The sequence below is a fragment of the Pseudopodoces humilis genome, chromosome 3 (genome assembly GCF_049639895.1).
Source record: "Pseudopodoces humilis isolate 2021_Gansu_Grassland_sample_001 chromosome 3, ASM4963989v1, whole genome shotgun sequence".
NCBI classification, from domain to species: Eukaryota; Metazoa; Chordata; class Aves; order Passeriformes; family Paridae; genus Pseudopodoces; species Pseudopodoces humilis.
Window position 1 is genome coordinate 57,127,494 of NC_142202.1, and position 106,828 is coordinate 57,234,321.

Here is a 106,828-nt window from a genome sequence, read left to right on the forward strand (position 1 = left end):
AATGATAATATGTTATTCTGCATAACTTGGCCAGTCTGTACAGGAGGGACATGATGTGGTTTTTTGTGCCATTTTGCTTGGCAGTTAGTGGTAAGTGATGGAATTTAGGTGCTTGAATCTGGGAAGCAACAAAAGAAAAAGCTGTACTGAAAGTAATGACTTAGATATTTTGATGCCAATAGTCCTGCTTTCCTTCAGGTTCTCTCACCCCTGCTTCTTAATGCATTCTGCAGAAGAATGTATGCAGAGTGAGCCCAAGATTGTCTGAAAACTGGCAGCTAAAACTTGGCTGTTCTTGGTTGCTGTACCAGGTAGATATGCTTGATTTCCAAGTCCTTAGTTACCTCCTTTGGGAAAGCAGGAACCCTGCTGGGCTGTTTAGCATAGAAAGAGCCTGTGCCCTCTCAGGCTATAACAAGAGATGCCAAGAGCACGTTAAAAACATGAAGTAATGGATGCCATCCCAGTGCATGCTTTTTCAAGCTAAATGCCATTTTGAAGGAGGAGCCATGAACAATCAAGAAGGCTTGCTGGTGGAAGCTATTAGCTAGGGCTTGAATAGAGAACAAAACAAGGAGCAGAAATAGAACAATACTACTTAGGTGCCTTTCTGAAAGATTTTTAGAAGAATACTGAATACACTTTTCAAGTTGTTGGATATTCTAAGGTGCCCCTCAGGATCTACTAAATAAAAACATGGAGGGCGCAGGATTGAAGACAGGTGATCAGCAATATGTAGAACTGCAGTAAAACCAGTTCATCAGTTTTATATGTATATCACAGGATGAAATTCAATAAAAGAAATGCAAACACTCCATATTCATCTGGACTAGTCAGCTACACAAATACACAACTGGAAAATGTGAATTTGACAGCAGTTCTACCAACAAGGATCAACAAGGGATCTGCAGACTGAACATGAGTCAAAAACATGCTGTGCTGAAAAAAGCTACATTGCAGTGGAGTGTATAAAGAAGTATGTCATGCATATGAGACACGAGGTAACTTTAACTGTGCAAGATTCTGCAGGTAAGGGCTTTTAATTCTCACTTGCTAAGACTGTGATACTCCAGAAGAGATTGGACCAATTTGGTAGAAATTTAAGAGAAGCAACTGGAATGACTGGACATCTAAAAGACACGCAGGGAAAGACTAAAGGAAACAGAAGTATTCTGTTTATAAAATGCAGATGTGTTGATAAAGCTGGGGGAAATAATGTGCTCTGGATCTCATGTGGTGGGTGCAGGGAATAATGAGCCTAAACTGAAGCGATTAAAAGATTTTGATTAAATGTGCTGAAAACATTTCAAACAGTAGGGATAGAGAAACAACAAAATATGCTGCCTAGGGAGACTGTGTAATCCACATCTTCAAAGGTTTTTCAGAAAGAAAAAGGAAAATATTTATTGTTTACTTATTTCTCCACAGAGAGCAGCCTGAAGGTAACAAATTGAACCAGGAGTCTCTCAAGCTATACCTATCACCCTAAGCTCTCAAGGGCCAGGAGAAAGCTCAAGCACTGATAGCCAGCTACTCACTAAGCCACCAGGGCTGTACCCATTAGAGCTCAGCCCTGCCCTGGTCCCTGACCTGAGGACATAATCTCCAAAGACTGTCCCCAACAACCACTATGGACAAGGGTTTCATACATGGGGGAAAAGTATTCATCTGCACCATGGTATTTACCCTCAGGGAGAAAGAAGAGGTCATGACCCCATTTCTTGTACAGACGACCCTAAAAGTGCCCTCCAGTCCTAATTTCTCTGGGTATTTCTGTACCAAGCTATTTTTAACAAGGAGAATCCAAAAGCCCTCTCTAAATATGTGCAATTTAAATGAATAAGCTTTTATGTGTACAACAACAAGCTCTGGGGCATTCATGCAATTTTGCTGCACTTAGTAGCTCTGTATAAATAACATAGGAAAAGAAACATTCTATGAGTATGCATAAGATGTTCATAAATACAAAATAGTTATAATAATTCATTGCAGTATTACCAAGGTGCAATCCCATTATCCTAAATACTTGCTCAAATCTGTAACAAGAGACACTCCCTGTCCCAAAAGGTTATGTAAGAACATTTTCTTAAGTGAAAAAATGAGATTATCTGAAGTAATTTTTAGTATAAGGCACAATCTAGCATTTCCTCCCCCCACTTAGGCTTAAGCCATTTTCCAGGAAGTTCAGCTAGTAAGCTTTATACAATGACATGACTGCTCCAAAACTTCCTCTTCTTGTACAAATATACATATTGGTTAATCTCTTAGATGCTGTCCAGATTGTCTCCATTTAACAAGCTTCAAAGAATTGGGTAGCTCAGAGATGATTTTGGGGCATTTACCTATTTTGTCCCATATTTAACTTTCTAATTGTAACAGGAGGAGAGTGAAATGCTGTCAGGTTCTGTAAAAACTAGTTACTCTCTTTTAACTGTAGTCAACTTTAAAGCTATTTTATCATTCTAGCTTTGCATGTTTCTAGGCACCACTGAGAGTCTGGGTATCAGCACTTCATAAAACTGTTTCCTAAACTGAAATTCAGAGAAGTGTTGCAAAATGAACCCATATATTTCTCACAGTAGTGAAAAAAGTCAGGGTTATTTTCTTTTCTTTTTAAACCCCTGTAAGAAAAACACCACAGGCATCAGCTAGTTAGTAACCTCTTAGTGCACTGACCTGTTTGATGTTCACAGGAGGGTTAATCAATATATTAGACTTGGATAGGGTACCATTAGTAATTTATGCATGAATTTTATTACATAGTTCAATCTTCTTCTGCACCACAGCCTGCAAATGCCCCTCCATCACACACTGGTACAAAAAATGTGAGTTATGAGAAAAATAAGTTATTAATTCTACTTAAATTTTGGTCCTGTGCAATGCAAAAGGCATGGTATTGAGATGTGTTTGTAGTATTTTGCACTAAAAAATGGTAGTATGTTTCTACTTTTAAATATGGCATCTTAGTTAATGTTAAATTAATCATTAATCATGTAGGACATTTCTAATGATTATTATTCCAATGCCTCTCTATTGATTCTGAAAAACTCACTAGATTGACCTCCAAAAAAACCCTTGGCATTTGAAGAAATGACATGTAGATGCATGCTAGCTTCTGTGGTGAGTACGTTAGCGATTCATCTCTACAGAACAGACAATTAAATGTCCCTGGTATGTTGTAAATGGGAAAAGATTGCAATCTGCCATGGATCATGCTGAGAATGGAAGCTTAATGAATCAAAGGAAAAAACAGCCAGAAATTGAATTTGATGAGATACACCTGCTAAGTTATGTGCTTTCTGATGATGAGGCTGTATCTAAAGCAGCTGTTGTAGAAAATGGAAGGTGAGTCTGAAAAAACTAGAGAGGCAGAGCGTATGAAGAAGATTGAACTAATGTTTGTTACTGTGTGAAATGATCCTTCAGTTCAGACACCCTGTTGTTGAATTATCTACCTGTGGCTATTTTTTGACATGTAAGTGCACTTCACACTGATATTTTTTCTAGGAACAGTACATTTATATTCATCCATCTAAATTATCCCTGCTACAATACATAGTCCAGCTCTGTAGCAATGTAGATGAGGCAGTTATAGGTAAAGTTAATAAAATCCCCTTTGACTGCCTTCCCTTTTCAGAGCTGAATCCCAAGTCCATGGTTAGGCAGCTACATCTCAGAAAGGAAGCCAAACAAGCTCTTGCTTCTGCAGAGTTTTGCCCAAATTGAGTCTGAAGCAGTGAGCCTTGTTCAGAATTGCTTCCACTGATTGTGAATGAGAGCTAGAAGCAGCTTATCAATGTGCTTGCAGCATTTTATTTGGGTTTATTTAGCCTACTGCTCACAGTCTGACTTCAGCAGAGGCTGTGGGGGCTGCCCTGGCAGGCAGTGGAGCCTCCTGAGAAGAGACTTTTTTTTGATGCAATTCTTCTCCATCTTTGTATGAGTCTTTTGACTATGGAGTTGCTCTTTAGGCTGTTGAAAACAGTTGAAACAAGTACCTCTCCTTAGCCGTTAGTAAGCCTGTCACGCCCTAAAAAACTTCTGCCAGCAATTATAATGAAAAATACTACTAAACAGCCTTTCTATGAGTTTTTAAGTGAAGCATTGCACTCTTTCATGGATGGAGCCAGTGTCTCCTGATAGGCTTTTTCAGTTCTCTTCCCTGATTTGGGGCCATAGGGTTTTGGCCTACTGTCTCTTAGTGCAAAAGAAAAAAAAAAACAAAACAACAAAAAAAAAAAAACCCACCAAAAAAACATAATTAAAAAAAAGAAGGGATGCTTCAATGAAAAGACACATGCCTGGCTTAATCTCTAGTGTGATATACCTGATAGGAGATGCTGCACATCCCTGCATTCTTCAAAAGAAGGTGGCATAGTGCTTGTGTAAGTTATATTTTTAGAAATCTCTTTCTAAAAAAAGATGAAAATGAAAAAACAGGTGTTCCTTGTTTGCTGAAGGGAAATGGAGAAATTACTTCTGAATTTACTCTGAACTGATAGTCCTCTCTATTGCACCAGGCCTGGATGGATATATTATACTGTACAATATTGTTCTTTTTATAGGAGATAGGGTATTAATGGCAGTAATGATTTTTTCCATTAAGCAATTAAAAAATTATCATGTGTTTGTTTAGTTTTTTTTTTACCTGGCTTATCTCCATTTTTCCTGTATTAGCTATGGGATTTGTTAGTCCTGAATCCTCAGTTCGTAGATTAACATGACATGACATGTTTCTTTTTATGTCAAAACATTTACAGTGTACTTATAAAAATTAATAGAAGGCTTAAAATAAGCCTCTCTTGTAGCATGTTTAGGTTTATTTCTAATTTTGTTATGAGTACTGTCAATAAGTTTAGTTCTTCTTAGCAGAGCCCTCTACATTTTTGATAAAGTCAGATGAAGTTTTTTCTTCCTTACTGTTCCCATTAGCCACAACAAATCTTTCTCCTGCTGCCTGTGCATGTTCTGACTGTCATTTCAACACTGACTCATCGCTGAGAAAAGATTAAGACTTTGACTCGACAGGTTATAATCCTCCGCCTGCGCCAGGAATGCAGTGCTCTGCTATCTTACAACTGCCAGCCCGTGCCTAAAGAGGCATGATGGCCCTGTCTGATGTAATTCAGCTTGTCCTGATTAGATAGAGGGAAAAATACACACATATCTAATTGAAGCATGGGAATTATTTTATTGGATTACTAATGCACTTAGAAAATCTATGGCAACATTTATTAAATAAGTGTTCATTCCCATGTGTAACCTGGCTCACTTCATTACACAAGATGAAGGTTGGAAATTGCATCCTGTGAAGTAGTTGAAGTTTTTCCCCCTTGCTGAACAGGCAGCGTTTTTCATGTTCTTTCCAAATCATCCCTATGGTTCACCGTGATCTTCTCTCTACTGCTTTATTTTATTGCACAAACACTAAGAATGGCACTTGTTCCAGAGAGCATTACCAGAGCTTTAATGTCTATTTCATTATATTGCACACATTGAAGAAAACTTACCTTCAATAAAATGTAGCAATGCAGTTACATGCAACACAGCTCATGAATTTTCTTATGTGCTCAGTTTCCTACCATCTGCTTTGCACACAGTACTCAGGCTTGTGGAGCAGCTTCCAGGATTTTGGCATTTTTATTGCAGATGCCATGCTTCTTCCCTGTTACAATGCCAATCTTTTCCTTAATCTGAAAAGCAACACACAAAGGTTATACACTAGCTGACAAAGATGGAACAGTGTAATTGAAGAAGAATGATTTCCTTAGGAAACAGCCTGAAATGCCTGGTAGGACTACATCATAAGAAGTTGGCAGATACTCTCAATTTATATTTAATTGTCATTAATTGCCATACTGAGGTAATGTAGCCATCCAATTTAGTAAAATGACGGAAAAGTCCTGAGGATCATTATAAAAGCATAGTTTTCATTAATACATTTTGGAGTTTGCAACTGTGTTTTGCTTCCTAAAGGGCATAGCAGGGGGAAAGACAAAAGTAGATTTATGACGCTCACAAAAGAGTAGAACCATGCCTGCTGTCAGGGAAAGGCTGCATCATCACCTCTCTGACCTGGAGGTTGCCTCAAGCTGGTTGTGGGGAGAGCAGGGCAAAAAGTCTGAGCTAAAAACAAATGAAAGCAAACAAAACAATTCAGAAGTATAAATAGGCCCTGAAGTTCATTAATTAATCCAAAAGCAGTACTGTCTATGACTAATTCCTGACTTGTTTCTGACAACATCCGACAGGTCCTGGTCTCCCAGCACAGATAGAGGAAGGTTCACAGCAGAGCTGTGCTGGGGCAGGTTTAGGGCAGGTCATGCCAGTCCCCTCTGTAGAGCCATGTGGCAACTTTGGATGTGCAAACCACTGCTACTTCCCTGTGATGCTTGACCCATGCCCACTGCACTCTGGCATGCCTGGAGGATGCAGGGACTTGGGCAGGTCACAGCATGGCTGGCAGAAGTCTTCCCACTGCCCATTCTTCAGCTATCCATTCTAACCCTGTTCCTCTTTTCCATGCCCAGTGTGAAGCCTCGGGACAAAAGGCAGCCCCACCAAAGTCAAAAGCAAAACTCCACCCGTGCAGAAAATTCAGCTGCTGCCTGGAGCTACAAAGCGGCTCTCCTCATTCAGCCTTAGTATCTGCAGGAAAAAGACTGAGCAAATACGCAATTTTTGAGATGTGTGAACCCAAACACAACGTCAAGGTGTTCTGAGACAATTTCAAAAGCCAAATGCATTCAAATATAGGAGTTTGTGTCTCAGCCAAAGATAGCATTAAAGCCAGCGATACATACTCCAATAGCTGCAGTTTTGTCCCGTGCTTCACTGGGGACATCCTGCATGTTCCAGGCCTGGCCAGGAGCATGCACTGTGTACAACCACAGCACCTACCTAGACCAAGCACCAGTAAAACCCTTGAAATCATCATTCTTTCCTGAACACTAAAGACTTCCTGAAATCAGTAGCTGAAGCCCCAGTTCAAAGAGAGTTTTAGGGGTAGTTCATCAGAACTGCTCTACTGTGCCAGTACTGTCTCTCAGCGAGTTCGTCACTCATGCCTTCCCTTGCCACAATCTCTGATGACCACGTGAAGCAGATGTTTTGATTTCCATAATACTTTTTCATTTCTCAGATGCACTTCATTTGCTCTTATTAATAATGGAACAGGTTTGATTTGGAGCAAATTTGGCTTCTATAGCCAGCTAGGTAGAAGAAGTATCAGATCTTGATTGTTGTGAGATTTTTTTTCACATTATTTTAGCTGGGAACCATTTCACATGTGTAGGGCTTTTCTTACATTTACTGGACACCAGAAATCAATCAGAGTGCAGGAAACAAAAATCTTGAAGGTTCATCAATATTTCAGGCCCCATCCAATTCAATTGTATTTGGAAAGGGATTGGAAATTTTGCTCAGTTTGCAGCTTTGAAACAGAACAAGCCCAGCTCCGTGGAACTGAAACCTTGAGCAGGTGACAGTGCCAGATGCTCCACCTGCCCCTTACTGCCACCCAGTCCAGCAGACCCACATGGAATGCCATCCATGTGACCACTGAGCACTGCAGAGCAACAGAGATTTCACGTGATTTATTTGTTTTTCCCACACTTAATGTTGCAAAGGGCCCTGACATGGAAGGAGGAGACAATTTTTAGCCTCTCTCTGAGACTTTGGATCAAATCTCTTGCCCTTCTGCCATCACTCTGCTTACAGATGGCACTGACCATTGGGGGAGCAAAAATTCAGTCTTAACTGGGCATCCCTCCTTTCCTCAGGGCTGGTTTTAGGCTGATGGTCTATTTTTTGCCTCAAGGACAACAAAATGTTATCCAGAAAAATTAACCTAATTTCCAGAAAACACAAAGGCAGCAGTAAGTCAGGCATAACAGACCTGAAGGCATTTGGAAAGATATGAAAATTTATTTCCTTGCATAAGTGCTACAGCTTTCAGTTCCTTCTTTATTATTTTTGGGTAATTTATTTGCAAGATTGTTGCAGCTTTATCTTTGCTTGATAAATAGTGTGAATTTCTGTGGCTTGGACTACAGCAAAATTTTGAGGGCCTCTAACAGGACCTCACCCCAGCAGGGTCATAGCTTTTCCTCATACTTTCTTTTCTGCAGGAATATAGGATATAAATAAGGATCTTTTCTGCAGAAGTTTAATTTTCTGAAACTTAGCTCCTGGCTTCTCTATTTTCTGTGTGACTGTTTCCTTTAAGGCTCAACAGTTTTCTACCCTTTGAAAGTGTACCAGATTGACTAATGGAACAAGTGTCATGATTCTGGAAAAGTATTTCCAAAGCATGTATATTCTTGTTTGACTCACAGTGTTTCTCTCAGTGGGGGAGTTACTGTGCTCAGAAGAACATGTTACGTACCAGTTAGTCAGGTGTCTTGGTGATTACATGTAACTTTTTAAAGGAACATCATGCCTTTTTGTGCAGTTTTGATTTGCTTTTATGTTTTTGGTTTGTTTTTTGTTTTTTTGCTTTTATGACTTTTTTTTGGTAGTTTGCTCCTTCTACTTTTTTTTTTTAATCCCCCAAACCGCACCATTATTTTCAAGAGTCTTAGAAAATTAGATATGAATGTTTTGATTTTCTTCTTTCTGCTCAATAATTATGCACTTCTCTCTCTGTTTTTGCTTTCCTCATATTTCAATGTGATTAATGTACAGAAGCACAAAAAAATATATTGCAATTACTGAAAATACAGTTCAAGGGTACAGTTTCCAGAGATCAAAAAAAGAACAACCCACAAAGAAATGGAGATTTGATTTTTTACTTCTTGGCAGTCAAGGCAACATGTGGAATCAAACATATAGTTAGGATCTAGCTGAAATAGTCAGCCACAAGATTCTGCTGTGCTGTTAAAGGCAGGACACAACTTTTTTTTTTTAGTTTTTGCCATTTATCATGAGTGGGCAGGGATGCACACTGCTCCCTCACCTTCTCCATGTCCGGTGTGATTTTCTCTGCCTGCGGCTGCCCCGGGGACCCGTCCTGGCAGCTGTGCGAGGTGGGCTCGCCGAGGCACTGCCTGGCCTCTGACACCCAGCAAGCTGTGGATGCTGGAAAAGGCTCCTCTCTCTGCTCTGTTTTGCCTTCCTTGGGGTAAACAAGGATCCTGTACTGTGGGCAGGCTGCCCAGAAAGGCAGGCAGCCTTTGGAAAAGGAGACTGAGGTTTTGTCTTTAACACTTCCTAAGGAAAAAGAAAAGATGTTTTCTGTACTTTGGAGCAAATAATGGGCATGTGATAAATCAACATGAGAGAATGGGTATGGCAGTTTTACTGCAAGAAAAACTCAGTGGGGAAAAGCACTAAACTCTGCCTCTTCTTCTTGTCTCCAAACACCCTTTCAGGTTAAACTCACTTATTCTGTGCTAAATTTGCAAGATATTGTCTACACAGTCATTCTGGGTTTTTTATTCTCTGAAGATGTAATTCATGTGAGATACTCCAAAGTGTAAAATACACCGTTTTTAACCAAAAAAACAAAACACTGCAAACAAACACACAAAAACCCAAACAAACAAACAAACAAGAGCAAAAATAATCCAAAACAAAACAAAACAAAAACAAAAAACAAAAAACAAAAAACAAAAAAAAAACACAAAGAAAAAACCCAAAACCAACAACAACAAAAAAATACAAACTAAACCCTGTATTGGACTAGATGTTGCTCATTTTAATCTCTTCCATCCCAGATTACTCTTGTTTTCTATAACAGCTGCATACCCAAAAGCACTTCCCTCCTTTAACTAATGAAACAATGAGATGTTAGTGGTATGCAGCTTTTATGCAAGTCAGGGTGAGGAAAAAACTAAAGTTAGACACAGGACAAGAGCAGAAAGAAGTTGTAGGAGATGCATCTTGGGTGACAGATAAAAGTGTGTGGGTGTGGAGGAGGCGTAAACTTCTCCATTTGCATTAGCACTGGGGAGAACACCAGTGGACAAAGGCAATTTTAAGAGAGAACAAAGTGCAAGACTCACCAGGGACCTCGGAGTGTATTTTACCTGACACAGATTAAGTGACATGTGCGGGTAGTTACACAGACTTCTGAGGGTTAACTCCATACCCTGAAATTCCCTTTTAATAACAGTAAGTATCACACGCAGATAAAATCGGCTCTGCTCCATCATTCTTTCCATCCCCCCTGGGAAGAGAGTATGAAATCTGTCCAGGCTGGTATCCATGCAGCCAAAGGCTCATTCTCCCTTCCACATCCCCAGGCTCATCATGCACACACCTCCCTAATGCGCTAGAATTGGCTTAATTTGATCTTGACAAAATAAAATTAAGTAAGCGCAAAACCACTAAAGTTATTACAGAGAGTGACTTTCTAAATCACGTTTAACTTCATGCCATGCCAGGAGATAATCCCCAGTTAAATCCAGCCTCAACTGAAAAGAAATATGCAACTAATTCAGCTCACTATACTTAGGTCTCAACAGCAGAGTAACTAAATCTACTAACCACTCTTTTAAAACTTCCTCTTTTCCCAGGTTATTTTGGCATGCAATGATTTGGATTATCACCCTTAAAATCAATTTCAACTTCCAGGTGCAGATGATGTTAAATTATAAAAATATATCTCTTTCAGAAGTCTGTCTTCTACCAAAGGGTTTAGATGACCTGCCTGTTTGACCACATTCCCAGTTTGTTCAAGCTGAGCATACAGAGGTGGAAACCAGTTTTGTCTTTGTTAGAGAACAACATGATGTAAGGGTATTCAACTGAGAGCACCTGTGATTAAATTGTAATTAAATAAATTCACATTTAGATGTAAGATCAAATCATAAGTAAGTGTAAAATCATTATAACCCTGTTGAATTAACTGAATTTCTGCTCATTTTCATCAGCTGAGACTGACTAGAGACGAACTTTTCTGAGTAATTTTCAGCTCTTTGTTACTAGCATAATTAGTAATTTGCTTTTCCAAACATCTTGCAGTGTTTCTATCCATTCATTTATGTGGAGTTCCTCGTCAATGTTTCTTGTAGCTTGAACATGTAATGGGGATCCTGCACCAACTCTTGCTGAATCAGGGCTCAGTGCATATACTACCAATCACTTTTCTCACAAGGGTGCTTAAAATAGCATCTTCAGCCCATCGTAGCTCACTGGGAAATCTGTCAGCAAATTTCACATTTCTATTATTACAAGACCAATTTTAGAACTAGAAAAAAAATCATAGCAATGATAAAGCTCCAGGTGGAGACGGGTCAGTACTGCAAATACTTTCATAATGAAGTGCCAGAATTTCAGAGTGAATTCACTTTTAGCATGTTCATATTATCTTGAATTTGTTTTCCACAAACATTTGGTGGATTAAAATGTTGATTGACAGCAGTATTTACACTTCATTTCTTACAAAGCTGCATATGCAAGTATTCATGGCCAATGAGTTTACATTAGCATGAGAAATTACTCTTGCTAGAAATGCTCACACATTTCTGAGTTTAGGAGAGCAGGTAAATCCCTCCATACTGTGGGCAGTATCGAACTGTGTGCTTCCATCTCAAAGACTTCCTCCAGGCACAGTTTATATTCATCTATTGACATGTGGGACCCCAGAACTGGAGCTAAAATGAGACTGGGGGAGGTGGAGACTGACTGCCATATGACTTATTGACTAGAAAACTTAAATAGCTGACACCATGCTATTGCCCAGAAACTTCATAAAAACGTAAACACAAGTGGTTAAAAAATTTCTAATAATACAATTTGAGAGAAATCACAAGTGCTTGTACATGTGCTATAATTAAGGAGCACCCATTATTTAGTCACTTCTGTCAAATATTATTTTAAAATCAATCCAGTCTAGCATTGTGGTTTTTTTTCTTTTGAGACAGGCAGGCACCCTGGTTAATAGCAGAAGACAAAGGACTTCTGACATGCTCCTAAAAGAGAAAAGTGCAAAAAAATCCTCAACATCTGTGAGACTAGATATCTATTAGTAAAGAATTAATTAACTCTAATGACTTGACTAGTCTCTGTGTTGAAGTGAAGTCTGATTTAAATCATAGTCATAGAATCATTAGGATTGGAAGGGACATCTAGTTCCAACCACCCTGCCATGGATAGGGATGCCACTCACTGGACCAGGTTTCTCAGGGCCCCATCCAACCTGGTCTTGAACCCTTTCAGGATGGGGCATCCACAACTACTCTTGGCAACCTGTGCCAGTGCCTCACTATCCTCTGAGTAAAGAATTTCTTGACATCTTTTCCAAATCTCTCCTCTTGTAGTTTTAAAACTTTCCCCCTTGTCCTGTCACTATCTGCCCACGTAAGAAGTCAGCACTCCCTCCTGTAAGTATGGGAAGTCTGCAATGAGGCTCTCCCAGAGCTTTCCCTTCTCCAGGCTGAAAAATGCACACACACCTCCTGGAACAGTTTTCTGGGCTCTGTAGCCCTGTTCCAACCACATTCTGAAGGGTGTCTTAGAGTCCCTCCCAGCACAGCACAACACTGAGGTGGTCAGAGTGGTGCTGCTGACTCACTCTTGAGAGGGCAGCCAGAGATCAGACACGGTTTGAGGAAGTTTTAAGTAATGTGGAGAACTGGTTGACTGCAGTTGGAAACCAAAGTAAAAAATAAAATGAGACTACAATAACTTGCTGTGCCTGTGAAATTTGAAGGCTTAACCATGCATTGCAGATATGTCATTATGAAATACGACTCCATGGTTCTTCATGGAGGTGTCCCTCGGGGACCAAACACTGCTCTGTGTAGGTTGTTTCACATTTGAGCAAACATATAAAATCTATAACTGTTATGACAGTCCATGTAAGAAACACAGATCATGAAGAATGTATTTAAGTCCTTACTATCCCCCTGGGTTTTTCTGAATTTCAAATAAAATAACAATAAAAAGACATGTTTTTTTATGGACAGATTTTTGGTGTAATTTTGTTCTTCAATCCTAGGGATAGGCATCAGGACACAGGTTTTTACATCATAATTTTGGGGTCCTAATAATAAACATGCATAAATTACTTTTTAAATGCAACAGTAATTAGGAACCTGAACAATGTGTGCTGCTATAAAACAGAGTCTTGTAGGCCATAAAAAACTTCCCTTACCCATATGCTTGTTCAAAGAAAATTAAATTCATAGTCTCTAGGTATTGCTAGAGATGTCAATAAGAATGCAAGATCTGAAGATAGGAAGGATTCAGAAAGACAAATTAATGAAAAACCCTAATCTAACAATTCTGCTTGGACTCTGGACATTCTGCTAATAAGCAAAAGAATTGCTAACTGCTGGCTGGGTGCTGCTGACTTGTGCTGTTCCTGCTTCATCTGCCACCATATTATTATTATTTTGCCTCAAGCATTGCTGTGGAGCTCACTTTAGCTAATGATCATGCAACTAACAGTCTGTCAGCCTTAATATCTACGGGAAACAAAATGGAATTTGTCCCTACACTATTAGCCATGCTTTCTAAACACACTTCCTTTGGCCATATGTATTGAACATTATATTTAATGCCTACTCTACTATATGCCTACTGGATATATGAAACAAAGGAAAATTTTATAGGGCAGTATGTAGAAGTCTACATAAACTTCTTTGGCACACCCTTGAAATACAAAACCAGAACAACTTGGGTCGTTGCTCAGTTTTTGGAGTAAATGCAAGAGATGAGAAGCAGTGGATCAGTAGACTGGCAGCCAATAATAATGCCAATTTATTGAAAGACTCAGTTTTTGCCTGAGGTCATCTAATTACATGTATTGTAACCACAATGAGGTTTAACACAAGGGCGATTAAAGCTTCCATTTTGAGGAGGTAAAAAAATCTAACTCCAGGGTGAATCAGAGGGGAGGAGAGGCAGCTGAGGTAAAATCAGCAAGGGTTCTGATCTGTGAGTCCCTTAAACGTGGTAGGGATTAATACTGCTAGCAATTGCCACCCTAACTACCACTGCCCCCAAAGCGATGGGTACTGAGCTGTGTCAGGAGAAAACTGGCTGCCTTTGGTTCCCAGAGTGAGCTGAGAAGGCTCAGAAGACTAAGTCCTCACTCTGCTCTGCTGCATTTGCTACAGTGGTGCTGAGATGACCCCTTTCTTATGGCAGTGAAGTAATCTGTGAACTGTCAGGAAAGCGCGAGAGAAGGGAACTGGGTAAAGCAAGCAGTGGGTTCCTTTCAGGCAAGCTATTGTTGAGTCAGAGTCTGTCCCTCTAGATTATGTTTCCCTGATCCACAAATAGCTTTGCACAAAAAATAAAAAAAAAAAAAAAAAGGGAAAAACCCACAAGAAAAGTGAAATTATTATATCCTTCATTATATCTTGTTTTCACCATTGTTTTTCTATTTCTCTATCTCCGGTCACTCATTCGATTGGTCAAATTTCACCTCATTAGCTAAGAAAATGAGAAATACTTGAGATTTACTGGTTTTTTTCAAGTGTTTGGTGACAGAGACGGGAATTTTCCTTCCTGATTTGGACTCAGAAAAGCTTGAGTTTAGGACCTCCTAACATATATCCAAATGAAGTGCTAGGAAACTTTTGAACCTTTAGGGATCTCCGCTTACTCTAAAACATGGCTCAAGGAGTAAATACTACAAGGCAGGTGTAAGGCTTATTGTCTACATGACAGCTCTGCTATTTGTCAGTTTTTAGATATTCCCACTTTGAAGCTACTGAAAATACAGTCAGTTCACTGATACCTGTTTAAGTTTTGCTTAGAATAATGGATTTAATTTTTCATACGATGGAATGTAATCACCCAAAGTGCTCAAAAAGGGTTGAGTATTGAATAGGTAGGCATGTTAATTCTCTAAGTCACTTATTTAGCTTCATTTCATCATATTCTACTTCCTTATACCTGCCCCAGGGCCTTACAAAACACCTCACACCTGCTGCCACGTTTTGCTCACTACCAGTTTTCCACCAAAGCCAGCTGGTACCCTACAAAGAAGATTCCAACAGAACCTTACTTTACTCTCCTACATATATTTATATGTATTAATATACGTTATATATTCTACATTATGCTTTGTAGGTATGTGTCTTACTGATGTAGCTTCAGAGCTGAACATTTCAGGAACAAAGACAGTCTCTTAGAGACAGGGGTAGTATATATAAGCACCAAAGTGGAGTTCTGCGTACAGTTGTTTATATCACATGCTTTAGGGAAGATTCAGATCATCTGGAAAAAGCCCAGGGTAGGCAAGAAGGAGTTGTGAGAAAAATGGAGTTGTTTAGTCTAGAAAATGGGGGATGTGAGAAGCCTTTCAATATTTAAAGCATTATTGCAAAATAACCTGAATGAATAAATTCCCATGTGACTGAAGACAGAGGAAAAAAGCAACCGTTTATGCTACAGCATGAGAGATTTCATATGACATTCTGGAAAATGTTTCAAATGGTTAATGGCAGTTCAGGACGTAGTAGAGCACTTAACTGAAGTAGTAAGGGATAAATCCACTGCTTTTATAGGGTCTTGACATAAGATTATTAACAGTTTAAATGTGTATCTCCATGACATCCATCTCTCGCCAGTCAGAAAGGCAACTGCCTTTAGATGGCACCTTCTGAGGCAGACACACAAACGTGTCTTCAGCACAACAAATTGACCACTGGTGAAGCAGGCCAGGCTCTCTTTCCATTTACTGGTGCTGTGAGGCCAATCTAGGGACCTTTTACTCTTTTTTGTAAGTGGAGAAACAATTATTCCAGTGTTCAGGTGGGAAGTGGCTTGCTCAGCTGGTTGGTAAACATTGCTAATTATTCTGTGGTTTTGAAGTCTTGAAACTATATATTCACACTCTACTGGGCATGAAACACCACATCAGAGGCTTGAGGAAATTAAAACAAATGAAAAGCAAGGTTTTGCTTTATGAATCACATGCAAAACCATCAGAGTATTCAGAAGCCCTTCTGGGTTTTCAGAGAAGTTGTCTCAAGTTAAATCTTTATCTTCAAGGTTTTCATAAAAACTGAGACAAGAAAAAAGTTTAATGTAATAGCAATAGGGTAGAGCACCCAAGAGTTATGTTACTTGAATGCTTTCTTCGGCCCCAAACCACCAGTGTTAACTTCATAGAAGACTGATATAGTCTTTTATTCATTGAAAAGGTCCTTTGTTTAAACAACACAGGAGGTTACAGATGTCGCCTGGAGGTAAAAACATTCAGCATCTCAACACTAGAACTGTCAGAATAGCAAAAGACATAGGAGCCAGTCCTCCTACAGTGGAAAGCAGGACAGGGATATTTTGTCAATGAATGAAGGTCCTGGAGAAAGCTTAATTGTGAACAAACTTTTTGAGGCATGAAAGGTATTAATTTTAAACAGTAAATGGCAAACTAAACACAAGATTAAATATATGGCCTTGTAAATAGCTATGTTTGCAACTTTACATTTAAACATTATATAAATAAAATGATTGCTAAATTGTGTCATTCTTTCTTAGTATACAAACTCAAGTGAATAATACAATATTTTCACTGATGGTCAGGTTGTACATACACACACTTCTATTGTAGTAGGAATTACTGTTTTCATTTCCATCAATTGCAAGGATTATAAATGTTTTCACTTTTTACATCCTTTTCTCTGGAAAATTAGCTGAAAGTCATGGACATGCACGTTTTGACACTGAACAAAATTTGCCTAAGTTTAGAAAACATCTCCATTATACAGAAAAGAATATATATTTTTCATATTAGGACAATAATAATATTTTTAAAATCCATTTGCATTTTAAAGGAGTGATGTGGACTGTTTAAGAAAAAAGGGAAATTTGAGTCTGCAATTTTTCTTTATGGTAACTGCCGTTCTTCCAAATATAGACAAAATGGGACTTAGAGAAGAATAGGGCAGGTAGAGCCCATTAGAATCTTACTCTCTATTTCATTGGGTTTTTTTTTAAATAAAGTTTAAAAAAATGAGCTCCTACTTGAAGTTTCAAATTTAAAATAAAAAGCACTTAGAGTTAACCATGAGTGCATATAGGATTCTTGACTAATACTTTAAAAAAAAGAGTTACGTATTTTTCTGCTCAGAAGGAAGTAGGTGCATTCTTTCTGACATTCTTTAGTCATCTCACTATTCCCTGCTATGCTCTGGCTTATAATCAGTACAATTTGTGGAGCAATCAATATTTCCATTTTTATGACAAAATGACATCTTGCGTGCAAATGAAATCTCTCAAAGCATCTGTATCAGCATGGTAGTAATCAAATTGCTTGGTTGCTCTGTATCACAAGTAGAGAACACATCACAGAAATAAAGAGGGGCATTCACACACAGGTGGAATCTTCCAGTCAGGGAATAGCCATAGTAACGAGCTTGTGTGAAACACACTCTGTTCGATTTCCTGCTTCCAGGGACCACTTAGTTTGGTATACTTAGACGCTCTGCATCTCCACTTGTCAGTCAAGCCACCATCTGCTCCTACTCCCTGTAACCCCTTCCAGGTTCCTATGTACCCACACAGATCTTCAAATCCCTTCTACTTCAAAGAGTTTGAACAACCTCTGATCCTTTCCTTTCTGCTTTGAGCACATCCCAGCTCCACAGTATGTGGGCTGAGAAGTGCTGGCCTGTTAAAAGGTTATGTCTACATCCTATTTTGAAGACAGATGCAAGTTTGCTTCAAGCTGGTGGGAAGTGAGCCAGTTTGGATGCAGAGGTCATGTGACTGCATTATCAGCATAATGCTGAGCTTGATGCAATAAGCCTGACAGAGAAAGAGAATATATTAGCTGAGCTTCAGTCAGTGCAGAGCTCAGGCAAAGCAAACTTACATCTGTCTGCAATCTGTCAGGCAGCTCCATATTGTGCCTGAATCGCATAATTCCCCCTACAGTCATAATAGCCCACACACAAACTGAAGCAGGGACAGAAAGCCATTCTGTTTGCTCTCTACAGATGAATTTGCTGATACCAGGCTTCTGTGAGAAATGGCACACCTGCATGGAGCTCTACTCTGCTGTGCTGCCATTTCTATCCTAGGAACCAAGTCTACATTTGCCAGAAAGCTTTTATACTCCACATCTATATTTGTATTTGTTCAGTTACCAGTACAAGATTATTTTCTGCACTGCTACCTGTCTCCACCCACTGAGAATCAGCTTGAGAGCCACGAAACATGTATTACAAAAAAAGATTTGCAATTCTCTTTCCGTTTTTGGTCTGTCCAAAAGCACAAGAGTTCTGATAAAATAAGACTCACAAAAGCACTGCTTGCTTTCAGTGGTCCAGCACTGCTTAGGATGAAACCCACAGTTAGCCATTTTGAAACACATCAATAGAAAATAGAGATTGTTAATCCTTGGGACCATATATCCATGGGAGACTTTACATGCTACCTTTCCCAAAGTCCATGTTCAATGTTACATCTATTGATCATAAAGACTGGACACTGTTATATGTCCAGATGCCACATACTCTGGCTATTGAAGGCCTTTCTGTAATGAAAGTTGAAAAGCCCTGGCTTAGAGTTCTCTGTGCACAAGCATTTTCTCTTTTTTTTCCTCCCCTCAAGGAATCCCTGATATACGAAAATGGCAAGGAAACACAACCCTAATGCCTGCAGCTCCCTGAAGTGAGTGCCTAATACTTAGGTTACTGCACTGATCATACAGAAGTCTTGATCCCTTTTCACATGTTGCTCTCAAGTATGTCTGTAAATTCCTCTCACAAATCACAGAAATCATCTTGGAGAAATAATCATTATCCATGCTGCTTTGTTCTTAGGAAGCGTGGGTGTTCTTCAACAAAGAGTGTCTAGCTTCTCGCTGGAGTTATAGAGATTATTAACCTTTAAGTAGCATCCAAATTCACTGAAATTAAGAAAATGAGAAGATGAGGACAATTTTCCAAGAACAGGTACCCACTACAAAATCGAAGATATGGGTTTGCTCCTCTCCCCATGCCTCCAGAAACACGCAATGGAAGTTGGTCCAGGCTGGAGCAAACCACACAACCATCTTCAGGCTAAAGGAGAGGGTGGCAGGACCTGCATGGCTATGGCTCAGTGGTACCTGCTTGTCTTTAATGAATCCTGACCTCATTTATCCTTGTGACACAGAATTCATGACCTCTCTTGCAGGCATGTGCATCTGGCTTGACTGAATTTCCACTGTGTCAATCTGCTTCTCAAATCCTTTCAGCCAGCAAAGAACACTGGTGATACCTGAGCGGAAACAAAGATGACTAAAAATACTCCAGGCCATTTTGCAGTGGGAAATTATTTCATACTGTGTTTTGTTCAGAAAGGTCTGACAAAAAGTCTAACCTGAGAAACTTCTCTGTCTCACGCATCTCGCTAGTTAAACACAAATGGTTTAAGCATGAAATAATTGCAATTTTTTTTTTTTTTGTATGAAAGGCTTAAACATCTGAACACCTGTGTTTTATTGACAAAAAAGTCTGTTCAGTCTAATGCTTGGAGTGGAGACAGGCAGCTCCTGACAGAATTGCTCCTGAAGTATCTTGTGACTATACTCTGGTCTTGCAGTCAGCTTTTCAGGCTGGAGCACTTCTGCACTGTTATGCCAGCTCCACAAAGCCCTAGGAGAGCTCTGTGGCATTGCCTACACACTAAATGGGTTATCAGGAACGACTGCTTATCCCTGCAGCTCTGCAGAGTGAGATGACACCTGTGTGTGTGTATCCCTCACAACTCCCCACAGGCACCTACCAGATTTCCCAAGTGTGGAGAGAGACACTGGCATTCACCAGACACAAGCCATGGTGGCATGAGGACCAGGAAAGGTTCTCCTCAGGAGCAACAAGGAGATGAAGTACATGGTGAAGCCATGAGCTTTAATGCTCACAGGAATCAACCCGATGTTTTTTGGCCAGGCACAAAACCTCATCTGACTTCTGCTTGAGAATTGTGATAGAGGCAATGAATTAGCACTGTCACAATGTCCAGGTGCTACAAAATTTTTCTCCTTCTCTTTCTGCTTGGGGTGTGCTGAGACAGATGCTTGACCAGAAATGAATCCTGCTTCAGCACACACCTGGCCAGGAGCTCTCCATTGGGTTCCATCCCACCCCCAGCCAGGAGCAGCCCCAACCCTGGGCATCTCCCAGGGGATGATGCATCATCCAGGGGATGGGCACAGGGCCTGGTTTGGTGCGGCCCAGGGCTGGGCAGGGCTGTGGGCAGCTGGAGACTGACAGCCCTGGGGGCTGATGTGGAATGATGGGCTGTGGGGAGCCCCTGGGGTCTGGCAGGGACAGTCAGGGCTGGGGGTGCCCCTGGGGCCCTATCACCAGATTTTTTGGTCAAATTTCTGTTCTCAGAGACTTTTCTCTCATCTGGACATGCTGATGGTGTTTCGCTCCCTCTCCCTCAGTACTCCCTGACCTTGCTTGGCTGCAGGAACTTATTGTGGATCACACTTGCTCACTACTGGCAGCCATCTCTTTGAGACACACATGTTTGGCTGCCATATTGCACAGTCCCCCAGCCTTGCCTTTGGAGAGGTTGGTGCCACACTGGGGAGGTGCATCATGCCTGCCTGCAGCTCCAGCAACAGGAATTCCCCACCTTTTCCCCCACAGGTTTCCAGCTTCCTTCTGACTACCTCCCTTGTGAATCACAGACTCTGAATCAAAAAAATTCCCATTCCCTGGGTTCAGAAGCAGTCGTCACTGCCCTTTTAGTGCTGCACCCACAGGACAACTGTGTCTCCCTTTCAACCTGCCATGGTCTCATCTACAGCTGGCCCTGAGCTGCTATGACCTAGGAGGACATTTCACAGCCATGCCACAGCTCCCTGCCTGAGCACTGTGCTGTCCCTGCCTTACAACCCACTTTTCAGCCATGAAGTTTTAGTCAAAATTTTCTACTACAGGTTACAACAGCTTCTTCCAGGTGCTGGCTCATTTACAAGAAGGGGGTTAGCCTTCACCAACCTTACTCACTGTTAACCCTCCCTGACTCATGCTCCAGTTCAGGGAGTTCAATCCTGTCATACTCTGATGATATTTTATTTTAAGTGCATCAATATTTTGATACTACTTTTAAGTTACTCATAAAGAAAAGAGGAGTTAAGGTTCTTCCCAGCTAAAAGTCCAACTTTGATACACCCAGGGACCAAGGAAATGAAGCCTATTCAGCCAAGGATCTCGAAGAATTGAAAGCATTAAATACTCCACATTTTTTAAAGTAAATAATGAAATCAGATACAGAATCTCTCTTTTTGTCAAGAAAAGGGGAATAAAAAGCCTTTTCCATTGGAAAGGAATATAGAGTTCAGCAAGTGAATAGGCATATGAAAAACGTGTTTAGGACTAGGCAAGGAGACAGAGGGCAGGTGGATGGGAGTAATCACTAGAGAAAGCTGTTTCACAGCATCTGTAGCAGAGTTGAAAAGACAGACTGGCCACTCCACAGTTGATTTAGTCCACGCTGAATCTGAACTCTAATGAAACTGTCATTTTTATAACAAGGAGTCAGTCCTATGTCGCAGTTATGTATTTGCCCTTTAGTTTTACAGTTCCCTATTTTTAAATATATTTTGTTACTATTAGGTTGACCACCCGTAACACTAAATCACTGCTGCTCTGGCATTCAGTGCAGAACTGCCTTGTGACATGTGTCACTCAGTAATTGCCTCCACTGCCCTTTCTTTCCAAGGCCATCATTACTGTTGCCTCCCAGGTCTGCAAATCTGCCAGCAGCTCCCTAAGTTGTCTCCCAACCACACATTTCAGTGACCTCATCTCTGCAGGCCATAGTCTCTCACACTTGACATAAACTCAGATCAACAAATCCACCTCCTAAAGTACAGATAATTATACTTCTCTACTGCCAGGAAGCTCTAGTACATCCTAGTGAATCAAATGTTGAACAAACCTAGATCTTTTCCAACTGGTGCAATCTTTGTTTCTGTAGATGTCTATGTGCATCTTCAGTTGGAGTGTGAACATCCTTGGGGCTTGCTTGTGCAGCAGAAGTTTTTCTCAGGCACCCTTTCATGATCATTGGGAGAGATAAATTTTTTTGAGTTGTGACAAAATAGAGTGAGTTTGGTTCTGTTGCCATACAGTCTCACTCAGTTACTTTTGGATACAACCAAGGTTCAAATTCCTTTCAAAATCATTAAGCTGCATTTTCAGTGGGACAAATCTTACCTGAAAGTAAAGAATTTATGCTGCAATGAGATAAAAAGAATGTACTCTCATGGAGAAATAAATGGTTAAAGGATAGGACACAAAGGATAAAAGTCCTTGGAGGAAGATCACCGGTGGAGTCCCACTGGGCTGTATTACATGTTGTTATTATTATATATTATATACAGTGTATTCCCACAGGAATGCGCTGATTGATCTAGTCCTAAGTGACCTGGAAAGTGGGATGAGATAAAGGAACAAAGTTTGCTGATGAGTTATTCAAAGAAGTAAATTTAGAGCCAACTGCTAAGAGCTGCAGAGGGATGTCATAATGCAGAATGACTTGGAAATAAAAAATGCAGTTGAATTCAATATTGATAAAGTAATGCACATGGGAGAAAAAGCCCAACCATACATATGCAGTGATAGTCACCAAAGTAGCTGCTACTACCATGGAAAGCAATCTTGAGGTTATTATAGAGAGGCCTATGAAAATGTCAGCCCAGTGCTCAGTAGCATTTAAAAAAGAAAACCAAATATTAGGAAAGAAATGAAGACCAAATCAGAAAATAGCATGAAGTTGCTGTACAGATTTACTGTGTGACTGCACTTAAATAATGGGAGTTCTTCCGTCCCCATCCTCCCAGCTCAAAGAAGTGTCTGGGGAAAAAAACAAAGATGCTGCAAAATCTGGAACCATTTTGGCGTGAGAAATGGTCAAAAAGATCAGGAACCTTTTTCTGGGAGAAGAGAAAAACAGGAAGGGCACATGATAAATGTCTAAATAATCTTAAGTGCTGAGAAGGAAGTAGACAGAGAAAAAGTGTTCACTGTCTTCCAATATAGTAATAAATGGAATCAGTAGAGGTAGTTTCAAATCAGGTAAAATCAGGTAACTTTTCAAACTATGGTTCAGCTGTGCAACTCATTGCCACAGGAAGCTATGGGCACAAAAAGTCTCTGTGAGCTTAAAAGACTCACAAAAAGAGAATCTATTCAGAATTCCTGGATACAGAGACTCAGAGTTTTCCAAAGATGCAGACTCTTGGAATGTGAGAAAGGGGTCTGGCAGCATGGCTGTGTCTTTGCTCTGTTTCTCCATCCCTTTTTCTGCTGTGCATCCATTATTGCCCAGTGTTAATGATCTGTGGTGGACCCCCTACAAAAGTTCTGGTGTTTTATGGCTGTCTCCTTAAAGGATCACAATAAGTCCCAAAGCACACTATTTCCTCCTTGAAAGTGAGTGAGGCAAACTTAGCTCTGATGCTTATTTTATGCTGGAATAAAATACAGTTTGGTCGAAGTCAGAAGGGAGGTGTAAGCTGTGTGACTTGGATTAATTTGGCATTCAGTGGGTGTGCGAATGATGACATACCCACCAATGGAACAGATGGTCTGGGCAGCAGAAAAAATAACCAAATAGCTATAAAATAAAGCAAGCTCCTTCCAGGCAAGTTTTTATCTTCATTTCACCTAAATAAACCTGAAACTATGTCATTGAGTTGTTTACCTCTTTCACTTGAGGTATATCTTCTGTCTTTGCTTTATTTGGACTCACGCTGGGATTTACTTGCCGGGAATTCATCTTCTTTCTCCAGATTGAATTTGGGTCCTTATATTACTAAATTGTTTCAAATTGTTCAATCTCTAAAACAGTGTCTATGGAGCATCATCTAGACTGACCTCCATAAAGGTGAAATCAGTCTTATATGAATTTCTCCTCAGCCCTGTCCATCCTGGGAGTGGCAGCTGGGATGAAGAGATCCTGAGGCTGATGAGGCAGGAGTGATGTCTCTGAAGGCATTGCTTGGCACCATGGCCAAGCAGAAACTCTGAAACCTCCTTACCTTAAGCTAAATCAATCTTGAAGTTGTTGAAAGACAACAAAGGTATCAACTGCACTGCAGTAAAAATACAGTCCTAAGAGATGTCTCTCCTTTTCTTCTCTTGCACTTTCCACACACCCCACATAGGTCTTTGTGCTGTGGCTGTACAGCCAGCATTGCATAAAGAATTTATCAGATATGTCCCAAAGGAAAAAAAAAATTTACATGCTGTTAAGTGACAGCAAGATAAATAATGACAATGTGATAAACAAAAGTGTTCAGATTTTAAAGGTAATACTAAAACTGAGAGCTCCCTGCCAGAGCTTTATCCTAGAATAATATTTTCCACATTGCAGAATACAGTTTTCTCTATTTTCATGTAATCTGATAAACATAGTTTCTGTTATCCTAAGCATGAATGTTTGTCAATATCAACTTTAAGAAATAAGAGGCTGATTTGGTTGCAGCAAAAAAGAATGAGTCATCCAGCTGAACAAAAAACACTGCGTTCTTGTAAATGTATCCTGTATATCTGTATACTTAAACAAGCCTAAGATATGATGATGCTATATTGTTTCCAAGTAGAAACGGTATCCAGATCTCTGTGTGGGTGGATAGGTAGTGGGTGGATATAATAAAAACCTCTATGATGTATTGTACATATCCCTCTCTTGTTTTCAAATATGGTTCTGAATTATTAATACCTAAAAATGGAATTGTCCAGTTCTACCCTTATGCATCATTGTTTACTTCAATAAACCTAAATTTAGCAGGAAATGGTGAATATTTAATTGTGCAGCATAAATAATGAAGATTCCCAACCATTCTGGAAAGTCCCTGTTTCGGAGATGGCAAGTGCTTGATTTTATTTGCTGTACTCTGCTGATAAAGTCTTCTGATTCATGACTCAGCCACTTGATATGCTGTGTTGGACTCCTCACTTTCACAAACCAGGGGGAGAAAACAGAAGGGTCTCTGACTTTGTCCTTCATATCCAGGGCATCATTTACCAAGCAGGTGAAAAAAATTACCGAAAGCCCTAACTTCAGCTTACCTTCTGCTTTGGGACTCACTAGTGGAAGATGCTGACTCTTCTGCTTATTGTTTCCTTGATTGGTTTATGAAAACCAGACCTTCCTGCCTGTCCCACCTGTGCTTTTCTTTGGGTGCTGCCTGGAATAAAAGCCATTTGTCTGTCCATGGAAGAGGCCCAGTATGTTTTTGCCTGGCACCCCAGACAGTGAAGGTATGGCTGCCTGTGCTAAGGACACACCCTCAAAGTCAGACACACACATTTCCTCAACTGGTTTGTAGTGCAGGATCTGCCCAGCTTGTGAAGGCAGGCACTGATAGGAGATGCGCTGACAGAGGCAACGTTGATCTCCTTCAGTTTTTGTTTGCAATGCTTTTCCCACTTTTTTTTTTTTTTTTTTTTTTTTGGCACTGGCACATGTCTAATGCCTCTCCTTCACTCTCTTTGATCTACACCCGAGTGTTTTGCAGTTATGAAAATCCGTGATTAAGGTATAATTGAGCTGTTTCCTTACTCCAGATCTCCAGGAAGTCCATGGCCTCTTCCAAAATCCAGATGGGTTTCATAACACTCAAGGAAAACATGTGGCTCTTGTTGTGGGCCAGCATGCAGATGTGCAGCTGCATGCAGTGGGGCTGTGCTGGAGGCAGTTAGATTTGTTGAAATCACAGAAACATCCTGGGAGAGTTGTAAAGCACCTCCAGCAAGCTCTGCTCTCCCCCACAGCCCAGCAGGTTCTGCTCTTCCCTAACATAAAGGTGTTCTGAGCTGGGTGGAAGTTGCACGGCCCCTCTCTGGCCCCAAATGCATCCCTAAAAACATCAGGATACTTTGACACCTGCTGACACAGAAGCTTGTGCCCCTTTGGGGGACACAGCCTAAACCATCTCTGCATGCTCAGGGCCTCTCCCCCTGTGCATACACACAAAGGGGACAGTGCCAGCTGATACCACACAGTCACAGTTTTTTAAATAAAACTGAGAGCTGAAGTTGGTCTCAGACCTCAGCATGTCACTGCTCAGGCTGGAATACTAAATATAGTCCCTATTTTGTGTGTCTAAGGAGATTCATCCCTATGAATGAAAGGGCTTCACCATTCATCTACTCCCTTTTCTGTATGGAGCCACATCTACCTCTGACTTTAGTCCTTCTTTGTTCACTTCCATGCACTCTACTAAGAACCTCTCTACTAAGAGAAAACAGCACACTTACTAATCTTTTTAAGAAATTGCCTGTGTGCTACTGTAGGAGTAAGCTGTCTGGCTCTCCAGAGTCTGGTTGCAACCTCCTGTTCCAAAACCCCATCAACCATGGGGCAATGCACAGTCTGGCAACACATTCACATAAGCTTGTGAGCATGGTTTGGGGTTTAAGGGAGGTAGTGAGAGGAAAAAGGATTCTACAGAGGGATGGACAAGCAGATACAAAGGTACACTGCATGTTTCTTTCACATCAGTTTGTATCTTAATTCTTATCAAGACTGAGTATCCAGGTAATTGAAACTTACCCAAGCTAGCAGTGTGTTCTCCATATGATTTCTCCTCAGAACTTCAGAGATGCAGAGATGCCACCTTTTGATTTTCATTCACTTGTCCTAAAAGTATACAAAATAGCCTCCCTAAAAGTCAAAGTATTTCTAAAACATATTTCTTAAGCATAAAGGAATAAAACCTGATTATTTCACATTGCATCCACTTTGTATGTCCTTCCTGTGTAATGTGAATTATTAATCCTGTAATTTCACGTGTCCTGTTGTGGATAATGATGAGCAATTTTAACATTATAGTTAATGCACCTGGTCTGGGTCAGATCTGTGTCTTCATCTACAGGGCAGATAAAAGTATTAACATCTATATTTTGTGTTACAGAATCCTATGTGCAGAGTATAACTTCCATGGGGACAGAATTGAAAGCAGTGCCCCAGCCAGGAATTATGAAAAGATCTCTGAGTGTGATCGCAATGGTGGAGATTGACAGGATAACTAGAATTGAATAGGGAAAGTTATTAATACCGGAAGAGCAGGTAGTGCTTGCTAACCTGGTAACAAGGTATATTATTGTGCAGAAAAGGTATGAAGCAAAACTAAACAAAACTTGTTTGAATTATCCTTTCAGAGTCTACTGAGGAATGAGTGGCCAAAGAGGTAATACAGAGCATGGTAAAGATATTTTACAGCAGTATATTGCAATTTCAGATTCCAAGACTATTGTTTAAAATGAAGGACTTTACAGTCAGAGTCGCTGCATGACTGCTTGTAAAGCAGTGTTGTGGTTTAAGCCCAGCCAGCAACCAAGCCCCAGGTAGCTGCTCACTCACTCCCCCATCAGCTGGATTCAGGAGAAAGTCAGAAGGGTAAAAGCTTGAAAACTCTTAGGTTGTGATAAAGACAGATTAATAGGGAAAGCAGAACCCATGCAAGCAAGCAAAGCAAAACAAGGCATTAAAGTCCCTGCTTCCCATGGGCTGGCAGGTGTTCAGCCGTCTCCAGGAGAGCAAGGCCCCATCACATGCAATGGTTACTTGGGAAGACAAACTCCATCACTCCAAATATCCCACTCTTCCCTCTTTCTTCTCCCCACTTTTTATGCTGAGCATGATGTCATATGGGCTGGAATATCCCTTTGGTCAGTTTGGGTCACCTGCTCCTGCTGTGTCTCCTCCCAGCCTCCTGTGCACGCCCAGCATCCTTGCCAGCATGGCAGTAGGAAAATCAAAAAAGGCCTTGCCCTGCTCAGCAATAACAAAAACATCTCTGTTTTATCTACCCTGTGTTCAGCACAAATCCAAAACACAGCCCCATAATAACACAACTAAGTAAGCTGCCTAGTCTACAAAGAGCTTGGATGCTCTCAGCTCATATATAATACATAGTTCTGGCCTCATGTAGGTTAATTACAATGTATGAGGGCAGCTAGGAAATTATTCTTTTAATATATTACAGTGATCTTTTCTCACTCTCAGGTAGTCTATGCCTCAAATGCAAACCTGGTTTTTTTGTTTGTTTTTTTATTTTTTTAGGAATTCATTCAACTGATATTGAAGTCAATTTCAGCCTACTGATGGAGCTTGCTGATAACTTTTTTACCACTGGCAGCATCCCAACTGATGATGGTTATCAAGAGCCTAGACCTTTTAACAGTAATTCCGTGTTTTTTGATGTTGAAAATCAGGTGGGAGGAATAGCACAGTTACTCATGCATTTGTATAAGACATAAAGAGTGCCTTTAAAACTCCATTCCTAAGATAAAGTGACAATTTCCACTGTGAGGATAAAGTCCACCTATCAATATCATCTTCAGGACAGAGCCTCAGGCTAAAGAATGAACTCTTGCATCCACTGAGAACCACCTTAAATATTATCCTCCCTGCCTTTCAAAAGAGACATTCCTCTTGAGCCTTGTCTTCTCTGGAAAAAAGACCCCAAAACTTTAAGTACATTTACATAGGTTTATAAATACAAATATATACATATTTGTTTTATTTATATATAGAACAGAAACAAGACTCTATTAAAAGAAAACCAAAACCTATTAAAACAAAGCAATGTTCCAAATGCACAGTTTTCCCCAGGAGAGCCACGAGGCTGAGCTGTTAGTGTCAAATAGCAGATCCATCACTTCAGACTTCTGCTTGGATATTACTGTGAAGAATGTAAAATGAAAAGCCACATGGAGCATAATGGAGCACTCACTCTCCATGTGCCAGAATCACCGAATGTGGAAGAGAGAACATCCTCATAAGAATGGAGAGGCTGGCACAACTCTGAGCTAGAGTTCCAGGCTGCCTGCAGGCTTCAGGTTACAACATGCTGGAGTGACAATGACAATGTGCTTCACCATGTCCGAGATATGTAGGTTATTTGCAGCACTAAAACTGAGAAGGAAGCATGGGAACCACAAGATTTTCCACTATGATAGAGTTCACTCATTTCCCTCATCTTCCAAGCAGTGTCTCTGTGTCTCTAATCAGGTCCTGTATCTTCTCTCAGTGAGAACCTGTTTGCTTAGTAAATGCCATGTTGACATCCAGCCTTCAGACCCACCTCTGCTTTAACTCTTGCCACAACTCAACTGTGCTGTGCAGGCACACCACGAGGCTGCCCCAGCTCTTGGAATGCTTTGGCTGCCTAGAGGACTGGGTGGCTTTGTGTGGAGGTAGTGCTAGGTGGCATCTGGGGGACAGTATGCAGGTTTCCATATAGAGGTTTGGGTGTGGGGCTATGTGTGTTTGTAAGGCATGGTTAAGGGGCAGAGCTGGGGTAACCTCTGTGCAAATGGGTTGGCAGAAAAAAAAAATTGGAGCACAAAAACTCAAGACCTTCTTCAGCTCCTTTCCTTCAGCTTGACAGCTGGAGATTGTCTGGCTTAACTGAAGTCTTCTTGAGCAACTCCACACCATGGCAAGCCTGAGCCACAAACAATTCAGGAAAAGGGATGCAGAAAACTCTGGTCTCAATCTGTGTCTTTCCAGAGCAGACCAGGATAAAAGTGCCGTGCTCTCAGTCCCCAAATGAATCACAAGATTTTTTTCAATAAAAGGTATGGAAAACTATCTAACAAAATTTCTAATTTCTTATCCCATTATTTTAATGTAGTCAAAGTTCAGAAGGATGTATAAAGTTGTCTTAGCTAGACAAGAAATAGTGAAACAGCCCTGGAACATTACTGGGGGAAGGAGGCAAAACACAGCATTTTCATGACCTTGGTGAGCATGTTAATGTATTCCTTTACTTTCCACTGTACTGTGTATAGTAAAGGCTTTACACCCAGAAGTCCCTCTCTTCTTTTTGAATAATCATAATAAATCAAATAAGGGATTGGGGATTTTTAATAGACTTTAACCCAGATCACATTTAGCTGGGAGAAAATTACGGGCCTGAAAGGGAGAACAGAGGGACACAAGCATAGAGGTCTGGTGGTCCCAATGTGCAGAGGAAGGAAAAGGGCTGTAAGGGTCTGTCCTGTTTGGTGGCATGTGGCGAGGGCACAGGGAGGGCAGGGGGAAAGGGAATGGTTATGTCCTGCTTGGGAGAAGTGAGGTGTGATGCTGGTTAGTGTAGAGAAGGAGAGAAAATTCGTAAGGGCCATGGCCTGTTTAAGAGAGACAGGGCATAAGAACTATTCATTATATAGACTTGCGGTGTAAGGAATGCAAATTTATTTCTAGTACAAATTAAAGCTACTTCTCAAAGTGCATGGTCAGACTCCAAACAGATCAAGCTCCACTTACTCAGTGTCCTAATCCAGAACTGGGATATCCTAGTGAAATAACTGCAAGATGTGCGCTGAGGATTTTCTTCAGGATGTCAAAGGTATGGAAGGAATTCACTTAGAGAAAAAGTCATGCCATTTTTCATAAACTGTTGAATGTGGAAGTTGTTTAAGCAGATGTTCCCTTTATTCTTGTTGTTTAACAAGTGTTATATCCTATAATACCAAAATAATAACACCCCCTTAGATAAATTAACAAAAAAATCTACATGCTGCTTCTCAAATTCTAGAGCTGAAGTGTTTTGTAGGGATGATCCCAGCATCTCTGGTTTTGGAAAGGCAGCCTGGATTGGCATGGCTGCCAGGATGTTGAAAGGCCATGAGCTAGCTGGGGCACAGCAGGGTGATGGTTGGGCAATGTATTGCACAGATTTGGCTGCTTTGTTACAGGAGAAAATTATACTGGGTATTCATGCAGGCTATTGCTAAGCTCTCTAAAGCAATACACTGGTTAATAAATAATTGAAACAGCTTTAAGGAATGGGAGGATGAATTTGCTGTAATCAAGGGACGCATGGTGCAAAATAAGGTGGGATCCCAAACTCCATTAAAAATAGGTGCGTGACTAAGTGGTATCTTGACCAAAGGCAATGCCAGCCTATGGAGAGGTGTGTTATAGTCACTGAAAAGCCTACAGGTGGTTAAGCAGTTTTTAAATGTGTAACACATCTGCCATTCCTTTCTGTGTCAGAACAAAGGAGAGACAAAAAGAGACTATCCAGAGGTCATGGAAGACCTGGACATCAAGGAGTCAGATCGCAAAATTTAAACTGTCTTTACCTTGAGATGATATTCCATCTCGTGACATACTTATTATGGAGTAACACCAAAGAAATGATCCTCAGACTTGAAGTGTCAACAGTAGCTCATGGAAAGTCAGTAAGCAAAGCTGAAATCCCCTATTAATACCATAGCTGAAAAAACAACAGTAAAGTCTTTCCCTCGTTGCCCTGCATGCTGTAACTAAAACATTATCTGGCTAATGGCACTATTCTTGAAAAAAATATAACATTATTATTATCTTCAAGGAGGATGCTTACTCACAAAAACTGTATTTCCACTAAAGAGAGGAGAGTTTTGCTACAGGAGCTTAAAAATTTTTATATGAAGTATGGAAATTACCTAAATATATTTCACCTAGTTTTTTTTTCTTGAAAACAGGAGTTCAGTAACAATTACATAAATAAAATATTATGATACTGTGGTTAAATTGCTCATTCCTATAAGCATTAAATTACATTATGCTTCTGCCCCTTTTCTTGGAAAAGAAAGAGGGTAAACATATTGTTGCCTCTTCTGGATTGAAAAAGTAGATGATAAAAATGGAAAAGCTAAGGAATTAGAGGAGAGATTTTTTTTTAACAACATTAAATGAACCTTATAAACTTTCCTGAGAGCTGTTCAAAAATACCAGAAAACCCTATAGCACATACCATTATCACTTTAATCTACCTCTCAAATAAACTGTCAATCCCACACACTATCCAAACTTTCCCTACCATCTGGCAGGAAGTTTATACAGAACCTGAGAAAATTCCTCAGATTCCAGTCTGGATGGTCCCAACAGTGTGAGCTGTGTGTGAGGCTGATCTAACTAAGCAGCACATTTGAATACTTGTCCCACACATAGCCAAATTTCTTAGCCCTTGGAGAAGACTTTCATTTTTTATATAGAGAAAGGAGAATGGAAAAGAAAAGGTATGCATTCCAGTGTTTAAGTATTAAGAATCTAAACACTTGTAGACTGTGTATTGGCAGAGAGCAAGAGGTTGAAGTCTTGCTGGAAGAGATCCAGCAAGATCTACTCTACAACACTTACTTAGATTAGAAGAACAAATAAATTCAGTAATTTTATCAAAATGAGCTATTGCAGTGTGTGCATGCTTTACAATCAGACAATAATAATGAGGATGTTCTACAGTCAAGTAGCTTCATAATATCCTATAGCAAAGTAACTCTGCTGAATATGATATGAGTTCCAGTCAGGAATATGAGTTACCAGCAAAAGACATCTCACTCAGAGAGCTAACATTGCACCAGTAGCATAGGCTCAGGATTAGTCCTTTGGCTTTTCTGTAGCTGATGGAGATGTGAAAATATGGGCAGGCTTTTAACTCCAGAAGTGCCAAGCACATATGCACTACACAGTAACTTGACTGCAGGGAAAGCCTTTTAAAATGGCTTCATGATTCAAATCAAATTCACTCTTACTGTGAATTGCACCACTTCTAATCACAGTTTCCCAGTTTGAGGTATAAATAACTTCTGTACAATATTAACAATGGGAAAACCACCTAGGTGAAAAGTATACTGTGTAATGCATTGAAACTGTGTTCTGTCACAGCCCTTTACACTGGCTAAAGCACTGTCTGGTTTAAGTAGGAATGTAGAATCTTCATGAAACAGAATCATAGAATCATAGAATGGTTTGGGTTGGGAAGGACCCTGAAGTTTTTCTGGTTCCAAACTCCCTGCCATGGGCAGGAACAACTTCCACAGACCAGGTTGCTCAAAGTTCCATCCAACTTGGCCTTGAAAACTACCAGGGATAGTGCATCAATAAGTTCTCTGGGAAACCTGTTCCAGCGCTTCACCATCCTCACAGTAAGGAATTTCTTTCTAATATCCAACCTAAATTTCCTCTCTTTCAGTTTAAACCCATTACTCCTCATCCTATCACTGCAGTTCCTGATGGAGGATCCCTCTCCAGCTTCCTTGTAGGCCCCTTCACATACTGGCTGGCTGCTATAAGGTCTTAATTCTCTTCTCCAGTCTCAAAAGCCCCAACTTTCTCAGCCTGTCTTCACAGAGGAGTTGCACTTATCAACTTTGATTCACTTCAACAGTTCCATGTCTTTCTTATTCTGAGGGCACCAGAGCTGGATGCACTACTACAGGTGAGGTTTCATGAGAGCATAGTTGGGGGAGAAAATCATCTCCCTTGACTTCCTGGCCACACTCCTTTTGATGCAGCCCAGTATATATATATATATATATATATATATATATATATATATATATATATATATATATATATATATATATATATATATATATATATATATGTATATATATATGTATATATATATGTATACACAAACATGAAAAGTCATTATTGCTCTAGTCCAATTATTTTCTTTTTCTCTCTCTAAAGGAAATACAAGAAGGGACAAACTGGTTTGGTCAAACCATGAACCTGCTGGAACCTTCATGTCGTGACATAACTGAGCTTCAAGGAAGTTGTTTCTGAGGGTCTGGAATAAACGGTTTCCAGATTAGCTCAGATAAGAAATGCAGAAACTCTGAGAAAATGGTTGTTATCCAAATATTTCAAGTCCACATTTGAAGTAATAAAAAGTATTCATGCACATTTAAAAGGTATTTTTCAATAATATTACCAGCCAGTTCTGAAAACTGTAATATGCAATAGCTTGCATATGTATTCAAGCTATGGGGTTTTATTAAATAATAATGAAATCTGAAGTGTTGGGAAAATTTTGAAACTTACACTCCCTGAAACAAAATCTATATCACATTTAGGGCCTTTTTTGGTTAATGCAACCAGTAATTACACAATTACCCTGGGTAATCTGTATCAAAATGTAGATACTCTCCCACCACAGTGTATAAACTGTGAGAACACTTAAATTACAGATGACCGAGACAAAATGACTGAGACTTTTTTATGCTGACACCCTGTGTGTTATTTGCCTAGCCACGTTTGTCACCTGTGAGGAAACACATGCATCCTTGGAGGCACATACTGGAGAACAGTAGAAAGAACATTGGAAGATTATTTGCATTCAAGTAATTTTGCCTCAAACTTCAATACAAAATCTGTGATTTGCAGCCCAGTTTAAAGAAAATCCCACTCTCTCATCTGTCTAAGTTAACAGCCCTCCTGCTTTGAAGTCCAGAAAGACTTTTTTAATGAGGATAGAAGTAAAATGCTTGGGATAAAACTCATATAAGTGTTCCAATTAACAGGCCAGTTATGACACACCTAAAACCTGTTTCTCCACTAGCAGCAAAGCAGAAACACCTACTATACAGCACCGCTGATTTCATTTGGAGAGATTTGTGTGTGTGTGTGTGTGTGTGTGTGTGTGTGTGTGATATACAATGCAACTGCTAGAATTGTACAGTCAGAGTGCTTAAAAAAACCCCCACAGATATCCAAGCACAGAAATCAAAGGCAAGCACAGCAAGATCCACAGCAAAAGAGGAACTGAATTGTACTGAGAAAGCAGACATTTTTAATTGCATCACTTAATTATTCAACGCAATGACCTCAAAGTGTCCTATTAATATTAATTAATTTTTCTATTGTAACTCTCCATTTATAGATACCTATTAGCATTTCCAATTTGCAAATAAGAGATGCAGGTTTTGAATCTTACCCAAAGACAACTAAAGCCAGCAGAAGACTTTTGTCAGAGCTGAGAGGACAAGCTACATGATCTGGTCTCCAAGACAGAGAGAAGACATACCCATCTTTTTTGTACACCTTGAGACTGAGTAAAAATATTGTGTTTCCAGCTATCATGGGTTCATTTTATAATGCCTCCAACAGAAAAATACGTTTTTCTGTTTTCTGGTCCTACTTCTTTGACAAAATACTAGCTAGGCAAACCAACGTGGCAAGGCCATAAGCTATCCCTTCAGTTTCTAAAAATTAAGTGAAAACCTAAGAACAGGCTTCTACTATTTGTGAACAACAAGGTTCAGGATTCCTTTACATGAATTTTATCATCTTTCCACCTCATCATGGCTGCATGCACTTATGACAGTAGAAGGATAGGAAAGCATCAACTCAGGTTACTGACTGAACCAAACTGCACATTTTCCCAGTTCTAGCTGATTTATTAAACCAACCAATGTATTCTCAATATTAAGAGACAAAGCTTTATCCAAGAAATTGCTTTAGAAATGTCACTGAGAGATCTATTAGCTGTAGGGTTAAAATTATATGCAGTGACTGCTACACTCATTACGATTATTTAACATCCCCAAGAAAAGAGCAGAAAACAGAGGAATCGGGAAGAAAATAGAAGTATATTTGAGTTCAGAAGTTTTGTCTTTTGCAATGGAGGTTAAAAGGAAAACTTAAAAAGAATGGAGTGGAGGAAGCTGACTCCTTTCAGTATAAATCAAGCTGTCCAATTAGCTCATGATCTTTACTGTCGCCAGCAAAGTAAACATTATCATCATTATATTTTGTTTTCCTGTAGAATCAGGATACAAAGGCTCTGCTGCCATTGCAAAACATTCCCAAAGAGCTTGGGAACTGCCAAAAAGGAAGCAGTGCTGAGAAGTTCAAAACTATTCATGTAAGAGGAACACACTAAATGATAGACTGCATAAATGAAGAATTCCATATAAAACTGCTCCAAATGACCAACTCTTTGGCTTCTTTTTGTCCTTTCTACAAAAATCATGAGGGATTACTTACAGAAAAGGGAGTGTTGGTAGTTACATCCAATATATTTGCTAATTCAGTGGCATCTGCAGAGCCTGCTATTATTTTGTAACTGGTTTCAAAATCTTGACATTATTGATCAATGTCAGGACTGCCACCAGCTCCCATTGACTCACTAATCATGAGCATATTACCCAACTGATTTGTATCACCATGCTGTGCTGCAGAAGAATCCATGGCTGAAATAGCAATGAGTAATTTTTTCAGCTAGATATTTTCCTTCTGGGAAGTGATCCTTTGTAGTTTTATGCATATCAAAACTTCATGCATTTAAAACAAATACAAAAACCCAAATATAAAGGATCTGGGCTGTCAGTTCTATATGCTCAGATAGTACGTGAAATAGTTTTCCACACTTTCAACATGCAGTAGGAATTTTTTTCAATGTCTGGTGGACACAGCTTTTACAAATCTTTGTTTAGCTAACACCTTGGAGCACAAGTTGTTCTGCTACAGTACAAATACAGACAGAGACAGTGTCTTCAAAGGTTATAATCTGCTGACTGTAAAAAAATGGCATGGTATTGATTCATCTTCCTTCTCTCAACTGTTCCTCTCTTAATGATGCTGTTTACATGGTAAATTAATTTTTCTGCTCCTAGCTTAACCTGGGCTCTAGCTGTTAAATTAGGTTTTTGCTGTTTGTAAATAATTGGTAACCTATTTCTACAGAACTGTCTGAAATTCTGGGTAAAAATCTGCAGCTCTAATCTTAACTAACCCTTTCTCAGAGAATTACTTTATTTCTTTTTAAATAATTGTTCTTCATCTCTGAGACTGTGGTTTTACAGGTTTAATGCCCCAAGAAGCAGTTTCCACTGCTGTTGCACTGACCAGAAGGATGCTGAAGGAGTATTTGGTGGATTCCAGCTGGAAAGAAATGTGTTTTTCCAAGCAAAGATATGTGGTATGAGTAGTATTATTCTGTCAGCAATACTGGATTCTGTCAGGATTTATTTGCTTAGCTTTACCCTACCTCTTTTTTTACCCTGCCTGATTTTGATTTTAGTGAAACAGTCAGTTCACCCTAGTAATGACTGAGAAGGCAGCAAGGAGCATGATGATTATGTGACCTCTTCTCAGACAGAATTTCACCTTACACCATTAAATAAACGCTGCTAACTTCACAGAAATGGCTCCTCTCTTCTCACCCCTCCCCATCCTTGTTCTTTACAAGGAGGAGTTTTTCGTTTGTTTTTTTTTTTTAATATATATCTCAGTAGCAGAACCTCAGGGCTTTTGCCGTCAGAGTATCTGTGCTGATACCACGTGGTGCCTGGCTAATGCTGTGCAGTCAATTATGCAGTATCTGGGCAGAGAAGCAATCGCAGCACGCATGAACGTAACGTTAAAGCAATCACCTGATGCCTCAGCCCGATCCTTACCTCTGCTGCTTAGTGGGGAAGGGTCTCTAAGATGCAGTCTCCTGCCTTTTTTTCATTCTCTGTCTCCTTCCCAGTTTTGCAGTTAAGCACTTGCTTTGTGTTAGGCACAAATGCAGTCAGGCATACAGAAGGGAGGGGGGTTGTTAATAATATTCCACTTTATCAATCAGGAGAGCTCTCATTTTTAGTACACTGATATTTAATACAGCAGTAGAAAGACAAGCACAATTATACACACTCATACACATTCCAAAGACGGGGCTTGGCTATTTTTCTCTCTTTTAAGAGGGCAAGGAAAAGGGTTTACCATTCTTGGACTAAAACCATCTCAAGATGGAACCAGTCATACCTTTTTAATTTACATCATCGTGGTATGTTCATAAAACCAATGTGATATGAAACACCTTCATGATCAGATTTACGTTTTTCATTCAGGAATTTGAAAAATTATTCCTCCTCCTGTTTTCAAAACACTGGTACCACAGCATTACACAATTTTGGATGAGAAGGATGTGAAATACTAAAAAAAGACAAAGCACAAAACCTGAGTTAAATACCTGAGTTAATTCCTTTGCCTCCACTCTAACATTTATAAGCCTATCTTCTGTTCTTTATGCAGAACTCCTCTTACTCTCACGGTCAGAAGCCTGAATTGTCAAGCCGCAAAGAAAAGGTTATCACTTCAATTCATTCGTGGGCAAATTGTTCAAACTCAGCTGCCAATCAACAGTCCACTCCAGCATCTGAGCCGATTTGTATCTATCATGGGTGTTTACTCGACAGATTCTCACAAGCAAACTGGAGCAGAGAAAATGTGTCTAATGATAACATCATGCCGACAACACGTTTTCTGCAGATAACATTTGCATTATGTGTTTACTGTTTGCAGAGAGTCTGAAAGACATCAAATGAAAAGGAAGATATGTTTCTTTTTCTGAGAACATATTCCAACCAAAATAAAAAAAAACCAGAAAACCAAAAAACCTAAACAACAACAACAACAAAAAAACATAACTCCACGGGAAAGCACATCAGATGAGGAAGCCTAGATATAACTTTGCCTTTCCTTCCTGCTCTCTTTCTACATATTCCATTTCTTTTCATCCTACTCCGTTGCTTTTCTGTCTGCCACTTTTTTAATTCCTGTTAATCTGTTACTTTCGAAAAAATCAACTAAAGGAAAAGAAAAGCAGATGCACTCAGACTTTATTCCCATAGTTTTATCTGTTTTATGAATTTTGAATGTGAATGGAGATTGAAACTTATCAACAGATGGTTGGAAACATTAATATTCATGAATTCTGAAATCCCATATTACTTTGCCAGGTATTGTTTGGATGTAAAGAATGTATGTGTAGTCTAATCTCCACGTTTGGCAAAGAAATCTAGCAGTCTCTTTAGCTGGCCCATGCCTGATGAAATGGACATTTTGGACAATAAACTGTGGTACATGCATGTGTCCTTTGAAAAGAAAAAAAAAAAAACAACCTAAAACCTGACAAATAACTTCATGAATTTATAAGGCCTTCTGCTTGAAAATCAGCCAACCCAAAACTTCAGTTTGATGAGAGATAGTAATAAAATATTTTTAGTGTTACTATAAGTTAATATTATTTTTGATTTGCAGCTCCACAACCCAAAGTAAAGCTGAGGTACTCACAGCAATGAACCAGTAAAGAAATGTGAAATTAAGTATAAGTAGTTATGAATTTAAGATTTCCCTTGGGCAGACATTGATGTTTAGCAGCAATCTGTTTTTTATAAGTAACAAGATGCTGCCACCTTCTGAAAAAAGCTCAGCATGACTACAAATGCCATCTCTCTCACAAGGCCAGGGTAACAACATACATATTTCGAGCCAAGAAAATTAGGCAACAAGTTCTCCTCCACCATCAATACAAAAAAAAAATCTGTTGCACTTAGAAATTCTTGCTCCAGAAGCTAATCTGAGGGCAGTGTCAATGCTTCCACACAAAAATGTAAGCATGTCATCTTTATCCTAACTTAGGATAAGGACCCTACTAATTTTCAACCTGGTAAATGTGACACTGAAGGAAGACAATAGGACCGTGACCACCTTTTAGCCAAATCCTTCTTTACTTTTTAAATGCTCACCTTCTTGAAGAAGAGTCTACTCTCCTTGAAGATACCTTCCAACCACAGCTTCCTCACTATAAAGCATCAGAAAGTGATCATTTTTCTTTGTGTTTTCTGCAAGAACCCATGGCTTCAGTGTCACCAGCACTGACAACCAGGGATCAGCTTTCTGGTAGAACTGGACACAACGAGGATGGTGGGATGAGCGACCCTCTGTGCCCTGTGAATGGGCCCCCACTACCCAACACTGGCTGTGTGCTGATCCAGAAGGGGGAACTTCTGCTCAAACAGAGTAGTCCCAAATCTTTGATGATTCTGAGAAGGGATGACCTGGTACATTTTTTCTTCTGCCAGCTTCAAAGTTGTATTTGTTTTGGTTTAGGGTAAATTTGGGAGAAAATTTTTGAGTTGATTTTTTAGAAAGTAATGTGTTTGTTTTTGTCTTTTTTTTAATTGGTTTGGGAAAAGATTTTTTTGGGGAAAAAATGGAAAAAAATTTTTATTTAATAAGTAAAGTATTTATGAGTGTAAAAAATGAATAATATTAAATAATAAATCTTTTTATTGTTTGAAGAGATGGTAAATTTAGAAAAGGTTTTTTGTGGGGTGTAGTTTGGTCTGTTTAGTTTTTTGTTAGTCCCTCCAGTGCTGGAAAGTGTTGAGACTTAGGTTTTGGTGGGTGTGAGCTTTTGGTGGTTTTTGGGTTTTTAGTTTAGAGTGGGTTTGAATAGATTCAAGAAAAAAAGAAAAAAAAAATAGTTTGGGGAAATTTTTTGTTTCAGTTAAAAATTAACTAAAAGAAAAGGAGAGTTTTGTTTAGCTGTTTCTTTGTGTTGTAGATAACATAGTTTAGAGAAGTGTGTGGGGGAGTGAGTGTTGCTTTTGAAAATAAATTGTGTGGGTTTTTTTTGGTTTTGTTTTTTTTTAAATTAGTTTTAAAGGTGTAGAACTTAATAACTAGTATAAATAAAATAGATGATTTGGGATATAAGTACTATAAAGTTATTTTAGGATATTTTATTTTTTATTTCTATATTGTTAACTTATTACTAAAACTAATATTTATTCTAATTTTATAAACACATATATTATATATATGCTAATGTAGAATGATAGTGAAAAGTTTATATAGTAATTATAGTGAAATGTTTAAAAGTAGAAGTTAGTGAATTTTTTTCTCTTTTGTTAATCTAATACTATTATTGTACTAAGTAAAAGTTGTATGTTGAATGTAATTTTGATAGTAACTTTTAAAATGTGCTAGTTTTACATTAATTAACATTTAATAAAAAAACCTCTGTTCCCAGAGATAAAAATAATCACAGAGATAAATAAAAACAACTTTTGCTTTTAAACAGCTCATCCTTAAAATAATACCCCGTAAGTTAACGTAACCCATTAATTCAACTGCACAAAAGCTATAAAAATAAAAAAAAAATCCACAATTATAATTTTTTTCCCAAGCAACTACTACTCATAAAAATAAAAAAAACCACAGAAAACCTATATATATATGTTATAAAGAAGTCTCTGGAACATAACAAGAAAAAACTCCTCTCCCTAAAAGAACTAATAATAAATAGTTAAAATAGTTTTAAAACTATTATTAATTATTATTATTTTTAACTAATTTAAAATCCCAAGTCTTGTCTCTACATTATCAATTAAAGAAAAAAGTTAAGAAGAAAAAAGAAAAGTATTCTAAAAGTTTTTGTCTAATTCTTCTTATTCTTTTAGTTATATTAATAAAGTTTTCTTCATACCTTTTAAGTTTTAAGCCTATTTTGTCCTCCTAACCCATATCTCATAACAAAAAATAAGTACACCAGTGATTTTAACCAACACTAAACCCACCACATTATTTAATACGTTAACCAAGAAACTCAAATTAACAAACCTAAACCACTACAAACGTGCATCATGCTGGCATGAGCTTTATCTTGGTTTATATTTTGGAAGCAGAAGTAGTATCAGAGGGTACAACAGCAGAGCAGCAGCAAACCAGTGTCACCTCTAGCAAATCAGTACTTCACAGTCAGTACGTCTGTTATGGACAGATTCATTCTATTCATAGAATAGAATATTCCAAAATATTTCTAAAAACAAAATTATGGCATTTTAGCTTGATTTTCAAAGATTATATCAACTTACTGTCTCCTCCACCTTCCTATAATCTTTGAATGCATTGATCCGTTTCAACTCAAATTGATGGGAAATTGAAAGTGCCAAAAATATAATTTATAAAAATTTAGAAGACCCATAGAGCACATAGCCAGAGAAAAGTGATCTTCAACAGTTGCACTGCTGACAGGACAACATGCTCCAATGAATCAGTGAACTACAGTTCTGTGCTTTGGGAGAGGAGGAGGAGAAATCGTAATCCAAACTACAAGCTGCATGTGAATCTCCTGGGCAACGCCCGAGGCTCCATGATGACAGAATATTGAAGTGGATTTGTTTTGGAGGAAATTCTGAGGTATGCTGGGAACATGGCTTAAAACAAGTCAAAAATACTAAGGAATACAAAGATGTCTTAAAACCATTCCTATTCTGTCTTTTTTTTGCTACTTATTCTAAGCATCCTAACATAATAACATATTTGATCAGTTATTAAGCTTTTCCCAGTAATTTAAGAAATAAATGAGTCTGCTTAAAGATGCTTGGAATGAACCAAATGAAAATGAAAACACAGAGCTATTATTTGATCTGTTATGGCATCCTTTGGTACGCAGCTCAAAACCCATCACCACCTCTTTATATTTACTGGCAAGTAAGTTTTCAGTGCTCGTAGACAGGTCTCAATGTGCCATGCTAGCACTTTGAGGCTCCATGCATCTGACAAAAAATAACAAAGCAGATGTTTTGAAGGACTGCTGATTTTCAGGGATAATACTGTTATTAATTTGTGTTACAGAATCAGCACTAATTACAGAAACAGCAAAAAAAAAGAAGCTGTGACAGATGTAAAACTGATTAATTTAATTGCAAGTATTTCTCTGAAACGCATTTAGCAGAGACTTCAAAAACTTGCACGGGGAGTTCTTCACCATTGTTTTGGGTGGTTAAGATACTATCTGGGATTTTGTTTGCAGGTCAAGATGTCACGGATTTGCGCATTATGTTTTTGACTACTGGCTCTATTTTTTCTGTAATTTCTGAACAAAAATGCCATGCCTGGGGTGCAATCTTCCACAATTTCTTTTTTTGTCTCTTTATTTGTTTGTTTCCTCAGGTTCACAGAACCACCAGCAGCTTCAGTGACTGCCATCCAATCCTAATTATTTGCAGGTGTCAGCTCCCTGTGTGGAGTCATAGAATTGTCGAGCCACAGAATGTTAAGGGCTTCCACAGAATGGAAGGGACCTTAAAGGTTTTCTAAGCCCAGTCCCCCTGCCATGGGTAGGGTCACCTTCAACTAGACTAGATTGTGCAAGGCCTTATCCAATCTGGCCTTGAACACTTTCAGGGATGGGGCATCCACAGCTTCTCCGGGCAACCTGTTTCAGTGCCTCATCACCCTCACAGCAAAGAATTTCTTTCTGATATACATCTTAGAATACCTATTTCAGTGCGAGCCCCTTACTCCCTCTCCTATCTCGGCGGCTGCTGAAGGAATGTCCCTGTGGGGGGCGGTCCCGGGGCGGGGCCCGCCGGAGCTGTTCGGGGCGGCGGTGCTGAGCGCGGCCGCTCCGCCTGGTGCAGCCGGGCGGGGCCGGCGCCTCCCCGCGCCGCGCTCGCTGGGGCTGCCCCGGGGGAGCCGCTCCCGCCGCCGCCGCCGCCGCCCGGGGCCTGGGCGGCGCTGGTGCTGCTGCTGCTGGCGGCGCTGGGCGGGCGGGCCGTGCTGCCGGGCGGGCGCTGCGCGGCGCCGCTGGCCGACCTGCGCTCGCAGATCTCGGGCGTGGAGACGCTGCTGGAGGAGTTCCGCCGGCAGCTGCAGCAGGAGGAGCCGGGACCGCCGGCGACAGCGGGCGGAGGAGGGGGCGGCGAGGAGCGGTGCGGCGGAAGCGGCGGCTTCTCCGCCAGGCCCGACTCCATCATCCGCACCAAGGATTCCATCGCGGCCGGCGCCACCTTCCTGCGGGCGCCCGGCGCCGTATCGGGCTGGCGGCAGTGTCTGGACGCCTGCTGCGCCGAGCCGCGCTGCACGCTGGCCGTGGTGCAGGGGCCCGGCCGCCCGCGGGGCACGGCTGCCGAGCCGGGCTGCTACCTCTTCAACTGCACGCACCGCGGCCGCCCCGTCTGCCGCTTCGCCCCGCACCGCGGCTACAGCTCCTACAGCCGCCGGACCGCCGGCATCGCCCCGCCGCCCACGGGTAAGCGGCTTGCGCGGCGGGAAAGGCGGCAGGGAGATGGCGGCGCTCGGCGCGGGGGCGGCAGGGCCGCGGGGACGGCAGGGCCGCGGAGCCGCTGCCGGGGAGCGGGCGCGTCCCTGCGGCTGACTCGGGGCCGGGAACCCGCTCCCGGGTCTGGGGGCCTCGGCGGTGGGAGGACGGGCGAGGAGAACCGGGCTGCGCCGTGCCGTTCGGCGGGGTTCCCTCGGCCGGGACAGGCGGCCCGGCCGTGCCCGAGGGAACCTTACCGAAGTGTATAAATACCTTATGGGCAGGACTGTCCCAAGAGGATGTTTCCAGGCTCTTCTTGGTGGTGCCCAGCAGTGGGACAAGAGGCAGCGGGCAGAAACTGATGCACGGGAAGTTCCAGCTGAACATGAGGAAGAACTTATTTACTGTGTGGGTGACAGAGCATTGGAACAGGTTGTCCAGAGAGGATGTGGAGTGTCCTTCACTGGAGATACTCAGGAATGATCTGGACACAATCCTGTGCCATGTGCTGTGGGACGACCCTGCCTGAGCAGGGAGGCTGGAGCAGATGACCCACTGCCGTCCCTTCCGACCTGACCGATTCTGTGAGGGCTTTGGGGGTGTTTGGGCTTGGGGAAACCCATCCCTTAACACCTCTGCCTCTGCAGAGCCCTTGGTGGAGCACTGTGCAGCCAGCTGGTGGCTGAGAGCCAGACAGTGGGATGTGCATGTTCACTGGCCCCACACTCCCTGGGCAATCACAGAAGTCTCAGCTCCCCAGGAACTGTGCGTATTGGGCACCTTGGAAAGCATGAAGTGCTGGTCCCAGTTATGCCATAACCTGGTGCATTGCCTGAGAGCAAGCACATGCCCTCTTGAGGGTGCTGTCCAAATGTCATTGCCTAAGACAGCTTTTTACTCGCTTAAATCAAGATATTTCATGCTTAAGAACTCGAGAGCTAGACTGAAGAAGACAAGGATACCTCATCAGTAGTCCAGATGTAGCATGGACATTCTTCACAGGTACCTCTGGAAACTAGGCCACATCAAAAGCAGCAGTTCAACTCCAAGGCAAATTTAAGAACAATATAATCCAGAGCAAATGGCTGTAGATGAAAAAAAATCTGGTTTTCTAAATTTGGAGTCTGTTTCCTAGCACCTGATTCAAAGAATATATTTGCCTTCCCCCACCTCCTGTTATTAAACAGTCTCCTCCTGACTAATTTTGACTTAATTTCATTATCTAATGTGGACAATACTTTCCCAAATGTCATCTGCATCTTACGCAGCGAAAGATCTCATCTGAAGTAAATTAGTCACTGCATGCAACAGAAAGAAGACCTGGTGTTGGTATGGATGAAAACAGTGGCCAGATGTCCCTGCTGTTACTGCTGTCTTGGGAGGGGAGACCTCAGGCTTGAGTTCTATTCAGTCCTGTATGTTTCATGAGAATGCCAATGTCAATGAGAATCTCCTGCAAAAATGAGAGAGCAGAGGCTTGTTTTGTAGGGGCATTATGATGCCTAAATATTTTTTGCAAAGTGCATGGGCAGGTACATTAGAGTGCTATAAGGAAGGATCTTACAGCATTATAGATGAGGCAAGCTTAAGGTACCAGAAAAACCCAAGGTGTGATTTTGATATTTTCAACAGGAAGAGTATTAGTTCCATGGTATTATTTATGTAGTAGCTATAGGGTAATTGTATTTCATAAGCCTGTATGCACTTGCATGATAGAAGGCTTAAGATGAGATTTTACATCAAAGTCACAGAGACTTAGGCTTCATTTTGAAGTGCCTTAATTCTAATAAAACTTGGAATTAATTTAGAGTGCAGTTATGGCACAATGTAAATAATATATTGTACAAATGATGCTCTACCTATTAGAAATCTTGAATTTCTTTAATTCCTTGAGTTCTTGAATTCTGGAGTTCTTAAATGTTTTGCCTTTTTGGCAGCTTTTCTGACTGCTAGCAGTGGACATGCAAGGCAATTTCACTTCCTAGTCTGCAAATTGCTCTGTGTCCTGTTGGTTTTATTTAAAAGTCTGCCTTGTGGGTGATGGTGGTATTGGAAACAGGGGATTATGATTTCTTAATGCAATTACACTGGAGCTGAAGCAAAGCCACAAAAGAGAATGAACTTTTATTCAAACATCTGTCAGATGTGACAGAGACCAGGAGAGATAAAATTAAGATTGAATTATTTGCTGTGATGTTTTGTTACCAGTGCATTCTTGAATTACATTGAAAAAAACAATCTGGACAACAGGATGATGAAGGCACATCTCTTTTCCCTTCTGTCACCCCATGAATGAGTTTAGGAAATTTAGGACAGAACTTTTCATTTCAAGATATTTTTCCATGAGAGGATCACATGTTAGCTGCTGCTTTTTCTTTTTTTTTTTCTTTTTTTTTTTCTTTTTTATTTCAGAGTACTTTGTTCTTGAGTCTTCCACTGTTCTGTTTTTGATAATACCAAACCAACATTTGCCCACAGTTGTGGTGCCCTCATAATTCCAAAATATTTTTGTGCATTGGGATACAGTGATCTGAGATCACTAGTGGTGAGCAATGGGAGGATTCAACATCAAGGTAAACTAATACCAAACACATTCAGGAGTTGGCAAAGCCTTCATGCAGAAAACTAGCTTGAAACTTCATTACTGGCAGGACAAGTCTGTTAAAAGGATGGAGGGAGTAGAATAAATAAAAAAGCAGGATTAAAAAAAAACTTACTGTGTTTGCTCCCAAAGAAAAAAGTGTTTCACCCCTTTTTCTAGGATGCAGCTAGCTCCAGCTTCTCAGAGTGTTGACCAGGTATTTCAGTTCCATACTGCTTATTTAAATTCAACTTAAATGGAAGTTGAAAACAGAAGTTAAGAGATAATTTTTCAGCTGACCTGTGGCTGATAGTGCTTTTTTCCTGTGAGTGGTGGCTGCAAGTGGCTCCTTGGAGCATGCATCCAAAGAGTTTGCCTCCCTGTTTTTTTATGCTGACTTCTTATTCCCCACATTTGGAGATGTTCCGCTCTCTAAGGATAACGTCTTCTATTGCTTAAAACTTCTCTGTGGAAAAAGAATCTTCAGCTCAATAGACTGTCTCCTCCCATGCCATATGTCTCTATCAGGCCAAATCTATATTTTTGCCATTGATTTACCTTTCTGAAGATGGTCTGGTGGCTTACAAGCAAAGGATGATGCCTCCATCCTTTGAGACCAGAGGTCTGTGTGGTCCCTCACTCATCCATTACAAAGGGCTGGCATGAATTTCTGTGACTGACTCAATGTGAAGTGGTCCTTCATTGCAACTCATGCTGCTGGAGTATAAAGTTAGTCCAGGAAGAGAGTATCCTCATTGCTTAGGGGAACTGGGGCTTGTCTCTGCCCCTGCAGGGCATTGATCAAGTCATTTAAACCAGACAGGTATGAAATCCTTTTCCAAGGCAGAACCAGAAGATTGGGCTGTGCTGTTTGAGACCCAGGTCAGTCTCTTTTTGACAGTCACTTGTAAAGTTAATTGTGTGAAGACTGTACAACTCATAATAGCAAATAAAAGTTTCCCTGGCACCATAATGATGGTGTTTATTAATGATTAGTTTTGGGGTTTTATTAACAATGAGTTTTGGAGATTTTTTTGCACTTGGATGTAGCATGCTGGGCCTTGATGGTCTGGCTGGGTGCTACCTTGGGATCTTCTGTGAGAGGTCCTCAAGAGGGTGACAAATAAGCAAGGGATGGGCACGATTCAGTGACCCCAAAAGTAAAAGTCTTAAATACCAAAACAACAAGCATAAGTCAAGCAACAGTATAGGGTGCACCAAAAAGGCAAGGGCCAGGGTAGGTTACAAACTTATATAAGGTAGGTTAGGGATAGAGTCTGAGGGAAAGGATCCAATAAAAACCAGCGATTAGCAATATATAAAACATTGCACCAAATTCTAACCAATAATAACAGAGAAACTATAGAACTTTCTAGTACTATTAACATATAACTTTCCAGGGGACATTGAGGGTGTGCTTTTGCTTACCCTGTCTTAAGGAGATCCTTCTTTCAAGGGCCTGGGGCAAAGTCTCTTTCCAACCCTTTGCCCTGGCAGACTCCAATACTTGGATGTTGTTTTTTATACAAAGTTGGTTTTGAGAAGCGAGTGTATGTATACAAATTAGGCAAAGCTTCCTTTGTTGTCAGATGAGCAAGAACTGTTTCATAGTTTCTATTATTAGACCTGGTTTCAGTTACTTGTATGTTTTCCTAACTTTAGGCATTTGCCTTGACATTTTCTATGCCTGACCTACTACTGAAAAAAACAAGAAATAAGAATTTCGCTGTTTAGTCAGAGATAAACAGTGTCCCACTGCTCCCATGAATTCCAAGGCTTCAAGCGCGTTCATGATACTGTTGAGGAGCACATGCAAGGAAGATTCCCCACACTGATGGGAAAACACCTTTCCTTGTGCAGCTCTGCCTGCACAGAGTGCAGTTACAACCTTGATTTCAGTAATTGCTCTTCTGAGCATAACAACAGTATCCTTTACAGGGAGTTTTCTCCTTTGCAGAGGTTGAAGAGCAGAGAGCACCCCGGCACTTCAGGGTGCCCAGAGAAGGAATGAGACTTGAGTGGGAAACTGTAAAAAGATAAAATCTTGTGGCTAAGGTTGTCAAATGCTGACTTGTTGAACCAGATTTTTATCCCTCTCTCTTCTCTGATCTGTCCAAAGGCTGCAGAAGAAGTGACTTAAACCACTTCTGACAGGCGGTGTCACCTAACAGAACTTCACTTTTATTAGTCTAACCCAAAAGCTTGGGGTCTGATTGGCAAAAGTACTTGGCACTCACAATTTTAACCAATAAGGATTGTAATTTGAATATAGCAAAATTCTGTAAATCCTAAATATTCTGAAAATCAAGTTTTCTATGTCTTAAATGAAGCACTTAAAATTGGTAGTCTCTGATGATTTTTAATGATCATGTACACTGCTTCATCAGGGTGCCACCGTATGCTAAATAAGTCTTTCATTCCTATAATGATGTATTATAAATAGGGACTAGAAGCCTACTGAATTATGCAGTGTACTATAAAAGGTATAAAAAAATGTGCTGTAGCTACCATCTATATGTAAGTCATATTTAAAACTATTTTCCTTAGTTCAGATTTAAAAAGTACACTGATGCTAATAATCCTGTTTGTTGTATTGCTGAAACATCCAGGTACCTAGTGAGGTTTTCTGTGCCATGTGCTTCTAATGTTAATTCCTGAAGACATCATAGAACAGTTAACTAAGATTGAAGCAGATACTACTTTGCTTAACAAAATGCGTGCTAATGAGCATGTTTCTCTTTCACTAAGTTGCACAGAGGTGAAACAATGCCTTAACCAAGAAAAAAAAGGTGTTTCATATAAATAATCATTCAGCCTCCCCTCATAAAGAACTGATCTTCTCTTTTTTTATTGAAGAAGAAGAATATGATGAGCCTCCACAGTGTAAGGCAGGCCAAGACATTGTGCTGCAGTCACCTGTGGACTGGGTGCTTTTGGATGGACGAGAAAGTTCCGATGACCATGGAATTGTGCACTACGAGTGGACACTGCTGCAGGGTGACTCATCGGTTGAAATGCAGGTACATGTGCAGTCTCCTTTGTGGCCACTTACTTCCAGATTGTTGTGTTCAAGTTTTAAATGTACAGCTAAAAATATTAAATATATTCAAATCTGTCTACCAGCACCAAAGTTAGGATGCCTGTACAACTCCAACATTTGTTTCACAGAAATGTAGAGCAGCTCAGGTTGGAAGAGACCTCAAGAAATCATCTGGTCCAACTGTTGTGGGACAAGGAGCCTCAATGAGATTATTTTATCTGTCCAATCCCATCTTGAAGACCTCCAGTGAAGGAGACTACACTGTGTCCCTGGGTAGTTCCATTGATTATTTCTAGTGGCTTACACAGTTAATCTCTATCCTGGATGGCATGGGACAGCCAGCAGCAAACAAGTAGATGATAATTCTCCACTGTATTTGAGCTCTGCTTTATTTGTACTCACTAAACTTGGTTTTCAGCTTCTGTCACCCCAGTTAGAGACCCCTCAGTAATTCAGTTACTAAAAATAATAAGGGATTTTCACCAACAGTCTCCTATCAGTGTTTATGGAGAAGGTACAAAGAAACATGATGAAGACCTTATGAGATATTTTATCCATACATTTTCTGCTGCACTTTGGTTTCAGATTAAAATTACCTATGAAGAGAGGGATTATTAATTTTAGTCTTTTTTGTCAGTGCTCTAGGATCAGCAGCAAAAGAGAGAAAGAAAAAAATGTCTCAATTCCACAGACTCTACTCATAGTTTGTTCACAGCCTACAACATCCAAGACACACTGGGAACTCCACCTAGAGCAGGAAGGATATGTAGAAGTGAGAGAGTGTGAACCAAAATGAAGCTTTAAGAATAGTTGCTAGATATCTAGACAAAAGGCACACTTTATTATCAAAGACTTGTTAATCTGACCCCTTGCAGCATTCTTTGCTTTAAAGAGCAGTTAAATACTTTTAAAATTAATCTGTGATTTAGTAACATAGAGTAAAAAAAATTAGAATTAAATACAAACATTTAAAGTTTATATTTTTAATATTATTCAAAGTCACTTTACAAAATAGAGACAAGTCTTATAGCCATTCAAACTTGTAAAATTCATGTTAACCTTGGTGGCTTCTTTGTATTTGTTAACAGAAAATGAATTTGACACGCATTTATGCTTAAATAAATACTTCTCCATTGTGTTCAAATGAGCAGGGATTTCTGCTACAGATATGTTCCCTGGTGATTAGCCATGATAATTTAAATTTTAGAGTTGAATTAATAACTGTGATTTTTTTCATGCATTCTTCAGTTGAGTCTTTAGTGCCTTGGTTACTGCCCTGGAGTTACTGGATTTCGTGTCATTTATTCTTTGAGAATAATGTATGAATCCATAGCTACAAGGGAGAATGGAGTGTGTTTAAATAAAAGACAGCTGTTGCATTGCTCTTACGTAGCAAAGAATAAATAGAAGGCAGAGGAGAGGGAAGGACTTCTATAAAGAGATCTTATACTGTAGAAGGAAGCCATTTTTTTTTCCTATTGTGACTGATTGTTGCTTTTTTAGACTGATTGCTACCCCTACTCTGTACAGCTGCACAGCTCTTGGACACTTAGGGATGGTAATGGGTTGGGGCTTTTTTAAAATACTGATTATCTGTTTTGAGCCAAAGTTTCTGTGTAAGCAGATACAGGCCAGCATTCTTCAGGGTAGCATGAAGATAAAAAGGAAAGCCCAGAGGTCACTGGGAGGAGTGGTGGCATATTCAGAAGTCAGTGGCATTTCTCTGTCTCTGCACTGAGAAGAGGCTTGGGCTCCATGGCTCATGAGTTTTAAATACCACATTTGCTCTCCCTGCAGTCACAGTGAACAACAGCAGGTGGTTTTTTTAGAGCATAATAATGTCTTTAACACAATAAAGAATAAAATACTAAGGGGTCATATGCTCTCTCAGGAGGTACTCAACAGTCTGATCAGATAACGGAGTGCATTCATGTAAATAGAAAAGGAAAGAAATTTCAATTAGGAAATTTTCTCACTAAGAGAAAAAATGTGTTTATCAATAACTCTTCTGTAATGGAAGGTCTAGGACTCTGTGACCATATTAATTAAAAATTCTTGTTCTGTTTCAGGCATGAAAATTTATTTCTGTGGATCTATGTTATATTGTCTACAGACTAACTTGATAGAGAGCAAAAAGCCAATAATTTACTGGGTATCCTCTAAAATTACATTTCTAATTAGTCAAAAATTGAGTTAAATGTATGTGACCATGTGTTCTCCATTTGTGTGCTGAGATCCACAGCTCCAGGTAACTGCGTAGATAATGAAAACACTACCTGGATGTTGTGGGTTTTTTACAAATGGATGCAAAAACAAAAAAAAAAAAGAGATCAAATGTTCCATGCTGAAATACATGCTTGAATAGGCTGACTAGACTGAAGGAAGTATTTAATCTGCATGGTGAGCTCCTTATTCCTGGAAAGTCATGGATGGATCCATTGTACCAATATGTTTTGCTTTTTTTACTGTGTGCCTTTACTCAGGTACCACAGCCAGGAACACTGAAACTGTCCCACATGCAGGAAGGTGGGTATATTTTCCAGCTAACAGTGACAGACACTGCAGGTCAGCGGAGCTCTGACAACGTCTCTGTGACTATTCTGCCCATGGTTCATTCTGCAGCAGGTGAGAAAATGACTGGAGCTGCTGCCTCTGTGACACCCAGGGTGTGGTATTCAGGTTAGAGCAAGGGTCTTTGATAAAGATAAAAATGTTAATCTCCATTTTCAGTGTTTTATTTTGCCCTTGTTCATTACATAATGACATCTCTTTCAGCTTTGAATCACTTTTTCAAACTGAGGAAACAAGCAAGCATCACTTGCCTGTTAGAGCAGTAATACTTTCAGGCACTGAATGTTTGTCCTTTTATTGCTAATAAGCATGCAGGGTTGGAAGAGTGAAATATTGACACAGGTATCAGGTGCATTGTAACAGTCAGATGGTGTGGGCAACATGACAGGGAATTTATATGCTATGGGGAAGACCCAGTTAAAATTACTTCATAGTGTGTTTGAGGCAGACTAATAATAATACTGACCTTCATCTTTGGTCTGAAGGTTGGCATGGTTTTTTGTTTCAGTGCATTTAAGTTTTTCCATCTGATGGTTATTATTGAAGCCTTAATGGTACTGGGGAAGCTGAAACTGGAGCTGACCCATCATTTTTAAACTCTGAGCTTCAGAAACATATAAAAAGTAGAAAGTAAGCTAGATTTCAGTGGCTGTCAGTCCTGCTTTTAAATATAATAACTTCTAATTACATTGTAATTAAGAACATGCTAATGCAGATCTGCTGCTCTGGCACAAAGTAAAAGTTAAATAGCATTATCTCCATGTTCAGCAGAACCAGTAAAAATCTTGCTCTGCACCAGCACAATATCTCTATGTGAGAGGGTAGTCCCTGTGGCAATAAGCTGTTATTCCAAAAAATCTGCTTAATAGTGCCTGTGTTCCAGTAATGGATGATGTGTTCATTAATGTTTAATTCAGCTTAAGCAGCCAGAGAGGTTTGCTGGTTTGTTTATTTGCTGCTGTGGGTATCTGGGATATCTTTTGTATGGGACACATAGGGGATTTGCTGTCTTTTTTTTTTTTTTAATTCCCCAGCTACATAAGCAATTCAAGTGCTACTGCTACAGCTAAACTAGTTCCTGATGCCTTAATACATGCAAGATCAGTGCTATTACTAGTGCTGAAGTTCAGGAGATGCATTTTCAGATTTTAGGGGGTTTTAAACAGTTGTCTGCATTCCTGGCATACTTCCCGTAGCGTGGTGCAGCGTTTGGTGCACAGCAGGATAACAACCAAAGGCTGTGACTCCCTTATGCAAATTGATTTGCTCTTATGACACTAATCAAGCATTGAACAACTGAACATGGTAGTGCTTTGCAAAGTGATGAACTGCACTGCTGTTGGAAAAACAAAAGCACAAATGTAAACACTTGATAATTACAGAATCAGAATGGGTTTCAGGAGAGCTTTGAGTATGCAAAATGGAGCATCCAGGGATAGTCTCCATTTCCAGGGGAATCTAAATGTCAAAGCAGGCAGCAGTCAGTTCTTTCTGGTGAAAGTAATTTGTAAGAGCATGACCTAGTCCTATTCTGGTGTGTGCTGTATTAAAGTCACTGAATTGCTGATGTCAATAAATAATGAGCATTCTTTAAGTATTTTAATTAGGTTGCAGAAAATATGCCATAAAGGATCCCATATAGTCCAAATGTGTGTATGTAAAACAACATATTGGTGTTGAATGGATATGTAGTAGGAATTATGTGTTGGAGGGATGCAATTACAGCCACTGATACTGCATTTATTTTCAGGGCTGTTCTGCATCTTTTAAGCCCAGGAAGGTCCCATTTCAGCTTAGGCCAACAGAATTCAAAGGACTGTAAGGGTGCTGCACAAGGTGTAAGGTGCAACAGGTTGAGTATTCCTGCAATAAAGAGATTTCCAGGCTAGTGATGAAGGTGCCAAGAACAGCTGTTGCCTTTCTTTGCTTCTGTGTCAATACGATGTCACATAGCTGAGTCTGGACTTTCTGCCTTGTTCACGGTGCTTCTTGACATAGTGTGGTTTTGCTTTTTCCTCCATGCTGCAGAATTTAGTCACTGACTCAGTATTTACTACTTGGATTTCTCTTTTGCTAATTTGGGAATTGTTTCTCAACAGCCTGTGTTGGGGTTTGCTCTCGCTACCAGTTTATCTGTGATGATGGCTGCTGCATTGACATCACGTTTGCGTGTGATGGTGTGAGACAGTGTCCTGATGGATCAGACGAGACTTTCTGCCAGAATCGTAAGTGTGCCAGGCCACAGTGGCACAGCAGACTGTGAAAGTAACCACAGCCTCAATCACCAAAGGGGGACAATGCCGCTTCTGTGGCCTCTCTCCCTGTGAGCAAGCAGTTTGCTCCTGGCCTTTCATTGGAATTAGCACATGGGAAGGTTTAATATCTGCATACTCAGGTGCTCAGAAATTTTCTTCAAAGCATATTAAAACTCTCAAGGGTCTCTAAGTGTCAGGTTTGGTGTTCAGCAGTTAAAAGATCAGTTTTGCACTTGCATGATGATTCTGGAAACAAGTGCTGTGGTGTCTGTCTGAAAGAGTGTCTCAGAGGTGCCCTTCATAGTGCTGTTACCCTTCACAGTGCTGTTAGACACCCTGCAAGAATCTGGAGCACTGTGGACATGCAAGGGAACTGGTTGATTCACCATCATGCTGTTTGTTCTCGTTAGTCATCCCTCAGCATGTGCCCATGCTCAGCTAAGTGAACAAAAACCATCAGAGGGTCAATGGGCACAATGGCTAACCACTCTTCCATTATATTTTAGTTGCTGGATTTCACTGTAGGGGTCATGAGTGTACTCTTGCAAGCAAGTAAGTGTTAGGTATCTGTGACTCACATTTTATCATATGTGTGAACCTGAGGAAGTTGTTTACTCTGCCCCAAGGCCCATCTTGGACAGTCTTCCTTAAGAACACTTCCATTCCCTTCAATGTTGTAGAAAAATTTTGGTTTCTGTTAACAGTCAGCTCGGGTCGGAAGACGGTGACACATGCAGCTCTTGGCACTACCCAGCAAAGGACTGCAGGACTGACTGAAAACACAGAGGAGAACTCTGCAGAGAACACCCTGAAAGCCACTGCCAGAAATCAGCCACTTCTCTCAGTGGATGCAGACATGTCTAACCAATCGCTTTCTCAGGGACCAAAGAAACAAATCAGTGGATTTGTGCCAGGTAAGATTTGAATAAGTTTCAATAAATCCTTCTCCTTAAAGAAAGGAAGTGTCTTGCACCTTAAATTTAATTTAATTGTCTTTTGCTTCCTGGCTAAGAGGAAAAAAATTTCAAACATAAATAAATACAAAAGAAACCTGTAATAATGAAGTTCTAAGTAGGTTTTAATTTATTATTGTCAAGTCTGTTTTTTACCAGGTGGAAAATGAAGTTAAAATGTAGGAATGCTAGGAAAGTAATACACTCTAAAGAACAGAATGTGCAGTGAACTAAATAAAAAGTCTGCCACAGGTTCAGCTGTGTAGGCTGATATATTAAGGCTCTTTAAATCTGTAGGGGAGTACTTCAGGAGAACATAATAAGATACTGTTCAACTTGGGTGAAAGTAATTGCTTTTCTCCTGGTGCCAAGCATTACTTTTTTTTTTTTTTTTTTTTTTTTTTCCTGAACTAGTATCTTTTACTATTATGGGCATTGTTTTTTTCTGAACTCTGTCTCCAGGGCAGGAGAAGTGTTTCATCACTGTAGAAAAGGAAAAGTCTTAGGCGTTGATAACAAGCTACTCAGGTGTCAGTGTACATGTCCCCGGTATTGTTCTGCACAGTGGCTGCGAGCCTGTAGTGAGTCACTGTGTTACAGGCAGAGCCCCAACCCTGGCCTTGGTAAAGCTCCAGAAGCTGCAGTGAAATTGATGTGTCTTTTAAGGTTCATGATGATGAATTAAAATGATCTGAAATGGCAATTATATGAAAACAAAACTGTGCACACAGAGCCTAAAATCAATACCCACCCACCCCACCCCCCTTTTATTTCTTCATGGTTTAGACTGATTCATGTGCCCCAAGACACAGCTATTTATAACCAGCTTAGTTTTCCAGTTACAACAGAGCAGTGCTCAGTGCCCTCTGCTGTCAACTCTGGAAAAGGGCATGCCCTGGTTGGCACCTGGACGTTCCTTCAAGTTGCTTGTACTTCCTCTGTGAAGTGCAGAAGTGAAAACTCTGCAAAGGGAGTGAAAACAATGTTCTCAAGAATTTGATGGCATCAGTGAATGTGTGGGGAATGATAGCAAAATCCTGTCCCAAATGTTTTCCCCTTTTCTGGCAGTGTAGCTGACCTCTAGATGACTCCTCACTGCTGACTAAAATTCTGAAGTCTGCTTCAAACCTTTCTCACCCAGTCTTGAGTGACACCTGATATGGGACCACCCAAACTAAACATCAAACTTCCAAAGGGCTTTGCAGACTCTGGTAGGAAGTCAGCTGCTAAGTAGGTCTCAAAAATCATTTGGCTTGTGAATCCAGGCATAAAACCAGAACTGAGGTCACCACCTTCAGCAACTGGTAATCAAGGGTTGTAACTGGATGTACAATGCAGAAGCATTTTTGCATAGCCATTTTCTGTGTTTACCTATTGCACAGTAACTTACTTGCACCAGTTTTGCTCTAAAAGTAGCCTTTAGCACAGCAGTACACAAGCAAAGAAAAAGATTTTTAGAAAACTTAGGAAGTGTAATGGGGCTTCAGTGATTAGTGTACTACCAGTACCTGTTCTAATCTTCTAATTTTCAACAGGCAAGATTTCAAGCTGTTTTAATTCTTGTGGGTTTAATATTTTTCTTTTGACAAGGCTCAGTCAAAATTTCATTTTAGATGCTTAATAATTTTCCTGTGGAATAGAAGGATCCAATCTTTACTGACCTAGGAGCCCAATACTTCTAACTAAAAAAAGCAGCAAATAGCTCAGTGAGGTTTAAAATCACCTATGGATCAATTCCAGTTAGGGTGCATGGGGTGGGACGTGAAGAGTGCTAGTTACATGCAAGGTACATGGGTCTGAAGGGCAGCTGCCAAAAACTGCTCTGCCAAAACCTGCTCTGAGCTGCTGTCTTCTCCTGCAACTACTGAAACTTCACAGAGTCCCATGCTGTGCATTTATGATTCACAGAGGTCCAGAGAGAGACTCAAGTCTTGCCCCACTGAGAAGCATCTCTGTCTTTATGGAGTTGAAGAGACAAGCATCTAACCTATTCCTTAAAATCCACTCAGATCCATTAATTAGACTTCCCTCCATCATTGCCATTTCAGGGAGGTTACAGACCAAATCTAATAATTATGTGGTACAAAAATGAGAGGCACAGAAATGCTGGAGTAGCTCCATGAAGCTCATCTGGAAATGTGTCCAGTAGGGCAGTAATGCTAGTGCATTTTTGAGGAGAGGTAATCAATGCTGAGCAGGAATCATACCAGCAGTCTCAGAAGTTCAACAATGCCTCTGGCAGAAATGCTGTTCTGGGGGGGATTGTCTCCTGCTGCTCATGTCCAGGTAGAACCTCTGCCTCTGAATCACTGTAGAGGTCTTTCTTGGACCAAGGCAGTCATGTTCTTGTTGGCCTGGAGCTGACATTGTGAACATCCAGGCTTCTTATATACCATTTTACATAAATTTTGAAAATAAGCTTTAGAGTTTTAATGTCACTATGGTGAAAAGCTGTCTACTTACGATACAGATTAGAGGATATGGCTTTACACTGGCAGCACAGGTTCTGGCTTTTCACTTGCAAGTGAAAAATTCAGGGCCACATTTTTCTTAATTCTCAGCTGACAGTTTCAGATCATCATGGAAATACAAGGAAAACGTAATGCTCTTAAATCCAGTGACTGGAAGGCAGAGGAAGTTAAGGTTTATATCTGCTGGAGACAGCATGTGGCACATTCCAGCCAGCTGCTAGACTTGATGCTTCATACAGGAGCTTTCAGTTGATTTTTAAAGAAGTTTTCCCCAAGATATTGTAGGACTGGAGAGTTCCTTTGTTTTCTTTTTTTCATTTGTTTTTTTCATTAGTGGTAGCTAAAGTATCAGTAAAGGCCTGTCCCTTCTGCTACTTACCTCTCCATAAATAGCTTTCATCTCTTGAGAATTCAATAAAGATGTCTAATAAAGGGACTTCCTTGTCAAGTATGACCATATTTATCTTTCCTCCTTTTCTTCAGAGGAGCTGGGCTAAGTTATAATGTTTTGGACTGTGAGATAGTTCTCGGTAGCAGATACAGTTTTCTATCTATGTGGGTGATACTAGAGGAGCTTTTTTCCAGAATCCATTTTCTCTTAATAGTTTTTCTGTTCCAAATTTCCTTTAACCTTCCTTACAGTGGCCCTTCATGCTTAGCTCCGACTTGATACAAACTTTAAGGATTTACACTGAAGTATCAGCGATCAGAGGAAAATATGCAAGTCCAAGTTTAGGACTGTTTAAAACTTCTGCTTGGCCTAACAGGGAATCTATTCACAGTAAAGAGAAAAAAACTACAACCAACCAAAACAGAACCCAAAAATCATTGATTGTTTACAATGGGTAAATATTGTTTTGCGCTCGTGCCTTTTCAGTGGATTCCTCTACAGCAGGTCAAGTCCAGGGGAACACCAAGTCTGACTTTGAAATAACCCCCTCAGATACTCAGGGCACTGAGTCTTCTGCAACAGGAGGTCTACTTTAGCCCAAGCTGAAAGGCCAAACATATTCTTTCAAAGTCAGGAGTGGATGGAGGAAGAGGCATTTGATGTCAATAAAAGAGTCCTTTCTCTCTCTGCAGACATGTCTCCATGGTAGTAAAGTTACCCAGGCTGCATCTCCTGAAAAGGCCAGCACAGCATTTCTGCATGTCTGCCTCCAGATAGCCCCAGTCTCCTTCTCCAGGGAAATTCTAAAGCCCAGCTGCATATTCTGGCACTCCTGAACTTGCAGATGAATATAGAAAACACTCAGTAGCAGCACAGCACTCTGGCTGAGCAGTGGGCTGGTTTCTAAGCAGCAGGGGCCAGTAGCAAACAGGGTCATGCAGATGGGTTGAATTCATGTGCAGCCTGAAAATTTGCACTCTCCAGCACAGCCAACCCAAGTGTATAAATCACCATAACAGCTTTGTGTTCCCCTGGCACAGGGTCTCTGCCTCTCCCAGGCTGCCCGTGCAGTGCTGTTCAGGGCTGGGATTACAACATTTGACTGAGTGCCCAAGCCTTAGTCATGTTTTTACTGTGGAGGCACCCATAGCAGTAGCCGTAACCTAGATCTGTAATTAGGGTAAATGGAAAGGGCTGTAAATGGCAATTTCCTCAGAACAGACTAGAAAATCAAGAGAAAGTGAAAATCAAATTAAACCCATGTAAAATGCTTTCTGCCAGGCTCCTAAACTTCTTTAGGGAAATTGCTCTTTGTGTTGTAGAGATAACAGATAAGATACTGAGCAGCATTGACTCTGATAGTCTCTCCAGGCGTGTAAGAACAGCCACAAGTCCTAGCAAAACCCTACAAGCTGTATTGAAAGGATTCTGTTCTTCTACACTTCCAAAAATTTCCCACTAAACTTCTCTCTGTATTTACCAAATTTCTTTACAAACAGTTGACTTAAAAATTCACTTTACTTAAATGGCAGGGAAACAAATTTCTAAAACAGGCATTTAGATGCAGGCTGGAGCAGCTCTTACAAAGAGCTGATGTCTTTTGGGTATTTTCAAAATAAAGACAAATATTAATTTAGTTTAATTCAGGAAAAACAGAAGCAGAAAACAGCTGCTGGTGTTGGTGTCAGTTACATTCAGGTGGTCTTGCACATCTCTGATACCATACTGGTATTTTAATTTGCTCTTAGGAATTTTTTAAGCCCACTTTACATGCCAGAACAACATCAGGAGCCCAGCTAGGAGAGGGCCATGGCTTGTTTCTACAGCATTCCACAGCAGTGAAGTTGGTGTTTATGCACCCCCAGCTAAAATGGCAGGGCAATGAAACAGCAGCCTGGGAGGCTGTGTTCTGCCTGGGAGTGGGGGCATTAGCATGGACTTTTATGTTAGTACCAAGGAAACAATTTAAGCTGTAATTAGCAGTTGTGTACATTTGCTGCTGCCACTGCCAGGGACACCTTCTGCAGCTCTTCAGAGCTGGTGGTGGTGGGTGAGACTTACACATAGTGCACGTTCCAAATTGACTTAAACACTTCCTTAGCACCCACCACTATATGTAATTCCAGTTACAACATTTCACATTCATATCCTACCCATCTTGTAGCATAGTGTGTTTCTGCTAGCTCTCCCACAGTTCTGAAGGCTGCCAGCAAATGTATCACAGCAGTCAAAGTGCCCTTGCTTTTGGTTGAGATGCATTGTGCTTTGGGAGGTAAAACTGAATTTAAATTTTAGCTTTAGTTTCATATTATTTCAAAAATTCAAGTTACACAATCAGAAGTTCTTAAACTGTTCTTTTGTTTGTTCTTTTCCCCCTATGTTTAAGTGCTTCACATTATTTAATACTAGTGTCCTGTGTGTGGATAAGGCTTCCTGAGTCACTGAACTGCAGTATTCATTCATCTTGCTTGATTTTGTGCAGATAACAGTTCCTCAGGGAAAAGAACAGATGATAAAAATGGGGATGGCATAATGATGCCAAAGAGAGCTCAGGTTGGAGGTGGTCATCCAATCCCAGAAACAGGTAAGACCAATCATGTGAATGAATTTTGAATTACGTCAGGTTTCCAGTCAGGTGCTATAGATACAGATAAAGTAGTCAAGAACTGAATAATGTACTTACATATTCTGAACTGTCCCTAACATGATCATACAGTTTAGTTTCATAGTATGAGTTGTTCCAATGTTAGTAATTGGACTAACTAACTAACTAACTGATAGACTAGCTGTATTTTTAGAGAAAAAATCCAGGTTTTCTCTACCAGCATCTCGCTGTGCTAAATAAAATGTAATTTTTCTTAACCCCACTGTAGGTGCTGTGTTACCCTTAGCCTTAGGCTTGGCAATCACTGCTTTGCTGCTGCTTATGGTTGCTTGCAGACTGCGCTTAGTGAAACAGAAGCTCAAAAAAGCTCGGCCCATTACATCTGAAGAGTCTGATTACCTCATCAATGGGATGTATCTCTAAAAACTGGATTTGGGTCGGTTGTTTTCTCCCCTTTCTCCTGTGTCCATGAATCTCTGCCTCTATGAAAGGACCAAAATCCGTAGTTTATTTTCAAGTGTAGAAGAAGCCTATGAGATGAAGAACATACTCTTCCCCTTCGGTGATAATATAAAAAGTGGGTAGATGTCCTTGCTCAGAAAATAAGAAACATTCAGGCTCCAGAGAGTAGCTCCAGTTGATTGTTGTGCAGAAGACACTGCAAGGTGAGGAGACCCCAAACTGGTTGTGGGGTGCCCTTTCCCTCCTCACAGCAGTTGGGATCTCAGCCAGGGCTGAGTGCACCCCAGGGCCCAGGCACTGGAGCAGTCAAGGCTCCACAGCCCGGCTGTGTTGGCCAAGGTGTGGAGGGAAGCCTGTGCCACCTTGCTCTTCTCAGTGCTGCCACCACTGTGGGGACCAGGATGCTCCAGCCAACATGTTCCTTCACCATCCAGCAGAGACCAGTTGTGTTCTTTCCACCTGATGCACTGGGAGTATTGTCTTTAAAGAATGTATCTTGTTATGTTAATTAAAAGCAATTGCTATCCAAGCACCAGCTTTTGCAAAGAAAATTGGGATTTAAGGAAGAAGGTATCTTATTTTCACTCGGTTTAGACTTCTGTGCTGCTAGCAGACAGCCATGCTTGCTAAATGCAGAAATGAAAAAATGCACTCCTCAGCGGATGAGCTTGGACTTCCCAGTGCTCAGTCATGTACTGCTGCCCAGAGAAGCTGTGGATGCCCCATCGCTGGCAATGTTCAAGGCCAGGCTGGATGGAGCCCCGAGCAACCTGGTCTAGTGGAAGGTGTCCCTGCCCATGGCAGCGGGGCTGGAGCTAAATGATCTTTAAGGTCCTTTCCAACCCAAACCCCTCTATGATTCCATGTGCAGTCCCAGAGTTGTGTCTCTCCCCAGAGCTCAGGGCTTGTTCAGCCTTTTCCACACCTAGCCCACCACTCGCCCACAGTGTGAGAATGCAGCACACAGCAGATTCTACTCAAGAGGCTGGAGTGTAGGATTCCTGCTGGTTATCCCATAGCTCCCTGCAAAGCTTGAAAGCTTCGGTGATCTGCCCTCACCCCAGAAAAATTCTCATAGAATTAGAGCAAGTAATTGATATGTGTGAGTGAACTGCAGATGTGTTACCAGTAAAATGTGTACAGTACATGTTATATATACATATATACACACACACTGTGCTGTCTGTCTTGTTTGGCTGTCCAAGGATGTCACATTCCTCATGGGTCTCAATAAAACCAGAGTCAAATGAGGCATGCATCATTTTGTATGTTGTCTTTTGTACTTCAGTAACTTTGAGTCAGCAAGAATATTGCCATGGTATACAAACAGTTCTTCAAGTAATTTGTTCTTGATTACTTTATGTAAAATAGATCTAATAAACCAATTCTATTCTTATATTTATTGCATTGTCTTTCGTTTCTATTGCCAGCTAAATTTTGTGCTACAAGACTCTATCATGAGAGCAGGCAGAAGTATATTATATTTCTCCTTTCTGTGAAACAGCCTTATAAGAAGCTGGAATGTGTATGGTGGGGGGAGTTGTTGAGATACTTATTTCAGGGAGACAGAGAAGGACAGAGCATCTACCTGTGTGACCTGTCTCTCGAGCAGTGCTTGAGCTGAGGAGGACAGTAGTTGTCAAGCTGGCTGTGCCAACCACTCAGGGAATGTGGTTGACAGTGTTCCTTGCTCATGCCACATGAAGCAAAGTCTGATTGTACTTCAGTGTTACAGTGGGCCCAGGACACCATCTGCTGATGCTCCCCATTTCCAGTTTGGGAGTACAGCCTCTCTTCCATGCCAGCCTGCAGCAGACATGGCAAATAGTGCAAGACCCAAAAGACCACATATTAAATACAGCCTCCTGGGGAAGATTCACTGCCCATTTGGTTGGGGTCTTATTTTCCATCATTGAAATCTGCATTGGGTTTTAAGTAAGTACCTAAATGTCCTTCACCACCTTACCAAAGCAGCAAGAAAATGGTCTTTTCTCTCTGTGCCCATGGTGCTCCTATCACCAAAACCCATTACCCTGGCACACAGCCAGCAGCAGAACAAAAGGTTTGGTTTTGTTCTGCCGGGCAGGTCAACAGCAAGATCTGGCACAAAGCACAAGCCAGCCAGTACAGCCGTGGTGCAAGAGGCTGCTCAGCTTTCCAGTCACTTTACCCAAGAGCAGGCTTTGTTTCTGTGCTGCTGCTAGTGGAATAAACCTTGACTGATTTTGCATATGACAGCTGAGAATGAATGCCTGCAAGCAGAGAGCAGCAGACAGCAAGTATGGTACAGGAGTCTGGCTAGTGCTGCGTTAGCTTTGCCACAGTTCCCAGGGACTCTTCTTTCTGGGAAAGGAGATGGTGGCAGTTGCTGCCCACTCCACAGCTGGAGTGAAATAAAATAGTTTTCACCTTACCAGAGAGCTTGGGGGCATTGTCAGCTGGATGGAGAGCAAGACAAAGTTAGCAAAGTAACAGATTGGCTTGGCAGCTCCTGCAATTAACACACACACACTGGTCTCAGTGCCATGTGTTTGCATTTAATAGCTTTCATGCTATTTGATTTTAAATAAGTCATACTGAACTACTGAGCTGGAGCACACCTGGGAGTAGCAGAAAATACTGTCACCATGCTCAGGATGCTTTTCCCTTTCTCCCCAGGCAGCTCCCAGCCACTGCCTCCTGCTGACACCACTTCTGTAGCCTTCCCAGCCACTCCCAAGTTTGGGGCTCTCCCTCTGATGTCAAAGATGTGCTCAGAGCTAGCCCATCTTCATGGCTGCATTGCCAAACTGCATTCCTGGCCTCTCATGCAGACCCCAGAGCTGGGGAGCTCTACACAATCACAGATCACAGAATATCCTGAGTCAAAAGGGACCTATGAGTGTTTATCCTGCAGCAGAAGTGAGACATTCTGTGTGAAAGTTGTCACTATTTCAAGTCTGTCAGGTCTGTTTTTCCTGTCCTAAACACTGACATTTGTCTATCTACCTATTTTTTAATATGCTATTCTTACCAGCAGTTTAGGTAAGCAGAGAATATTGACTACCCTGACTGCATAGGTCTGTGGATGTTGCTCCTCTGTGAGTTAGGAGAGGTTGTTAAAATTTGTCAGTGTATTTTAATGTTGATCAAGATTCTTATTTCAATTAGACTTTTTTTTTTAAACTCAGACAGCTAAAGGGTACAAAATACTTGAGAGTGGCAAACAATACTTACCTAGGTTTGATCCATATTTAGAAGTAAGGGTTTGGTTTTTTTTACCATAATATGGGCTGCTTTCTGCCCACTTTTGCAGGGGATCCTAGGCTGAACATCTCACTGCAATCATTCCATAGCACTGTAGGATAATAGCAGGGGCAGTTCCAAGAGCACATTTGCAAAACAAAAAGGCTGAAATAGGTCAGTGTGATGCTCCATTTGCTTTTCAAATCCTAGATAAAGCGTAAGAGTTTCAATCCCAAACTGCACAGCGCCAGTCAGAGGCATGAACCAATAGCAACACAAACACACCACCCCAAAACAAAGGGAGAGCCTTTCAAGTAAGCCCTAACAGAATCCACAGTCATGCATCACTGAGGTCTGTGCTGGCTGTTTTCATGTGCATCAGGAATTGGGATTTTTCAATTTCTAATGGTAAAAGCTAAATGAGTAAGAGCAAAAGGAAAAGCTAGAGAAGATTCAGAGAGCACTGGTGGGCATAAAGACCAGACAGAGGCAATGAAAAAGAGCCCATGACACAATCAGTCTGAGCTGAGTGACAGGGAAATATGCTGTAAATGAGGAATATTTAAAGGTGGAAAAAACACTGTAAAAGTAACTCTGCTCTGTATTTTTCAAGTATTAGTTACTTAAAACAACTAAAAAAGTGAGCTGCACTCAAGCCCTGAAATACAAACAATGAGAAATCTAGAACGACTGGATCAGCACGCTTCAGAAACAGGTTTTTAAATACACCTGCTAAAATTTTGATTTTTTGCAGTTAAAAGGGTCCTGACTGACAGTTATCAACCACTCATAAACCAATGAAAAGCGTATTTTGAGCAAGCTGGCAGAAACCAGACAAGGCAGAAAGGTTCGGTGAAGGATGGAGAGTCAGCACTTCCTTGGCCAACAGAAATGTATAATCCTGTTCTAAAGAGGGCAGAGCAAGACATTTTAACATAGTGCTTAAAACTAACAGATCCTAATGCATTAAAGAGATGCATTTAAGATTTCTACATTCAAACCAAATGACTGGACAACACAGATACAGAGGGAACAGGGAACTTGAATGAGTGCAGGACTGTGGAGGACTTGAAAGCAGGCAGCCCAGAGGAAGATTGGGCCCATAGGGAAAGCATCCCTGAAGGCTAATTCCATGCCCAAGGGATGACAATCCTGAGGCTGCCTCTATATCCAGAGGAGACGAGCTTCTCTAGAGCTCTGATCAGAGCAGTAGCAGGTGCTCTGAATCACCCATTTTCCTAACCAGAGGCGTTTGAGGATGTCCTCCTAGTCCATAAGGCACCTGCAATAAAAGTTACTGATTTATCTCAGATGCCACTTCTCCATTATAGCTGAAAAAGGATTTGGCAGAACATAGTAAACAAGAAACATGGACTGTTCATAGTACAAACACATAAATGCAAACATAAGCCCAAACATGGCTGAAAAAAGACTTTAGCTTCTCAGCAGCATTATGGAATGTTTTCAAGAGTATCTACCAGGTTAGTTGCTCAGAAGCGTGTGATGAAAATGGCTGGACTACAAAGAAACCTTAGAGAATTGAAGTGAGATTTTAGAGTAACTCCATCAACAGTCTTTGAAAATAGTCTGTTGTTACTAAAAAAGTTTTGCTAAGAGGCACAGGATTGTCTGAAATTCTAAGTTTGGTATAATGAGACACAGAATGAATTATTTTCATTTTTCCTTCCTGAATCTTTCAGGCAATTCTCAATGGGCAGCTGGATTTCCTCCACACATATTTCAGCAATAGCTATGTCCACCCAATTAGTAATTTAAAGAAATACAATTTTAGTTCCCAAGCACATCCTGCTGAGCCTCTCATTAACACCCTGCCAAGAGCATGAGAGAACAGAAACAGCCTTTCACAGGAAACTTCAGAGTGCATCAGCTGCATCATGAATTTGTGCTGTGTAAAAAAACTACTACCTGGAACAGAAAGCAGCCCTGTATGTCAAGGATGAAGTGTGGGAGTTAAATAGGCCAGCTAGAAGGAAGTTTACATCACCTCTGTCAGCATAAGGCCAAGTTTCAGTCCATGCTTATTTCCTCAGACCTGGCCAAGGCATGGAACCCCCAAACCTCGCCAGCTGGGGGGTCTGGGCACACAAGTGTGTGTTACTTGCAGTAAAGGCAAAGGGGGGTTATGATACCTTAAGAGTGTCTGTGCACTTAAACAACTGGTCTGCAGTTCACAACATTTCACAGTTAAAAGCAGATGGACAAAACTCAAATAGACCCAACAAAGGTAAAATGTATGAACTCATCAAACCAAATTCAACCCCATGCTCAAAGCCATCCATTGTATACCACAGTACTTAAACTCTAATTTACCCTTCCTGATCTATGAAGTCTGAACATCCTGAAATGCAAAAGACCAATTTCAGAGCTCATCATCTCCTGCATCCCCCTGTGCCATCTCTGGGGCAACATGTCCCCTCTGAATTTTTTTGTCAGGTTCTGCACAATGTGCTTGTGTGACCTCACCATCTGCCTTTTTTCTGAACCAGGACCACCCCTCATTCACTTCAGCAGAACACCTCTTCCACATTGCTTGGGACAGGGATCAAGGTTCCATAAAGGTAACCATCTTTTGAACTGCATCCTAATATGTTTAAAATGAGCTAAACAGAACCGAAGTCACAAATCACTCAACCTTTGTATCATGTCAAAATTCAGAAGGAATTATTTCATGTCCTCCTTCTGTGAACTGCATTTAAATCAAAAGCAGCACAATCTGGGGCACATGAATGAGTAGAAGGAAGAAAACACTGCTACTATAAGAATGGGTTAACACCCTTCTTCCTGGCAGGAAGGAGAGCAGTAGTTCAGAATTTTTTTCTGAGTATTTTACTTTACCTCTTTGTGCTGATGTGTTAATTCCACAGTCCCTACACACTCAAAAATCCTGGAGCTTGTCACCCTGTCACAAAAACACTGCACATTTGGAGAGAACTGCTGCCAGCTGGAAGCTCCAGAGCCTACCATGCAGAGCCCCCCTGGCTCCAGGCATTATTGCCCATTTCAAACTCGATGACTACAAAACATTTCAGGAATCATCCATGTGGCTTCATCAGCAGTGCTGGTGTGTTGTGTGCTGGTTTCCCTCCAGAAAAAGTCATGTTACAGGCTCTGTGGCCTCAAGCCAGCTGACCAGCCTGAACAGAAAAAGTACATAGGTCATTCCTGCTACATAAACAGAAAGCATCCATACAGTACATCAAACTCCTCTGTGGAGAACCCACAACTCTCGGTGGGTTTTCAAGATACAAGTATTGGCTTTCCAAGTCTTCTACTGTCTGGATCCCAGAAACGACTGGATAAGCAGCTCAGAGTTCAGCCAATCCATTCTCCCAAGCTGTTCTGGCTTAGAGGTGACAGTAACAGCCCAGTGAAACATGACTGCACCTCTTATAAAGAGATAAAACTTTAATCCTTGCAAGTGGCAAATCACACTCTCTGAGGTAGCTGGATTCAACTATGGATAGCAGACAGAACTGTGCACAGAGCCTGTTCACCAAAACACACAGATGCAAACTAAGAGAAATTCCAAGCAGCCACCAAAAACCCCACTTACATTCCAGGTAGTATTACCAGGCTTTGTAACTGCTGCACTACATGAATTGACTGAAAATGGACACATAGTTCTGGTCAGTTAGCAAATCAGTATTTTTATACATGTTTTCTTTTGGAGATGTGAAATCCCATTGAATAATAAAAACAACAAAACCAACGACAAAATCAGACAGACACCTAGATACAGCTTCCTCTCAATTTATTTGGCAAAGTAGCAATTCAGACAGTTCACACAGCATTTATTCAAGCTCTTCAAGTCTTCTGCATTTCAACTTGTCCTTGTCTCCAAGTTTTTACTTCAGAACCATTGCTCCACCATGGAGGAGTTTCCATTTTCGACTCCTAAATGCTACTCCTGGATACTCCTTTCTGTCCAAGTACCTTGACTATCATCAACCCTTCAGTGGAATGGGTGCACTATTCCCACCAGCCTTGGTCCCTGAAGCCTTACACCTCCTGAAGTGGTTCTCCCCCAGGAAGTTGTCATCGGGTCTCAGCTTTAACACCACTTCCAAGTCAGGCTAGCTTATTACACTGTGTCCAGAGACAGGATTTTGGATACAGTTGAGCTCATATCTTTCATTTAACTGATTAAATTAGTGAGAAGATGTAAATAAAGCTGAACTCAAACTGAAAGATACAGCGACCAAAAGGTTGAACGTTAGCATGCATCAGTTAAGATATTTCACTTCAACATCAAGAACTAGAGTCACAGTTGATTGTGGGTTAGTACAAATTTGTCAGACGCAAGTGGATTTTTCTGGATTGTATTTTCTAGAATATGCGCTATATTAATTTCTTTATAAGATTAATCTTGTGCATGTGCTCCCAGGCTGCAGTCAGATCAGGAGGTGGTACATTAACATCCAAACATCTAAATAAATTAAGTCATATAGTATCTTTTACAGAAGAACAAAATGGGGCTGGCCTTCAAAAGGCAGGTTATTTAAAATGTTCCTTTTCCATATTCAGAAGCCTTTGAATTTTTACCTTTATGCTTCCAGGGATTAATCCCATCTCTAAATTATTTCTTCCACCATAAAAAGTTGTTTTGGTTTTTTTCCCAGTGATCACTGTGGGTTGTTTTATTTTACAATCCTTCCTATCATAAAAAACCCCAAACAACAACAACAAACAAACCCCCCCCCGTTCCCTGTTTATTTTAATTCCTGGTTGCTCAAATATGAGCAAGATGATTGAAGACACACTTCCCCCCTTTCCCACAGCAGCCCACCTTACTGTACTGCTTCACAATTTGCTGTTGACATTTTACAGTACCAAAACAGAAAAAAAGGTTTATAGCTTTCCAACTATTCTTCTGTATGAAAACTGAACAAGTACATCTATCTGTACTTAGGAGTCCAGGACTCTTTATGCATGCACAATGTGTTCCTTTTACAGCAATTTAGAATTCACTTTCTAAAAAGCCAGAATTTTTCCTGGATGCCCACTGTTATAAAAATAAGGATGTTAATACAGCAAATGGCTTTGCCAAAAGCAACTTTCTTTTAGAACCAAAGGGGGTTTTGGTTTTTAATAAAAAAACCTAGAAATCCATATCTCAGACTACCTACCCATCCTAATCTTCCACACAAGCACAAAACCCCCCTTTTACTTTTATTTGGCAAAGCAGCATTGTGTAAATTTTTCAGTGATTGGAACACACCTCACTTCATATTTATGGAGTTAGATCCATGTGTATCACACCAGCACCGAGCTATAAACCACAAGAGAATTTCAAGATTACATTAATCAATTTTAGAAGGAAGGGGAAAACCATGTCTGTTATGTCCAGCTTGAATAGCAATGTTTGATAAGAGCAGCTACCTACCTCTGATGTCTTGAAATTTTATATATACAAATGCCTGGTTTTAAGGTAAAAAAGCAGCTGATTGTATCTACTACATGCTAGTCTATGATACCATGTCAAAAGCTTAGAAAGGAAGTTCATCTCCTTTTAGTAGCATCTAGAAGACGTTGGAACACAGAAAACCTGGTAATACCTACAGAGTGTCGTAAGGTGCACAGAAGCAGTTTTACCAAGGGACACAGGAGCCGAGAGAAGTGAGTGTTCAAGTTCCTCCATCAAATTTAAAGTTCACAAGCTATAGGTCTTTATCTGCAGTTTTGCAGAAATTCACTTTGAACAGATGAAAGTGAAATAAAGGCATGTTAAATAAAACAGTGCCCACATAAAACTTTCCACCATTTCTTTATCAGATTTGCCTTGAGCATCTAAAAAAATAAAACAAACATCACGCTTTTCCATGCTGATAACAACAGTATAACGAAGTCCAAAACAAGCTGCAATGCTGTTGGTTTTCAAAAAGCTTTTAGAACTGGAGATGAGCAGTCCACTGTAACACTATGTTTGGGTCAAGATGATGTAGCTTTTACAATTCATCCCTGTAGAAAGAAAACACATGCAGTTATGTTTCTTCTCCCCTTGGAAATGATATTTGAAAAGTTTTGTTATTGAATCAGGTTACATTTAAGTGCTCACGCACATCAGCAAAACTTCAGAAATCTCTTCAAGCATTTGAGAAAAAAAACAAACCCCAAGGGAAAGGCAACAGCAATCCCATCTCATCTCATACTATTACGTGATTTAATGTGAAATATGTGTCCCTCTATTTTACATTTAATGGATCACTTGATCTAAGGAAACTCCATACACTGCACAGCTAGCAACACAGCTACCTGCCATCCGAATTCTGCTGGCTACACACTGGCAAGCAACTGAGCCAACTTACTGGACAGAGTATTGGCAAAACTCATCCTCTGTAGTTGCCAAAAAGGCAAGTTTAGCTTCAGCTGCACTCAAGAACTCTCAAGAAAGTGGGAACACAATCTTGCATCCCTGTCATGCAGTTTGTACCACTTAAATTTATTTATTTCTCAGAGGAGCTCGATTAGCGCCTGAAGGAGCTACAATAAATCAGGAGTAGGTTATGGAAAAGCTGGGGGGGGCAGGGCAGTGTATGAGGGGGTGGATGTGTGTGTGAGCTAAAAGGAGATCTAGTCAGGAGAAAGGATGCATCGAGAAGTCTCTCTAAATTGCTGAAAGGAATCTAGAAAATGTAGAGGTTTGTTCCTGTAGGACATTTAAGACACATTGAAACAAGAAACCTATATTCTAACCATAAGTTGGAAGTTATAAAGTAATCATATAGTAGTGATTTAAGTATTTCTAAAGCATTAATTTTAATGCAAAACACCCATCAAATGTGAAAGCTGTGCACTGTGCCACTCTGAGCACTGGAAAACTCAAAGGGAAAAGTTTTAATTCCTTTTTTTTTTTTCACAAGGCACAAGTGATCTATAAATTCAGAATGAGTTTGCTGCAATTTTTCTTTTAGCAGGTGCATCAGCCTCATAAGCCAAAGCAAACAGTGTCTGAATTAGAAAAAAAACCTCAGTAATGTGATTGCTGGCTCAATCAGTATTGATTTCAATAGTATTTCCTGCTATCATGCACACTAACCCACAAAAATATAGTTCTACATGCACACATACAAAACTTTTAAATTACAAAGACATTATTATGCTCCAGGAATCATACAGCATGGAATGACAGCATGCAAAACATTTTAAAAGCAAATGAAAAGGCTGTAGAAACTAGTGCTTAAATGCTAGTTTTCTATCTAATGCAGCTGGGGATGCAAACCTTGTGATTTGTAAGTGATAAATATTTGCATTCTTTGCACTTTGCACTGCCTCCTAATAGCAAGGTACTAATCACACAGCTTTAGAGCACTGCAGTAATTACAGACAGCAGAAAAAAGCAGGAGGCAGAAGAAGACATCCTGGCAGGGATAAAGAAAAAATTATTTATAGCTAAAGGTTTGGAAGCTCTCCGTATTTGCTATCTCACAGAATGGGTATTTGCTTACTTTAAACAGATAAAAAGAAATTAACATCTGATACCCAGTTTAAAATGCAGTGCCAGTGAATTCAGGACAAGTGCTTCATTCATCCCTAACACTTCCAGGAGCTGCATCATCAGTTAATTTTTACAACTTCAAGAAGTGTATGTAAATAATGACTACTGCTGTTGCTGGCTTAGTCTCATATGCCTAATTGTGGGTGTGATTTTTATCCTGATTCCTACCACACACTCACAGCTTTATTAAACCCTGGTCTTTTACTGTGACAAGTAATTCTTAATCCTTCAAACCCAAGGTAGATCCTCAAGCTGTAAGCCTAAGAAACATTCTGTATTTACTTCAAAATTATTAAACACAACGATTTTACCCAGCCACAGATGTTAGTAAGGCTTTTGCATAATGTTGCTAATGCACTTAAGGTATTTATGTGAGGATTTGTTTTTTCTTTTCCAAAATGATATTTCTACTTAAAACATGTAAGTATTACATAAATATATCATTTAAAATAAATTATATTAACATAGCAATGTTTTAATTGTTGGTATTTTTCATTGCTTTAACATATTTGTGACCACTACATCCTATATGTGACACTCAAAATAAGGATTTTCATATTTTATTTTTTAGAACATTTACTGTATTAAGGGGATCAGCTTTCCTCAAGAGATTTTTCACTTGCTCTTCACTACTCATTAATCTAACAACAGCATGCCAGCCCAAACCAATCCATGATATAAGTGTCAAAAATATACAGCATTTATTTTCTACAGATAGAAGTTGAATTTATATGTGCATTACTGGATTGTATGTATTAGAAAGTTCCAGAAAAGTCTTGGATTGCCTGATAGGTAACAGTTGTCAGCTTTCTCCCTAATGTAGCACAGCTTGCAGACATAAATATGTATTGCAAACGAGCATCAGTTGACCTGAGCTGATCCTGTATGGATTGGAAACTGCCAAGCTATGAAATCCACCAGGTTTCAGCTACAGGTAAGAATCAGGATACAGGTCTATCCTCCCAGTGATGCAACAAAATCTATCCTGCTAAAAAGCTTAAAAGGAGACTCAAAAGATTGTTCTTTCCATGTTAAAACTATCCTGTTGTCCTCTAGAGCCACAGAAAAGATCTACTAATTTGCATTTTTCCTAGCCATGGCTATTTGCTATGATTCTTACACAACTTGTGCAATTTCTCTCCACCTTCATATATGCACTCCTTCCAATCTTCTTACCAGCTCCTGCTTAGCAAGCAATATCTATATTTAGGGTTTAAGTCACCACAGTAGTTCCTCTCAGGCCTTTGGAATTCCACTAAGAGAAGCACTCATCTGTCAACTGAGGCATCAAAGCAACTTTTTAAGTTAAAGCAAATTTCAGAAGTCATTAGCTCAAAATTACTATTCTTGAAAAAAAAAGTAATAAAGTTTGAAAAATGTTGGCTTACTGCTAGGGAAAGCATATACATGAATATTCAATGCTTCCCATTATCCCATTATGAATATCCAACAACAAACCAATAAACAGGCTCAGAAAAAATCTGATAGGCAACATTTCGGGAAAATGACAGCATTTGCCATGAAATAAAATAAAAAGAATCAATAATCTTACCAATAATAAGTTTGGAATATAAGTAAGTCATGCAGCTTTGCAATCCCTCACCATCTGTTTAGTGGAAGACATTCAAATTAAATATTTGAACATTTAGATTTAGATTTAGAATCTAGCTAAAGTCTGTATCTCAATCTTTTAGATCCACTTCAATTTTCTTGTCATTAGGCAGCATTTGACTTTCCCTTTTCAATATGTCATTTATCTATGAAAAACATGTTGTCATTACTGAAAGTGAAATTCAGAATGCAGCCTTTTATTAATTAGAAATACAGCATCTACTCAGTGTTCCAGCAGCCCATTATTTCTCACTTTATAAAGATGCAATATTTAGACTTGTAACATTTTAATCTGGAAAGTTTATAATGGTTTATAATGCTGTTATAAAATATTTATAATTTGCCATGATCAATCATAAAATTCAGAGTAAATTGAAATTATATAGGAATTTTTTTCTGAAATCCACTGCATCAGATATATCACATGTACTTTTACATAACTGTATTGGGTTTGTCTGGCAAGGTTTTGGCGTTGGGGGGGTGGGAGGATACAGGGTGGCTTCTGTGAGAACCTGCCAAAAGCTTCCTCCCTCCATGTTCTACAGAGCCAACATTAGCTGGCTTCTAGATGGACCCTCCACTGGCCAATGCTGAGCCAGTCAGGAATAGAAGCAACATCTCTGTGGTAACACATTCTAGAAAGAGAGAAGTTATTGTGCAGAGAAGAGCGGGGTGAGAACATGTGAGAGGAACAGTGCTGCAGACACCCAGATCGGGAAGGAGGGGCAGGAGCTCCTCCAGGTACCAGAGCTGAGATTTCCCTGAGGCCCCTGGTGCAGAGCATAGTGAGGCAGCTGTGGCTCTGCAGCCCATGGAAGGTCACAGGGATGCAGGGATCCACCTGCAGCCTGTGGAGGAGCCCACACTGGAGCAGCTGGATGTCTGAGAGGAGGCTGTGAACCTGTGGGAATCACGCTGGAGCAGGGTCCTGGCAGGGGCCTGCAGAGCCATGGAGAGAGGAGCCCACACTGGAGCAGATTTCCTGGCAGGACTTGTCACCCTGTAGGAAACCTGCTGGAGCAGGCTGTGCCTGCAGAACTGCATCCCCAGAACAGTGACCCATCTTGGAGCAGTTCATGATGAACTATAGCCCATTGGAAGGAGTCATGTCAGAGAAGTTCATGGAGAACTGTGTCCTGTGGGAAAATCCCCACACTGAAGCAGAGGAAGGACTCCTCTCCCTGAGCAGCAGCAGGAAGAATGTGTGATTAATTGACTATAAACCCCATTCCTTGCCTCCTTGCACTGCCAGGGGACAGGAGGTAGAGCTAGGAAGGAGAGAGAAGGGGTGCAGGAAAGGTGTTTTTCAGGTTTGTTTTACCTCTCATTATCCTGCTTTGATTTTGCTTGCCAATAATTTCAATTAATATCCCCAAGTCAAGTCTGTTGTACCCATGGTGGTAACTGGTGAGTGACCTCTTCCTGTCCTTAGCTCATGAGCCTTCTGTTGAGTTCTTTCTCCTCTGTCTAGTTGTGGAGAGAGAGGCTTTGGTGAGCACTTGGCATTCAGTCAGGGTCAAACCACCACAATAATACCTAATTCTTAAATTTAAACTGAAACGTTCTGTGCAGAGATTTTTTAGCCAAAGTAAAATAAGCACCTGAACCATAATCATTATTCTGTATGGCCTGAGAATTCCAGCAACCAGTACCTGTTAATTTCAAATTAAATTGGTCAACTAGATTGTCAGGGGCACTTGAAACACTGAGTAAGAGTTTTGAAGCAGAAACATATAAAAATATATCCTAATAAATACATTTTCCAAAATGCTGTATTTTTAATCGTAGTTTATGTATAGATAAGTGGGATACATTAACAGTCGAGTTCAGTCACTGAAGTTTTTGCTCAGAAGGGTAATACTATCATTATAATTTTGTATTTTATCAGAAAATATGAGTTTAGCATAACATTTATAAATAATTTCTACTAATACAATATGTAAGAGAAAAGCAGTTGTTAACATTTTTAAACAGCTGCCTGTCTGGAAATCAAATCCAAAATGCAGACCCATTGCTAAGTGTTATTTACATTGTTATTCTCTTATGCCTCTGTATAAGCAACAGCGTGGCCAGCAGGACAAGGTATCCTCTGGAGGTATTTAAAAGATGTGTGGCAGTAGCCCTTGAGAAAATGGTTTAGTGGTGGACTTGGCAGCACAGGGTTAACAGTCAGACTCAATGACCTTAAATGTGTTTTCTATCCTAAATAATACCATGATCCTGTGACTTTTGAAATCGTTTTTCCAAACAAGTAGTAGGTGAACTCTCACAGAGAAATAAAACCAGAGATCCTAGTTTATAAAAGATCTGCCAATAAGGCAGCCATCAAGCCATGATCCCAACTGTGCAACACAAGAGGCCTTCCCTCCATCCTATTTTTCAGTAAAAATACCCAAAACAATTGATAAGTTTTATATGAAAGGATACCCTTATCAACATAAACACATATCTGGGCATTGGCTGCTGGATCTCTGGCACACTACTTTGTATTGTTTTGTATCAAAAATAGGGTTCCTGTGTATATTCTACTTCTAAATGTCCCAGGGACATTTGATTTCCACTAATATTGGGAGCTTAATAAAATATGACTGTAACTGAACCAAAACTAGAAAGTCACAGCCTAAATTTAAAGATATTTAATAGTACTCACAAATAAGATGCTTTATTTAGCAATGTATTGAAATTCAAGTAATCTTTTCCTTCCAGCTAGTCCAGATTTCCTTTTGCTACAAGATTGCAGTTTTACATAGTGAAGTATGATACACAGTACCTGAAGATAGGTTTGACTTCAAAGTCCACTTAAGAGTGTTGTGCTGCTTTGCAAAAGCACCCTGCAGCCCCATTAAAGAACATTCCAAAACGTGAATGGCTCAGCAAAAATTTAAACAGTTTCTTTCCTGCCAACTGGAAGGTCTGCTAGCCTAGGAAAATGCTGCTGGCCTATCAATTCTATTCTGTGAAGGGACACCAATTCTTCATTCAATGTAATGGAAGAGTTACCTGCATTAGGAATGAAATCACATAATGTAAACTAAAAGAATGACAAACTAAACACACAGAATTGAGCTAATCTTAACGTGATTATTGTTTAATGAATTTGAGATGTACAGCAACAAACTGCTCACAGATCTTGAGCCATTTAGAAAAGAAAAACTGAAATCTAGGAAGTGAAGAAAAAACACCTCTTTCATCTTTGATGCCAGCATAGATAGCAAATGCTGACTTATAATTAGGAATTTCCTTAGCAGCAGCTGGCTGACCATACACTTCATAGTCACCAACAAGAAAAAAACAACAACAAAAAAATGTGACCTTCTGAAAGGTCAGCAGTACACTGACAGTTATCCTAGAAAACAGAATGGGAATTTTATTCAGATCACAAAAAAGACAATGAAACAAATACCAAACATTACAAGAAGTGGACTTCTGAGATTTTCTTTAACAGAGGGTTCCAAGATGGAACAAAATTTAAACGTGCATAGGAAGATACAGCCTCTATGCCATTGCAGACGAACCCTTCAGGCTAAGCACTTATATTTTCTGGTAACACCACTGTAAATTCTTAAATTATAAATAAATAAATAAAATCAAGAAGTGTATCATAAAAGCACAGGAACTGGTATGAATTTCTGGAGAAAATAACCCTACAAGATGCATGACTGAAGAAGGCTCAAAGACAAACTACTAGCTCTTCCCAAGCTGGCAGACAAAATGAAATACCAAAATGCACCGAAGAGATGCAAAAAACTCAGAATTCTAGTCCGTAACACAGTACACACCACCTTCACTTGTAGCAAGGGATAAACACTATTAAGAAACCCTTCCTAAAGTGTTTTATGAACATACACTGCTGCGACCAAAAAAAATTCCAATTGCTACTATAATCAGATCAGCCTGAAATGGAGAAAAATCTATTAAACCTCTCTGAGAGAAGGAAGGCTTAAGAAGATGACTACTCTTTTTTAGAGCAAGTGAAGCATGGACTCCAAACTTAAATAAAACATTTGCCAAAGGAGGAAACCAACCACAAAGGAAAGCTTCCAAAGCCTTACAAGAGGCAGGAAACCCCTGAGTACCACACTGAGGGAATACTGGCGATATTCGAGGCCAAAGCATTCATTTGCATAACAAATGCAAAACATCTGAATAACAAGCATGCTTCACAAGCTTTGAACTAAGCAGTACCTCACTGAAGTTGTTTTAAGAGTCATTTGTACATGGTGGCTATATAGTAATCCAAGAAACACTGAAATGGGGTTTCACTAAGCAACAGTATGCAAAACACTTTATTTGTACTTTTTATGAATATTTTGATATGTTAGACTAAGTATTCATGTATTCAAATCACAAGCTATACTCCAGAATATCAAGGGAAAAAAGCCAAAAATCTAAATTTAGGTTATAAAGCTCAAGAGTTGTTTTCAGAGCTCAATGCACATCTCTGCACTTCGCTAATGCCAATAATACATTCACAAGCACTTTCTGCCAGGAAGCAAAACAGCACTGCTGCTTTGTTCATTCACATACTAATGCCTACCATGGCTTAAGCTGACAGCTGCATTACATCTATTTATTTATTTATTTATTACTGGCTATTCAATTCAGCAAACTGGAAGGTTTCCTACTTCCAGAAAGGCCTTTAGAGTTTGATGTATTGGCAAACACAAATACTGTCCCATCAGAGACAGATGACAGACTTCTAATAACACAGCTGAGAAAATTTTCTGGACACTACTCAACTACATTTATACTTTAGGGAAGAAAGAATTATCTCCTCTACTTTTTGCTATTTGGGGGCTAAAGAAAAAGTGCTAGCAAGATCACCTACATTTTCCACAAAGGATTTTGCAAAGATTTTTCTCCATTTGCAGTGTTTCAGGAAAATAAAAAATAAACACCCAATTACCACTAACTTAAAGGACAAAACAGTATTTATTAAGTAAAATTTTACACTTCACCCTAATTATTGGGCAAAATAGTTAAAAAAAGTTCATTAAAAGTGAAGTTTAGCCTTAGAAAATACTGTGTTTAAAACAACAATTAAGAATCTTCAAAACACCAAAGACTAAAGAAAACATGTCCAAAAATGACAAAGTGCAACCCATGCAATATTTTTCTTCTGCTTTTAATTTAGCTCAAACTTAGCATAACCTCCTTTGGGTGATGTAGTAATGCAGACTGAGTCACTTTTCATGGTATGGAGGAGCAGAAAGCAATGACAGCAGCAAAGGCAGGCCTTGCAGTCTATCTGCTTAAAATTCACACCCTTTCACCTTGAATGTGTGTGGAAGAAGTAAGTGGAACAGAAAATCACTTCCACCTGGACCACTGCTTCTCTTTATCTGTTAAAGGCACATATATCACTCCCATCAGAGGCTTCATTTTGACACTGCCATCTTCTAGTTTGTCATACTGTTCGAGCATCTGGTTTCCCCCAGCAGGGCCAACTGGTAATATCAATCTTCCGCCAGGTTTTAACTGGTCTATAAGCTAGAACACAACACAGAAATTAGAATGTAACCAGCCACTTCAGAGAAGCTGGATCCAAAGTTTGTTACAGTAGATTAATAGCTTTGCCATTATGTATCTATCTACTTTTATGAAGTAGATAACTACTTCCATTAGGAAAATAAAAAGTGCACTGAAAATAAGAGTATCACAGCAACATGGTAAAACAACTGGTATTACAGTAAAACAGTTTAATTAACTGGGGAGGTTGCAGTTTTATGTTCTATATATGTGGGGGAAACATGTGAATCACAAATTATTAGCAGGTTCAAACTTTTGAAACTGTTTAACTGTTTAATAGTTATTGTGTATCAGTACAGGCCCAGTGTCAAAAATCCTGGGGGTAACTGATCTCCCCTTAAACCTTCAGAATAAGATTTGAGATTGGTGACTTTTTATTATTTCTCTTCCTCGAAAAATTTTGTCTACAACACACTCATTATCCAACAGCTCCTCTTTCATTCTGTGAATGGAACAGTCTTTTATGAAACTAGTCTAAAATATACGAATATGAGTAAGACAAGTGACACGTAAACATAGTATGTGAAAAACGCTTGCATTTTTTTTTCATAGTTAAAGGCTAGTCACAGTAGTCTCAAGGAAAATTTCATACTTCCCAGATGTCATGAAAAAAAAGCTTAATCCCCATTGCTAACAAAAGTTATAATTAAGAACTGTTTCATTCACAAAGAAGCTTTCAATTACTTTTTAAATTGTCATCTTCAACGTTTTGCTGGGAACACCCTCCCACGCATCCCCACCAAAGAAAAAAACAACAGAAAAACTCAAACAATGAAACCCAAACAAATAAATCCCCCTCAAAAAACCCTAAAAACACAACCAACTTTAAAAAAAATGAAGCAACCCCCCTGCTGCTGGTCATTGTCTGGAAATGTCCAATCTGTCTACGACGCCTCAAAGCCCAATCTTTCACTATACCTCACTAAGATTTAAAAACCTTAACTGGCATCTAGTATATAAAAATTATACTATATATTGCCATGTGCCTGATGAAAGGAAGAGAAAAAAAAAAATCTTATCTGCAAAAATGGACTATATGGATGCACACTCTAAAGCCCCTAGTCACTCTTCAGCTTCTCTGGTAAGAACTGCCCTGTATCCATTCTGAAAGCTATGAACAAATGGCACTGTTTGTACTTCCAGCTGAGCATTTTACTTTCAACAGACTCAGTGCTTTGGAACTTGGGAAACACACTTAAATTTTGTACCTCAGTGTTTTAAAAAACTGCATTTTCTTATTAAATACAATATTCCAGTTCATTTTTGTAACAGAGGGTTGCACACATGTAATTTTAAAATATGTTTATTTAGAGCAGAGTTATTAGAACATACAGCTTTATCAGACCAACAGGAAGCCCAATTGTAACAGAGACAAAAACCCCACACCATACAGTAATACCACACTGTCCACTGATACTCCCAGCAGTGCAAGCTACCAAGTATAAAAAGTATTTTACATACAGATATATGCAAAGCACTCTCTACAGCTAAGATATTACAGAAACACACACACAAAACATAAAGGCTTACTGCTTGGGGCACAACTGGGGCTGCAGCTCCAACATGAATCGCATCATAGGGAGCTTCTTCTGCATATCCCATTCGTCCATCTCCCACTGCAAGAAAACACTGTTTTTTAAAACATTTTCAAAAGGACTGGAGAAAACAGCTGGTTTCCCATATCTGTATGTAAAAAATAAACACATTTGTAAAATAAATGCAACAAAAAACTCTCATATGTGCATACACATGCTTGTAAAATATACATATATAAATAATATTGAAGCATCTGAAATTAGAAAGCATGGATTTATAATGAAAGTTCTTGGAAACACATCATCCACCTAGAACAGATACTAAAGTATTTATGCTCCCTACCAATTCCAGCACAGGTGAATTTCCCCCCTCATTTACCCTCTTAGAACAAACAATTTGCCTTGTCTTCATGCACACCATTCCTAAACATAATGCAAATTTTAAGTCCAAAGTATTAAATGTCAGAATCATGTATCAGAAGACTCCAAAGGTGAGGAAAAGACAAAGGAAGTGTTCCCATAGACTATATGCCTACAACTGCACTACCAGTTGTAACAAAAGACCACACCTATATGCATACATTAATGCAGTACTGCAGTAACCTCTGCACACCCCACGTTCCAGCAGATGAGCCTCACTATTCTTCCTGCAGACAATCACTGGACTAACACAGAGAGCCAGGTCAGACTCATGACTAAAGCTCCAGGTGGCTGCTTGGAAGATGCTAGGGGTAATCATGGTTTTCAGAAGTTACCAGTGCTGCTTCACCTTTGGTGAAGAACTCATGGAGAAGCACCCTAGCACAGGCATCTAATACCATCCCAGTTATGCAGAAGGAAAGAGTAACAGTTTGGGGGTTTTAAGCCAATGAAATGTGACAAACTAAACTGGACCTTGAGTCAAGCTTTGAAAGAAGACAATGTGAATATGGCATCCACATTATTTACAGGAAAGCAACAGGAAATCAGAGCAAGTCAGGCAGGCTCTCTCTGGAGTTATTTAGAACAAATGCAATAAATGATGCTGAACCATCATTTATTTACATCCATAAATTCATACTCTGTGATTATAGAAGTTCTAATAATCAGTCAAAAAGAAAAAACATGGAGGTTAATGAGCATAGTCTTCTGATCAGCACAAGTAATTTGGGGTTTCCCATCATCAGGCAGGCTAAGTTTTGACTTCTGTGCAAACAACAGTAAGTATCACAGGTTAATTAAAACTGAAAGAATCAAAAGAAGTGCTACGTCCCAGTCAGACACTGAAACCTGTCAACTTTTTGCCTCTAACAACTCTCAAGGCAAGAAAAATACATAGTCACCACAGCAGGTTTCATTTTGACCTCCATGATAAGGAGAGCCATCTGGATAGTAAGAACACCCTTAGGTATCCAAGACAGTACAGGAAGACCTGGACAGCTCCTCAAAACAATTAAAACTGAGGTTTTTGTCATCTTCCTTATGAGGTCCTAAAAGATGATCCTCTCAAGGACCTTCTGCATCCATGCTCTTTACGAAAGCACATTTCCTCAGAAGCTGAGAAGCCTCTTAGAGGTCAGTGACATAAATACTCATCAACTCTGACCAGCAAAAGCTCCAACCAAGGGCCACAACCAGAAGCTGCGAAGCAAGAAGTACCAGCGCTTCAAGAGAACTCATCCCTATTGATCAGCCATTTCCACTAAGTTAGATGGCAACAGAGATCACCAGTAATGAAAGTTCCAGTACTTCCAGGGTCTAATCTCTCTGACTGCCAAAGTGTTCTACTGGAACAACCATCTCAATGCAGTCAAGTATATAATACTTATATATCTTAGTAGCACTGTACAACTCTTCTAAAGAGGCGGCAATGATGTGTTACTGTATCAAGCTGCTGTTCCATCAGAGACAGCAACAGAGAAAGACTTCTTTAGCTTATTCATACAGATAGTGCTAAAAATTATGTTAGTTACTCAAGGAGGCAGACCCTTATTCCCCAGGGCACACAGCAGGCATTAGAAGCAGTGACCTCCAGTACTGCTGGAAAAAGAAGTGATTGCCAAGTTGAAGAAGCAGCTGTGAAAAGAAACTGCTGTCACTTCTGAAGAACACATGTATTCTGAGACATTAGTGTTCCTAGTCCACTCTCCAGAGAAGTTTGAATGTGACTTCTGTACATCACTTTACTGACAGCAGTAAAGCAGATCCAAAAACAACTATCCCTTTGCTCTCAGAAACCATAGCTAACATCTCCAAAAACAGCACACACACAACCAAAGTGGGGGAAAAAAAATCATGCTCCTTCATATGCATCAGGTATAGCATGACTCCTCCCTTTTAAAATCCACAAAAATTATGGTTACAGAAGAAATACATCCACCCACAACGGCAGCAGACTTTCAGATATCCAGAAGATTTAAAAAATAGTTAAGCTGGCATTCATACATTCAGTGTCATTCAAATTATTTTATTATTCAATGTCCAAGGGGAAAGAGGACCCCAAATTTTCAGCTTGTGTTTACATCCTGAATAATGTCACCTATCCTACTCACATCTCCAGTTACATGCAGCCTGTTAGTGAAGTAATTGTGGTGGTGGGTGGCAGGTGGTGATGAGGAAAAAATGTCAGGACTTTTTGATATAAAATGGTTCTGTAGCTTGTTTATAAATCTAGACCTGATCTGCTGATCACAGTACTCAAGCCTTCAGTGCCTCTATGCAGACCTGTTTCACACAGTTGTAGCACAAGCACAGAAACAGAAGAAAATTACTTCCCTCAGTCGTTTAGAATCCCTCATCCCCGCTGGCTATGGCTGCATCAGCAAATAGTGCAGTACAATAGAAGTAGATCTGTACAGCAAAAGTTTTTGCTGAGAACCTGGCATCCATGCAACATACGCATTTCGGGATAATCACTGCAGTCTAGATCTAAGTCTTATTGTCTTAATATCCACATACAAAACATATTTGGTTGCTTATTGGAACACATAATCTTGTCTAGTTTGTTTCAAAAGGAGTAAGATTTTGTGCTTTCCAGGAGTACTCTCACGTGAGCCAAAGAGTGGTGAGTAGAAGCACTTGAGAGATTCACCTCAAAGGCTTCCTCCTGATATTAAGAGGAGACAAAATCAAGCGATAAAAAAATAAATCAAAAAGCCAAAAGGCACAAAAACTAACAAAGACATATTAATCCAAGTATACCTATTTCCAGTCTCTCAATGAAGTTTTACTGAGACACCCCAAAATAATTTTGCTGTTCCTGAAATGCAGTTATGGCATATGTGAGATATGACAAAGCTGAGTAGAATCTGAAGGACACTGTGAAAAGCCAGCAACTGACACACCTGATCTTATTTCATACAGCTCCCATCTTTAATCAACAGGTTTTCACAACTTTTTTGTTTCTGTGTTTGGGATAGGGGTTTTGGTGGGGTCTTCTGTTGTTGTCTTTTTGTTTTAAATAAACAGCTGTCTGAATTCTTTCTCCACAAAGAGCTCCCAGGAATTCAGCACAGCTGAAACATTCTTTTCCACCTAATTCACAGAAGTATTACTTGTCCATCTGTACTTTTTTAAAATGTACCTCATAACAAAACTATTCACAAGTCTCTTAGTCACCCTGCTACATAGTCAAAAATAATATAGATAATGATGTTTACTTAGAATTCTAGACTTGCAAGAGCACCAGAGTTTGTTCAGGAACGACCAAAAGCTAAGTCAAAATTGCTTTTGTATAGCAACAATGGAAATTATTCCCTCATTCCCCCTCTACAGCCCTAGCAATCTAACTTCTTTTCCAAGAAGTTCTGAGACCTAAGTGTTCTCAGTAAGATACACTGCATTATATATATGGGTACTTGTTGGTAAACTTATTTAAAAAACATTTAGAAAAGTCCCTCCTTTACAAGAAAAGACCAAGAATCAAAATGGTAATTCAGATAAGATCCAAACATCACATAATAATGGTTTTTCCAACTGTTCTTGTAAGAAGCCTCAAAAAACATCCAGACCTTCAACTTCTTTTTAAACTTAATCAATAGAATGACACACTTCTCATGCCATCCTTGCATCTTCTAAGAAAAACAATAACCAAACAAAAAAACCCCAAATAACCAAAGAAAACAAAGAAACAAAAAAAAAAAATACGATTTTTTTTTTTTTAGTAAAAAAACATTACTTAAAATAATTAACTGTCCTTGTATTGTTTGGGCAATTTTCCTCTCAGTAACTCTAACTGAATTAGAGTACTTTGGCGTCAATCACTTCCCTGACATACAACTACTATCAATTTTAAAAACAAGTGAAATAAACTTCAGTGGTGCATACTGCCAATCTAGTTCTTTTTCCACTTGAATCTTCACATGCAGCTTTCTCAACTACTCTTATCAGAAGTGTGAAGGCTTTGTTAAAACACCCAAATTTAGATGACAGGGTATTTACTCAAGAACAGTTGTGAATTAAACCCCAATTTTAAATAGCCAAATATAAAATTACAGACTTTCAGCATGTATTTTCACTAAAAAACCACTTCCCTGTTAATGACAATGATTACACAGTCTTTGAGATCAGCAGAAGTCATATTCTGAACACTGGGGGAATACACTGTTTTTCAAAGGCCTAAAGACAATTCAGGTTTTAAAGTTTTCATATGGCTTCTCTTTCTTCGGTTTAACATCTTAAATTCAACCGTTTAATAACATCCAATTCCATCATTTTCAACCAGCTGCTAGAAAGAATATAAGTTTAATTAGTAAAAATATCAGTCTGATGCTCACCAATCAGTTTCACTCTTCCTGAAGACAGCAATGTGGGATCGTCTTTTTTGACATTATTTATTGAGTCATCTACTAGTTCTTTGATATGATCAATTCCTACAACTTGTCCTTTGGGACCAACCTGGAATAAAAATATACAGTTGAACAACTTCTGCTAGTTTCACTTACAGAATGAGTACTTATACTTCCTGACCTCATTTCTCTAAAATAAAACCAAAAACGTCAAAGTATATTTTCCCAATGTTATTAAAACTACTGTTAGAAATTACAAACCCTGACTGCTAGAAACACCTGATAATTAAAGTGTGTCTGCACAGTTTTATAAATATTGCTACAGTGATCTTTCTGAGATGTGATTCATTTGTGTAATAATGTTAGTGGAGATTTCTTCTTGGAACTTTTAGAAGTTGAATTTGATTATGTTTGTTTTGATTACCTGCAATAAAAAGTAACAATGTCAAAGACAAAGACTAGAACTGAACTCCTTTCACACTGAACAAAACTTACTAAGGATTAAGGCTTTTCTAGAGAAGACCTTACTTCAAGGATTAAATGAGGATTTTTACTCAAAATCATCTCAAGACTCCTTTCAGTAGCAAATGCTGCAATTACCAGAGACAAATTACCTTCCACATTCATGAATATACTTTCAGATCATTCATGCATATACTTTCAGATATATTTACAGCTCTCCTCCATAGAAAGAGTGGAACTTCTGAGAGCTCTTAACTAAAAAAGGTCACAAAATCTCTGTATTCGGAGAGGGGAAACAAGGGCTACTAACAAAAACTTCTCCATTACAGGTATTTCTTCCAGAATTTTGTCTTTAGTCCAGAAAAAAATATTCAAAATTAAATCTTCAAAAGTCTGACCACTTTTAACAGGATCCAGCTCAAAGAACAGAATAGCAAAGTACATCCTAGCAGCAGCCCATGTTGCCTAACAACTGTCTTAGGACACATCTGAACACATTGTTTATGTTTCAGTATCTTACATTTTAATATTGTTAAGACATGGAAAATTAGTAACTGGCTATCCTGGGAATTTTTTTTATTGTTTTATTATGAACAAGTCCTGTGTTAAAAGTATTAAAAGTGCAGAGTTAGCTTTTCTGGTTTGAGTGGAAGACCACCCACCCCAGCCTTTGAAACAGGGAAAGAGCTAGTTTTCACTATGACCATGGATTGCTGTTCAGAGGAACACCTGACAGTCAGCTGTACTATAAGCTGGCAAAAGATCCAGTATATTCCAAACAGTAAATTCAGAGAAATGAAAATTTAGCAAAACGGTCAGAGCATGAAATAGCCAGATAAATAAGAGAATCTCCTGCTGCATGTGACAGCCCATTATATTATATTAATATATAACCCTTATTTCTGAGTCCTCACCAATTACCTCTGTCTATTACCCTGGAACTGTGAAGCACATGCAATTGAGACAACAGAAAGATGGCACAATTTTTGGGATCTCCATGTTAGGAAGAAAAATATAGCCAACTCTTTTCATAAATCCAGAACTGAGAAAATGAAAACTGTAATTAATTTAATTTGCCAGCAATCTTCAAAAGTAAATAAACTTAATTTTGCAAGCCATGTAGATAAGTTTAGCACAGAAGTTTAACATGAAAATTCAAACAATAATCTTAAAGATATTTTACTAGTCTAAGTAAACATAAAGCTTTCCCAGAGGTTCCACAAATGAGATTATCATCCTAAGAGTTAAGTTGTCACCTACGTGCACTGAGGCACTTGTGCCACAAATGAGAGCTACTAATTCTAGATCTCAAGTAGATGGAGAAGCAACATCAGCATAATCACAAAAAGCACATCCCCAACTGAATTTTGGTGGTAAAACCCTACTCTACCATTAATTCCTATAATATATGTCCTTCAAGTTTTTGTTACTGTTAGCAGTGCTATCAAGTAGAATGAAAGCATTTACTCCATTTTTCACGATACACGTCTGTAAGCCATTCCAAGGCAAACCACCAAGGAGGATTCATAAGAGGCACATGACATTAATATGGCAATAAAAAGACAGAAGGATTAACTTCAGGAAATTTGGAAAGAAATTTCTTTTTTGTGCTGATGATTCTGACTTCTCCACAGCTATTTTAGTAGAAAAAAGTGCACAACCACAATTTAGCACATCCTATTGAAAATGGCTATTCCTTTATGCATTCATAACTTCAGTGAGAAATAAGTACAGCCTGGACAAAAGTTTTAATGCATGTAGGATTGGCGCTCCCATGCTAGCATTTCATTACTGACTTAGAGACCAAATACAATAGGCAGCAAGTTGAATTAAGTGCCATTTAAGATTTCCTCTAAACTGCAGTTTGGTTAACTTATTCAAACTACCTTTTATTTATTTTTTTAATTTTGTAGCTAACACTTAGAAATGTAAATATTTTTGCAAGTGCATTGCCCAGTCTTAAACATTCTCAGCTAATTCTTAACACAGGGAAACAGAAGCGATTGCAGACTCAGACTGGTGCTTGAAAATAGAAAACTAAGCAGCAAAGAAACCTAAATGAGAAATTATCATATGTATCAACACCTTTCAAATTAACTTTGCAGAAAGACAAAACAAAAAAATCTAGTTAGCAATTTAATGAAGGTCCCTACTAATCATAAAGCAATTATAAAGCCCTGGAACAGAGATAAGAACTGATTATATTCCTCTTCATGAATCAGTCTAACAATACAATTGCTACAGCCACTAAAACCTAGATTTTTTTCATCTTTTTTTTCCTGATGTAAGATAGGGAAGATGACAGAAAATTCCTTAGGTACAGGTAGAATAACACAACTGAGATTAAGTTATTTGGAAAAGATGTAAAATTCAAATTAATATCTAACTTATAAAAAGTTAAATGGACACTTATAGTAATGCCTGTGCAATATAACAAGAAAAGAAAGCAATTAAATTCAATAACAATTTATATATATATATCTACACAAGATATTTTCCTGTGGAAACAGGATTCTTTTACTCCTCACTAAGCTCTCATTGTAACAGGAATCCATGACAATTTATCACAATGAGAATATTCATAGTCACACAGGATAACAAAAATTTAACTATTCAAAATAAAAATCTTCTTCCTTCAAGATGCAAAGCGACAACTAAAATTCAATCATTAAAAAAACCCCAAAAATATCCAAAAAAACCTAAACTTCCCCGCTAGGTGGTTTCTTTACCATTATACCGTTTATTGGACAATTTAAGTTAAACATCTACTATCAGCTACCATAAGAAATGGCTATCAATCACACCCAGGAGAGTAAATTATTTTCTGCATAATATACTTCACTCCACTACAAAGGATGCTTTTTTTTTCCCTGTAATTCCTCAAGTTACACGTGAGTTCAAGCAGTTCTGATGATCAAGTGATTAAACGAAATAACTCACCATTCGCGAAAAGCATGCTGTAAGAATTCCACTTCCAGATCCTACATCAAGTGCTTTGGCTCCTTCATGTAACTGATCAGACAGAAGTTCAAGTGCATATGCATGCTAAGAGAAGACAGAGAGAGAAAATTTCAAATTATTTTAAGTGTATGTTTTACTCAATATCTATTAATTTCTTCCGAGATTTTGGGAAATGCCCTGAGCATTTTGTGTAATGAATTTCAGAATAATTTCTATTACAAAAAATGGGGGGTTTTCATTTCATGAAAACAAATCTCATGAGTGTATTTTTTTTTTTTTGTTAGCATCCATATACAAAGCCTCATTTGACCATTCAAGCTTCTAGCACAAACTCTGTTTATATGTTAGGAAATACACTATAAATCAGTTTATTTCTCCTCAGCTCTGGTGACTCTTACTATTCTAGCAGTATATGGCCAATAAAGAATTTTGTTTATCATTATCCAATATGCATTGTAATAAGCTGGTACAAAAGCTAGCTAGGAGTAAGGCAGCTCTAGAGCATCAAGGAAAATGGCTATTAAAACTACCTCCTGTATTACCTGCATACTTCTTGAATCAAAGAATAAGAAAAAAAAGCTGTCTCTTACAAAGGCAGATAGCCAGGCTGACATATGAAATGCAGTGGTCTATAGACACATTTGACCACTTTTGCTTTGCTATGTGGTGGACCAGTACACAAACTAAGTTTGTGCTGCACACTAAAAAAACAATTTTCATGTTTCATAGATAGCCATTACAACACTCATTCAGCTTAATCCATCCCACCCAGAAAAAAGAAATAATTAGAATATTCTCTTTTAGAACATTCCTAGTTCATATTTGCTTAGAGGATATATTACCTTTTTGCTCTAACACTTCATATACTACTAGTGCTAAACATTGGAAAAATAATGACTTAAGGGACTTAAAATTTTGAAGCATATTTAATACTTAGCAACAGTACTTTTTTCTGTTTTTTCTTGAATAATATTGTTAACATATCTGTACAAAATTCCCAATTTTTTATATTGATAACTAGGTAAATTCTAAGCCAACTACACAGCTTTTAGTCAACAGAAGCAGACTTTTACTATGTTATGACACTTTCCAAACATCACAAAGACAAAATACATGCTTCTATTCACCTCCAATCTCAAATAAAGAAACATAGAAAAATTGTATCTGGGTTAGATATGTGCACTGAAATCCCAACTGGAACACTCACTCTGGTCTCAAACCACCTGGCAAAAAAATCTGTAACTCAGTACAATGTATCTTTTTTCCTGTCCAAAGATTTAAAGGCATCACAGCAGTACCATACTATAGGCATCGCTGTCATTCACTCCACAATTGTTACGATTTTATAAATTACAGAGTAATTTACAATGGAAAGATCTCTTGAAATCTTCTGGTCCAGTCCTCTTTAAATACATAGGCATTTTAAATTAGGCTGCTTAGAACCCTGTTCAGTCAGCTTCTTTGTATATCAAAGAACAGAATTTCCACAAGGTGCAAAGCCTGTTTAAGTGCCTAGCTACCCTCAAAGTTTTTTTTTAACTGTAGAAACTAATCAGAATTTCCTATGTTGCATTTTTTTGCCCACTACCCCATATCCTATTATTGTGTATCTGCAAGAAAAAACCTATCTTTTCTACTTCCTCCCAGCAGGCAGTTCACAAAAGTGTCACTGCAATCAACTGTTCATTAAATTTACTGCAGTAAATATTTTATTTCAAAAACATGTGGATGTTTATAAAATCACTATACTAAGCACCTAGATTTAAAGCTTACCATATGTGGAGCACTGATTGTTGCTTGGAAACCTGCAAAACAAGAGAATGGAGATGTTCACTGCTGTTCCAACAGTCACCTTAAAATCTTTATTACCTTGATTGTAAAGTGCAACACTTTCACTGTCACCCTCATTCAGGGTACAACATCCACACCCCAGCAGTTATGCAGTACTCAACATCAGAACTGAGTTATGGTACATCAGCTGAAAACTATGCTGTGTCAACTCTGGACAGGAAAAAAAAAAGGGTTTTATCCCTGATCTCAGTTAAAATCTCCATTTTGTCACTATACGTTGAATGAATATCACATATTGAGCAAGTAGGTTTACTTCAGAAGAGTAATGTCTCCCAGAATAATGTAATTCCTTTTCCACTCTTCCCATATGTGAAAACATGAATTTGTTAGTTTGGATTTCATGTAGTGGCAACCATAGAACATCTGGAGAACAACTTCATTTTGTATTTTGCAAACAGCAAGTGAGAACGAATACTTATAAGAATGGAAGACTCACCTATATTTGTTTTTGTAAAGATACACAAGTCTTTGAGTAAGTATCTTAAAATATTTTTAAGTTTTCCTAAAGAACTAACAAAATCCTAACAAAATTCACTCACCATGTACTATTAAAGGCAGGGAGAAGATCAAGAAAAAATAAATTAGTACATTTACAAAGTTCATTCTCTTGTCTTGGAAAGATAAAACTGGGACCTGGATGGGAAACAACTGTCCTGGCAGTAGACCTTCCCATTGAAAGTCTATTTTTAAAGATTTAACATAAAAAGAAACTTTGTTTCTTTTTGTTTCTGTGTTTGTTTGGTTTAGGAAACTTTGCATTGGTCCCAATTGAATAATTTCTGTAAAGATAGGGAATGTTACTACCATAAACTGGATGCAAATTATTTTTAAGTATTGCATCAGCTGCACCATTACAAGTTGCTGTGGTTTGAAAAAAAAAAAGCCCACATATTTACACATATTAATATTGACTGAAAAACACCTCTCTATCTGATGTATCCAAATATGCCAACTATGCAAATATCCAAATATGCATTCTGCAAGAAATTGAAGGTTAGTTAAAAGGTATGCAATAAATTGATGAAGTAAACAACCTTCCAAATTTAAAAAAAAAAAAAAAATCATATTCTTAACACATGAATGACAAGAGCAGTTTAGACAGTTATACAAATGAAAACAATCACTTTTGCACGATGCTCTTACCTATAGACTGTGGAGAGTCCATGTAAGGGTTGTATTTTGCATAGTGGCAACGGTCTGTAGCCAGCATTACTTCAAATACCTTGTCTGTCTTGATTATTCCATTTTCTATAAACAAACAAATATATAAAAATGAAGGCATTGCTTCTCTTCTGCAGTGCAAGAGTCTGTGAAATGTGTTAACATATTCATAGCATTGTGAGAAATCATGTGCCTTACACAGATCTCTAACAGTCTTACCCTCATCATACAGGCCAAGGCAGGGGTTGGACTACATCATCTTTAAACGTCCCTTCCAGCCCAAACCCTTCTGTGCTACTAAAATTAAATCTGGAGTCCAGAGATCATACAATGCTTAAGCCAGTGAATGTTGAACAAGACTTTCCCAGCAGTTACAAATGTTTTTCTGAAACCATTTGCAAAGATCTACCCCCTAGGAAAACTCAACTTCATGCACACCTTTGATAAATCCTGAAAATACAGTCAGTAAGAAATTAGTATTACTATGCATACCAGACAAGATATACTCTATATTTCTAAGAAGCTACAAGTAATTATTGATAAACATACAAAACCAAGTTAGAAATGTGAAGTTGAAGCATTATTTCTCAACACTTTAGTTTCCAGATCTGTTTGTCTTGTGTTAGCAAAGAAAAAAAATCCTTTTGTAAAGAAACTCCCACTGAATCTGAATTCTTATGCTGGGGCAGGCTGAGGCCAAAAGGTTTTTATACCGATGACTCAATCTTTTTTCACTTTTCAAAATAAAATATAAAAGTGCATGCATGTAAAATGTCAGAAGCAGCCACTTTTCCTTGCTGTTTTATTAAAGATTTTTAACATTAATAATTCTATTTTTTTTTAAGTTCTGAAGAGCCCATTAATGAATAACAGAAAAGTTTGGAAAACAAATGGAAGAAATTAACTACTTACTTGCATTAAAAGACAATATAAACTAAAATAACTGACATTTCAATGATAGATTGCCTCATTAGCTACTTTCTTTAAATAAGGGTTTATTTGCAAAATTTTATCTATAAAGAAAAAAAAATCATTTGAGCACCACTAATATCTAACCCAAAACATGAAAATCAGATTATGGAACTTGTGTAAGAGTCTCCTGAAGTTGTACCAGTGGGTTTTTTTGAAGTACCACCAACAAAATACACCTGTGCCCAGGACTGGGCTAACTTCTACAGAGACTTTCCTGACTGTTTACTGGGTGCTCCAAACTACACCTATTAATCATGGGATTTTCCTGTCTTTTTTTCTTATCTATTATCTGTGTCCAGAATTAATTATCCTATATAACACAGACTTGAATTCAGAAAGGAAAATAACTCCTCAGATCATATTCCTTTTTGGTCTGAAGACAAAGTATCACATAGAACTGCAAAAGGAATATACTATTACTATGGGAAGTTTTAAAGAGAACAATTCCTTTTAAAAAAAATATTAATTTTTAGAAATATTTCTGTATCTAATAAGTCACAGAAAAAGCATACACTCCACTCACAGTCCGCACACATTGGACATATCCTGTTCTTTGACTTCATTTTGAACTGAATACTACAGCAGTCCCAGTTAGAGGAGACTCATTTCAATCCAAGGTTTTAAATCTGAGCCAGTAGGCATTTGCAGCAGTTCTTAAGTTTATTTACTGAGCAAAATTGTACCCAAAAGAAAACAAACAAATCAATCCATTAATACATTGGCACTAACAACAGAGAACAGTAAGGAGAAAAAAAAAAGTTTTCCCTGACCACTAGAAATTAATTGGATTAGTTGTATAGCAGTTCTGTGAACAAAGCATAGAAATGAAAAAAATAAAACTTTTACTCTTAGAGTGTCATTAGGAATCACTAAGAAGTTAGTATCTCCAAAACAAATGTACTTTAAAGAAAGGAGAATAAGCAAGGCTGATTATAACAAAAGTGAGGCGATAAAGGCTCTAGAGGACTGAAGGGATGTCAAAAAATAGTAGCTGAGAAGCACTCACAAAAGGTCTAAAATAGTGATTTATTTCTTTACATGGAGAGAGGTGCCTGTATTCTAGAACTATAGGTAGCCACCTGCTCTTTCCTTTTGTGCCTTGTGGAACAAACATGCAGAGAACAAAAAGAACAAGCTTCTAGCTTGGAAGTGCAACTGCAGGGCCCTATGACAAGGCCAACAGCCTTCTCTAACTTCACAAAATTTAACTCAGATCCAAGTTCATACAACTATCAAATAAGATGCTTACACTGACAGACAAATTACAAAAACCCCCTGAAAATACAAACTACTAATATTCTACAAATTTTGAGCATTCAGGGTGCTCTCATTCAGCAAACAATCATGAGATTTGCTGATTGTTGTCGTCTTTTTCATCAGTAAATAATAATTGAAGAAAGTTACCAATACACAAGAGTCCCCAGCAGAATCTCTGGGAGAAGCTGAATCTGCTATCAGCCATTTATTTCAATTACTGAATAACGCTCCATTCTCATAAAAAAAACAACACAGTCTCAGCTATCCCCCCATAGATTAAGTCTGCTTTTCAAATTTGCTTATTATACGATGGAAACAACATCAAATTTTAGGTGGGAATTCAGAAAAACAATCAAGCCCTAAACAGGAAGGTCAATATTGACTTAGTTGTAATTTTTATTGTGTTGATAAAAATAAGATTTTTTTTCATATTCTCACAGCTGAATATAGAGAAACATAGCAACTGTAAGGTACTAAACTCCAGAAAAGTCCTTTCATTCCTGCAACAGTCAGTCCCAAGATGACCAGCTGCCAAGATCTTAATTCTATCTGAAACGTGACTCTGTCAAATTCTCAATTAAGTCCAGAAAACAGGTATATCCCCTAAAGAAGCCAGTAATAGAAGCTTATATTTCAAAGAAGACATTATAATTTCATGCCGTCTCTACCAAAAACCAAAACAATCAACAATAAATTAACTATTAATAAAATGCTAATTAAAAACATTTTCTAAATCTTAAAACTAATCTGTATATTGCAAGAAAATAATTCACAATTAATGTATATCCTTTCCAATTATAATGTGCAGAGAAAACTCTCCTTGAGGAAACTGTTGGGTTTCAAGACCGATAATCAGTTTGTACTGCAAACAAATCAGATATTAAAATGTTTACAAGCAAAGGATAATACACAAACACACTGACAGCTTGAAATAAAAAGTAAACTCGAATAAAACAGAGTTTTATCAGCACAACTTCCAAGCTTCAAAGGGCTGAAGCTGAAAAGTAAGTACTTAACAGTGGAGCACTGCCTGCCAAGTTCAAGAGTTACTCTGCACAGAGGCTGTGGCAATGACAACTTGACATAATTGGAGCATGTTTTGAAAACTCTCTCTGGTCTGCCTCTTTTCCACAAATAACACCATGAAAACAGGAAAAGAGCTCAGAGAAGTCCTTGGACTTGAAGGTGGGAATATACCACGGTTGAACGTAACCTGGGAAACTGGGCAGTTGGCTGTCAGAGAGCAAGGCAAGAAGAGTCTGAAAAGGCACCATGGACTTTTAAAACCTATCTAAAACCTATCTTTTTATTTTGTCTTTTATTTAGCAACAAATGCACAACTGAAGTACTTTTGTTTCAAAGAATTGCCTGCCTCACTGATAGTATCCTGCCTGTTGATCAAACACGTTTCTAACCAAACCATAAAATACTAGCAGTCAACATTTACACCAACACTGGCTTCCAGATCAGAAAAGAGGATGTGTCATTGCCACATGATCCAGCACACAAGCTTACTATACAAACTGTAACACCTACTCAAACTCCTCCTGTGGCTGACTTTTAATGTATTAAAAAAATGCTCTTGCAGATCCGAAAACCATTTACTATGTAACTACTTCAGCATCTATATCGTTCAGCTTCTTAGATTATTTTCTCCATAACCTCTGCAGAATACCTCACTTAGGAAAACAAATTTTCAGCAAAACAGTGATATTTTAAAATCATACAGAGGTCTGAAGGCATGATGCAAAGCACATATGGCTTTACGTTACAGAAGATTCATTCATGTAGATTAAAATTACTGAGAAATCATAGAATGGTTTGGGTTAGAAGAAACCAAAGGCTTCTTCTTACAGCTCAACTAGTTCCTTCCTTGGAGCCCCGTGTTGGGGACCTCAGGGCTGGATGCAGCACTCCAGGTGGGGTCTCACCAGAGCAGAGCAGAGGGGCAGAATTGCCTTCCTTGACCCGCTGGCCACGTCGCTTTTGATGCAGGACAGTTTGCTCTCCAAAAACATACAGTGGGTGCAATTCCTGTCCTGATCCCCTGTCAATGTCAACGACAAAGATGTTAAACAACACCAGTCCAAGTGCCAACCCCTGAGGAACACCACTCGTCACAGTCTACACTTGAACATAGAGCTTTTGACCACAACTCTTTTGAATGCTACCACCCAGCCTTACCTATCAAATGGTCCATCTGTCTAATACATGCCTCTCACTTTTAAAGACATGGATGTAGTGCAGGACAGTGTCAAATGACAGTCTCCACCTGACCTATGCAAACCAGCTAGCAGCTTTCCAGAGGAGAATGGGCTGGAACAGAACCACATCCTGATTTGCAAGCAATGTGAAAATTGTTGATTTTAAGCACCTGATCAACTGACATTTTTAAAGTCAGTGTCTTTTTGTTTGAGCAGAGGAAGAAAAAAGATGGGAAAGAATGTGGTTCAGTTAATAGAATTTTATTTAAGTAATGAGCACAGGAAGACTTCACTGCAAAGCATGAACAAAGAAAGCACTTAAAACAAGAAGTAGTGCATCAGCACCCGAAGATCCAATAACGGACACTGACCCAAAACATACAAAGCTTTTTGTGCTAAAGAAATTGAAATTAGGTGTTTGAAAACAAGTGTTTCTTATACCGCTCATATATGTAAACTTGTTTTGCTTTGATGATTATTTAAGAGCTATCTGCCTCAAACATTCAGCTGCCCATCTATTGTCACTGTGATTTGAATTCACAATATCCAAACATATTCCAAACAGGATGTTGCAAACAGCTCACTGGAAGAGAGCTTCTCACTGGAATTGAGAGTCAATTGTTCAGAGACAAGATGACAGAAAGACTGAGGAAAGCAAGAGTCCATCAGAGCTCATCTTAACAGTCCAGGAATGAAACACAAATACCAAGCCCCATGAAAATTCTGAAGTGACAGAAACTAAAAATAATGGGAATAATAATAATGATAACAATAAAATTACTGTTTAAATGTTACTCAAAACCTGCAGAGGTAAAACAACACAAGAATAATAAACTTACTATATATATTATATATAAATAATAAAGCTCAACACAACAAACTAGTACACAGCCTCCAGCTTCAGTTAAATACAAACTTACCTGTCAACATTTCACTTCTATTTTAAGGAAGTATTCCTTCCTTATTTAATAAGTCACCTTCAAAAACAACCCATCCACTTTGGTGTAACAGGTAAGAGCTTTCTATTCATTTTTGTGTATCTGAATGTTTGCAGTTATCTAATTTAGTAATTTTAACCACAGCTGTATTGCCCACTCCTACTGTCAGCCAATGTTGTAAAGTTGGTATTAACCATTTTCTTTTCCAGAGGAGGAGAAAGGCCTGCTAACACAGCCTTCTAGCACACAGATTTATACAGAAGTTCTCTGTAATGTACTCAAATTTATCATAATGGTTATGTTGATTTCATCTAAATCTGTATCAGCAGCTGAATGAAGAAACATTGAGGAGTACATGAAAGAAGAAAGTAACTTTTAGGTTGGTTTCAGCATGCATAAACACAGAATCCCATCTTCCAATGAACTTTAACACCCACCTGCAGATGAGGAAGACTTTAACCTCTGGGCACTCCTCAATCCCTCAAGATTTGAGAAGGCTGAACTTCAATTACACATCACGTGGAAAGTCAAAACTAAAGAGTTCAATACAGACTGGTAACAATCATCAATCATGATGAAAAAATGATCAGAGGTTAAGATAAACTTAGCTGGATCAGACAGATAGACAGGGAACTCTTCACGGTAAGGCTTGAGGCAAGACGACTTACAGTTTTAGTAGATCTGTAAAGAAGGCAGATGGTGCACATCTCACACCTTACTGAGTAGATTCCATGCAACAACTCTGCAGTTTTCAAAAAAGCCAATGCTGTTAAGACCAGCAGCTAGACCACATGAAGAGTTTGCTATTTTGAAGGTGGTTTCATTAAGACAAGCACTAGTACCACATGGACGTGAAGAAGATCAGAAGATCAGCAAAATATAACCCTGACTCTTGGCAGAAAATGACAAAGAGCTGTCCTACTGACAGAAATTATGAAGAATTTCTGAAACTGTATTTCAACAGTGCAAGCACTTAGAAGTATTTTGTGCTCAAGTCCACTATTGAAGTATTCAGGTTCTGAAGTTTTAAAATGTAACTCACAAGTCATCCAGTCCAGGAGAAGTCCAGAGTTTACTGATCTCAAGCTTTAAAAGAGTTCACTCCGTTTTTTGCCAAATGTTGGTAATTTAAATTAAAAATTAAAACATTTATAAAATTAACCTAATAAAAAAATTAATAAAATTATTTATTTAAAGTGGTATGTAGCACTACACATGACTTTGAGGGATAACATTCACATAAACAATCACTCAAAAGAACATGAACATTACACATTTCTTTCTAAGCATTCCAGTAGCTCTTAGTGATCTCTTGATACCACATCATGATGAAAAAAACAGTAGCATTAAAAGAAAAGCTTAGTTATACTGAAACCAAACCATAGGAGTTTCCCTCTTTCTAAAACGCCAACATGCAGCAGTAATGACCTGTTTTGGACACATTTGCAGTATCATTTCCATTTTGCTATGGATTACTATGTAGCTTTAGACCACCATGACAAAAATCATATCGTGCCATTATACTCACATACAAAAATAAAAATGTATCTTCAATCCAGCAAAAGAACCAAACATTTTTAATTAAAATTGTTTATTAGAAGTTATAAAGATTTGTGATGTAAATAATCAGAAAAAAATGCCTTATATTTTTCTTGAATGATCGAGGACTTGGATTTTGATGCACTGTATTGTAGGAGTTTCTGGGATAGTACGGGTATATTTTTAACATTACATTGACACCCTGTCTAACAGTAGGGAAAAAAAAAAAACATGCCAACAACAAAGAACCAGTTAAGAAAGAACACAATCTTAATTTACACACCAATAAAATGTGATAAATTTTCTTAAATTTAGGTTGAGTTTTTTTTCTTTCTGTTATAATTTCCTATTATCTGGGATATTTAGCTGCCTTGATTTACTTGAAGGCCTGCCTCTTAAAAGATCAAGAGTGTAGAAATTCCTTCAAAATATTTCACTGATATGGGCAAATCATTAACAAATACTTAAATCTTCACAACAACTCTTTTAGGCAATTATTCAAATTACTTACTAACAATTTTTTTTTTTAAATCTCAATGCTCCAAAAAACAGCATCACAGATTACAAGTCTGCCACCTGAGACATGAACTAAATTTAAAGAACTTTAGATATTCTTAAATTAACATATCAGTGGGAGTGTTAATTTTTAATTGAAAAAAATAGTTCACTTTCTAACCACTTCACTACCTGGTCATAAGTTACAATGCTTAGTCACTGAAGCCTCAATATATTTATGATGAAGGAAAGGGTGGTCACTGAACACACACAACAGGCAGCAGAAGTGCTTGGAGAGGGGAGTCATTAAATTCGGTCTAGTTTTCCATTATCATTCCCCTTCTTCGTGTTCATCCAAGTTACATTACTCTTCCTTAAGCAAAATTAGACAGATGTAGAAGAGATTTGGTTAAACCAAGGGAAAAGACATGACGGGAAAATAAGCAAAACCAAACCATGTTTACTGATTACTGAACCTAGGTTTGGCTTACTACATCCAATGCTGTTCCATTCATGGCAGTTCCCAAAGAGATTTGTCCTCAGCAACCAGAAATCTGCACCAAAACGCAGATTCATTGCAGATAAGCCCTCATCATGATGAAGCATGCCAAGATGCCATTTTTAATTATTTACCATCTAAATAATTAAAACACTTGGAGAAATACCTTTAGCATGTTTAAAAATAGAATTCTCAGACCCTTATAATATTTGAATATATACTAATTAAGAATCTGATCTTATGTGAGGCACAAAATTCTATGGAATCTCGTGTATTAGAGCTGATAACTTTTGTGACACGAGTTTATTAGATGAGGAAGGTAAAAGAATGTAACAATAAACAAATCCACAGATGGTTAACAACTTCAGCCACAGCCAAGCTAACTCACTTTCACTGAAAAATATGGATTCCAGAGCAGGTATATGTGATGAAAACACCATTGACACAACATGACCAGATAAATAAGCAAAGCAAGCTTGTCATATGGCAGTATGACATTAACTGGAGGAAAAAGGCACAATGGGAAACATAATGAACTTTGATTGCTTTTGAATTGGACAGGGAACCAATTTTTCTGTCCTTCAGGTGGGAAAGAGAAGCTGACTTCTAAGATGTTGGCATGTAAAGTAACAGGACTTGGCAAAAGCCCGAGTATGAAAGACAGAAGATGAAATTATCTAATAGTGACGTATCAGTGGATAGCTGAAGATACAGAGAGGGGAAAAAAGTTACAGGTTTAGAGTCAAAAGACTTTCAATCAAGACAATAGTAAATAACTCACCAATTCTTTTTCTCCTTCCTCAGCAACTCTATATAACAGATTCATAATAAAAAAATTCCTGTCAGAGTTATTTATTTAAACACAGGCCATTATTTCTGCGTTTAGTATGACTTCCAACCCTACCGTAACCTGCATTTAGAGAGCTTTCCTAGAAATGTTGTCTGCTAATAGATCTTACTTTAAATATATTTTAGGGGGAAGTTTACTCAAGTTTGAAGATACATGTTCAAGCATTTTCAGTTAGGGAGAAGCAAATATTTAAATAATTACTCTATGTTTTAAGGCTTTAATGAAGAAAGAATTATCAGATTAAAAAATGCATTTTTAAAATATGAGACATACTTTCAAGAATCACTGCAACAAAGCAGCTGAACACCTCATAGCAACAGCACATTCAAGAACAGCATTTTTGTTGCAAAGAGCATGTTTTAAACAAGTTTATTTTATAGATGTCAAATTGTGCATCTATGATGCCTCAAATTAACAGTGCAAAAACATGTTTACAATACAACAAGAAGTTAAAAATCAAAACAATAAAACTATGTACTGCAATATTCTTCAGTCACTTGTCTCTAAGTCTGCACTGAAAAATATGCGAAGTTCCAGGACCCTCTTTAGTAGTTTGTCCCTTTTAAGACAGGACAGCAAAAATAATGCCTATAAAGAATAATTGCCTAAATCTACATTGCAAATATCCAAAATCACTTGTCACTACCCTAACACAATGATTGTTGCCATTATAGATTAGTTACTTCTATAGTTAAGGCAACAGTGAAGTGAGCAGTAAAGCAAATGTCATGAAATGGGGAACTTTATTGCCACAAAACAGAAACACTAGTAACTATCAAAACAGCTTATAATGAAGAATAATCTCTATAGCTGTTTTAAAGGAAAAGAATAGAAAGCCTACAGGAATCTTCCAATGATGTTTTTATTTGGAAGCAAAACCACTTTATTAAGTTCCCATTTTCCCCAGCCCTCATTTACCCACATCCAAGTTCACTGCTTCTCTAACAACAGTACAACAGCTTACAGGCATTGAGGAGTTTAAATCTTGATGCTTCACAAGTCATGAGAAAGTGACCCAGCTTTACAGCACTGACTCCCTCACAAGCAATTCTACAGGAACAGTCAAGAGAAGAACTGAAACGTAAAGGCAGGGTCAAGAACCTCTCTATCAGGATTTGCTGCAGAAGAAAACATACTGTGTCACTACAACCTGAATTATTTTCTTTAAGTTATGCAAAATATTCAGTACATTATACACACATTTACTAACTTGCACACAAGACAAACACTGGACAACATCAAATTAATCTCATCCAATTTGTATTCTTACTTTTAGCATAAAATGCTGTAAATGCTATGTAGCTGGTTTTAGAGAGGGGGAAATATATTGACGAATCTACTACTCCAGAAGAATTCTCTGGAACATTTTAGTCTTTCTGTAACCAGTAATTTTTAAGTTTGTTGAAACATATCTGGGAGAATTGTATCACATTAAACAGTACTTTCTTCTAAATCTGTTCCCAACTTTAGCAAAAAGGTATCATCTTACCTGAGGAACTCTAACTTGAAAATTATGGTCTTCATTCAGCAGCTGCTCTGCACTGATAAAACCCTACACCCTGATCAGAGTCCCCACTGAAGTTGACAACAGTCTTGCTGCAAGATCAAAGGCCTCTGTACTTCCACAATATTTTATTGCCAATCCACTACTTCCCTGTTTAACGCCCCTCAAAATATTTTGGCATGCATATGCAAAATAGAGAAATTACAGACTTTAATTTTCCAGGAAATTACCATCAGTGTGTACTTTAAGATGACAATATTGAGTGCTTCTATTTTACTTTCCCCTTTCTATAGAACTATTGCTGTATACTAACTACAATGTTTTTTTAGCTTTGTCATCGTTATTCGCAATGTCCTAAACAGTTTCCATGTTCTGAAGAACTGCCATTGTCTTCTGCAACAAAGAAACAGGTTTTGCCTTCTGGTTCTGAGCATCATAGACTATTCTGACAATAATTGCTTTTTGGATGTACTTTGGAGCTTAATGTTGATTTTTACATCAGAAAGTTTTTCCCTGCTGTGTAAGAGAACAGTATTTCACTAAAACAGTGTATCTAGCCCTTTCACTTGCAGAAGAAAACAAAAAAATGCATTGCAACACTTGTCACAGGAGAAGTTATTATCTATTTATTAAACAGAAATTTTTACAATGAAACTCTACAATAATTAGTTGTTTTTACAGGGAAGCTGAAAGTCACTTCAGCATGTATTATTCTGCTGAATGTGACAGTTTGCAGAAGAAAATACTGGAAAAGACCACAGGATCAGATGATCTAACATAAGCAGAGAAAAGGAGAAAGGAGAAAACAACAAGGGTGATTCTCCTATGACACCAGAATAACGAGGAGGCCACACAGCTGACCTTGTCTGTGATCTTGTAGTATCACTAAAATAGGAGACAATTGCCGTAATACAGGGTCCAAATCTACATCCTTTTATGTCTAGGACACGAACTTTAGAAGAGGAAGGGAAAAGGCCAGGAGCAGAAACGAGAGACACTGTAAGTATATTTAAGTGAAGTAATAATTCTATTCTAATATGAAAAATGGAAGCTCCCAATATAGAAGGTGTCGTCTGTCCGTCCTCTCAGGACCTGCAGACTTCAGGATGTACTGAAGTACACCGGCGAAGAAGCGCCCGCCCAACACCTTCCACGTTCAGCACGGGGACAGCACAAACCCTCGGTGAGCACAAGGGAGCGCCCAGTGCAGGGCAGCCACTGCAAAGCTCGGCTGTCACAGCATGAGTCCGCAACCCGACAGCTCCTCTCCTCTCCCTGCGGTGCCAGCCTACCCCTTCGAGCGGAGCCGCTCCGGACCCAGCCGGGGAGGGGGAGGAGGAACTGCTGCCACACGCCCCTTTCACCCAACACAAACAGCCGCGGCCTCTTCGGCGCGTTTCCCAAACCCGGGCGGCTCCTGCTGCGTTTTTCAGCCCGGGCCTAAAGGACCGGAGGACGCCTGCCGACACCACCAGTCCCGCCGGCCGGAGGGAAGCTAGGCGGACGCCGATCCCGGTGCGTGCGGGGGATCACGGGCCCTCCGGCACTGCCGCCGCGGCCCCGCCTCAGCTCGCACAAGACAGACGAAGACGAGGCGGCGGGAACGGGGCCGGCGACGGGGGGGACGCGGCGAGTAGGGAACAGCCACGGCCGCCGCACGGCGCTTCCCCTCCGGCACCGCCATCGGCGCCACCCCGCCCGCCGCACTGCCTCCCGCAACAACAGCCCGGCCCGCCCTGCGACACCGGCCGCCGCCCGGACACACACCCCCCGCCCGAGCAGCCGGGCACGCACGGACACACCCCCGGCCGGACACAGAGACCCGCACAGGCAGACACGGGCTGACGGACGGACGGACAACACGGACACACGCGGCCGGGCGCCGGTGCCGCTCCCTGTGACAGTTGGCGGCGGGTCGGGCGGGTGCCGCGGGAGCGCGCGGGCGCCAATGGTCACCGGGGGGGCGGTAACGGCCGCCCCGCAGCCCAGGAGACCAGCCCGCCCGCGCCCCCGCCTCGGGACTCACTGCGGAGGTTGTGGATGAGCTCGGAGTGGCTGGCGCCGCCCGACTTCCAGGCCATCGCTAGGCACACTCTGCGGAGCAGGTACAAAGCCGCCTTCAGCGCCGCGACTGCGCACAGCAGCTTCCCCAGGAAGGACACAACCTCCAGCGCCGACACAGGCGCCGCCTCCTCGCCGCCTCCTCCCGCGGCCGCCGCCGCAGCGGCTGCCGCGCGCTCGCCGAGGGGAGGGGCTACGCGCCCACCGCCCCGCGCGGCCGACATGCCCCGGCCACCGCCGCCGCCGATCCGCCGGCCCGCGCGGTGCCCCCCCCGCGCATGCGCGCCCACAGCGCCCAGGGGCGCGCGTGGGGAGATCCTCGCGCGCCGGGGCGGGGATGCTCAGCGTCTGCTCCCGGCCCGCGATTTGTTGCCGGGGCCCTGGATCGAGCGCTGGCGGCGGGGACCCCCAGTCCTGCTCTCGCCTCAGAAACGGCGGCGGGGCGGGACGGGTCTGGGGGCGCGGGTACGTGAACTTAGGAGCTCTGTTAATGAATGAGATAGCGAAACGGCACCTCGGTGCGCACACAGTTTCCTCCCTGCCGCGGCCTTAGCCGCTCCCGTGACACAAGTCGGTATACGCCGGGTAACGGAGAAGGCGGTGTCGGGGCTGGCGAGCCCTATCACGGTGGCTGCGCCGCCAGCTCCCGGCTCCGGCCCAGCGCGCGACCCGCCGCCCTTGCGACGGAGCCAATTAGCGGCGTCTCCCGGCGCGGTGTTTTGCATGGGGCGCGCCTATTGGCCGAGGCCAGCCCGCGCGGGCCAGGCCTACGTGTTGGAGGCTGCCATTGGTCAGGTGGCGCGGGAGCTGCGTGTCCCGAGTGTGTCCCGTGTGTGTGTGCACGGTGGGGACGGGGCAGGGCGGGCGCGACCCGCACGCGGGAAACAACGCGAGAGTTGGAGCGGGGTGGAAGGATATGCAGTGTTGGCGTAGCCGTAAGGCTGGCTGGACGCTGCCCAAGAAGCATGCACCGGTTCAATGCCGATGGCGTAGGACAAAGTTACAAATTAAAATTCCTTTTAAAAGGTGCCCAGGACAATACCTCGGACTTTAGTAAATGCCGATGGGGCTTTATTCTGTCCCAGGATAGGCCCATGATGAAGTAGCAATCCTAAGGGAAAAGTAGCACCTTCGGATTCTCCCACAGCCTGTAACATAACGAGGAAAACCAGAGAATTCACTTCATACAGTCATGTAGCATTTCTTCCTGCTCTGAATCTCCTTTATGATTAATTTTGCCGCAAATATTAATTTGCCACCTGCTATTTATACACGTTTCTATTGTTTAAAGGGAAAGCATATACCACCTTTGCAATTTGGAAACGCACTGTCAGCGCCGTGACTTCTGTGTTTCTGCTGCCTTCTGGTCCCTGTGAATGGGCTTCATACACCTGGGAGTCGTTCTACAGCACTTCCTTTCTTAACCAGGCACACTAGCACAGGTTTTTCATCTACATGGTACCAGACAGCAAGGTTTTCAGTTCTTGGCTTTTGAAACATGAGAATAGGGATAGATAACTATGGATAGGTTTGCCCTATCAATAGTATATTGTATAAACATTGGGGAAAATAAGGCATCATTCGGCAGATACAATTTCTAATATTATATTGTTTCTTAGAAGCATTTCTGATACAAAGACACAGCCTAAGGGAAATTACACAGATTCTGTCTTCTGTGAGGGAGCCCATCTTAGCTGGGAGTGTTGAACTAGTTCCAGCTCCACACAACACATCTATTTCATCCAGTCATTGCTGGTTCAGGTGAAGAGGTGAAGGTGGGAATCTGCTTCTCTACTTTGCAGTCAGTCCAGGGCATACTTGATAATAGTTCAATGTATATACCAGATCCTATCCATACACTTCCCATCTGGTTATTTTAATCCTGGAGACAGATCCCCTGCTTCAGTCTGTATTCTCCATCTAACTTCTCCTAAGCATGATCTGGCAACTGCAATCCGTGTGAGGCTCCCAGCCTGTCCCAGAATATAAAAGGTCTCCCTGTTACACCCAGTGGGCTGAGAGAGAAGGAAAGAAGCCATGGATTTAGAGGAATTCCCAAAGGGCAGCAAGTACAGAGAACAGACAGACATTGTAAAAGTACAGCACAGAAATACTTAATTGTTTTGAATGCAAGACATTTGCTGTTGTCAGATTGCTAGCAAATGGCATTGCTCTCACATAGAGAGGTTGCTGGCAAGAAAATAGCTGGCCCATGTTTAAAAGCATTCCAGGGATACTTACCCCCTTGGGAAATCAAAATCACAACAGAAACCATTTACATACAAACTGATACTGCTTACCAGGACCAGCTTGAATTAGGCTTAGGCTTGTCACAGAGCACCAAGAGAAAGCTCACATATCTCTCTTAGGAGTTTGCAGTCCTGCCCAATCACTTTCTGACCAAATGTACCTATTTGCCATGTTCTTGACATGAGTATTCAGAGAATTAAAACAAGTGTGGGCCTTCCTTAACAATACCTGGGGTGTCTTGGATAGATACCAGGCATGTGTGAAGGAAACAGCATTTGGCTTGGCAGGCTTCCAGGAGCTCTAAGACAAGCCAAGTTGCCTCAAAGGGCCCTGGGAAGCTAAGATGCACCAGTAGTGGCAGGATGCACCCATTTATGCAGTAAACAAATACAGGAGTCCCTAACTCTTTCAGTTCCACAATCCCAAGCCATAAGTCCATTCTAAAAACCTATTAGGAGCACGTTCATTGAGACTAAACTAAAAGCAACATAGACGTTCCTTACTAGAGTGAAATACAACAGAAATAATAAAATTATTTTTTTTCTGGCCATCATCATTCATGTGGAACCTCTCCATTTGCTCTGATTTCTGTATCCTACTCCCCCTCACTTGTCCAAACCAGTGTGAGCACCTTGGCCTCTAGATGCCCACTGTCAATTGCAGGAACTTCCATTTTCCACATGTAGAGCCATTTCCCTAGACTCTCCAGGGAGCTGCTGCATGGACAGTCCTCTTAGGGACAAGACACAGGAATGCCAGCAGCCAGAGTGGGCCACCATATGATTGTTCTGACACGAAGA

The 106,828-nt window shown here is 39.8% G+C and overlaps 2 protein-coding genes across 4 annotated transcripts; one reads left to right on the plus strand and one right to left on the minus strand.

Annotated features, from left to right (window-relative positions):
• The first annotated feature begins 3,205 nt into the window (after positions 1–3,205).
• On the plus strand, positions 3,206–62,184 carry LRP11 (LDL receptor related protein 11). Its single transcript, XM_014263292.2, has 8 exons — positions 3,206–3,345; positions 42,804–43,504; positions 48,951–49,114; positions 51,618–51,759; positions 53,805–53,930; positions 54,665–54,874; positions 60,258–60,359; positions 60,649–62,184. The coding sequence occupies exons 1-8, from the start codon at positions 3,206–3,208 to the stop codon at positions 60,801–60,803; spliced, it is 1,740 nt and encodes a 579-aa protein (XP_014118767.2). The 3' UTR covers positions 60,804–62,184.
• Positions 62,185–67,822: 5,638 nt separating this feature from the next.
• On the minus strand, positions 67,823–104,518 carry PCMT1 (protein-L-isoaspartate (D-aspartate) O-methyltransferase). Of its 3 annotated transcripts, none has more exons than XM_014263645.2 (8): positions 104,293–104,518; positions 91,442–91,546; positions 90,221–90,252; positions 88,427–88,531; positions 85,013–85,133; positions 80,254–80,339; positions 78,515–78,684; positions 67,823–70,046 (listed from the first exon to the last, which is right to left on the minus strand). In XM_014263645.2, the coding sequence occupies exons 1-8, from the start codon at positions 104,501–104,503 to the stop codon at positions 70,034–70,036; spliced, it is 843 nt and encodes a 280-aa protein (XP_014119120.2). In that variant the 5' UTR covers positions 104,504–104,518; the 3' UTR covers positions 67,823–70,033. The 3 variants fall into 3 exon arrangements, with proteins under 3 accessions (XP_014119120.2, XP_005518452.2, XP_014119119.2); XM_005518395.3 differs by lacking the exon at positions 104,293–104,518 and adding an exon at positions 103,744–104,002; XM_014263644.2 differs by lacking the exon at positions 104,293–104,518 and adding an exon at positions 103,744–104,002 and having other exon boundaries at positions 78,468–78,684.
• Positions 104,519–106,828: the final 2,310 nt, after the last annotated feature.

Coding starts and splice junctions, on each gene's coding strand:
- LRP11 (XM_014263292.2), top strand. CDS start 3,206: ATGGATCATGCTGAGAATGGAAGCTTAATGAATCAAAGGAAAAAACAG. Junction 43,505..48,950: donor CATCGCCCCGCCGCCCACGG/GTAAGCGGCTTG, acceptor TTTTTATTGAAG/AAGAAGAATATGATGAGCCT. Junction 49,115..51,617: donor ACTCATCGGTTGAAATGCAG/GTACATGTGCAG, acceptor GCCTTTACTCAG/GTACCACAGCCAGGAACACT.
- PCMT1 (XM_005518395.3), bottom strand. CDS start 104,002: ATGTCGGCCGCGCGGGGCGGTGGGCGCGTAGCCCCTCCCCTCGGCGAG. Junction 80,340..85,012: donor AGGAAGAGTGAAACTGATTG/GTGAGCATCAGA, acceptor GTTTTCTTGCAG/TGGGAGATGGACGAATGGGA. Junction 78,685..80,253: donor CCCCAGTTGTGCCCCAAGCA/GTAAGCCTTTAT, acceptor GTTGTGTTCTAG/CTTATAGACCAGTTAAAACC.